The sequence below is a fragment of the Arvicanthis niloticus genome, chromosome 3 (assembly GCF_011762505.2).
Source record: "Arvicanthis niloticus isolate mArvNil1 chromosome 3, mArvNil1.pat.X, whole genome shotgun sequence".
In the NCBI taxonomy this organism is placed as follows: domain Eukaryota; kingdom Metazoa; phylum Chordata; class Mammalia; order Rodentia; family Muridae; genus Arvicanthis; species Arvicanthis niloticus.
This window is the reverse complement of record NC_047660.1, coordinates 69,111,088-69,255,266: the sequence shown is the minus strand read 5'-3', so window position 1 is coordinate 69,255,266 and position 144,179 is coordinate 69,111,088. Positions and strand designations below refer to the sequence as shown.

At 42.6% G+C, this 144,179-nt stretch overlaps 1 protein-coding gene and 1 pseudogene across 3 annotated transcripts; one reads left to right on the top strand and one right to left on the bottom strand.

Moving 5' to 3' along the window:
* Window positions 1-48,018: 48,018 nt before the first annotated feature.
* On the top strand, window positions 48,019-109,515 carry Tmem260 (transmembrane protein 260). Of its 3 annotated transcripts, none has more exons than XM_034497611.2 (16): window positions 48,019-48,259; window positions 52,818-52,849; window positions 53,557-53,708; window positions 71,839-72,016; window positions 73,526-73,639; window positions 76,625-76,804; window positions 79,207-79,247; window positions 82,309-82,392; window positions 83,695-83,809; window positions 85,200-85,369; window positions 91,396-91,567; window positions 93,365-93,513; window positions 98,960-99,136; window positions 100,960-101,013; window positions 103,313-103,403; window positions 106,261-109,515. In XM_034497611.2, the coding sequence occupies exons 1-16, from the start codon at window positions 48,112-48,114 to the stop codon at window positions 106,513-106,515; spliced, it is 2,112 nt and encodes a 703-aa protein (XP_034353502.1). In that variant the 5' UTR covers window positions 48,019-48,111; the 3' UTR covers window positions 106,516-109,515. The 3 variants fall into 3 exon arrangements, with proteins under 3 accessions (XP_034353502.1, XP_076787258.1, XP_076787259.1); XM_076931143.1 differs by lacking the exon at window positions 48,019-48,259 and adding an exon at window positions 48,267-48,391; XM_076931144.1 differs by lacking the exon at window positions 48,019-48,259 and adding an exon at window positions 51,275-51,536.
* Window positions 109,516-116,913: 7,398 nt separating this feature from the next.
* Window positions 116,914-117,345, bottom strand: LOC117705228 (proteasome maturation protein pseudogene; annotated as a pseudogene).
* Between the last annotated feature and the right edge of the window lie 26,834 nt (window positions 117,346-144,179).

Sequence of the window (144,179 nt, the reverse complement as noted above, 5' to 3'; positions counted from 1 at the left end):
TTCCCAGATCCTTCCCACCTTCCTATCCACCAAACTTTATGCCCCACTCTGTGTGTGTGTGTGTCTGTTTCTTGCCCTCCCTTCCTCCTTCTTTCATACTCTCTACCTCTTTCTTTAAAAAAGACAAAAACAAGACAACAAACAAAACTCAAAGAAACACCCACACACATGCTCCACAAAAATGAAAATCAAAATAAACAAGCAAAAGACCAAGAACAGACAAAAAAAAAGACAAAAAAAAAAAAAAAAAAAAAAAAAAAAAAAAAAAAAAAAAAAAAAAACCAAACCTCAAAGTGAAATGAGACAGTGTCTGCAGACACCAGCGAGTTCATTTATATTAGTCAGCTACAGATGGAGGTGGGACCTGCCCTGAAATGGGCTTGATATACCCAGTGAGATTCTACTAGAAAACAAAACAAAAACAAACGGATTTTTCTTTTTCCAGCAGCAATTGGTTGGAATAGCTTCTTGGTTAGATGGGAGCCAATGTTTGCTCTCCTCCTCAGTGATGATGCCTAGTCTGACTTAAACCTACGTGAGCCATGTGTGTGCTGCCGTGGTCTCTGTGAGTTCACATGTGCATCAGTGCTGTTCTATCTGGGAGACTCTTTCTTGTAGTCATCCGTCACCTCTGGCTCGCACAGTCTTTCTTCTTCTTCTGTAAAGGTCCCTGAGCCTTGAGAAGAGGGCTTTGAGGAAGACATCAGATGTAAGCTCTCAGCTACGGCTCCAGCAGTACGTCTGCCTGCCTGCTGCAAGGCAACAGGCATCCTTCTATGATGGTAATCAACTTCACTACCTTCTGGAACTGTGAGCCCTAAATTAAATGCTTTCTTTAATAAGTTGTCTTGGCCATGGTGTCTCTTCACATTAACAGAAAAGTAACTAAGATAAGAACTGACTATTCCAAGGTTTCTCACTCTCTGCACACTGCTCAGCTGAGGGTCTCTGTGTGAGTTCCCATCCACTGGACAATGAAACTTCTCTGGCGAATGCTGAGTGGAGCACTGATCTATGTGTATAGCAAGATAGCATTAAGACGTATTTTACTGCTGTGTCCCTTTAGCAGAATAATAGTATTAAGTTATCTTCTTGGGCCCATGACCTACCTAGTCTTAAGTTCTTGGCCACTTTAGCTGTGTTAAGTATGAGTTCCATCTCATGGACTGGGTCTTAAATCAATTCAGAAAGTCGTTGGTTACCCCCCCCCCCCGACATTTGTGCCAGTAATACAACCATATATCTTTCAGGCCGATTACTATTGTAGGTCTCAGGGTTTATAGCTGGGAGATACCAGTGATTATCTTTCTCCCCCAGTAATGTGTAGATTATCTTTCAGCACTTTGAACACAGGAGTCAGTAGGGGTGAAGCTTTTAGATAGGCACCAGTTTTACTTCTCCATGTTTGATGAGATATGTGAGTATCATCTTCAGTAGTAGGGTTTTACCATCAGATTGTGGAGAGCAACCAACAGCCCCAGAAATAGCCTGTGAAGTTTCTAAATTCAAGCCATCATGTCCTGTTTCAGAAACACAGTGGAAGGAAATAAATGACCCCTGAAAACTTGTCCTCTAACCTTCTTATGGATGCAAGTAATATGCACGCAAGTAAATAAATAATAAATTCAAGTCTTCTTTGAAAAGAAAAAAGAAACATCTATCAACACTGGTGGCCATTATGTTCAGTGAAATGAGTCAAGCACAGAGCAACAAATACTATATGTCCTACTTATGAGAAATAGAGACCAAGTGAACATTGAGTTATAGAAAACTGTAGCTACCCCTGCCTGGGAAGCGCAGAGGGAGAGCAGGGGCGGAATCCATCTACTGCTCTGTACTTTACCAGGACAATGAAGGTTGGCAAATAATGCACAGCATGTTTCAAAAGAGCTAGTAAGAGGGATCATGAACTCTCCTAGCCCCAGATACGTGAAAAATTTCTGGAAAAATATGGACACATTAGTTCTTTGATGTGACCATAATGCAGCATATGTGTGCTAAAATATTAATTGTGCCTCATAAACACGAACAATTATTGTGTGTGTGCATGCATGTGTATACGTGTAAAGTATGTTCATGTAAATAAATAAGGAAACGTGACATAGTATTGCCCATAGTGTGAATGCCCTTTAGCTGAAAATGACCTGAGTCTAGTCCATACCCTATTCGATCTGTAGAACCTTTTGCCTGAGAGTCTAGGGCTGAGGGCTGATAAGGGTTCAGCACCAGGACCTGTACTCTGCACCCACTTCCACTGCCTCTTGAGTGAGTTTGTTAAGAATGCACCCAGGCTTCTTTATGCCATGCTATTTTAATTAAGTATCATATAAACTATGAAGTGTTGTTGGGAGCCAACTTTAGCAGAAAGCGGCTAGATCAACTTTGCAGCCATCTGGAACCATATACCCTGACAAAAGATTTGGTTTTCAATAGCCTACAACAGCTGAAGCACACTCTGATATCCCATATATTTTGTGTTGCTGTTTACTGCCCCCAGCTGCAAGGTGCACTTGGTGGCCACGCCTGCAAGGCATTGCAGTTCACGTGCTGTCCACGTGCTATCTACGCCATACATGCCTGTAAGGCGCACGTGCTATCCACGCCTGCAAGGCATTGCAGTACACGTGCTGTCCACGCTATAGACGCCTGTAAGGCTTACGTCATATCAACACCTGCAAGGTACGTGGTATCCACGCGCCTACAAGGCACATGGCAAAAGCCTATAAATAGCTCAAAATTCCCTTCAATAAACAAGACTTGATCAGAATCTCTGTCTTGTCTCCATTCTTCGCGTCTCTTGCCCCAAGAGCCCCATTCTCTCTCTTGACCAGAGCACTTAGCCCCAAAAGTGTTGAGGCAAAGTGTTGAGGCAAAATGTGGGCCTCAACAAAGTGTGAGCTCATAAATACAGTAGTTGTTCCTAGAAAATTTTAGTCAAATACTTTAATTGGGTTTGATAAACATGATTGTTAAAGAAACAGTATAGAGGTACCAGGTACAAGACAGTTAGAGCCGGGTTAGGGGAGAGCAAGAGCTTGGGGATCAGGAAAACAAAACAAGGATTCTGAGCTTAGAGCACTTTATAGGCATGTTTAATTTTTACTCCACCCCAAAGAAACTGAACTAGAAATCAGGGTACGACTTTTGGTTGTGGTGACTAGAAGCTTCTGGAATGTCATAATCAGCTGTAAGGCCCTGGCTCACTGCCCAGTTGCACTGGGTATAATAATCTTTATCAAGCTTTCAAGCATCCAAGAGGAATAACTGCTCATAATCTGATGGAGCTGGCCTATCAGAGACTACTCAGATGCCATATTGAGAAGTATCCAAGGTCACATCTGCTCTGGGTGAACTGAAGTCCAGAATAAGTTCCATATATCCACCATGACTGAGCCAAGAAAATGGTCACACACATTATAAAGCAAACATTTCAACCCTGCCTAATCTAAGCCCATGTCTTTTACTCTCGCAGTGTCCCCCATAGTCTGGTCCTAAGCTGCCCTTTGCCTTGTGGAGGTGTGGGCCAACTTCATGGGTCCTGCCAACTTAGTGTAGGACTCTCCACTGAATAATATTCCCAAGCTATGAATTGTCTTTCTGAAAATATACCAGCCACTGACAGCTTTGTTGGGTTTCTTTTAAGGAGCCCATGCTTGGAGGCTGGCCAGTTTCCATTATCCCCTGCCTGAAGACCAAATGTTTTCAAACAATGATCACTGGATGGTACTTTGTCACTGATGATGATGATAGTGTTGGGATACTTAGTACTGAGCCAGCACATCATCCTGACCGCCTAATGTGCACACTGCATTATGTTCCAGGCCCAGGAGAGAAAGAGGTGGGTATGTTTGTTCTAAGTGTAAGTCTTTCACATGTACACAGCAGCTGGGGGCTGCGAGCCACTCACTACAGGAAACCGTGCCAACTGGAGTGTAGAAGAAAGAAGGGGAGGAGGAAGAGAAGAAGGTGGAGGAGAAGGTAGAGGAGTGTCTTAGTAGAGGTTTGTAATCCTGCACAAAACATCATGACCAAGAAGCAAGTTGGGGAGGAAAGGGTTTATTCAGCTTATACTTCCACACTGCTGTTCATCACCAAAGGAACTCCCACAGGGCAGGAACCTGGAGGTAGGAGCTGATGCAGAAGCCATGGAGGGATGCTGTTTACTAGATTGCTTCTCCTGGCTTGCTCAGCTTACTTTCTTATAAAGCCCAGGACTACCAGCCCAGGGATGGCACCACCCACAATGAGCTGGGCCCTCCCCCCTTGATCACTAATTGAGAAAACGCCTTACAGCTGGATTTCATGGAGGCATTTCCTCAAGGAAGGCTCCTTTCTCTGTGATAACTCCAGCTTATGTCAAGTTGACACATAAAACCAGCCAGCACAAGGAGGAAAGAAAAAGAGAGAGGGGGTGAAACAAAGGAAAGAGAGGAGAGGAGAAAGAAGGAAAAGAAACAAAGAGGAAGAAGAAAGAAGAGTAGGAAGAGAAGGAGGAAGAGAGGAGGAGGAGGAAGAGCAAAAGAAAGAGGAAATAATGAAGTAATAGGATTAATACCAACACTACACTTTGAAAACCAGAAGGAGCTGGGCAGTGGTGGCACATGCCTTTAATCCCAGCACTTGGGAGGCAGAGGCAGGCGGATTTCTGAGTTCAAGGCCAGCCTGGTCTACCGAGTGAGTTCCAGGACAGCCAGGGCTACACAGAGAAACCCTGTCTTGAAAAACAAAACAAAACAAAACCAGAAGATCAGATCAGCACTTGCCATGTTTTTCTACCAAGTTGCTAGATAAGGAACAGATGGTCTCCCATTCACCAATACCAAGAAAGAAAATAATATAAATCATTCTTTATTTAGAAACTTTGGAAATCATTATAAATAAAATGTAGACTATAAAAGAATTGCCATTTCTTTCCCAGTTCTTGATTTTTTTATAAGCTGATTCTTTCCTTTCTCTATTTCTTTCTACCTCTATCCCTTCTTTATCTTTCCATCCTTTCATCTCTAAACCATCCTAAACCATCAAAATATGAATGTATCAGAGTTAAATGCATGACTCCTGACAGAGGCAAACCTCCAGGTCCTGGTCCTTGGGTTGCTGGCAGAGCAGATGTGCTCTGGGTTGCAGGAAGCCACTATCTGCTGAGGTCTCTGACACTACACCTCACATCCCACCATCGGCCCTGGCCTCTGTCCCTGCCATACTCTCAGCCGAGGAGACTACTTTGAGTTTTTGCTGTGCGCACCTGCCAACCTCCCCTAAGCAACTCTGCACTGATTCCTGAAGAAACCATCAATATCTAAGTCTTGTTCATCATTATTCTATTGCTTAAAAATGCTCAGCATAGGATGACGTTGCTGAAAAGGTAAATGGAAAAGGTGAGTTAACAGGCTTTTGGCTGTATAATGGCTTTACTCCTGCCTGAGGGAAAGAGCATTCTAAGCAATAATTTTAAATCCTTTTCTCTGAGTACCTCAGAGCAATGAAAGAAGTAGGCAAAAACTGAGCTCCGTGGAGAGCACTGAGCAATCAACATTGAAAATTATTTCAGCTTAAGTAGGAAGAATAATTTATTTTATAAAATCATATGACGAAGATTCTGCATGGTCAGTTTGTTTTCCTGTGGCACAGTTGAAGAGGTAAGCAAAATGATGAATTCCACACATTTCTACTCACCGAATAGAGTTGACTGACCTGTGGACTCTTCTGGGGTTGGGGATGAGCCATGGGTCCGTATAGCCTGGCAAATGGGCTTAAATTATTTTTAATGATCCTGAAACCTAATGAAATGAAGGCATCCTATATTACAGGAACAATGGGCATCAACCCCCCACCCCCCGCCATTGCCATACAAGGAGCATTTTCCAATATTTGTAGAGGTCATCTAGAGCATGGTGGTTAAGAACATGAATCCTGGAGTCCGACCTCACCAGGGGGAATTACTGCTCCGCTCTTTTCAGGTGCAGGCCCTTGATTGAGTCAACAAGGTTGTTTTCTCATCTGCAAGCTAGCACAGTATGTGGATTGCCGTTGTGAGTGCTCCAATGGGCCCTTGCACTTGGGAGCAGGGATTAAGGCTGTTTGTTTGCTTCCGCTCCCCTCATTCATTGATGCTTGGCTGTAGTTTTGAAACTGTGAGATCTGGAGGAACTACATTCATCTGTTCTCGAGATGCAGATGCCCTGCAGTGGGATGTTTCTTGCAGGGAAATTATACACATTTCTGCTGGGGGAGGTTGTACTGTTGGCTCATTTCATCTACCTTGCTTGTGATGTCCCTGCCTGTTAGTGGACAGAAACTCTGCCTGCCTTAAGAACCCCATCCTAGACCAACCCTTGGCAAGGTACTTCTAATCTTAAGATGTCAGACTTGCCTGCTCCAGGGACCATGAAGATACATGGATAGCCATGAACCATGAAGAGACACTTTGGTTAGGGATAGCCATGGATGACAGCAAGCTCAAGGAATGCACTATCTGGGTTTTGGGAAAAGGGGTCAGGAGGCTTTATGCAGAAGGTGACATTATTCTCATTGGATGATAAAGGGATGGTGTAGTACACTACAGAGACCAAAAAAGGACAGAGAAGTGACAAGGATAGTGTACAGCATGCCACTAGTTTGGGAAGAGCAGGTCATGGTCTGTGGCCTTCATTTAGGTTTTTAAGTAGCCCTCTGTCAAAGGCTATGGCTATTCCTTACAATTCCTCTGTGCTTAAGAAGACAGAGTGTGAGCCTGAGGAGCGGTGCCCAGGCTGAGCCAGTTCTGCTGACAACCAGTGTGGCACCATGTGACTCAGCTCTGCACTCTGGCTCTGCAGCGCCTTCTTACATATGCTGTCAAGGCATGGGTAAGGACTTTGTGTGACTCTTCCTTCTTTCTCTTCTCTGGACAGCATTGTAAGTTAAGATTCCCAGGCCACATGTATCAGAATTGTGTGTGTGTGTGTGTGTCTGTGTGTGTGTGTGTGTGTGTAAGAGAGAGAAAGAGAGAGAGAGAGAGAGAGAGAGAGAGAGAGAGAGAGAGAGAGAGAGAGAGACTGACTCATTCCCATACAGATCCACTAACTCCAGTGTACTGGAATGGATGTGAGAAATGTTTGTTTTAAATTAGAAATACACATAATTGAAATAATATTCCCCTGGCAGTTGTGATGTATATACCAATAGAAGACTTACTGGCACATTATAAATACTTGATAAAAATCTAATGAATGGAAGATTGTATGCATGCTGTCTTAGTTAGGGTTTCCATTGCTATGAAGAGGAACCAAGACTAAGGCAACTTTTATAAAGGCAAATATTTTATTGGAGGCTGTCTTACAGTTTCAGAGGTTTAGTCCATCATCACCATAGCAGGAAGCATGGCATCATGCAGGCAGACATGGTGGTGGAGAGGGAACTGAGAGTTCTACATTTTGATCCAAAGGCAACCAGGAGAGACTCACATCCTCAGGCAGCTAGGGGGAAGCTCTCTTCTGCAATGGGTGGAGTCTGAGCATAAGAGGAGACCTACAAAGCCCACCCCCACAGTGACAAACTTCCTTCAACAAGTCCACACCTCCTAACAGTACCACTCCCTATGGCCCAAACATATTCAAGCCATCATACACCTTTGGGAGGAATGTGACACAGACAGGATAGAAAGGGGAGGTCCTGAAGCAGAACACACAGCAGTTATGACCTTGGAAGAAGAGCAAATGTCCTGAGGCAGGAAGGAGACTGGTGGGGTAATGGGACTGTTCTGAGTCACCTGTTTTCTACAACAGGCTCCAAATGGGATCCACGGCTCAGGCCTCTTCTCCCTGTGTGATCCAATTTCCTTTCTCTGTCTTTACCCATTACCAGGCAGCTTTTCTCAGATTGTTTCCATAGGGCAAAGCCAGACACACATTTATCTTTGTCATCCAAGTGAGCACCTTATCATCTGAGCTCCGATGTAGTTAGCTACATCCTAGTTTCTATAGACTCTAAAAGTCATCTTAGAGCCAAGCGAACCCTTTCAAAGCCATGGATCTCCACCTTAGCTATGTGCTGTAACCACAAGAGACAGGGAAGAGGGTTCAGGATTGGCCCAGCTTTGCTCTCCTTCCCACAGCTCTGACATACTGGTTTGGGACACAGTTTGGGCTTGGAGCATCTTGAAAAGCCCAAGTGGTTCTGATATGCCATCGAGCTTGAGAAGACTGTTCTAGAGAGACCAGCATCTGAGAACCCTGATGATGATCATCCCCTAGCCTGACAAATGAGTTCATGGGAACTCAGACCTGAGTAGAATTAAAACGTGACTCAACAAAATAACTGTGAAGTCCCTGTCAAATCACCTCCAGATATGTCAGGAGACCATGAAAGCTACTATCATTTGACCCTTTACGTCATTTCCAGGAATGTGAGGAAACAGAAAACTATTCTCATTCACATTCATTTTGGTAACCAAAGACCATCTACATATCAGATATTTACATTGCAATTCATAACAGTAGCAAAATTACAGCTGTGAAGTAGCAACAAAAATAATTTTATGGCTGGGGGTCACCACTACATGAGGAACTGTATTAAAGGGTCCAAGCACTGGAACGGCTGAGAACCACTGCTTTAGAACAGTTTTTAGAATAAAAACACAATGAGTTAAGTCCCTATATAGTTGAGGGTGACCTTGATGACTGTCACCACCTATATGAGGGATGAAAGTCAGAGGCCATCTCAGTAATTTATGCTCCTTAGCTGACTTGGGTTCTGGGACACACACATTTTTTACAAAAAGAAATCACCTTGCCTAATTATTTTGCTCTGTTTGTGTTTTCCTTTATGGGACAATGACATTCTTTCTTTCCAACATCCCAAAAAGTCCATCTCTGGTTACTGACCTCTATCAACAAAATCCCATGGCTTCCCTTACAGTCCCACCTACTGGGGGACAGTAATTCAAATGCATTAGTATTGGGAGAGTGCATTTATATTCATAACATTCATTTAAGATTTTACAATCTAAGGGAAAGGAAAAGTACATTTTCCTATATGAAACAATTATATGACAGATTTTAGCCCAGCATAGCCTACATACATAGCATAAAACATGCATCCATATTTTAAAGTAGCCCTCTTGTAAAACATGCTGATACCCACAAGGCTGTAGTGTTAAACCTGAAAATTGTGAGGAGAGAGAGCGACAGAGAGAAAAGGAGAGAGAAAGAGAGAGAGAGAGAGAGAGAGAGAGAGAGAGAGACCAAATCCATGATTGTCCAATTAAAGTAAGCTTTATTTAATACTGGCCAGGAAGATAAACACAAACCAGGTTCATACTCAGAATTCCCAGAGAATGCTGCTGAATTAAGTCAGCCAGATGCCTACAAAGGTCCCACCCACAGGGCTACCTACTGTCTGCCTTTGTCCAGTGGGGAGAGACAAATATCCTGATGTACTTCCTACTATATATCTCCCACCTATGTGTGATCAGGCACATCCTGTGGAGTTGTGGCAACCAACCTTGTTTACTGAAGTGAAAACACATGACTTTTTATCTTATAAGAACAATAACCTCCAGCATCCCAGGAAATTATCTGTCTTTGGGCAAGTGCAGCTTACAGGTTAACTTTAGCCCTTACTGTTCCTTGGTTAAAAAAAAAAAAAAAAAGTATATATTGTTGAAATGTACCGGAGTATATAGTAACAGTTAAAGAAATGTTCTTCTTTTTCTCCTATTGATCTAAGAAATTAAAGATCTTCTATAATTGCTTACTCTCTCTTTCTGACCCTCCAACCACCCAATAATGACCCAAAGAGATTATTTATTAAAGCTCAGGCCTAAGCTTAGGCTATTTCCCAACTATCTCCTATAACTTAATTAGTTATAAGATTAATTAACCTAATTAATTTACTCTAATCTAAGTTCAGCCACGTGGTCTCAGCACCTGTTTCTTCTGTGTCTGGCTAGAAGTCTCTTAATGCCTGACTCTTTCCCAGAGTTCCTATCTGGGAAAAAAGTCTCACCTTTCCTCTCCTGCTTTGCTATAGTCTGGACAGCTCTTCATTAATTCAGTCAGAAGGTGATGGAGAAGATGTTTACAAAACACTGAGACAGGTGATACTTCATAAAAATACCCAAGTCCAGCCTTACTCAAATCTCTGCCAGGACAGAAATACACAGTGCACAAGAGATTATCCCAACAACCTATTACAGGAACTTTTAATGTTTTAGTTTTGTTTTATGTATGTGTATGTGTGCATTTGTATGGATGTTGGGTACCTGAGCAAATGTGCCTGTGAAGGTCAAGGGACAGCCTCATTGTGAGTCCTCAGACACTTTGTACCTTTTGTTTGAGACAGGGTCTCCCACTGGCCTGGAATGTCACCATGTAGCTGGCCTACAAGCTTACAAGCATCTGCCTGTCTCACCTCCCATCTCACCATTGCTGGGATGACAGGTACACCCCACCATGCCTATCTTTTTATGTGAGTTCTGGGGAATCCAAACTGAGGTATTCATGCTTGAAAGACAAGCATTTTATTAACCCAGTCATCTCCTGGGCGTGTATTTTTATTTGTTGAGACAGGGTTTCACTATATAGCCCAGGCTAGCCTCCAACTCAGACTTCTTCCTCTGTCTCTACAAACAAGTACCACCTAGACTTGCTACAGCTTCATTATAGAGTTAAAACTGAGACTCAGAGGGGCAAATGATTTGCCCAGTGTCACACAGCTAGTAAAGGACAGAGCGAATCCCAAGAATGAACTGTATTTCTCTTCAGACTTCTCAGAAAGCAATCAGTGAGACCCTTCAGTCTTCCACATGGCTCTCTAAAATGAGTGCCCCAGAGCAGAGGCTTGAGGTCATTTGAATGACAAACACAGCAAGCATCTCACCCTACACCACCACGTACACAAACCTAGGTTTAAAGCCCCATTCATTTGTTTCTAGTGGTGGGAGCTTCTAATGGCTCTGCCTTTCCCAGTTGAAGCAGAGAAGGAAAACATTTGCAGTCTGAGGAGTCCCTCCCACTGTTTGTAGATCAAACACAAACAGAAACTGTGGGAGCCTGGGCCATCTCTCACTGAGAGAATCAATATCGATGAAACAGACAAAATCCCAAAATCTCAAAATAACAAAAACAAAGATATCCAAGTCATAAAATCTGCTAGAGTCACAAAGACAGCACAACTCCAATCTCAGCTGGCTCAAAGAAAGTGTCCATTAACAAGGGATTAACACAAGGGAAATACACAACCAGTCAATGGGCAATGAAAACATTTCACACAGCCTGGTCCATTTGAGCCCGCACTAGGAGTGAGGATGGGATTCTGACTACAGAAAGGGGTCTCAGAAACCACCAGCCATGTTTCAACTTAAAGGGACACACCATGGGACTGAAACTTTGGAAACTTCAGCCGAGCAGATGAGAGAAAGTATTGACTAAAGGCCTCTTTTAATCCAGTCCTTGTGTTTTTCCAGAAGGTCCTTCCAGGAAAAGCCACACAGGCTCACCACAGTAGCTTTTTAAATGTGGGGTTTAGTCCAAGTCCTTGCATGCCAGAGCTTTGGGGGTTGATGGAACGGCAACAAATCCCGTGAGAATAAATTAAAAATAGTTAGAATGCAGTTATCCTAGGTTATCACAAAATATGTAAAATAGCATTTTTCATGCCCCATAAAACGACAGTGTAGGGGGCTGGAGAAAGAGCTGAGCAGGTAAAAAGAGTGTATTCTCCTTTTCCAGGGTACCCTAATTTGGTTCCTAGCACCCACAGTGGGCAGCTTTCAACAGTCCAGAATTCCAGCTCCAGGGATCCCAACACACTATATATACATGTACATACTTACACACAGATACACACATACATATAATTAAAAATAATTTTTAAAAGTCATGATGATGTAATGATCAAATGATGCAATGATTTAAATATTGCATCTCTCAAATTCATGTTGAAGTGTATCTGTCAGTGCAGCAACGTTAAGAGGTAGAGCCTTTGGGAAGGCAGTGAATCATGAGGGCTTTGCTCTGGAAAGTTAGGTTCATTCTCCTATAAAGACACTTGAGGACTAGTGAGATGGCTCAGCAAGGAAATGCACTTGGTGCCAATCCTGTCAACCTGAGCTTGATCCTGGGTCCCATGTGACAGAAGCAGAGAACCAGATTCTATAAAGTTGGCATCTGACCTCTACACATGTGCCATGGCATGTACAGATCCCTCTCCCAATAATTAAATAGATAGATAGATAGATAGATAGATAGACAGACAGACAGATGGTAGAGAGACAGACAGATAGGTAGATGATAGACAGATGGTAGGTAGATGATAGATAATAGAAAGATAGATAATGCATAGATAGATGATAGATAATAGACAGACATCTGGTAGACAAATAGACAGATAGGTAAATGATAGGTATACAGATTGTAGATAGAAAGATATAGATGATAGATAGATAGATGATAGATATAGCTATATAGACAGATAATAGACATATAGATAGACATAGGTATATGATAGATGGTAGATAGATCGATGATAGATATAGATAGGCAGGTGATAGATGATAGATAGATAGATGTTAAAAAGTACTTAAATAAACAAACCACTCCGGAAAGCTGCGTCCACTTCCCATGCTTCTGCAATGTGTGGACAGAGGAATAGTTACCATCTTAGACATGGAGAATGAGCCCTTACCATTCCCCAAATCCCAGCCTCTAGAACAGTGAGAAATACATTTATTTTTTTCTTTTCTTTTCTTTTCTTTTCTTTTCTTTCTTTCTTTCTTTCTTTCTTTCTTTCTTTCTTTCTGTTCTTTTTTTTTCCTCTGAGAAATGGTTTCTCTGTGTAGTTACGGTGTCGTGGAACTCACTCTGTAGACCAGGCTGACCTCGAACTCAGAGATCTGCCTGCCTCTGCCTCCCGAGTGCTGGGATTAAAGATGCACACGACCACTGTCAGGTGAGAAATACATTTCTATAATTTGTATGTTATCTGGCCTAAGAAGCCTCAGGAACAGATGGAGGAGGTGGGCATTTTTCATCTTAAAAATATCTGTTTAGATAAGATCATAAGCAAATATCAAAATAGAGCAGCCCTGTGAGCAGAAAGTACTATAGTAATTATATATATGTTCTATAATGCCTGTGCTTTTCTTAGTAGCCAAGTAAGCTCTAGAGTTCAATTACATATACACTTTATCTATGGTAAAATTCAAATGTGCCTGTAAAGGGTTAACGTTTATAAAAAGTGAAGATTGTGTTTTTCCAGATTTGTCCTGCATGAAGTTGTAGCGCTATGCATTTGATGAGTATATATGTAATCAGACACCAGGGGCTCAAAGAAACAGTGTGCTTGCTATCACTGTGCTTCTGGATCTTAAAACCGGCCCCATGAGCATGGCAACCTGGGGACCTGGACTGTGCCTGGGACCTGGAGTCTCTCTCCCAAATGCCCGTTCCAAAGAACAGAAAAGAACAGAATTAATTCCTCACTTGTGTTGTATCCAAAAAACCATTTCGATCCTTGGAAGAGAAACAACGGCAACGGCTCACAGCTTTAGGACCATGCTTTGTACATGGAGATATCATCAAATATCTCACATGCTTTGGGGAAGAACAATGAAAACTGACACTATCCTCAAAAGTATGATTGTCTGCAAGTTTCCCACAACGTGGGTTCTGTCACCATCATGGGAGGAAATCATGTTCTGATGGCTTCCCTGGCCATGGAGGGTGTACTCCATCAGCTCTTGGCTTCAGAACTGCTTGTCTCCACAGCCTCCATGATGGCACAGGTACATATCCAGACTTGCATACTTGCAGAGTCTACCTACTTTCTGACTACCATAATCTTCCCGAGTTCAGAAACTGCGAGCATCTCACATTTCCTAAGGAAAGCACATGGTTTTAGCACAGATGCAAAGCTCCTAGGTTGGCACTACAGGCAAAGAATTTGGCACAGATGGGGTGGGTGGGGTAGGTGACTGCCAAAGCTCATGTAGAGAAAGAGGCAAGGATAATCTGGAGATCATTTCCTATATCTAGTTTGGAAAAAGTCTTTTCTTGCAAGGTCTTCAAGCCTTTTATGATCATCACTTAGTCATGGATTTAGACATCTGCCCAAAGAATACTGTGTGTGGTTCAAGCTCAGGTATGTAGACAGAGAACACCATGTATTCTCCAAGTTCAGGTATGTGGACAGAGATGCAGACACATGTAGGTGCTTCTATTATGAATGCTAATGATAGTCCCCCCAAAACTGTTGCTATTAGAGTGTCTGTATGGAGATTCTGGGAACCTGCTCCCAGTTGGTTCTGATTGGTAAATAAAGATGCCAACAACCAATAGCTGGGCAGGGCAGACAGAGGCAGGGACTAGATTTCCCAGGCTTGAGACTGGGAAGGGGAAGAAGGCGATCCACCATGCCAGGAGAGTGTGGAAGAGAGGAGAGGCGCCATGCCTGAGAACAGTACAGGACAGAGAATCATAGCTATCATGTGAAGGAGCCAGGAGAGCGCAGCCCAGAGTGGCTCAGTTGGGCAGCCCTCCGATAGAGTATACTTGGAATTATTGGTGGGAGGTGGGTCAACTTGTGGAGATTAGGCAGTGGCCCAGCTATTGTGCTGATTAAGGCATATCAAAATATTAGAAGGAGGAGGAGGAGGGAGAGGAGGAGGAAGAGGAGGAGGAAGAAGAGGAAGAGGAGGAGGAAGAGGAGGAGGAAGAAGAGGAAGAGGAGGAGGAAGAAGAGGAGGAGGAGGAAGAAGAGGAGGAGGAAGAGGAGGAAGAGGAGGAGGAGGAAGAGAAGGAGAAGGAAGAAGGAAGAAGGAAGAAGGAAGAAGAGAAAAAGATCATCACTTAGCAAGTGGTCATAAGGACGGTTCCTGTAGTGAGTGTCCCAAAGTCATTTGTCTGCTGAGGGTTCTAAGGTATTTGCTTTAACAAGAGGCTTCCTGAGCTTCTCCATTGGGTGGGATTTCAACACAGTGCCTAGAGTCAACAAATGTACCATGTAACCACATGACAGTCATGGGACATGTGTATGTTGTTAGCATTCTGTTTAAACTCCACCCCACTGTTACCTGGCAACAGTCAGGTATGCTCCTCCCCACAGGTACCTGGCAATAGCCAGGTAGGCCTGGCCCACTATAAAAGGGGCTGCTTGTCCCCTCCTCTCTCTCTTGCTCTCTTGCCTTCTTGCTCCCCCTCTGGCCCCTTGCCCCTCCCCCCTTCCCTTCCCCCTCTCTCCACCTGCACATGGATGGCCTCTACTCCTCAACTGCTCTACTCGCTCTGCCTTTCTCTGCCTCTACTACCCTCTTAACTCCCCTCTCCATGACCTGAATAAACTCTATTTTATACTACTCCGTCTGTGGCTGGTCCCTCAGGGGTAAGGGATGCCTCAGCATGGGCCCACTGAGACATCCCCTTCCCCCATACCTCACCACACACACCCACAGAACATATTCTATATCTCTTTATCTTTTTTATAAACACATCATATGTAAGGTCCTCAGGAGTTACTGAGTACTTACAGCCTGAGCAAGGTTTTGGGAAACTCTACAATCCAGTCCCATGGTGGGGAGCCTGCTCCACATGCTGTGCTCAGAAAAGACTGATTCGTGCCTTTTTCTGCAAACAGGAAGTCACAAGACACAACCCAGCCAATGAGATGCTGAGTTGGATTCTGGGAAATTTTGGGTTAAGGCTGGCAATTTGAGCTGGAAGGCTCCTATGGCCCACTGTCCTTCTCTTCTTCTCTTGAGCTGTGGCAGCCTACAGAAAGGATGAATCCAAAGACAAAAGCCACATCACAAAAGTAGAATAGGAGTTTGGGTTCCTGAGGTCCCAGTTTTCTAGGGGAAGGCCTGTCAGAACAGACACATAAGGTGCACCACAAGTGTGAATCTTACACATTACTTTAAGCTTTGTCTCAGAGTATCCCTCTGAGTCCGCTGCCAGTCTCTTTCGTGCAATGCCCTTCGTGTCATGTATCTTCTGCCTTCCCCAGATGCTTAGGATGGGACCCCCTCCCTCCCCACTCCCTCAAGGTTAAAAGATAATCAAGGCTTCAGGGTGGCCTGTGCTTAATCAAAATTTCCAAAATATCTGAAAGAATTTGGACTCATCTCCGTCTGTTCCTACGTGTGCACTGAGATCTCCGTCTGTTCCTGCGTGTGCACTGAGATCTCCGTCTGTTCCTGCGTGTGCACTGAGATCTCCGTCTGTTCCTGCGTGTGCACTGAGACCTCCGTCTGTTCCTGCGTGTGCACTGAGATCTCCGTCTGTTCCTGCGTGTGCACTGAGATCTCCGTCTGTTCCTACGTGTGCACTGAGATGAGTTCAGCAGTAGCTCTGTCAGGAACGCATTTTCTTCTTTTGCTGGTATTTTTAGTCTTTTGTGTTTAGTTTTTCAGCTCAGCTTTGCAGCTGATCTTCCATTCACTTTGTGTTCTTGTTCATTTTTGGATAGTTTTGAAGTTGGTGATCCCTGAAAGGGCTGGAGATCCCTTTGCCAAGTCTCTGCAAAGCACCCCAAAGACTGTTGGAGAACTGTGCCTGTCTCAGGAGAGGTGTCCAGCCACAGTCCCTTGAGATACGAGCAACTCGGACAAGACAGAGATGTGTTTTCAATCATCCAAAATGCATCCTCACAAATCCAGTTACAGGATTAAAGAGGAACGGCCCTGAGAAAACATGTCACATGGTTCTTTACATTGCTCTGAGAAGTTAGGTTCTTAACTAGTTAAGTACTTAATTCAAAACTTTAATGAAAAATTCTGCTTCCAGGGTACCACTCTGTGCATGTGCTAAGACATGAGGCCCTCCTTATGGGGAGCTCTTAGGCAAGGCAAACAGTAGAGCACGTGAAGGGGTTCCCACCTCCACCAAGTCCATCCACTAGCCATTTAGTCACCCCCCTAAGTCATCTACACTAGCAGCCAGAAGTCTGTACGAGCCAGAGACAGCTGCAACTCAACAGCTGTCTCCAGAAGATGGGTTAGTGCCGCCTGCTTAATGATGTAAGACACTACAAGGAAACGTTTACAAAACCACAGTGAAATACACATGGTACTTAATTGTACATAGTTCTGAGGCTCAGCTGTGCGGGAAGGTAGGGGACAATCCCATTGTTGGCTAATAACCTGCTTCAAGAGTGACACCTACAGTAAATAACTTCATTTGTTCGCACAGAATGCACAAGCGCTGGCTATAGTTTAGGATGAGACATTCACTTTGCCAGATGGGTTGGTGTACACTTTTAATCCCAGGACTCCAGAGGCAGACAGAGTCTCTGCAAGTTAGAAGCCAGCCTTGTCTACACAGTGAGCTCCAGACCAGCCAAGGCTACATAATGAGACCTTGTCTCAAAAACAACAAAATGTATCTTTACAGTTCATATGAAATAACTTTAGCCATTAGCCATTAAATACTAACCACTGAACAGGCATTTTGCTAGTTGTTAGGTGTGTGTATTTTGTTCATGTTTTTCTCAAGATAAGGTTATAAGCATGTCATCTCCATGTCACAGAGAAGAAAGCAGCGGGTCAATGAGGCTAAGATAATTAGGCCAAGATCACCTTGTTACTTGCTCTTCTCTCTGGAGAGCGACACAGAAGGTTCATGGCTCTATGCCGGCTGTATGTTGATTGTCTCACGTCATGGTACCTCACAGGATGAAAAAAAAAAAATCTACATGTGAGACATCGCTGGTTTCTGTTAACCTTCCTATGCCCAGCTCTAGTTGAGCCTAGCACTCACAGTAAGTGCTCAGTAAATGTTTATAATGCCTAACAGTGAAGAAAGGCCAGAGGAAGTAGGGATAGAGTGTTAATGTATTGCAAACTGAGCAGAAAAGAGAACGTGGATAGTGTTCTGAATTCACATAGGCGCCACGTGCCACTCTGCACCGTTCTCAGTGACTACATTTAATGATACCTGTGTGTGATTTACGTGGTCAGGAATAAAGTCAGCAGCAGCAACCGTCATTTTGTGAGCCTGCCTGGCCTCTTCATACCTGCTGATTTCCATTAAATGCTGCTTAGAAAAATAATTGTATGACGGGACCCTGTTGGCATTAAACATCAATCATTGGTCTGGCTGATAAAATACATCGTTCAAGGTGTGCAGAGAGACAAGCAGCCATTCCTTTCTTCTTCATCTTTTTTTTTTCCTTTCCTTCCAAGATATTTTAACTGAAGACAGGAGAAGCTGATGGACTCCACCAAAATTGGCCACCCGTGTGCAACTGCCCTGCAGGTGGTGCCTAGCCATCCATGTCACGGAGACATCAGTCACGGATTCTGGCTGCAAGGGGTGCCCCAGTTTAATCTCATTTTTGAATGAATTAATATTATTAGTTTTGACGAATTAATGGTATTAAACGTTTGAGGTTAGTATGAATTATGCCCACATCCAACTATTACTAAGCGTGACTCGTTTGTGGGCAAGAAAGCCTGCTGAACCCATCCTGGGAAAGCCACTGGGCCTAGAAAGCCTGCTGATCCCATCCTGGGAAAGCCACTGGGCCTAGAAAGCCTGCTGAACCCATCCTGGGAAAGCCACTGGGCCTAGAAAGCCTGCTGAATCCATCCTGGGAAAGCCACTGGGCCTAGAAAGCCTGCTGAACCCATCCTGGGAAAGCCACTGGGCCTAGAAAGCCTGCTGAACCCATCCTGGGAAAGCCACTGGGCCTAGAAAGCCTGCTGAACCCATCCTGGGAAAGCCACTGGGCCTAGAAAGCCTGCTGAACCCATCCTGGGAAAGCCACTGGGCCTAGAAAGCCTGCTGAACCCATCCTGGGAAAGCCACTGGGCCTAGAAAGCCTGCTGAATCCATCCTGGGAAAGCCACTGGGCCTAGAAAGCCTGCTGAATCCATCCTGGGAAAGCCACTGGGCCTAGAAAGCCTGCTGAATCCATCCTGGGAAAGCCACTGGGCCTAGAAAGCCTGCTGAATCCATCCTGGGAAAGCCACTGGGCCTAGAAAGCCTGCTGAATCCATCCTGGGAAAGCCACTGGGCCTAGAAAGCCTGCTGAATCCATCCTGGGAAAGCCACTGGGCCTAGAAAGCCTGCTGAATCCATCCTGGGAAAGCCACTGGGCCTTTGGCTTTCTAAAGTGCATTACATGACTTATAAAAGTTGGGCTGAGGTACTTGTAGACCAGTAATTCTTTACATATAAATTTGGACTAAGGTCCACACTGAAAGTGACTATAATTCAGTGGTTAGACAGAAGAAACCCTAACTTTGTGCTGATTTTAAGCAGGGATCACATTATAATCCTTTCAAGAATAGCTTTTTGGAAAGCCTGGAGTGTCTCCACTCTTTTTTTTCTCCTTCCCAATACCTGAGGGAGGGGAGAAAGAGAGACAGAGACAGAGACAGAGAGAGAGAGAGAGAGAGAGAGAGAGAGAGAGAGAGAGAGAGAGAATCCTATACTTACATGTACTTTTTTCAATAGTAAGACCTCTTTGTCTAACTTAAGTCTAAATAAAGTGTCAATTATTCAAATTCCATGACAAAATTTATGTCTGCAGTTCAAGTTTTTGAGGACACGGTTATCAAATGTGAGCTGGTACAAGGATTTTTTTTTCTGAATGACACTTTAATTGTTTATTTAAGGCTGCAAGCATATATAACAAATATGTCTCATTTATACAGTTAGTAGCTTTGTGCTTAATACTGGGGTAAGGGGTCAAAACTTCAGCCTTCTCCTTGTATTTAATTGACCAAAATTTGGTCGTTAATCATAGCAATGGCTAATTAAATTATTTCACAAACCTGAGAGTAAGAATCTAAAGACCTTTCTTAACACTAGGGCATCTTAGACTTACTTGTAAGCAGGTAATAAAGGTGCAGCAATCATTGTGTGTGACAGTGTCTAAGCTCAAAGTCCATTTCCATTGCTACAACAAAGTACCTGAGGCTGGGTACTTTATAAAGCCAAGGGGTCCATTTAGCTCACAGGTTTAGAAGTTGATTATCTAAATGGCATATACTGTCCCTGGTGAAGACCTCATGGAGGATGGCTTCACAGAGGGAACAGAGAAGGGAAAATCATGATGAGATGGGAAGTCAGACTAGCTGAGGAAAGACCAGGCTTTCTTCTTGGAGGGTTCCACAGGAGCTCATGAGAATGTCTTCCAGGGCCTTAATAATCTAATTACTTCTAAGCAGGCCCTGCTTCTTAAAGGATCTACCTTCTTACATCTTTGTACTGGGGACCAAAATTCCACAAGACACACTCTAGGCAGACACACTCCAACTACAAACTAGAGCCATGTCCAGGATAATTTCATTTCAGCACATAATCAGTCTTTAGAAAGTGCTGTGGTATTCGACCTTATCATTATTAATATGTGTTTTGTGCTTACACAATATCTCAATCTGAATGGCCATTACTAACCAGCTCACCAGCTTCTTCTCACTGTCACGTCTCAACCTAGATGATTCATCTCATATCACACTTATTTCAAGATGTTTTCCTCCTGCTTACAAAATTCCTTCTCAGTATATCTTTCTATTGGACAATGAGTCATTATTTGGTGTCTATTGAGAAAGGAAGGAAGTATTTTTTACCTTTGAGCCACCTGGGAAGGGCAGAGGTCAGAACTACCATGGGCCTTTTCTGTTGCATTGCGTCGTCCTTCCACATACCACTTTTATGGCTGTTGTGAGCTCCCTGCATGCAGGGAATGGCTAAGGAGACAGCCCAGCTTTCACTTACAGGGGGATTTCTACTGTGTACTCATGGTAACTAGGGTTTTTATATCACAGAGATTCGGATTGGAAGAGACTTCAGGAGGTGTGATGCTTGATTGTATGTATCAACTTCTCTGGGTCACAGATCCCTAGATACTTGGTCAAACATTATTCTGAGTGTTTCTGTGAGGGAGGTTTTAGATAGGATTACCATTTAAATAAGTAGACTGAGCAAAAAGCAGATTCCCCTCCAGAATACAGCCAGCACTCATCTAAAAGCCTGAATAGAACAAAAGGGCTTACTGTCCTGCAAGAGAGAGAATCCTTCCTTCCTAGGATGGTTAAGACTGTCAACCTGGCACAATATAAAATTATCTGGGAAGTCATCTTGAAGAGGGACTGTGTAGATAAAATTGTTCTACAGGTATATCTGGGAGGGATTCTCTTGGCTAACTGATGTGAGAAAACCTGACCACTATAGGAGGCATCATGCTCTAGGCTTGTGGATCCCAAGTAAGTGTTTGCTACTGAGGTGAGCACTAGTAAGCATGCATCCATTCATTTGGTTGCCACTTTTGACTGTGGATGTGACCAGCTGCTTCAAGTTCCTGTCACCTCAACTTCCCAGCTGTGATAGGTGATAATCTGGAGTTATGAACTAAAATTAATTCTTTTCCCCCTTAAGTTGTTTTTGTCAAAGTATTTTCTAACAGCAACAGATTGCAGTGAGAATAATAAACCCATACCCTGCCTAAATGCCTTTGAATTGATACATGGGTTTTCCTGCCTTCAGATTTGAGCAGAAACATCAGCTCTTCCTGAACTTTGGAGTCTACTGGCCTTCAGCTGCAGCTGCAGCTGCAGCATCAGATTTTTGGGTATCAATCTTGCCAGTGTACATTTAGACATAGGCCTTGCCAGGCCCAGTAGTTGCATAACCTAATCCCAATCTATATACACATTATACACATGACAGGTAGATGTTGTGTTTGTGTGTGTGTGTGAGAGAGAGAGTGTGTGTGTGTGTGTATGTGTGTGTGTGTGGTGTGTAATAGATAGTTGAATAGATAGGTGATAGATTGGTAGATGATGGTAGATGAGTAGATGATAGATAGATAGATAGATAGATAGATAGATAGATAGATAATAGATAGGAGATAGATAGATAGATAGATAGATAGATAGATAGATAGATAGATGACTGATAGTGTCTTAGTTCGGTTTTTATTGCTATGAAGAGACATCATGACCATGGTAACTTTTACCAAAGACAACGTTTAATTGGGGCTGGCTTACAGTTTCGGAGGCTCAGGCCATCATCATCACTTCAGGAAGCATGGCAGCCTCCATACAGACATGGTGCTGGAGAAACAGCTGGGAGTTCTACATCTTGATCTGCAGGCAGCAGAAGGGGACTCTTCTGAACTAGGCAAAGGTTGAGCAACAAGAGCCTTCAAAGCCCACCTACATAATAACACACTTCCTCCAACAAGGCCACATCTATTCCAACAAGGTTATACCTCCTAATACATGGCTATACCTAATACAACAAGGCTATACCTCCTTCACATGGGCCAAGCACATTTGAGCCATCACAGATAGGTAGATGATACATAGATAGATGATAGATAATAGATAGATGTTAGATAGAATATATATATATACATATATGTATATATATATACATGGAGAGAGAGCGAGAGAGAGAGAGAGAGAGAGAGAGAGAGAGAGAGAGAGAGAGTAGCTAAACAGACATCCAGATAGGCAGCTGAAGCAGGGCCGCAGGGCCAAAGATAGTTATGAATGTAGCTGTGGTTTTGACTCAATAGCAAACTCTTACAAATACCGTATCAGTTACTTTTCCCATCACAAAGACCAAATACCTGGCAAGAAGCAACTTGAGGCAGAAGAAGCTATTTCCAATTACATTTTAAGCAGATTCGGTGTGCTCGTGGTAGGGAAGTCTGGGGCAGGAGCTTGAGGCAGTGATACTGTGTCTGCCATCCTGGAGGAGAGAAGGATGGATGCTCAGTTCTTTCTCTCTTTCATGCAGCCTAGAACCACAGCCCACAGAATGGTACCACACACATTAAGGTGTGGCTTACCACCTCAATTAACCTAATTGACTTTAAATACCATCAAGGGGACAAGATGAACCAGCACAGAGACCTTTCATCCAAATGTCATAGTGTCTCTAGAATGAGCAGGACACTAGTTATAGGAAAGTCCACCCTCCTATTCCCATGGATAACTAACCCTTAGAAAGCTCAAGTCCCTTCCATATGATGGTACAGAATTTATATATAACCTATGTAATCATTCCATACATTTTAATACTCAATAGAATGTAAATGTTATGTAAATGATCTTTATGCTATATAGTTTAATAACAGTGAAAAAGACTGTGTATGCTTCAGTAAAGATACAGTTTGTTTTTTTTTTTTAAAAAAAATATGTTTTATCTCTTTTTTTGAATCTATGGAACCCTTGAATATGGAAAGTCATCTATATCCCTGGAAGTGACGTGAATATGAAAGATATAGTGATTTGATTGGAGAGCTGCTAATGTCATAGTTTGCTTTAGCAACTGTCCAGCAAAAACTGTCTGTCACAACAGATCTGAGACAGTAATTTCAGACTCAGCTCCAGCACCAGTGAGATCTGTGATCTGAGCTGCCTATTCTCAGAAGGCACTTGATGCTGTTTAGACACTTCAGCTTTCTTACCGCTAAACTGTGGGCAGGGCTGCACTCCCAGCAATAGTCCTAGTGTGCACTGCTCAAACCAACTGCAGCAGAAGGGCAGCCTCACCCTCTGCACCTTCCACATTTCCATGGACAGATACTTCAGGGTTAGGGATGCAGCTCAGGGGCAGAGCGTTTGCTTATCATGTGCTTTGCTTCCTGCCTATAACACAACAACAACAGCAACCAAGAAAGTTGCATCTGAATAATATTCAGAAAAGGCAAAGGATCTGATTCCTCTTGCACGGGACCCGGGAATAATGCTGGACACGGAGGGCAGTGGAAGGCTCTGCCTGTGTGAATGGTTCTCTCCATGTGGGACACTCACACATGTTCAGTTGTTCCTGAACCTTAGGAGAGCTGCCAGTCCTCTGTATTTTGTTTCATTTAGCCCACTAATATGGAGGTCCTTTGAGCTTTATGCAGACCTATCCCTGGGTTCCATCTAACTCAGCCTGCCCCTCATAGTATAATTCACCTCTGAATGTACCTTGTGAAACCGCTGGGCTCCAGCCTGGCTTTTCACACCCTTGACCTGAGCCTGAGATATGAAAGAGCTTAGCCATCCCTGGGATTGAGCATTTCTCATTTCTCCATAATGCTGTCACAATTCCAGAAGCCCTAAAGTGCTTGTCCACCTTGTTCTGCTTGGGGGGGGGGAGACCTTTTCAGGTAGCTACTCAAAAAAAAAAACAAAGCAAATCCCACAGTGAACACAGGCAGCTCATCTCTTCTCCTCCCTCCCTCCCTCTCTCTTTCACTCTTTCTCTTGTGAGTGTGTGTGTGTGTATATACATGTGGTGTGTGTTCCAAAGCTTCTTTTTCAACACTGTGATACTTGTTAAAAACATTGTTTTTGATTTTGTTTATGGGGATGTCTGTGAGTCTGTGCATGAGTGCTTGCAGAGGCTGGAAGAGGGCGTCGGGTTGTGAGCCACCTGATGTGGGTGATAGGAACTGAACTCTCGTCTTCTGGAAAAAACAGCAAACACTCTTAACTGCTGAGCCATCTCTCCAGCCCTGCAGTGATGGAACCCTTAGGCATCTTTTTCTGTCCTTTCCCAAAGATCCTGAGTGTTTTTTTTTTTTTTTGTACCAGTGTTTTTTGTACCACTCCTACCAACTGCCAAGTAGACTCTAATCTCCCACAGTAATTAGCCCTAACCAATATTTAAGTGCTTAAATTTTTTCAAGTTCTGTTTGTTTTGCCCATGACACTAATTTATGGTTAGGTTATAGTGACGGCAACCACCATCATTTATATTTCTAAGAAGTGCGAAAGCTTCTAGGGACCTTATTTTGGGGAGGGGGGAAGCCTTAAGGTGTTGTTTATTTTATTATTATTATTATTATTATTATTATTATTATTATTATTATTATTATTATTGCTTTAAAACGATCCCAGGATTCTTCTTCCCGTGCTTAACTTCATTCTAGGGTCTTTAGGAATAATCAGCAGTGAGCCTGTGTGCGTAAAACGGCCCTGAGCTATTCTTTAAGTTAATTATCACTTCTTTTGGTGCTGTGAATGGCTGTTCAGTGACACTGTCAGCAAGTGGAAGGAACCAAATTACTTTAATTATGGAGTAATTGCACAGAGTGATGGTAATTAAATCTTGATCAGTTTAAGTGAGTGAATTAATTGCTCTAGCTTGGAATGCACACCACCACAAGAGGAGTTGTTTTGTTGTTTAATTAACACCATCCACTGAAGTCTTATCATATCGGAAATGTAGACAATTAATGAGCTCGATATTACTCTCATCTTCACAGGAACTAGAGCCGAACACCCTGGCAGCAGCGGTGTGTTCGGTACGCCTGTCACTTGTGTAGACAAACTGGTCATGATCTCTACTTCACATTCTGGATGTTCAGATAGAATTATTTCCATATATTAGCTTCTGGCCCCATTTCATTTCAATATTCTCTGACCTATGTGACATATGCATTTCCACATTGTTTAATGTTTTAAAATCTACAGCCTCAATTTCACTGTGACTCTGAGCATCATTCACTCCCTTTGCACTTGGGAAGGCTTGGTGCTTACACAGCATCCTTAGGGGCTTTATAAAACTCGTTCACTTCTCAGTCATCATGTACTGAAGTAGCTTTTCTGTCTTTTTCTTTTGCCCATATTTAGTATTGGAAAATATTGTGTGTTTTTAAGGCACATAGAATCCTTCCTGGACCTAGATCACCAATGCTTGTCCTTTACTAAGAAAATTTTTGAAAATTGCCAGTGCCTAAGCCCTGTGCAGAATTTAGGGGGTGGGGTTGAGAAACAAGCACAGACATGTTTTTAAATTCCTTAGATGATTCTAGTGTACACCACAGGTTGAGAACAACTTTTCTAGGAAGGTCCAATTTTTTAAAAAGGTAAGGTAGAACCACTCCTAGTCTTCTAAGAAAACACCAAAATGATTTCCAGAGTAGCTGTACAACCAGCAACGAAGGAGTGTTTCCCTTGCTCCACATCCTCTCCAGCATGTGCTATCTCTTGAGTCTTTGGTCTGAGCCATTCTGATGGGTATAAGGTGGTAATCTCAGGGTCGTTTTGATTTCTAGTTCCCTGATGACTAAGGACCTTAAACATTTCTTTAAGTGCTTCTCAGCCATTTGAGACTCCTCTGCTGAGAATTCTCTGGTTCTGTAGCCTGTTTTTTAATTGGGTTGTTTGGTTTGGGAGATGTTCTACTAGCTGGGCTGCCTTATCTGGCCTCAGTGGGAGAGGAAGTTCCTAGCCTTGCAGAGCCTTTAAGTGCTAGGGTAGAGGAGATACCCAGGAAGCCCCCATCTACACAGAGTAGGAGGGGAGGGGGATGGTGGAAGGATTGTGGGAGGGGGTGACTGGGAGGGAGCAGTGAGCAGGATGTAAAGTGAATAAATAAAAAATAATTATTATTTTTTTTGTAAAAAGTTGAAGTCTTCTGAGCTGAGCCCAGGAATAATGTGTGTGCAGTAGGGTCCACGAGTATCCCTTTAAGCACCAGTGGGAAGTAATGAGGGGCATAGTTTTTGGAGGAAATGGCATTTGCGGTTTTAGCCTGTTATAAGCAATGAGCAAGTTTCCTGAGGGTAGGCATTGCTGAAACCAGAACTGGAACCTAATCTCTGATTTCCACCCACAGATGCTGAGTCTCGGCGTAGGCTCCAGCTGGAGCTAATACTAGGCACAGGAGACTGAGCTAGACATGGAAAGTCTCCGAAGTTTTTACAGATGACTTGACATGAGATTTGGGGTTGGAATAATATTGGAGACGGGGGCAGGACAGTTTGCGAAAGCTTACATGCTAAAGGGTATGTTTGGGATAGTGCACATAGTCTTACAGTGTATGACCAGAGCACGCATTGTGGAAGATAGAACTACATTGAGGAGAATGGGCCAATACCATTGATAACCACTCCTAAGCTGGGTAGATAAATGTATTCAGTTTATTGCTGAACAAGCCAGTAACGAGCAGGTGTACAGAGCAGTTCAGTGGCAGGGAGCTGGGGGGCAGGACCAGGGCTGTTGTTGGGTGGTCCTGAGGAGGTTTAAAGGAGCACTAGTCCCTTCTGGACACAGAGAATAAGAACAGGGATGATTTTATAAGTGGATATTCAGTAATTATAATCGAGAAGCTGAGGGGATGAAGGCCAGGCTAGCTAGGCTAACAGTACAGCTTCAGGTTTTGCTGTTTTGGTTTTTTGTTGTTTTTTGTTTTCTTGGAGAAGGGGGCTAGCCTAGTCACTTCTGTCTGCAGAGCCTCTTTGACTTTGCTCTTTTCTAATCTGATTGAGGAGGGACGTTACCTGGTCCTATTCTGTATGCATGGTTCATGTTCAGGAAGGAATAACACAAGCTAGATGCCCAACACAGTCTTTGCTTTCTCAGCAGACAAGGCTCTTGATCCCTTAAGTCCCATTAGGATTTAAATATTGAAGACTCTTAGGGAGTGAAATAACATAGTAACACTTTTATTGAAAGAGTCCTTTGGAGCCTACGTGGAGGATGGTCTTGATTATGGCAAAGGATGAGTACAGATGATTCAACAGAGACAGAGGAATGCTCCCAGGGATGAGAATAGAGGGCAAGGAATTAAAAAATGGGAAGAGTCTGAGAGAGGACAGGAGCACAGAACGGACAATGGAGAAGAAGGGATAGAGGGAAAAGGGTGAAGAGGGAGGTGGGAAGGACAGTGGGGGGGAGGGGGGAGGGAGAGCATGAGGGGGAGAGTAGGAGGAACAGGGTGGGAGGGAGAGGAAGCAATAAAATGACAGAGCACATAGTCAATCTCCATGTCTAACTGCTAGAAACAATTTGCCATTGCAGACTTTTTTTTTTCCCTCCACAAAAGGAAAGCTCTAATGTTTAAAGTTCCTGCCTGGACAAACATAACTGACTTGGGGCCTCTGACATGCAAAGCCCTCTTGTCCCAGCTCTGTGAACACCCTACAGCAGCCTTTCTCACTTCAGATGGGAAGAGCTCGCAGTGTTCAGGAGGCGATGATGAGAGTGGTTACACTAGAACAGACACCGATGGCTTTTGACTTCCTTGTGGGAAGGACTGTCTGTTGTCCCAGGGCAGTGAGTCACAGATAGCAAGGACAGATGATCGAAGTGACAGGTAACCCTCCTTGAGCTCAGTTCTCTGAGGTTAACACATCCCCGTCAGTCTCTAAGGAAGTGTAAGTGGGTGATTGTGCAGAAATGTGAAACTACCTGAGAGCAACAAAACCCTGAAGATGAGGAGGGAGGTGAGAAACTTCCTTTGGTGTCAGGAGGCCACAGTGACTGAACAGAAAAGATGGCTGATCGTAGTAATTTTTAAAAACTAAAGTGATAATTATATTTCTCTCTGGACTGTAGTGTGGTGTGCGTGTGTGTCTGTGTGTCTGTGTGTCTGTGTGTCTGTGTCTGTGTGTGTCTGTGAGTGCTGACACCACAGGAGGACATCAGGGGTCCTCCATCACTTGGATAGGATCTCTCACCCCATCTGGAGACCTTGAGTTTTTCAGTGAAGCTGAAAGTGGCCAGCAAGCTTCAGCGATTCTTCTGGCCTCTCCCACTTGGCTTCCCAGCGGACGGGGGTTACAGGCACTTTGCCACAATGCGTGGCTTTTTATATGGATGCTGGATCTGAACTCAGTAAGGCTTAACCAGGGCTTTTACCCTCTAAGCATCTCTCTAGACTCCTAAACTTTTTTTTTTTTTGACTTTTAATCCATGCAATGGTGATTCAGTGGTATGAAAAACAGATGCATAACAAAAACTCGTGTGGTCGAGGGAAGGGTGAATAGACTTAACAGTGAAACCGGAGCAGAAGATCACGAAGGATTGCAGCTACTAATGATTATAAGGTTGACACCGTAATCCTCTGGGGTGGGGAGGAGGCATGAAAAGACCTAAGTCTCTTTCCTTTTAGTCTCTTTTGGGGCTTGGGATTGCCTCGAATAGCTTAATTTTAATCTGTGGCAGTGCGGTTACATAAGTGGCTTGGACCAGAGTGCTTCTTAAGGTTTGCTTCTGTTCCACTTCCCGCAGATGCTCCGAGGAGCACACTCACTAGTCTGATGCATTTCATAAGAACTTAGGCGACTTGTTTACCTAGTAAGTCTATAGGGCTCCTCTGCAGATTACCGAAACACTCGGAAAATGAGGATACTATTAGTTCGTGACCTTGTGTTTTAGTGAGGCTGGAGGAGTGGCTTTGAAACCCATAAAATGTGTTAATGTAGGGATAGAAATCTTTATCCCCCCATGTATACAGAGTCCAATCAACAGAAAGGATTAGGGTCTAAATAATCTGACATTAGTATTAAAACAAACATTTACAAACATGTGTGCCCATTACTGGCTATTACGTATGGGGCTTTAGTTCTTTATCCCCCAACCTTTTACTAGAAGGCGTCACTAGATGTGACACTAGGTAGGGAATGCTAATTAAGACTTAGGTCACCTTTTCATTTAGTAGCAGAGGAAAAGCCATGATAACCATTTGAGAAAGGATAAGTGAACGGTGTGTCACACAAGAGGGAGCCGGAGGCTAGCCCTGCTTCACACACTTTTCTTGTGACGTGCTGAGGTACTGAAGGACATTTGTAGCGAGCATGCCAGGTATCTTCGTACTGAGTTCACAACTGAACGCTGTAGTTCAGTTCCCAGCCAGTTGACAGTGGCCTTCAAGCAGCCGAGACTGTCCTTGTATACCAGTTGCTTCTCTTGCTACTGTGGTCAGATGCTGACAGAAGCAACTTTAAGGGTTTGTGCTATGTGCTGTTTGAAAGGCGCAGTGCATCAAGGTGGGGAAGTTACAGTGGCTTGAGAATGAGGCAGCCGTCATACTACAAATCTGCCGTCAGGAGGCAGAGAGCTATGAGTGCAGGTAGATGTATCTGTTTTAGTCAGTTGATGGCTCCAGCCGGTGACATAGTACCCCTCACTTCTGAGTAGGTCTCCCAGCTCCGTTAAACCTTTGTAGAAATAACTTCATTAACACACCCAAAGGTGTGTTTCCATCATGACTCAAGACTACAAATTGAATTGAATTGATCTATATTACCAATCACACCTTGCTATGCCCTGAGAAATTGTTCCAGGACCTGCCCCCTCACCTGAGCATCTCATCCCACAGACACACACACACACACACACACACACACACACACACACACACACACACAGAGCAAAATACTTGGAGGCTCAAAATTTCTTCTATAAAATGGCAAACTATGTGTATACAGCAGATGTGCACCACCCATATAACTTAAATAAACCACACCTAGCTGACTTACACATCATGCATTGTAGATGCAATGGAAATGGTTATTTTGTGTCACTAGAGAATAAAGACAAGAAGAAATTCTGCCTGAGTAATACAGATGGAGGGTTTTGTTACACACACACACACACACACACACACACACATATTCATAGTTGATTGGCTCTAACGATGAGGGATTTGTGAATGCAGAGGGCAGACTGTAGATGATGTGTTTCATTTTAATTATTTTTGACAACAAACTTTTACTTATTAAAAATGCATCTCTCTCACTTTTTTATTCAATCGAATACAGCTTTTATGCTAAGTCTCTATGATTGTATCATATCTTGAGCCTTGACTTCAGCATCTCCAGTGGTTTTCATTCTGACAAAGACTCTAGCTACACAGAAGTATAGTTCCTGCACTTGCTTTCACGAAGCTTGCGATCTGCGAGGCTCCTTCCTCACAGGTTAAATGGTGGTAGGTTAGGAACATGACACTAACTTGACATTTTAACCACCGTCTGTTGCCCTGGTGCCAAATGAATGAGATCAGTTGCATGAGTGCTTCTGGCAGGCAGGGACTCATCCCTAGATGGATGTAGTCTGTCGACTTTTAAAAGAGTGCAGGCATTATGTTGGGCCTATGGTGATGGTGGTGGGGCATTTTCAAACCACCACAGCCTATTAACCCTGCCTTCCCAATTCCTAACTCAAGTATGGGTCCAATTATAAATTGAATACCTTTGAACACTGAGAGCTTTTCCTGCCTGTAGTGACAGTGCTGACCTGATACCAGCAATGCTTTGAGATGCTGTTCCCAGGGCCTTAGAGGTTGGGGGAGGAATGGTCTTAGCCCAGCTTATTTCCCCCTTGTTTCTCAGCATCTCTTGTGAGCACATGTTTCCAGGGGGCGGATGTGGTTTGCAGGTATACAGGCTGCATCCTCAGCACAGATTGAAGGTCATACAGGGAGAGTTGGACTCAGTAGAATTTGTCTGCTTTGCTTTCTTGACTGTTTCTTGTGTTTCAAAGTGCACCAGGTCCGAATTCCGTTGCTAAAAAAAATGTTAAAATGCCTCTGGTGAGTCTGACTTTAATTCCATGATTGCCAAAATAGTGGCTCTGAAATCAAAGCAGAAGCGAATCTCAGTCTTTGACACTATGATCCAAAAGTGAGTCCTTTCTCTCTTGTTTGTATAGTTTGTCACATTGATTCTATCTATCTATCTATCTATCTATCTATCTATCTATCTATCTATCTATCTAATAAACTAACACTTAGCCATGGTCTAAGGTGGACAGCAACAGCCACACTTCTTACTTTTCTTGTCAGGAGCAATGGGAGTTTAAACACTGAAGACAAAAAGGATGCCTAACTTCCCAGTGCGGCTGAATGAGCACCTAGCTCTCACACAGTTTGCTGGCGGTTTCTAAAGCAACAATAGACCACAGTGATAACAGGCGAGTTTTGTAAGTTCTAGAGCTGTGTGTGGTGAGAACAAAGGGGGCGCTGCCTTTTACCTGATTCCTCGATTTTCAATACAGCTCTGCATCCGTGTGCCAATGTGCTCCTTAGCATATTTCTCTAGGTGCCCCACTATTTATTGTGTTTTTCTCATTTAGGACATTAGTGCCATTCTTGCAGAGATTTTCTAAGATCGATGTCACATGTAATGTCTTTGACTTTTTGTTCATTTGTTTGTTTGTTTGTTTGTTTGTTTCCAAGACAAGGTTTCTCTGTGTAGCCCTGGCTGTTCTGGAACTCACACTGTAGAACAGACTAGCCTCAAACTCAGAGATCCTCCTTCTTCTGCCTCCCAGATGGTGGAATTAAAGGCATGTACCACTATGCCTGGCTTTAACTTATTTCTTATATGGCCTTTTATTGTCATTATACTCTGTGGTTCTGAATTAGACCTTCTTTAAATGCCAAGGTAAATATATTTATTGGTTACCTACCAAATGACAGTGATCATTTATCATTGGTAGTGAAAGATGATACCTGTAGAAACAGACCATTATCCCTTAAAGGCCTCAGCCCCTTATTGACAAGGACCTCAATGTCCTATCTAGGGCCCAGACTTTATTCCTTGAAGATCCATCTGTTTCTAACAATGTCTGATGATACTGTGCAGCTGGCCCCTCTGAGTTCTCCTGGGAAGGAAATGGATAGTGAACCAGGAAGCATAGTCTGAGAAAAGTATGTCAGGGATAAGGTGCAGAAGGGTTTTAGGATAAGGTGAGGACTTATTCCTGGGTCAGTGGAAGAAAAGGAAAAGAGGGGAAGCTAAGTGAGATGCTCTAACTCTCCAAAATACTGTCTGGGATCTCCTGGGATCTCCGTGCCTTTAAAGTACAGACCTCTTTGCAGTTCCTACCAGGGAATCTGCAGCTGATGACATGAACAGCAAAACAGGCAGTCTGACTGGAAGCCCAACCTGTAGCCAGAGAGCCTAGTAAATGTAGCACCTGGCCAGGGTGACCACATACTGTAGAGGCCAACTACTGATCAGAAAGCCTGGACATCCAGCAGACCTGATGAGGTACACTAAGCTCACGTACCTCACATGCCCTGTTTCATCTACTAGTCACTGGTCCATGGTAGACTGATGTCATAGATGCAATGTGATAGAGGAGGGAGAGCTGCTAACTAGATTCTCTCAAGAGTGCACAAGAAAGCCAGCCGAGCCGGCTGGGGAGTAAATAGGGAGGTGAGCCCAAGCCTGGACATCCAGCATTCGTGTGCCTTAGATGAGAGGAGCATGAGCTGTAGACCAGCCTAGGTTACAGTGCATGGTGCTATGCACCCTAAAAAAAACCAGAAAATATAAAACCCATATGAGATACATATCAATAATACCAAACAGACTTGCAGTGAGTTCTTTGGAACTTAACATCTGTAAGGTTTTTCATAGTTGTTTATTATTATTATTGTTGTTGTTATTATTGTTATTGTTTTATTTATGAAAGTCCATTTAATTTCACACATTGGTAAATCCCTTAAAAATGTGGATAAGAAAAAAAATGTGGATAAGAATAGTAAAATAACCATACCAAATTACAGAGAATGTGAATAAACACGAGTTCCACTCAAATACCAGGAAGTATGTATAAACTGTGCTCTGAAGAGAAAGGCTGGCCAGTACCAGCTGCTACAGATCGCTGTCCTCTGCTGGGTGAAGAGAGAAGACAAGCCTTGGGGACACTAAAGGCATGCTTCTTTCCATCCTCCAGTATCCAAACTGCCCCTTTCTAATTACCCGCCAACATAGATGCCTACTGATGGAATGAAATGACTGTTATGGCCCTTTTTTAGTTACAGTTAGACTCATCCTTCTCAATCTGAACTGCAGGCACGGGGCTTTATACACCATGCTCTTCACTCACCTTGCTCAGCCATCACCAGTTGGGCAAGGGTGTGACTTGAAGAATACAGGGCTTTTTGAAAGTGTTCCAGGTCGTTCTAATGTACAACTAACTCCTAAGGTGAAAACTCCAGGCTTAAAGCGACCGTAGCTGGAGAGTTACCTATATCCCACTGAGCAGCTACCATACTTTACATGGGTGCTTCCTTCCTTTTGTAGTACTGAGTGGGGCTTGAACACGGGGACTTGTGCATGCTAGACAAGTGCTCTGCCACTGGACCAGATGCAGCCTTTTTATTTCAGAGCAGTCTGGCTAATTTGCCCAGCCTGCCTGGAACTCATCCCATAGCCCAGGCAGCATAGAACCTTGAGATACTCTTGCCTCAGCTCCTGATTGGCTATAATTACAAGCTTATATCACCAGGCTGATTCTTTCTCATCCTTCTAGGTAAGAATACTCATTGCAAAGGTTGAATTAAGATCAGAGAGTCCTCTCACTGAAAATCCAGTCCTTTCTTTGTCAGACTTGCTGTGTTTCCTGGGGTATGGCAGGGACAGCACAGAGGGACACAGAGACGATGGGAGGAGACTGAGGGTTGTATTCTCAAAATGAAACTGACTGTACAGATATGAGCAGGGTTCTAGTTCACATTTTCTGCTCAAACTGAATTGCTACCCTGGAGCCTAAGTGTCCTTCCTGGCATTTACGCCAGCAATACCTCTGCAAAGTTTACTGTTAATATGCTTGTCTTTCCCCTTGCTGACTCTGTGCTGTGCCAGGAGTTAAGGCAAGCACCAAGGGAACAGACAGTACAATGACTGTCTCCAAGAAAATCTCTTACTGAGCTGAGTAGCAGGTGTAACGGTGACAATGGCATATTGATGGGAAAGGCAGTGAATTGCTCCAGCCCCTGTTTAAGCCACACTCACACCACATGGGAGCTTGTTAGAAATGCAGAAGCCCAGGCCCCACCTACAGGACTGGAATATGCATCTTAAATGAACCCCCTTGGGATGAATTTGTACACTCGGTTAAGAAGCCATAGCCATGAGCAGTTGCAGAAAGACTCAAGTCTCCTTTTGTAGTATTAGGAAGATCTGTTTTACCTTGTCGTTTGCATGAGAATTCCTGCCCTGCCCACCCTTTTTGCTTTGCACAGAGCATGGTTGCAATCTTCCCTCCACATCTTAAAGCACAAGAAACCAAGAGAAGCAGAGAGCTGGGCTCCTGTTCATCACTGACTCTTTTGTAAGGCTCTTTCCATGGCCCCAGGTGACCTGGCACAGCTGCTGGTATTTAGTTACGTTCTGCACCAGCAGCTCTAGCATTTGGGAAGCGAAATTCATTTTTCCCCCTCTCTCTCTGGATTATGAAAGCCCGGGGCAAGAGAGGTGAAGAAAGCAGGAGTCAGAGGGAATCACTATTGGAAGCATCAGGTGCAGCAAGGAGGTCAGAACTGCCTTTGTTTTCCATTAAGGCCTTTTATTGCAGCCTTGGCAATCTTTCCGTTGAATGGAAATGGCAGAATTGCTCTCCTAAAGACAGGAACAAAGGTTTATAGTTCTAGAGAGCTCAACGTTTGACTCCTAAGTCCTTATATTGAGTTACACTCTGAACAGAGGTTCTCTCTCTATTCAGAATAATTGCTTTCCGAAACAGTCAATGAAGTCTTCCTGCCCGTGGTCTTCAAACTTGTGTCATATGAATTTAATTGTACCATTTAATAAGGGAATCGTGGCCCCCTTTGACTTTACACCAGTGTGTGCTTTTTGTTTTATTAATAAAGCCAACTGCTTTCTCAGAGTTTTGATTTTCTATGTAACAAACCTGTTTGGTTCCTTGTTTTAGCATTAATTATAAAGACCCACCTTAGCCACTGAACATAGTACAAAAGAAAAACTAGTCCAAAAAGAGAAAGAAATTGCACATAGTGGGGAACTCTTCAGAGTTTAAAGGATGTGGGTGACTTGGAAGCAAATCATGCTTATTTTTGCGAAGTTGCAAAATTATGCTATATAATATTTGTATTTGGAGAAATTAATTATGATCCCAAGTCATAGGTTAGAAATATAATTAAATTGAATAGTCATAAGACAAAAAAAATTGCCTGTGACAGCTTCCCAAGTCTCCTACCCTGAGAAAGTCTCTTAAAAGAACATTTAAAACATGAGCTTTTGTTGCTTCAAGCTATGGAGCTTGGGTCAGATGGACCCTGCAGTGTGGCTGAAAGATCTCAAAGTCACTCACAAACGTGATTTGACCTGCTGTTCTTCCAAAGAGGTATGAAAAATGTGTTTCTTGCTGAGATAACTTGAAGTCACATAAACATAATCTCTTTAATTCGTTCTAAACAGTTCTATATTTTAAGTCTAAACACAATAGTACACAAAGCATCTGGCTTAAGAGTTTATTTTCTTTTCTTAGGTGGTTAGTGGAGGTGGTGAATTTTCTTCTTTTTCTAGTTTATGGGAGTTTGATTTTTGAGAGTAGAATTTACATTTAAAACTAAAGTAACATATCTCTTCGATTTGGAGATACACACACACAAACACACACACACACAGGTGTGCGTGCACGAGAGAGAGAGAGAGAGAGAGAGAGAGAGAGAGAGAGAGAGAGAGAGAGAGAGAGAGAGAGAGTTGTTACCTGGTTGAATGTCTGCAATGTGATTTCCTAACGGTGCTATCACTAAGCAAAAGCAAACATTCTTATTTCTAATTAACTATCACTCCACAGACCAGAGGAGACTTCAGCAAAGCTAGCAACAAATTGAACAATATCTCCTTATGTAAAATCGGTTCTGGTCCATTGTTTTTATTTACCTAAAATAACAGTACTCACTCAAGTCTGTAATAACAGTCACGGCTGGAGGGAGTTTGCTTTCCGTATTACATCTCCTATCTGCTCCTTCTCCCTTCTTTAAAGAATTTTCAAGGAGAAAATCTGAATGTGGCTTGGATTTAAGAAGAAAAACAAAAGCGAAGACTTTCTGGAGCTTCACTACGTAGGATGCCATTTTAGATTTTTGAATGGTTTTTAATAATTCTTGTTTGTTTGCTCTTGGTATTGAGCAAAGGGTAAGGGGGGAATTTGCCTTATTTTTGAGGACTGTGAGGCTTAGGGATTTCTTATTCTAAGACAGGGAGTTGTCTTGAAACAGTCTATTAGTTTCCTCTGCTCTTTTTTGAAACAAGCCCACTAGACTTGGACTTAGGACTCCCCAGCGGTGGAGAAGCTGTGCAGTTTGGGGGATACTGCTCTTCCTGGCCACCACTAGAGTCTGCTCTAGTGCCGCAAGATCACAGGGTCTGTCACAGTGGGCAAGGAGAGTGGGTGAAACATCTCAAGAAGAGTCTCTCCCTATGGTTACAGACATGTCTTTTAATGGTCTTGGGTAGACTGGGTTATACATACTAGTTGATTACAGCAAAATTGAAAAGTTTTTAGCCTCAGCAGTCATACATGACAGTATTATCAGCAAATTCATTCCTTTGTTCATTGAATTAGCTTCACTTAGCTCTAGTAGTGTGGAAAGAGGTACTTCCCTTCATCTACAAACTATATTTTCAGGCACCAAGTCTTTTACTTTATAATGTTCTTAAACTCACAATCGTCCCAGTGTGTGGATGTAGAGTTGCTTGGACAGAATTAACTGCTTTGGAGATAGTGAAGACTATGCAAGCAAGACTGCAGCTACTTGGTTTTTTTGTTTGTTTGTTTGTTTGTTTTGGGTTTTTTTTTTTTTTTTTTTTTTTTTTTTTTTTTTGGAAGGGATGTGGTTTTTCAAGACAGGGTTTCTCTGACTGTCCTCTGTCCTGGATCTAGCTCTGTAGGACCAGGTTGGCCTTGAATTCATAGAGATCTGTCTCTCAAGTGCTGGGATTAAGAGTGTGCACAACCACCTGACACAGACACCATTTTTATCAACATCTCCCTTTCTTCTTTTTAAATGACAACCATACATTTCTACCCAGCCTTTTGGTTCAGCTCAACCTCCATCTGAGGAGCTTAGGTTTCCCAGTGATAATACATTGCTGAGAAGGAAAAGATTTGTCTTGAGTGTCTGCTGTCTTTGTCCCCAGTCCCTGGGAGAAGACCTTCACTCTATCTCCAGCGATCTGGGTGTGGTAACAGTATGGTCCCAGTACGCTCTGTGCAAGTGTTGTGGCAGCACTATACTCATTTCCGTGAATCCAGCAACATCTTCCCCTGCACCCTTCTTTGAGAACACAGTGTGGGTGTTGTTCTTCTTCTTTTCAGGAACAAACAGGTCAAGAAGTCTTCCCAAGCCCTACAGCCTTTCCTTTCCCCTGATATATCCAGGGATGCTTTCAAGCCAGACCTTTAAATAGCTTCACACTTCCCAAACAACTTTCTCCTCCAGAGTGCCAGTCATACTGGCTGCTACAGTGGATTCTAGAATGTGGTTCTTGCTTCTGAGAACACTAGTCTCTATAGATGTTCAAGTCTTTCCACTGGGGGTTGAGTGATGACCTCCTCTGAGGCTCACATTCTCCATCTCACCAGAAGGCTACCTGAGTCCACTTTCACAAAAGTGTGTCACTGGTTCTGCCTGGACAGTGGCTAGGCAGTTCAGAAGCCAGCTTCATGAGTCATTCAGAAACAGATTGGCTCTGAAAATCTTATTGCAGACACTCAGCAGAGGCGGCCAAGTGTGGTGTGCTTCCTTTAACATTGATGGGGCTGGATTCCCAAAGGTGCTCTACCACATTTGTTATACTTGAAATGCTACTATTCCCACAACTTTGAGTGGGTTTAGAAGATGGGGAGGCAGTTATGCGGCACTCGACTGGGATCCCAGCAACTGGGAGGCAGAGGCAGAAGAATTCTGACTTTGAGGCCAGTCTGGGTGACACAGTGATCACCCTGTTCAGCTGTGGTTCATACTGGCCAATGCCTTTCTATTGAAGATTTCTCTTCTGTAATAAAGACATAGAGAGCTAGCCCGGGAAATCTGAAGTCCCTCAAATAAATACTAGCCCTTTAAAAGGAACACCCAAGTAAAAACAACATGTAAATAAAATAGGTACATTTGTTAAGTAGGTAGAGCTTTAAACCAAATCCTGAAATGAGTCCAGAGACACATGGGTAGTTCAACATATGCTAATCACTGAATACAGAGTGATATGTAAAAAGACTTAAGGCCAGAGGTCACACGACCACTTCGATGTAGGAAGTGCCTTCAACAGAGTTCAATATCTTTTCATAGTAGAAGCTCTGAAAAAAAAGACTAGAAAGACCATTCCTCAGCATAATACATCGGAACAGGCCGGGCCCAGAGTCAACAGCCCACAATATAATAAAGCTACACACGAGATGAGCCTGAAGTCAACATTACACTAATCAGAAAAAAAAAAAAAAAAAAAAAAAAAAAAAAAGAGTATTTCCCCTCAAATCTGGAAGGAGAGGAAGGCCTTGCCCTTACCAGTGTTGTTTAGTATAGTGCTTGAAGTCTTTGCTAGAGCAATAAAACAAGAGAAAGATTTCAAATATATTAATAGGAAGAAGCCACATTATCCCTGTCTGCAGACAACACAATCCTAAGGTCTCTACCAGAAGAAACTCGTATCAAAATGTTTTCAGCAATGTTGGAAGATGCAAAACCAATCCACAAAACCAATAGCTTCCCTATGTACCCATGATTACCTCACTTTGAGAGGATCCAAGGAAGGGAGATCCTGTTCACAGTAGCTTCTCTCAAAAGAATACAAGGAGGTAAAAGCCCCATAAGATGAAAAGTTTGAATACTGAAGAAAGGAAACTCCAGAAGACACCAGAAGATGGAAAGATGCCATTAATTCATGGGCAGAATTAATATTGCAAAAACGGCAGAATTACAGAAAATTATCTAGAAATTCAATGCTGTGACATTCTCCATAGAACTAGAAAGATGCCATAAAATTCACATAGAAGCAAAGAAGACCCTGAAAAACAAAAGCAGCTTTGGCAGAGAGAACAAAGCTGGAGCTGGCATGATCCCTGATCTCAAATTATATTCCTGAGCCATGATGACAGAACATCATGGCAATGCATAAAATTGACATGTGGACTAACCGAGTAGAAGAGAGGACTGAGAAAGAAGCCCAGCAGGCTTAGCCACCCAATTTTTGACAAGGCAGTCCAAAACACTGGAGAAAGCATGGTCTATTTAACAATTGGTGCTGAGAAAACTAGATTTCCACATGCAGAAGAATAAAACAGACTTCATAGATCTCATTCTTCGCAAAAAACCCATTCAACGTAGATCAAAGACCCTGACATAGTGGGACCCTGAAAAGTGGGAGCTTCTAGAGGACAACACAAGTTAAAACACTTCTGCACATGGCATAAACAAAGTCTTTCTGAAAAGACCCCAAAAGCACAAGAAATAACTCCAAGGGTTGACTAATGAGATTGCAAGACATTAAGAAGCTTTCCTACATGGCAAAGGGAACAACCACCAGGATGAAGAGACAGCCAGCAGAACAGGAAAAAAAAAATATTTGCCAACTACACATCAAATAGGGACTCGTATATGAGGTATATAAACAACTGCAAAATGTAAACACCAAGAAATGCAATCACCGAGTCAATAAATGGGTGAGTGAACTGAATAGACAGTTCTCAGAAGAAGCTCAGGTAGCTGGGAGATAGAGGAGAGTTTAGCATTCATAGCCCACAAGGCAACGCAAATGAAAACTGCCGTGAGGTCTTGTCATGCTTCAGTCAGAATGGCCATCATCAAGAAATCAAAGGACAACAAATGTCGATGTGGAGAGAGGAGACTCTTACTCGCTGCTGGTGAGAAGATACAGTTGTGCAACCACTGTGGGAATCAGCATGGAGCTTCCTCAGAAACGACAAGAACCACCATGGATTCAGCCGTACCACTCCTGGGTATGCATACCGAAGACTAGAGTCAATATGACACAGAAATACAGATTAAAGATGTATGCGTGCCCACCTGTATGGGTGGGCACTAGGACATATTGGCACATCCGTGTTTATTGCTGCATCACACATGGGTTCATAGATTTACATTCTCTTTCCTCTCTCTCTCTCTTCTTCCCTCCCCCACCCCAACTCATGTGTGTGTGTGTGCGTGTGCGTGTGCGTGTGCGTGTGCGTGTGCGTGTGCGTGTGCGTGTGTGTGTGTGTGATAAATCTGGAAAGGAAGAAAATTTAAGGAAGGGCAGGAAAAGAGAATGGTAAGGTGATCCATGTGACAAGAAAACAGAAGGAAACTATATTGGAGGAGGGAAATAAAACTAGCCAGGGATGGCAGGGAGCATGAGGGAGGACAATGGGGAAGGGGTGTGTTAGGACAAAATACGATGACAAATATGTATCAAACCGTCATAGAGACCCATTAGTTTGGGTTGTGTGCAAATTGATACACACACAAAAAAAGTAACATGTGAAATAGGGTAAGTCTGAAAATAGTTGTGCCAGATGAAAGTCCTATGTGCAAACAGTAAATACAAGACAGTTTAGTAGCTGAAGGAGGGACAGCCTTATCTACCTGTAGTGTGATGCTCTTGTGCATTTGGAGACGGGAAGAAAGGAACTCTAAGGGACATAACCAAAACAAATAGTTAAGATGGTAAACTTTATATATGTATTTGATTGTGTTTAGAACTAAAAAAACAGAGGCTAGAGAGATGACTCTGCTGTTAAGAGCACTTGCTGCCCTTGCAGAGGACCCAGGTTAGGTTCCCAGAAGCACATGGTAGCTCACAACTGCCTGTAGCTCCGGTTCCAGGAGCCAACAAATAATCATTGAGAACTCACGTTCTGAATCCACTGTCCTGGGACTCAGCATTGCGTTTTCTGTATGATAGATCACTTTGTCGTCTTTTTTATAGACTTTTAAAATGTCTCTCAACATGACCTAGACTAAAAGATTCTTAAAACACCACATTTTGAAATTTTTTTAATTATTCAAGAATAAATGCACTGGTGTTTTGCAACAACTGGGCCCTACTACATATTGCAAGACTCTTCTGTTATGGCCAGATGAACATTCTGAACATCATGTAGGTGGTAGCATCCAATAAGCTGGGGACGTAGATGAGCAACAGGAGGAGGAAGCCATCTAGCATGCAAGGTTGATTCTTCCTAAGGGAGTGCAGCTACTGCCACTGGCATCACCTGTGGCATTAGCTATACAAGCCTGACTACTCAAGTTGGAATCCCCCTCCCTCCAGAAACCATGTAAAAAGCCAGATATAGTAGTATACCTGCAATCCCAGCATTCCTTTGACAAGACAGAGGAGAGACAGAAGAATTACCAAGAAGTTTTTGGGCCAGCTAGCTTGGAGTATGCAGCACAGCAACAGAAATAAGAGAGATGCTGTTTAGCTAGGGAGGAAGGTGAGAACGGAGTCTCAAAAGTTGTGTTTTGACCTCCACCGGGGCACACACACACAATTGTGTATACACACACACACACACACAAATGAGTTAATAACTTTAAAAGGCCTTATAATCCATTTTCTAATCCTCTTATGTAATTATGCATGCATGTATAAAAGTGTGTTCGCCCCCGTTTGTGTACCCACCGTGCACACCCCACATTGGTTCTGTTCTTAAAAAGAACCCTTGGCAGATGCAACAGGCAGGCATTCCTGAGCCTTTAGTCCTGTCTGCTTTTCTCAAAATGCATCCTAACAATAGATGGATATATAAGAGCACTTAAGTAATTTCAGGGCTGATGAGATAGCTCTGCAGGTTAAATTGCTTACTGCCTAGCCCGCTAATCAGAGGTTGACCCCTAGAATCTGAGGACCAACTCTGTCAGTTATCCTCTGACCTCCACACATGTGCTGTGTGGTACCTGCATTACCCACATAAACATAAATAGATATAAAAAAAAGTTAAAAGAATGGTTTCAAATAAACCCATATAGCTGGAGCCTAAGTCAAGAACACAAAAACGAGCTAGCTGATGCTACTGCGGTCCACATCTGCCTTCTTCATTCACTCTGTACTCACTGGAAGCAACAATGACTGCCTTATCATCTATGGTCAGTATTTTCCTGTGTCCTTTACAGTTTTAAACACCATGGATAGGGATGCAGAGATAGATGGCTCAGCAGTGATGAGCCCTTACTGTTTTCCCAGAAGATGTGAGTTTGGTTCCCAGCACTCATGTTGGGTGGCTCACAACTCCCTATAACACTAACTCTGGGGGATCCACACCTCTAGCCTCTGTGTGCAACCTGCACAGACACAACACACACGATTAAAAACAATAAAAATGCTCTCTTCGAACACTACAAATACATTTCTAAATAATTATCTTCTAGTGTTTTAAATATTAGAGTCATTCTATGTTTTTTATACCTTTTTTCCTTTGTTCAATGGCTTGCTTGTGATAGTTATCTATAATACTATATATAAAATAGTTTTAGTTTGCTGGTTCCTTTTGTTGTACACCACTGCGTTGTGTATTCCATATAAAAAGTGCATCTATTCTATGTCCATAGTGGATTGGGGTTGTTCCTGTTTGGTATCTATGAGCAATGATGCTATAAATATTTGGATCTGTCTCCTGTCTTCTCTAGGTAGGAGCTTCACATGTCATGTCTAGATTTTAGGGTCTGCATCTTCATCTCTGTCAAAAAAAATGTCTGTTTTCTAAAGTGCCTGCACCAGTCCACACCTCTAACATCTATTGTTCCTTATATTACCAACATTATATATTTTCAGGCTTTGAGTTTTGCTAACCTAGCAGGCATACTGTATGGCACCACCATTTTTAATTTGTATTTCTCTGGTCACCACTTTTTGTGTGCTCATTGACAATTTTAGATAAAAATCACATTATCATCTTTTCAGATTTTTGATAAGCATAGCTAAGTTGATCTCTCAACTGGTATACCAATTTCTTTTATTACTTTACAAATATTAAATAACTGTGAAATGGAAAGGTGACAACTAGATGTTAATTTTCAAATTCTTTAAATGTCTGATTTTTTTCTTAAGGCAATTGAGAGGGATGTTTGTGTCTCTTGTGTTATTATATTGTAGAAGGTTTATGCAAGAATATTCCAGATATCTAACTTTCTGTCTAAAGTTTTTAATACAAAGTATCATTAGTGTTAGGGAGATAAAGACATTTTTGGTTTCCTATTAGTTGGGATTGAGAATGAGTAGACTTTTGGATTTTCATCATCCTTTGAAGTGATTTTTCCATGAACCTGATGCTGTTTCTAGTTTCTAATGTTGAATTTCAGTGCACTAATATCTATAAAGTTACTATTTTGCAGCCCGTGTCATACACATGTCTGTCAGAGGACAGCATTTGTAAGTCTGTTCTCTCTCTCTGTGTCTTTGTTGTTTCTTGCTGTGTTTTCCTGCCTGTCTCCATCTCGATGCAGAAGTGCTGTGATTACAGTTCACCTCACCACCCCACTGCATCCCACTTTTGCAGTGGGTTTGGGGTTTTGAACTCATGTTGTCAGGCTTGTGTGACAAACATCTTTACCTGCTGAGCCATTTCTCTAGCCCCTGAAAAGCCACCCTTAATCCTTGGAGAGAAAGAAACAAAGGAAAGTGTTTCTCCTTACAGAAAGGAGACATGCACACATTTTTCTCTTGCAGAGTAAAAAAAAAAAAAAAAAAAAATGCCAGAGTGGATGCCTTTCTCTTGGAAGAATGGCACAGTAGTGAGATCCTAGGGAGGTGTTGTTGTTGATGCTGTTTTTGTTTGGTTTTGTTTTGGCCTTATTTTTCCCAGACTGATTGATAGAGGATCTAGCAACTCACAAATGCCAATGCAGATGGATAAAAGCAAGCAAACAAGAAGTATGAACCAACAAAAGGCTACTCTGTTTAACAAACATATCAAAAAAGTGAAGAAGAAGAAAAAAAGACACATGGTTTTACTATGATGTAAATCACAGCAAAAGCTGTGACAAGGACTGAGTAGGGTATCAGCTTACACCTTTGCCATCTCCAGTGGCTCCAATATAACCAAAGTAGGTAATGGTACCAAAGTAGATAAGTGACGCTCTTGGTTTCAATCATTGGAGATCACTTTCTGGACATCTGTCCCTACACAGCAGTAATGGAGTGCCCCTCCATCTACCTCATGAGGGAATCAGAGAGGCCTAGAGGGTCAGGATTTTTATTACCATCTCACAAACAAAAAAGAGCCCCCCTCCTCCCTTGCCTCACCCACAATGTGGTGCCAGTGGATACCACAGGAAAACAGAAGAGAGGCATTTCCACTCCTCTCAGCTAGACAGGGAGCAACAGAGGCCTAGTGGGAAGTGGGATGGTCAACAGGAATAAGCATGAAAAACTCCTGTGAGTTTTAATAGTTATGCAAGTGCCAGGAGTGAGGGCGTCCATGGAGGACAGTGAGTACACTCTCTGGAGCTGGACATACAGGCAGCAGTGAGCTGTCTGATGTGGGCACTGGGGATCCACCTCAGGTCCTCTACAGGAGTGGCGAGTGCTCATAACTGCCCAGTAACCTCTCCAGAATCTCTAGCCCCAAGCATTTTGAATACCGGATAGTTACTTTGAAGTGATTTTTCCATTAACCTGATGGATGCTGTTTCTAACTCCTGTTCCATGGTCTCTATGATGGCTATTGGATGTGACAACTTGGCTTTTGCAACATTCCCTAGCATTTCAGTTGAACAACAAGTTTTCACTTAAGCCTAAGTCTAGCCTGCATTTCCTGATGGTCTTTCCTATGGGTTCCAAACCTGCTTAGTCAGCTCCCAGAGTCTCATTGGATAATGATTTGGAAAAAAAAAAAAAGTCTCACAGTACATATGTCCTCTGATTTACACATTTCTCTATGTTGTACTTTTTATTGTAGTGGCCTCCAATGACACTGAGATGAAGTAGAGCATGAATAATAATGATCCTTCTGTGTCATATGGTCTACCCCAGAATCAAGCCCATCTGTTGTATGTAAGCCAACGTGTTCTCTTGTTCCTTCCTCTTCTCTTTCTAACTTCGACCCTCTTCTCTTCTCCTTGACTTCATCTCTAATATGCTTGCCTTTTCCCGGATACTCCTTTAAACTACAAGAGAAAACAAAATGAACTTTGCCTGGCCCTTCAAGGAATTTCCACACTTCTTTTTCTATAAACTTCTTACAAATACATTCTATTTTCAGTCATCTATTTCTTAACCCACTGGCACCTGGTTTCCATATCTACTCTACTGAAACTGAACTTTTGACCATCCAAGGTTCAAAACTACACAGGTCATCAAATCTAATTATGAAGGGTACCCAGTAGTTAGGTCCCAGCACATAATTCTTCACTTACTCATTGTAGGAAAACCTTGAGTGTGGTGGTTTGAATAAGAATGGCCTCTATAAGCTCAAATATTTGCATGCTTGGCCCCCAAATCGGTGAAATGCTTGAAGTATTAGGAGGCGTGTCCTTGCTGTAGGAGGTGTGTCCTTGCTGTAGGAGGTGTGTCCTTGCTGTAGGAGGTGTGTCCTTGCTGGAGGGGTTGTGTCCTTGCTGGAGGAGGTGTGTCCTTGCTGGAGGAGGTGTGTCCTTGCTGTAGGAGGTGTGTCCTTGCTGTAGGAGGTGTGTCCTTGCTGGAGAAGGGGTTTCAAAACCCTTTATCAGGTCCAGTGTCTCACTCTCTCTGCCTGCCTGTGGATAAGACTGCACAGCTATCAGCCACTTCTTCATGCCTGCATGCGTGCAACCATGCTCCCCACCACGATAATAAAAGACAAACCCTTTGCAACTGCTAGCAAGCTCCTAATTAAATGCCTTCTTTTGTAGGAGTTGCCTTGGTCACAGTGTGTCCTCCCACCAGTGGAACAGTGACCTAGGCGCTGGGGCTGGGAAGCTGAGTCAGTGGGGAAGCTGCCTGCTATGAAGAAGTGAGGTACTGTGCTTGGGTTTCCAGCACCCATATAAAATCAAGTCACGGTGTTGGCACCTATAACTCTAGAACTGGCTGGGGTTGGCAGACAGTTGGTTTCTGTGAGCTCACTGGAAAATCCAGCTAATCAATTTATTTTAAAAAGGTAAAATAAAATAAAAAATAAAACAAAACCAAGCCTAACACCAAAACCTAAACTAAAAACAAAACAAACACCACCACTAACAACAACAACAATAACAACAAAAATAACAACAAAAACTAACGTGGGCAGCCATAGTAGAAGACATTCAAAACTAACCTCTGGTCTCTATATGTACAGACATAGACACCCCCTCCCACCACACACACATTGTCACACATTGTCACCCATACATACAAGATAAGTATCTATCTTATCAAGCTGTCTAGTTGAAAGGTATATTTCTCAGCATCTTTTGCTTCAAGGAAAGGTATGTTACTCAATGGAGGTAAATGGAGAACTTGCTACCATGTCTCCTGGTCATCACAATCTCTCATCCTTTCTAGAATCATAATTCCAAATAAACTGTTTCTTTGATGAGTTTTTTTGGTCATGGTGTTTTCTCATGCAATAAGGAAAGTATACTGCACAACCTCTGTGTCCCAGGAGTGCAGACAATAAAGCATTTTATAATCATCAGGAAAAGTTTAAGATAAGTGGGCACGCTTACTGCTAATCAACTTCACCATGAAGTTCTTTTCAGATTGCAGATAGCACATTTGTGAATGTTGCTCATTTCCTGTGTATTCTGACATAGATTCTATGGAGGTTGCCCCTCCTTCCCAGTCTGAATTATTACTATAATAATGCAAACTTTAAGCTTAAAGTGTTTACTAAGGGCTGGGAAGATAGTTCAGTGAAGATAGTGGAGTGCCTGCCCAGCCTGTGTAAGGCTCTAGATTCAATTCTCAGCAGTGTGCTGTGTAGTTGTCTAGGAGCTCCCATTTCTTTATACACTTCATTTGCGTTATTTATGTGGTGTCTCCATTTCATTTCCCACTTTTAGAGCAAGTCTCTTCCTCTTTAAGTAGGAGACATTCTTATCACGAAGAGTTAATTTTAACTCAAGTATTTCAACTCACCTACTGAGTTTTCGTGCTATTTTTTAAAAGACTAGCATATTTTAATATCTTAATATTAGTGAATTAATAATTAGCACATTAATTTTAATGAGGTAAGGCATTATAAATACGTAGCGGCGATCAATGTGTCCACTGAAAAACAATAGCAATTACTTGAATTTGCATGGTTAGAACCCTTGTAGAGTTCCTAAGGGGCTCTTTTGTGCAGTTCCACCCCAGGCCACAGGGGGCGGAGCAGCGCTTTCTGGCTCGCCATTATCGACGCCGTTTCTGTCTCTGTCGGAACCGACCAAGTCAGTGCGGAAAAGGGGAGAGAGATTTTGCAGAGCGTGAGTAGGCCTGGCCCATGATTGATGTCGTCGGGAATTATGCTCCCTTGTAATTCTTTATTTTAAAACACACTGAGGCAGACACATTACTCTGCGCGGTGACCCCCAGAAGACTCCTAGGCCGTGCCGGGGTGCGCCCATCATCCCCCCCGTTCCCCACCCGGCGGGCGAAGGTATAGTCCGCTCCGCCCCGCTAGACCGGAAGCCGGAGCCTCTCGGCTGGGGAAAGTCGGTGCCGCGGCAAGGGGTCACGGTCCGCGAGCTGTTCGCGTCCGGGCCCATGGGTCTCCATGGCGACAGCGGGGGCCCGGCAGCCCGAGCGGGGCTGTGGCGCTCCGGGGGCCTCCGCGGCAGCGTGGCCGTGTTCGCCGCCGTGGCTGCCATGTTCACCCTCACGCTGCCCCGCTCGCTGCCGGGGGGAGACTCGGGTAAAGTACTCGCAGGCCGCCCTCTCCCCGCCCCCTGTCTCCGGGTTCCGCCCGCCACTTCGGCGTCTGGCCCCGCGACCATCGCCGGAGCTCCGCGCACGGTTCTGAGTTCCAGAACCAGTTCTCTTTCCGGTCTGGATCTCTGATCTCTGTGTTCTCGAACTTCTGATGTTTCAGCTGATAAAATTTAACCACTGTCCACTTTCCCTGGATCATTTTTGCCTGTATCACCTATCGTGCCCTTACTGTGTCACCAACGAAAAGATTGACAGTAGTTAACAAGTAGCATGGAGCGTTCTACTATGTTTAGAGACGGGTTATTAAATAAACCGCATTTTAAGTGGTGGTGAGTTAGGGAGGCACTAAGGATATAATGTGGTTGACAGTGGTTAGGTCCTTCAGAAGGTCAGGAAAGAGGTATATTCCTTAGAGGTATATTAGCACGCAGAAAAGTTAGAAAGGAACTCATAAAAGGGAATTCCAGGTGCAACTTAAAGCACCCCTCTTCCTGTGAAAACGAAAAGTAGATTTCACACCAGATTAAGCCAGGGCATAATTATCCTATATTTGAGACTAGAAACAAGTTTCTGTGTGTGTGTGTGTGTTTGTGTGTGTTTGTGTGTGTTTGTTTGTGTTTTGTTTTTACAGCCAGATCAAGTGGTCAATAATTCTTCATAATAATCAGCAATGTTTTCAGAATGGTGGTGTAACAGAACATAGCCAAACGATTTCCTGAAGAACCCATGAGCTGTTTGTAATTTCACTACCAGAGATGTTCACCCAGATTTGGTGGCTGATTCGGGGAGCATTTATCATCTCCCAGTCTGTGGATCAGTAGCGCTGGGTTCAGTTTAGCTGGGTTCACTAACACAGGACAAGGTGGGGGCCAGGGTTGCAACCTCTCGGGGCCCTGTTTAGGGAGCATCTACTTCCAAACTTAAGTCTAGCCCTTTCCTGTGTGGCTCTCTCCAGAAGAGCGCTGATTCCTGTCAAAAGAAAGAGATAGAGCATTCTGTCACCTCTGTCATTTTTGAGACCTAATCCTGGAAGTGATATGCCACTGCCCTGTTTTATTGGAGGGAGTCAGTAAATCTAGACCAGTTCAAAGGGGAGAGGATTACACGGCAAGAAAGCCGGGAGATGGGGATTACCAGGGCTGTCTTCAAGATTGCCTGCCACGGGAAGAATCCTTGATGCTCCATTTTCAGGTCATCTCTTTCCAGTTCCACTGAGCACTTAGTGGGGGTGGTGTTTCATTAGCATAGCTGGGAATGGAGTTACCAATTTTCAAAGATTAATATTAAACAATGAAGTAGTTTTAGGGTAGCAAGAGATTTGATTTTAGAGAGTTTAGAGTTTACATAGCTCTGTACCCATTAAAAAGTATCTACAACAACTTATTTGAGCCACAAATACGGGATGAGAATAATAATAACATTGCATTTACTATAGACCACTCATTGTTCTAAGTGCCTTTTATGGAGTTTTGCCCTCCCAACTGCCCTAGAAGGTAGGTCCTGTAACTTTGTAGATAAGAAAAGCAAGGGTAACCTACATCCAAAGTCACAGTGAAAAGAACCTAATCAGGTTTATGTTGGAACATTCTTCTTAATTCGCACTCAAACGAGTTTTGTGACATTGTTAAATTATATATCACACATAGTGATAATAAGTTTGAAGTTATTGCCTTCTTTTTAAATTCTGTATTTCATGTGTTACCAAAAGAATAAAGTTGTGTATTCATCTGAATTACCAGACTTCTTATATGTTCTGATTTGTTTACTTCTATGCTAAATAGTCATTGCTTCTGATATTTTATGGTCATTTTCAGGAATCATCAGTGAGCTATTTTTCATCTTTGTGCCAGTGTGGAAACTCTGTTTAAGCTTACTTTTGATCATATTGTTTCTGTGATGTACTTGAATGCTTATGAATATATATTCTGTCAATAAACAGAATACATCTGAAAACCAAATAAAGCATGCATTTTTTCCTGATAAGTGTTAAGTTTTCCTCTATAGATATATCAGAGTGTGTGTCATTGCCAAAATTATTTTTTGCACTAATAGACACTCATATTAATTGACAGTTCTCATGATCATTAAAAGAACTAACTTACAGATAGATTGATATATGTTAAATATGGTTTTTCTACTAGATGATATGTGGCCATATTAAACATATGTACCCTGGAAGCATCTACAGACAGCTCTGGGCTTGCTTCTAGTTTACATTTGGGACAACAAAGTTGTGTGTTTCAAACCTGAATATACTTCAGAATTGTCCAGCAGGTTCAAGTGGTAATGATGGAAGACCTTTAGGAAGCTTTGTTCTGTTACTCGCTTCTCTTTAACTGAGGAAAGCCCCAGGACAAAGCAAGAACTCAAGAGGTGCTGAGTTTATGTCAGTATTTACTTTGCCTTCCTCTTTTTCATATTCACTTTAAGAACATTCCCTTTGCTCTTGATCAGGAAGGCATTATAGATTCAGAACAGTGACATGTTTTGTTTAGATTGAAATTGCCAAAAATTGATGGACTTCGCAAAAAAAATACAAGTTGTGTGTGTGTGTGTGTGTGTGTATGTGTGTAAGCAGTTAGAGGAAAGGATGTCAGTGTTAGTTTGAATACATTCTGAATGGAAGAGAATGGAGACCTTGAAGCTGGCACTTCTGCTATGCTTCGTCTCACAGATAAGAGCACAAATTGAGCAAAGTCATAGAGTACAATTGTAGGATCACTGTCAGTAGTTACACAGGGAACAGTTTGAAGCATTTTTAGACTATAAACAATTTCTCTGAAAGATGTTGGGGACACAAAAAGTTTTTCAGTTTCTGAGACACCAACATCAGTAATTGGTCACGTAAGCAGCATGGTTGCCCGTAGGGGGCTTCTGTGAGGCTGTCATTTACTGAAGAACTCGAGGTTTGTGAGTGGTAAGGATGACAGTGTGGTGTGCTGTCTCCACCCTCCAATCACAAAGCATTTGTTTGATTCTTTGTAGGAGGTCAGAGAAGAGACTGGTGGTGTTTTCTTGGCGGGATCCTGAAATGGATATGATGATGTCTTTAAACTTGGAGAGAAATGAAAACAACGAGCTGGAATATAATCCCATATAGGAAATTGCTAAATAGTCCAGCATGTTCTGTGGAGGAGAAGGAATAATAATGGATAGAGGATGCTGGGGCTGGAGCTGTGTAAGGAAAGGTGATATTCAGAAATGGAAGATGATTTGGGCCTTGACACATTAAGGGAAGAAAAGTTGAGAAATAGTTGAGGGTGAGTAGTTGAGAGATGGTGGGGTGTGTGTGTGTGTGTGTGTGTGTGTGTGTGTGTGTGTGTGTGTGAATCAAGGACCAACCTACTGGAACACCGGCATTCAGGGACAATAGGTTGTATGGGGAAAAGGCTGGCAAAGAGACCTCGAAGCCATTAGGCCTGACCTGAGAGGCCCTTATTCTTGTTAAGATATTTGAACTTCATTACTAGCAGCCATTGAAAGCATAGACTGGGGCTAGGATTCGGCTTCTTGGTTTTGTATATCTTGGAGGAAGGGTGCTGTAGTCAAGAATAGTTTGGGAACAAAAGATACATTAAAGTAGATAAGCCCAGGCCAGGTAAGGTGGAGGTCTACTTTTGTAACTAGGGCAGTAGAAATTAAAGGCAGAGTATTGATATCTGCCAAGAAATAGAAAATGAACACAAGTGCTTTTCCTAATAAGCAGTAGTAACCACAACTCACTATTATGACTAATGTCTCACTGTGCTGCTGTGCAGAGCAGAGGCGTGAGTCAAAAGTAGTGTTTTAGGTGCTTTCAGTAGCAGACACTGGATTGCTTACTGTGCTGTGAGCTTAGAAAGGACCGCTAGCACAGAGGAGCCCCATGCAAAGGGTGGAATGACTTACTGGTTTAAAGCAATATATTCTGGGAGAGCTTACCAAAACAATACAAATTGTTTAAAGATACCTAACTTAATGTAAACAATTATCCAAGTGCCAGCATTGTCGGGTAACAGGACACATTTGACAGTGTCCAAAGCTCAAACATGTTTTATGTCAGACAACTGCATCTTTGTTGTGGTTGTTGTTGTAAGACGGGCAGTCTCACCAGGTTGCCCAGGCTGGCCTTGGACTTATGGTAATCCTCCTGCCTCTGCCTCCAAAGTACTAAGATAACAGACCACACAGCTTTACGACTGCATCTTTATAAGCTGTGCTAAGTTCTTGAGAGAATGCAGAGTGTCATATGCATGCTCTGTAAATGTGTTTGTATATTTGTAAGTAAGTACAACATTCAGGAAGGAAAATGATTTTTTTTTTAATGTGAGAATTCACCTGTATTTCTACTGACCAGTTATTTAAAACTTTGGAAGATAGTTAATAAAGACCTATGGGGGAAAGTCTTGTTAGACCGTTTCATGCTGTTAAATCTCTCCAGATTTACAGTTTTATCCAGTCAAATTAATGCAAAACCCCAATGCAAGCATCCGGATTTTGAAAACTTTGGAGGAGTGTCATTCTGTAATAGTAATTATTGGTTTTACATTATTTTTTCACAGGGGAACTGATCACAGCTGCACATGAGCTTGGAGTAAGTATTAGTTTTATTGTTTAATCAATGCTCTCATTAACAGTTTTAGGAATTAAGAAAGTTTAATTAAGCGTGGAATAAAGTAGATTAATTTATTTTCAAGCCCTAGTTTTTAGTAACTTATAAGTACAGTACGTGACAATTTACTTTAAGTTTTAAATCCAATTAGCTGAAATTATAAAGCAAAGCCTTTACTATATATACAGTAGCTGGCTTATTATCACCCCAAATTTTGTATAAGCTGTGGAGAATAAATCGGGTTAACCATTTTAATAAGTTTATTATTTAATAAACTTTATTATAGTGTGTGATCCCTTTAGTCAAGACCTTATGACTGTCAGCGTGGTGGTAATCCAGGAGCAGTGTGGTCTTTCAACTCTAACCAAGATGGTATTTCAGGACCAGCCTGTTTCAGTAACCTTTTAAATGACCCGAATGTACTGTGAACCTAGAGCACAAACTGCTTAAGGACTGACATGGAATATGTCATCCTTTATTTAGGTGACGTACCATAGGATAGACAGGCCAGGTCCATTAAAGAAAATAACCATATTGACAGAGATTTCAGTAGGGAGCCTCTGTTAAGACATTTAGTCATCAACACGTCGTCCTCTTGCTTGCCCGAGAAAAGGGCTGCTTTTCAGTTAAAGCCAGTGTGACACATCTTTGTAGATGAAAACTTCTAACTGTTGTTTATTTTTCCATAGGTCGCCCATCCCCCGGGCTATCCGTTGTTCACACTGGTATCTAGCCTGGTAATCACCCTCTTTCCATTTGGCTCCGTCGCCTACCGCGTCAATCTCCTCTGTGGCTTATTCGGGGCGGTAGCGGCTTCGCTCCTTTTCTTCACCGTTTTCAGGTAAAGTGGTTGATTAGTTAACTTTGAGGAATTAGTGTTACGGGCTCCTTGCTGCCAGCTTCAGACAGTAGTAAAATCTTTGCTTTAGGTGGCTTCCCTCGGTCACGTGATTTCACTTTCTTTCCCCTCAGATGTACAGGGTTGGCTCCACTTTGTACAGTGGGGTGAGCATGTCACCTGTTCATTGTCACACTTCTCTGGTTAGGCAGAACTAACGAGGTTTGTCATTTTACACAGATGAGGGTGGCCTGACTGAACTCAGCAACACCAAGCTTGTCTTAGAAGTGGTCAGTTCACCTAATTACTCAGCGTGCTGCTGACGGCAGCTGTCTCTCAGGCTGGGCCCGATACCCAATTACATTATAAATATGAACGTAACTGCATGCGTTGGAAATGAGGCTGTTAACCAAGGAAATCACGTTTGGGGTATGGTTTTAGTGAGGTTTCACATTGTCCCACTGTAGCCCTCAGGGAGGGAGGCAGAAGTCTTGCTGACTTCTTTGATGGAGACGTTCATAGTTGGAAGCTACTATGCTTTTAACAGACTGGTTGCTGGTCTGGAAATAATTGGTGAACTCATTTGCCTTCGATGTTTCTGCCTCCAGTCTTAACTTAGCCTAGACTTGTTCCCTAAGAGGATGATACCAAAACATACAAATCGTGTTTTGTGGAACATGGAGGGGAAAATCCTGCTTCCAAAAGCTTTTGTAAGCTTTCTTAAATACATAAATCATCATCATCGTCATCATTGTCATCATCATCATCATCATCATCGTCATCATGTAGTATAGTCTCAGTAGATTCCATTTTCACTGATAATTTTAGCAGTTAGGATTTTTAAATTTTCTAAATTTCTTTTGAATTATTTATAGAAGTGGTAAAGCGAACATAATAACTCAAAAAGTTACTTTAAATCTATTGAAAGGGTTCAGATAAACTATTACAGTTTTGATGGTTGACTACACGTTATCCATATCACTCTGTCTGTCTCCATTGAATCTTACACTTCAATAGTCTTTTAGAAAGCAATGTGCGAAGTAAAGCTCTGCCTGGGTTGTTTAGTGCTATGAATATTTTTTCTAAAAAGTTGGAATAATTTTGATTAAAACTATTTCTTCTGAATCTTCTATGACTAAGTACCTACCAGAGTTTTTATTGAGAGAAAAACTGATCTTTTTTTCTTTTAAATATTTGAGTTGAAATTTGAAATTTAACCTGTTCAGTATTGAAGACATTAAGTTACTAATTTTCACAAGGAACTTTTAAGAGAGACACTTCAGCTGTATGAATTTGTGTGTGTGTGTACATGTGTGCATGTGTGTATGTTTGTGTGTGTGTGTGCATGCTTTGAGGAACATGAGACAGTTGGTGCTGTAAAACTTTTCATATTTTCTCACATATTATTGATGCCGTTCCATAGGAAGCTGCTATTTTTAAAAAATTATATATAAAAACCTCTTAATCCAAATAGCTTTGGACAATAATTTCCCTTTAGTTGCCTAGTTTAAAAATAGCTTTTCTCACTTTTGCTTGAGCATCTGAGTTGTAGATGAGTACCTTGCCATGTGACTCTTTGATTTAATACACAGCATTGTTGATAAATCATTATACTGCTGACATTTTACATCAGAATCTAATACTACTCAGCTGGTTCTCTAAGTCGTTTCACAAATATAGTACTTCGGAAAAGTTGTTTTCTCCCTGAAAAAGAATCTAACAGCATCATTGCTCACATACACTTTAGTATGAAAATGCTTCATTATTTTGAATACAAATAACTGACAAGGTACACGTCCTTTGGGAACAACCCAGTTCAAGTGGCAAATCTGTTTTGTCAAACAATAGACACCCTTCAGAAAGGAGAAGCCATCTCTATGGTAATAGGACTAACAGGAGCTATTGATTGAAGGGAAGAAGACATTAGACAACGTCAGCTGGCTTGTTACAATTTCATTTGTTGTATGACCTGAACTTAACCTCTGAAACCTTTCTTCTGTGACTATAAACCCAACAGCAGGAGAGGTTTTGTGCAACCATTATACTGGTGGCTTTCCCCCAGGCCTGGCATACAGTAAATATATCCCATTATAGATTCCCTCCTCCCTCAAAATCTGTTTAGGAGACGTTTCACTACTTTATTCATTTACAGACAGAGTCTTCTTTCCATTTCATTGTTGAATATTGAAGGGCTTTGATCCAGGAAGCTGTTGGCTTCTTTCTTCTCCCCAATACTTAGGAGAGAATTTCTGTACATGTGGGTTCATGCTGACTGGTGTGCAGTAAATTAATTCTTTTAACAGGTTTAGGATTTTTTTTTCAGGTAATTGTTCATGTAGCATTCACTATATTTAGCTCTTGGGGTGGACATAAAGACCTTCTGTACCTTTTAAACAAAGAGTGTGTTTCAGAAGCAAATTTCTGTTTAAATGTGTTGATGTAAAAGGCTCCATTTTTTTTCAGTAAACATGGCTTAGATTGAAAGAACTATTTATTCGTTGTTTCCAATTACTATGTAATCTTTGCTTTTTTTTGTATCCTTCTCTTGCCTTTAAAAGCCCTAAGATATCATTAACACTTCACTTTTTGTCAGTCTTCCTAACGGTTGGCAGGACCTCATTTGTATTGATTTGCTCTAATGCAGAAGTGCATGAGTAAAACAGCACACAGAAAGCAGTGTGTGGCGTTGCAGTTTATCGAATTAGAAATAGTAGCAGTGTGGCAGTGCTGGGAGTCTGTTCCCTCTGGGACATGTTAAAGCATGCGTTTCCTTAGAGGAACTCAGTCTTTCACCTTCACTCAATTCATCCTTATATCTTTATATTAAGACTATGTAACTAAGTTAGTGTTTTAAAAGAACAGAGATTTTTCTTTTAAGGCCACTGAGGTAAATAATTTTTAAATGTGGTAGAATGTAATTTAAAGTATCCTATTTGTAATTCATAGATGCTATATATAATTTTTTAAAGTTATAGGTAATTTAATCACAAATATGAATGCTATCTAACTTTACTTACTATTTGAATTTCCAAGTTACTTGCCAGGAAACATCTAACTAATGCTCAGGAGGAGAGCTAACGGCATCCTCAAACATCTACACCAAATACATCCTGTGTGCTATCATTTAAAGAGAAGAAAACACACAGACAGTGCTGTACAAACACACTGTACTTCAGGAAGCTTTGACTGTTTATAGTCTCTGGTCAGGGAACATCTTATATCATTTGTTTGGGGAGGTATAAGGTAAGAAAAACATTCTCAGTAGCCTTGAAAGTCAGCCATTGAGGATGATGGTGATGGTGATGGTGGTGGTGATGATGATGATGATGATGATGATGATGACTTCCAACTGTTAGTGTCCAGATGGAACTGCAAACAAATCCCTCCCACAGTAGCTGGTGGCTATTGACTACCCAATGAGAAATGAAAGTAAAGCACTTCTAGTTTTTATAACAAAATTCACTTTTAAAGAATCTAAGATAAACCATCCATTAAATCAGCATACTTTCAGACATTCTAAAAGTCCCTGTTCTGGAAATTTATTAAAAAAAAAAAAAAAAAAAAAAAAAAAGACCATTAGCACTGTATGATATGAAATCAGACTCTTAGTGTAGAATATGTCATGTAGACTATATGTGTATTAATAATCAGTGGTATATTAGAACTACAGTGACATTATCATCAATTATAGCAATAATAGTTGAGTATCTTCTGACAGGTTATTTTATGTCCATATTTTATACATAGAATTTCGCCATTTTTTATATTGTATATTTTTAAGCATTAATTCACTGCTAAAATTAATTTGATTATAGTTTTGGAAAGTGCTTTGATTCTAAGCAGTGTATCTGCTATTCTTACAGCTTCTATTAAGATGCCATTCAATAAAGAATAGAAAATGAAGATGCCGTACCTTGGAGAATGCAGAATCTCCTGCTTAAGGGACATTTGGATTTTCCAACTCAAAGAGTGTCTTAGATTATTGCCATAGAGAAGAATGTGCCGCGCTTCCTAATTTCAGAAGTAACTATGCATAAGTAACAAGTCATCACCCAGCTTTCGTGCTTGGAAGTACCAGAGCATTCATTTCCTTTCAGGGGAATATCTGTGTTGATCCCTGGTTAATTGATCATATATTTTTCTCATACTTGTATTAAAATTGCATTGACTTTGGCTGGTTAAGCATATTAAGAGCCCAGTTCATTTGCATTTTCTTATAAGTTGAGGGACATATTAGGCTCAAATAGCAAGGCTTCATTTTGAAGGGAGAAAAGCAGGCCAAAACTCTTTTAAGACTGTAGAGTCTTCTCTGACAGCTAGTCAGAGTTAGAATTAGTTCAAGGAGATGTTAATAATGCACTGCCTGGCCTAATCCCTTTGATATCACCAGGTATCCTCCTGTTCATGGGTTAATTGCTTTAAAAGCGAAGGCAATATTCTGAGCGGTGGGCCGCTTCACCTTTTCACAGCTGTTACCATTGAGTGACAACTAAATCCCATGTGTAAGATGAGGAAGAGCTCAATCTCCAATTGGGAGAAAATTTATGTAAACCGCAATCCCTTCAGAATGTGCGGAAGTCATAGACTTTCTTGATTTACTCTGCTTTTCCCAGAAAGCGCTATTGTTCACTTTCCTAAGTCCCATCAACCCTTTGTAGCAGAATATCACAGCGGCAGCAGATAGCTTGAAATATATAAATGCTATCATAGCTCTGATTAATAGCAGTGCTTATGAGTCAAGTCTGATAACAGTGCGGCTCTCCACTCAATTTCAGATACTGCTAATGGAATCTGTCTTCTCCAATTGTAATATGAGAAGGCCTAATTTGCCATGGAGCTTGGAGCTGTCACCAGTAGGGGATTGTGGGGTCAGATGGGAGCTGCCAGGTTTTTGCCCTGCAGCTTGTATCTCTCACTTTGAATAGAGCAGCCCCCTGCCTGCCAGTTAGCTGATAGGCCGCCGTGGGGCTTATGCCACTATGTACAATAGGAAAGGGCTGCATAGGCTGACTTTATAATTGTGAAGCCAGCTCATATTTCCACAGCTACTGTGCTGCATAATTTCTAATAAGTGGTTTTAACAAATGTCAGATTATGAAAAGTTTCCTCAATTACAAAAACTTATAAAACATTTAAATTGCTAAATCTGTTTCCTGCCGAGATCCTTGCTACTGGAACTAGTCCTCAGTTACTACTGGCCGGCTAATAAATGCACATATTTCTTAAAATTACAAATAAAACGATAACTTGTAACTCACCCAGACTTGCAGCTTTTCAGTCTCACAGAGATAGGTGATAGCCTTAACGAGTTGACTATTAAAATGCATTTCATAACTTCGGCTGATTCAGGTACTTCACGGCAGTTTCTTGTTTTCCATGTTTCTTAGTGTTGGTGATGAAAGTAGCTTAATACCCCCAATATGTTGGTTTTAATTAGTTGGATGTTTGGTGTTTACTTCCTGCACTTGTGTGCACACGCATTAGTGTGGCAATGGGGCCACATCTTCCAAGTGTTCGGTTAAAAGGACCTCTGGTGTTGAGCTAGATGCCCTGGTCTGTGCCTTTGACAGTAATGTGCTGGAATATACTTGGAGGCAGTGTCAGTTCAACCGCTGGACACCAAGCACTCCGTCAAGCCTGAGTAGCAAGCTCATTTCCAGGTGCTCCGTGTTTGAACACGGGTGGTCTATAAGCGGGCCACTTTTTGAAGTAGGCAGCACCTCAGCAGGGATTGCTCTCATTGTGCCAGTTCCTGGCATACGAGAGACAGTGGGGCGCTAAAGACTTACACAGTGCTTCTTTCTAGATTGTTTAGGTACAAGGTAGTGAGGGACAATGCAATGAATTGTTTTAGACTTTATAGCTTTATTATATGGCTATATTTAGGTTAATCTTTTTTGACTAAACATTTTATGGGGCTTGAGGAGGCATGCACACACCGCAGTGCACCTCTGGAGGTCAGAGAACAGCTTGAGGGAGTTGGTTCTTTCCCTTTACCATGTAGGTCCTGGAACTCACGCTCAGCTCTTCAGGCTTGGCTTCGAGCTGCTTTACCTGCTGAGCCATGGTGCCAGCCTCTAGACCTCAATTCTCACGGAAATGGATTGATTACATTTATTCATGGAAACTGTTCATGATCTGATTCCTTCCATTTTAGTTGTGCTATGTAGTTTTTTTTTTTTTTCTTTTTGAAGGCTTTAAAATTTTTCTCCACCTTTGTATGGTTTTAAATCATGGATAACACGTGGCAGTTTTCCTTTCAGAGCTCAGTAGTTATTACAGGCAAAAACAGTAGACTTGGCTGGCTCAGAGGGTGAAAGTAACCTTGGTAGGATTTTCTCAGAGGTGGCAACACATTTTTTATAAAATGTTGGATAAGGACTTACTTTCAAAGTTATTAAAGGTGGGAAGAATGTCATTTTTGAGGCCTAGTGGTGGTGGCTGATAAAGAGACAAAACTAGAATGTACTGTGTTCTCAGTTGTTTTGTTCATCAGGTCTGAACCTGGAAGTGAAAAGGTTTGGATCCCCCTGCTCTCTGCTGCCTAGACCTTGGCACATTTGATGCTCAGAGAACATTTGCTACGAGGATGCTGACTGACAGCAAAAGAAAGGAGTGTAACAGTGCTTGGTTTTTTGTTCCCTAAGATGCTAGTTTGACCATTCTCCACATAGCCTGGAGAGATGAAAAATTATGGTGTTGATTATGTGAATGAGCCAGAAGGAAACCTTCACATCATTTTCATGACTAAAACTCAGGAATATAAGAATATGGAAGGATAAGAATGATGCATGTGGTGGGCAGTGGTGGCGCATACCTTTAATCCCAGCACTCAGGAGGCAGAGGCAGGCCCATCTCTGAGTTCAAAGCCAGCCTGGTCTACAGAGTGAATTTCAGGACAGTCAGAGAAACCTCATCTCAGAAAACCAAAACCAAAGACAGACAGGCAGGCAGGCAGGCACGCACGCACGCACACACGCATGCACGAGCACACAAACACACACACACACACACACACACACAGAGAAAGAGAGAGAGAGAGAGAGAGAGAGAGAGAGAGAGAGAGAGAGAGAGATGCAGTTGATCTCACCTGCTTTAGCATACTTCCTTCCTCTAATCCATTGTGCCTTCTCATTAGGAAGTGACACTCTAGTAATTTAGTAACCAGTGATGTGCGTAGGCTGCTGCTCCAACTGCCTGCTTCCGCTTCCACTTCCACTTCCACTTGAAGTAGGAGTGCTCAGTCTCAATGAAAGCTACTGCACCCCTGGTGGGATTTTTTGTATGCAGGTATCATTGAAGTTAAACAGATTCATGAATTTTATGAGGCACATCAAATGTGTGTTTGGAACGAGTTTCAGGGTCTGTTATTTGCCTTCTGATTGAGGGTTAGACAAGTATGTGACTATACATGAAAATCAAATACCATGTAGTGGAAAGAAAAATGCACAGTATCATCTATAGCAAATCTGTGTCGGTCCTATAAATTGTAACCTCCTGATTTATCCATTGAGTCAACAGATGGATACTGTTGTCAGTGAGAAAAATACTGCACAATCAGTAGCTTTCTTAGGCGCCCTCTCTGGCTCTCAGGGATGTTATGCACCAAAAAGAAGTTGGCTCTGTTCTAACTAGAGAATAATGGTGTTCACACCTGTTAGGATGGACTTTCTTAAAGCCATCACAGCCGCTCTCCTTCTGTGGAGCAAGTCTGCCATTTGCATTGCTCAGTGAAACTGAAGAGACTTGACATCCTTCCCATACTGTCTTCATATGTCTGTCTGCGTTGTACAGGAGCACTGCATTCTACTGAACTGTGAACCACATGATTTTGTTGTTGTTTTCAGTACATCCTAACCACAGTTTTCCCTCCCTGCACTCCTCCCATGCACCCCCCAAGATTCACTCCTCCTTTGTTTCCCCTCAGAAAAGAGCAGGCCTCCCAGGGATATCACCTGAACACTGTATAACAAGATGCAATAAAACTAGGCACAAAGCCTCATATCAAGGCTGGGAGACGTAACTCAGTAGGAGGAGTAGGGTCCCAAGAGGAGGCAAAAGAGTTAGAGACCCCTTGACTCCCACTGTCGAGTCCCACAAGAACAACAAGCTAACAACCATAACACATATGCAGAGGCCCTAGCTCAGAGCCATGCAGGCTCTGTGATTGCCACTTCAGTCTCTGTGAGCCTCTATGAGCCCTGCTTAGTTGATTCTGTGGACCCTGTTCTTCTGGTCTCCTTGACCCTTCTGGCTCCAAAAACTCTTCCTCCCCCTCTTCCACAGTGTTCTCTGAGATCCAAGGGGAGGGACCTGATAAAGACATCCAATTTGGGATCTGTCTCTGCCTAATATTTGGCTGTGAGTCAAATGATTTTAGTGATTAAAAAAGAAACCAAGAAGATTTATTTATTACAAGTATATCACATAATGTATTTATACATAGAATATGTTTATGAAAAATAAAACAAACTTGGCCTGACAGCACAGACCTATAATCTGAGCTACTGAGAATAGGGTAGAAATATAGGAAATTCAAGGCCTGTCTGGAAACTTAAAGAGACCTCATCCCAAAAATAAAGTTACAGAGGCCTGGGATATAGCTCAGTATGGGTTCAATCATCAGTAAAACACACACACACACACACACACACAGAGTCTTTTCTCTGTCTCTGTTTCTCTGTTTCTCTCTGTGTTTCTCTCTCTCTCTCTCTCTCTCTCTCTCTCTTTCTCTCTCTCTGAAAAATAAAATTCAGAGAGGGTTGGACATGCAGCTCAGTGGCGGCTCCATTGACTGCTGTGTCTGTAACCCTGTGTTCAAACCCAGTACAATAAAAATAAAACAAAATACACTTCAGTGACTTAAACCTGATTATGTTAAATCGTCAGTATTTTTGTTTCTCTCTACTGGTGTGGCACCTTAGAATTAACTATACCTCTTCAGCAGTATAAAAACTTTGTTTTGGCTACTGACACTGATATGTGGCTACCCTTTACAACACAGTGGTTGTTTCATTTAAATTATCACAGCAGTAGTATTCAAAGTAAATGATTTCTATATGGCTCATCAGGCTATACCTTTTTATAAGTCACAGTAAATTCTAAAAATGTGTTGTTTATTTGAACCAATATTTTCTTTGACTTCACATAAAAAACATCTGGATTAATAAATACTATAGTTACCTCATCACAAAGTGTTAAACTGGAAAACACTGTCTTTAGACTGTCTTCAATGTCTTAATGAGTCTGTGATCTCCCTTGAACCCCCTTCCTTCCTGTTTATTATTGTTGTGACCAAGTATTATGAATTAGTCAGGCATTTTTGTATGTCTTTTAGTTTTTACTAAATTTTAGTTTCAAGATTCTTACTTAGCACATTATTAACTCTATTTGCTTTTTGGAAAGATTACTTACTTATTCAGGTTTGTTCAAGAAAATGAAAGAAAAATTGAGATAGGGCTCGTGGATTGCCAAGTAAAATCACAATGGAACCGTGTGTGGGTGTGTGAGTGAGTGTGGGGGGGGTGTCTGTGTGTGCATGTGTGCAAATGTGACTGTGTGAGTATGTGTGTGTTTGCGTGTATATGTGTGAGGGTGTGTGTGTTTGGATGGTCTGTGCACCCCATGCACACAGTGCCTGTGGAGGCTTGAGGAGTGTGTTGGGTGCCCTGGAACTGAGGTTAAAAGTTGTTAGCTGCCATGTCGGTGCTGAGAATCAAACCCATGTCCTTTGAACAAACAGCCAGTTCTCTTAACCCTTGAGCCATCTCTCTAGCCCAACAATGGGGCTTTTGGTTAAGTCATTTTTATTATTATTTTTTTAATCATCAGACTTAGTCTTTGGATTGATGGCAATTGTTTTGTCTTATTTAAGGAAATATTCCTAGTTAATGTGCCAGGTAGACTTTATGGGTAGTACATGACAGCTTGTTTTATGGGCTTAAATCAGTAGTTTCATTTAAAAGTCATAGTCTAATATTAATGCCAGACTTGACATCCTCCATCTTTTGTTTTTATTTTGAAAACCAGGTCTTACTGCACAGCCCAGACTGGCCTTGAGCTCCTGCTTCCGACTCCTGAGTGCTGGGATTCACAATATGCACTATCACGCCCATTTCCCTTCCATTTATTTTTGAAAGACTCCTTAGAAAGAAATCAGGGCTGTTCAGTCATATCTGCAGGAACATTTATTAATGACTTCTTATTCTACTTACATAATTTAGCCCAACTGAAAAAAATTACATGTTACAGCTTTGTGGGGCAGAGGGGATCCAGAGTGTGTTCTTACTCAAGGTTTTTCCTAAGGGGTTTCAACTAACTCATCTAATCACTCGAAAGCCATTCCCTTGTTGTTAGGAAGGGTGATTCCAGGGCTTAGTAATCAAACAGGGCACCTTGGAGGTTGGAGGACTTCAGGGAGGACTTTCATAGAGTCCTAGGAAAGGCATTTCCTTGGAGCAGAGTCTTGTCACCTCTCTTCTTAACACACTTAAGAGCACACCCACTCTGGGACAGTTTTACCATTAAGAGCCTTGTGGTATCATCTAGGAAAACCTGCCGCACGTTCAATGTTTTTCTGCCTCCAATGTGCTGTGCCTTATTGATATCGAGTGCTTAGTGACGCTTGGGGCAGTAAAACAGACGATGGCAGTGTTGTTGAACTTTGTCAAAACATTGGGAGATGGTAGGAACTTTTTTACACATCCATATGTGGAAGGCGGCGTAACTGCGAACCCTCTGTATTTATCATCCCCTTGGAAATATTTATTTTGTAAGTAAAGAGTAAGTCGAGTAATATGAAAGACAAAGGTGCTCTTTACATAAATTATTTCCATAGTCCTCCCAAAAGAATATTTGAAGATTAAAGTACAGAGTAATGAGAGGAGCGAGCATGCCTTAGTGTCTAGAAGTTGTATCCACACGGAGATTATATTAATTTAAAAAAAATAATGTAACAAAGAAGGAACCCTTTAATTTTCTACCTTACTTGTTGCCAGGATACCACCTTTTATAGTTTTAGAGAGCAAGCCCGTAGGGGTATGGTTCTTTTTATGTCTTTAGAATTATTTATTTTATTTTACATGTATGACTGTTTTGTCTGAATGTATGTATGTGTGCCATATACATGCCTGGTTCACACAAAGTTCAGAAAAGGGCATTGGATCCCCTGGAACTGAATTTACAATGGTTGTGAGCCTCCCTGTGGCTTCTGGGATCTGAATCCAGGTCCCCTGCAAGAGCAACAAATGCTCTTAAATACTGAACCATCTCTCCAGCCCCCGAGAGCATGATTCCTAAAGGAAACAAAATTTACCCCAAACATAAAATACATTTTGTTTTTGCAGTTTAAAGAGTCTCTTTGCCCTATGTGGGTTTCAGGGATCAAACTTGGGTCCTCAGTCTTGGCAACAGGCTTAACTAACCACTGAGCAATCTTGCCACACTAAGATTTCTCTCTAAATAATGGAATAGTTACAAGCTTGATTTGAAAGTTGTATTGTTGGGGTATTGCTCAGTGGTAGAGAACTTGCCTAGCATGTGCAAGGTTGTGGGTTCAATTCCCAATACTTCAAAGGGGGAAACAAAAAAGAAGAAAGAAAATGTTCTAGGCTGAGGTTGAGTGACTTAGAGCCATTGCTCTTTGAAGCCCATTCAAAGCTGTAGATTGTGTCTTAAATATAAAATACACAGTATGAAAAGCATTTCGATATACACACCATAAATGTATGTGTGTATTTACATGGCTATCCTGTGGTATCAGTAGTCCAGATTTTTTTTCCTTTGTAATATATTTTATAGAGAGAATTTTAAGTTACCTAAAGGTTTTCTTATCTTTTGATTGTTTACAATAAAAAGTTTATATTCTTAAGAATCAATTATTTTTAGAAATATAAAAAAAAATCACTTAATACATTTAAATTATTGACCACCTTGAGGACGGGCAAGTACCCTAATCTTAGTGAAAGTATTTTAGGGAAAACTTAGAAAACCTGGTGCCTTTATTGAGTTATGAATAAAATTTACAGTGAGTTATCTAAGTTAATGCAAGCTATGCTGTAGAGAAAGAGGCACGGAAGAAACCCGGAGTTGGGGAAACATCCTGTCTTACAATTTGACTTTAATATGCCCCCAAAACATCTGTGTGGTGAAGGCCAGCTGATGGGCATTAAATACTTTTATTTAATTTACTTTTGATGTTTTCATCCATGTATATAATGTTTTGATCATACCCATGCTCCTGCATCCTCTCCTCTTACCCTCCCACCTCCCGCCTCTGAATCCTTCTTTCCCGCTGATGGACCACTCTGGCATCATCTGTGGCTTACCCCAGTGATGGGCTCACAGTGTGATGACACTATTTGTAGGTGAGGCGAGCTAGGCAGTGGGACCTGGTAGGAGGAAGTGGGTCGCTAGAGACAACTTTGGAAGGTCTGTCTCACCCCTGGCCTCTCTTGTCTTGCTGCTGCTGACTGCCAGGAGGTGAGCAGCTTTCTACTACCATGTCCTTTTGCTGTGATGTTCTGCTTCAGCTTAGCCCAGAAACAGTGGAAAGAGGAGAGGGGAGGGAACAGGAGGGCTACGGAGGGAGAGGACAAGGAGAAGGAAGGGGAAAAGGAGGAAGCAGGTGCATACAGGTTGACAGAATCATTATAGAGCTTGCCCATGGCCATGACCTTCTATTAGGGTTGTGATGGAAGAAGAACCATTAAAGGGTTAGGTGCCAACAGATCTAAGACTGAGTTTGTTTGGACTCCTTCACTGTGGTGGTGATGGTGGACATCACCTTAGAGTTTATCATGCTTCAGGATTGGCTTAAGCTCGGGGTGATTACTAATAGCCAGAACAGGGCAGTTAATGGTACAGACGGAGGGAGCTGTAGTTTTAACAGCGCTGCCTGCGGCTAGAGAAATGGCCCGGCAGTTAAGAGTGCTGGCTGCTCTTGCAGATGGCCCAGGTTTGATTCTCAGCATCTACATAGTAGCTCACAGATGTCTGTAACTCTAGTTCTAGGTCTCTGACAACCCCTTTGACCTCCATGGGCACTGTATATACTTGGTACACACATGCGTATTACCCCTTTGACCTCCATGGGCACTGTATGTACTTGGTACACATGTGTGTGGCAAACACTCATACACTTAAACCAAAAATAAATATTTTTAAAAAGTAGTTAGGAAGTCTGCAACTTGTAAAAAGGTTCAGCAGGGAGACAGGAAGAGGAAATGTGGACCTTTATTTCTCTCAGAAAAACAAAGTAAATAATGAAAATCATGAAATAGACGATAAAATAGCAAGAGCTGTGGCTGGTAGAGAGGATGACTGACTTGTGACATCAGGTTTGGGGTAACACGGTAGTCAGTTGGACATACATAAATTTGAAACTCAGGGATGACGCATGCTAGGCTATTTTTTTCAGTATGTAGTTGTTAGCTAAAAGCAAGCCAGTAGATAAACCAGTTTGTGTGGCATGAGGGGAATAATGCCCTCTACACGAAAGACTAAAATGATAAAAAATATCAGTGTTAGGAGTTCATGGGAAAAATGGAAACACTGAGAGAAAACATAAAATATCTCAAACTATGTAAGGAGGAGCAGGGGTGTGTGGGGTCCCACATATCAGTCTTACAGAATGGGCCTGGAAGAGTTACCATAGCAATGGACAACACAGTAGAGGACCAGAATGCCCACTGTCACTGGGGGTGGGTGGGAGCTGGGAGTGGTCTGCAATAGCGAAACACACACACACCGCGGTGTGCACCGGTGAGATGAAGCACAAAAGGCCAGGGAGGAAGGATTTGAGCAATGTAAGCCGGCTGTTGCCGGGCAGAGGCAGTGAAGGACTCCATCTCCAAAGCTGTAGACAGCCCTCGTCCTTAACCTGATTGGCTGGTCAGCAACAGCTCTGGCTCCACTTGCCATGACTGGAGTCGAGAGCCCATCGCTTCACAGCCACATGAACCTTGGCTTTCAGGACAAAGTTTAACTTTAATAAAAACCTTAGAAATTTGAGAATTGATTTTATTAGCCTCTTTTCTATCATGAGATGCCTTCAGCAAGAGTCCAGTTAGAGGCCTACTCCAGCCTCTAACAGTTGTATACTCTGTTTTCCAACACGATCTCTAGCACACTTTAGATTTCAGTTGGCCGTTTCTCTCATGACCCACAGTGACCTCAGCCTTCGGCTCTTCAGTTTCCAGCCTTTCGTGACTGCCTTTGCATCCTCTAGCCAGTCCAGTCTTCACCTCATCCCCATCCTACTTGAACTCTGGCCTTGTCCTCCTGCTCGTCCTCTTCAGGCTTGGTCCACTGCTGCTCCTCCATAGCTGTAGGCCCTGCAGTCTCCAGCCTCAGCTGCTGCACTTATGCCTTCCTCACTGTCATCTACAAAGCCTTGTACTCAGCGGGGGATGAAGCTTTATCCTAGCAAGCAGGAGGCCCTTGGACCAAGCGCTAGCACTGCTTGTGTATGAGTGTGTGTATGCATGGTTTTGCGTGTGTGTGTGTGTGTGTGTGTGTGTGTGTTTGGGGGGGCAGTCTTGTATGTATCACTCCTGAGTACTGGCCTTTCTCACAGGACGTATGTCAAATTACCCCCTTTTCTTAATCTACCATTTCATGCATGTTGTAAAATTATGCAGTCAGTAATACTGATTTTGAATCTTAGCATAAAATCAATGTTAAAATATGTGCATAAGAGCCTCACATTGTTGGTGCACATCTTTATATAGAGGCAGAAGCAGAGGCAGGCAGATCTCTGAGTTCAAGGCCATCAAAAAAAAAATGGGCATTTTAGGGGAATTTCAGAGTTTGATTCATAAAATGTTGTTGAAATCAAAGAAATGCATATAAGTTCAGCATATATAAATTATTTTATGAAAAATAAAATTAATAGTCCTCCAAAATGTTCAATATTCTACCATTTTATCCTTTGGGTTTTTTAAGACATGGTCTTGCTGTGCAGCTCCTGCTGCCTGGAACTAACTATGGAGGCCATCTGACTTCTTCAGTCATGACTCTCCTGCCTCCACTTCCTCAGTATTGGGATCGTAGGTCTGTGCCATCATGCCTGGCAAATTCTATGTTGGAATATATACAGAGATAATTAAAGAGACCTTAAAAGCCAGGTGTGGTTACCCACATAATCCCAGAGTTTGGGAATCTGAGGCAGATCACAGATTTAAAGGCCAGCCTGAGCTACATGAAAACCTGTCTCAAAAAAAAAAAGAACCTGATAATTCTATAGCTATATGCACAGCTTCCTGCACATACATATGTACTTCCTCTTCTCTGCTTTCTAGACAGTTCCCTCACACTTGGACTGGGAAAAATGGCAATTGTAACAAAGGGGAATGGTGTCTTGTGGGCATTCTTGATTGCAACCATTTGACTGGCTGTGTTTAGTAGAAAAGAAATACATTTTTTAAAGAGTCAAGGTTAGGTAAGATGATATGCCTTTAATTTCAGTACTTGGAAGGCAGAGGCAAGTATATCTCTGTGAGTTCAAGGCCAACCTGGTCTACACAGATCATTTCAGGCAAGCCAGGGCTACATAATAAGACCATGTCTAAAACAACAAAAGACACTGAGAAGAACTCTATAGTTTGGTTTAAAGGGGCAAGCGGCCCAATTTTAAGAATTGTGATAGGGCCAATGACATGGCATAGAGGGCAGAAGTATGCAAATGGCAGGCAGACAGAAGAAAGCTGCATGGCATCTTTAGGATACCAACTACTCCACACCTACTCGACTGGCTTGAATTACAAATTTAGATGAGAATGCTGGGCAGAATGGTGCACACCTTTAATCCCAGCTCTGAGGAGTCAGATGTAGGCAGATATATGAGTTCAAGACTGGCCTGACAGAGTGAGTCCAGGACAGCCAGGACTACACAAAGAAACCCTGTCTGGGAAACAACAGAATTGGACTATAGGTGCTCATTGGAATGGAAAAAGCCAGCCTCTCATACTCTGCTGATGAGAAACAGAAAACTAAAAGGACCATTGCCTTCTGTCTTCAGCTTGCTTTAGAACTACAACCTCAGATCTATTAGTTTAAACTCTGAGCAAGCTCCTTAGATGCTAGTCTTGAACTCAGAGATCTGCCTACCTCTTCCTCCTGAGTGCTGCCATTAAAGCCATGTATCATCATGCCTGGCTGCCTTTTTTATTTTTTTTTTTAAGTCTAAAATTCTACAAAAAAGATAATATGGAATATTTCTGGGCTTAACTTGTTTTGTTTAACACAATTGCCCCAGTCCCAACATTTTCTGCAAGAAGATGATATCATTCTCCTGCAGTTGGTTACTGCTCTGTTGGGTACATGAACCATCTTCTTGTGTCATTCATGTAGTGGCAAGTGTGTAGGCTCAGTCCTCTGCTTAGGCGTTGTGCTGGTGTTGCAGACTTTGGCCTCTACGTCAGTTCTAGGCTCCTGTTTCTGAGGAACGTCTGACTGTGCTAACTGACATCCCTACCTAATGTAGAAGGGACCCCTCCTTCCTTCATCCTTCCCAGTGTTCCTCATTGTTTTGTTTTGTTTTGTTTTGTTTAACATTATAATCATGATGTCGAGGTGAGAGGAAATCTCAATATAATCTTGATTTGTATTCTGCTAACAGCAAAGAGTAGTGAGCTCTTTTTCATAGTTTATTGGCATTTGTACTTCTTCACGTAAGGATCCTTCGACTCATTTGCCCACTTATTGATCAGTATCTAGACTATACAAAAAACTTTTTAAGAATTTGTTTCAGACTCACTGAACCTTACCCCAGAGTCTGTCATTTCCCCCAAGATGCTAATTTATGTGTTAACTGGAGGGAGAATGCTTATGTCTTATGACAACTTTCCAAAATTGAATTTGATAGATGAAATTTAGTTCTATTAAAATGTTATAGGTAAAGCCAGCTGTGGTGACACACATCTATGATCCCAGAAGTTAAGAAATGGGGACAGGAGGATGATAGTGAGTTTGAGGGTATCCTGGGCTACATAATGAGACCCTGTTTCAGAAAACTAAACTCAGAAATGTTTTTAAGGCTAATCCTCTTTCCTTGTTTCCTTTGTATGTTTGGAACAAGGTGCTTCTATATAAACCAAGATGGAAGACAGAGGTTCTCGGAGACAGACCAGAACCCTGAGAACTGGAGAGAAGTTAGTAAGAGTAAGAGACAAATGTAGAGGAAGGAGAAGGGAGGACATTGTACTGAGGTACAGCATGAGCCCTGCTGTGTGCTGGGGATGGCATGCCACATTATCGAGTTTTGAGGCACACAGCTAGTCACCAGAGATCATACTGCCGGTGTTAGCCAAAGGATGGGGCCCAGTATATTGGAAGATTAGATTCCAGGCCAGCTCATTTATGACAGCATTCAGACAACGAACTGAACCCAGTAAGCATGCCTTTCCCCACCTCACCCCCAGTCCCCAGACAGGGTTTTGTTTGTTTGTTTGTTTGTTTGTTTGTTTGTTTTTCTGTAGCCCTGACTGTCCTGGAACTCATTCTGTAGGCCAGGCTGACCCTGAATTCAGAGGCTCACCTGCCTCTGCCTGGGGTTGCTTTAGACAAAGTAAAGATAAATTGTATTTTTTGAAAAAAAGCAGATGGGAATGTAAATTTCAACAAATGTAAAGCATCAAAGGCTACATCTGGAAACAAAGTGTTCACTTCATAAATGTCAACAAGAACCATACTCTCAGATACTTGGAGGCCTCCGTGGTCACACCAGGAGATAAAGGTAGATGGTCCTAGGCTCTGCTTTCCATGAGAAGCGATAACTGAATGCTCCCGAGTAGTGTTTTACCTTTTGTTAAGCTTTACATTTTCAGCTAGTCCATTTGTGACTGTTCAGGAGTGACCCATGTTTATCTGTAGCCATCTCTTCAGGTTGTCTGACCTGGCTCAAGTCCTAGCGTGCGATTTGAAAAGTAAACCTCCTTCTGTCCACAGCTCGTTGATTTGTTGACATGTGGGTTTCCTAACTAAACTCTGTTGGAATTATTATATGAAGAATGTGCTGGTTATAGTGTGTTGGAAGAGGGCTGGGCAATTGTCATAATTTCTGCTGGTAGAGTTTCTGAAAGAAAAGTCAGCTCCTTTTGTTCAGAGAGAGATTTCATGTTATCTGTGTTTGCAGGCTTTCTGGCTCACATGCTGGAGGAATCCTTGCTGCGGGGGTGTTTTCATTTTCTCGCCTAACATGGCAGTGGTCCATTGCAGCCGAGGTTTTTAGCTTAAACAATCTGTTTGTGGGGCTGCTCATGGCGCTTACTGTGCGTTTTGAGGAGGCAACAGCCGCAAAGGAGAGATCAAAGGTAAGCTATTTTGATCAAAGTGAAATCGGTTTTTGTTTCAGTTTTCAGGCGGAAATGTATTTCTTTTTAACTTTGGTTTAGACCACACTCATCTATTCTGATTCCTGTTAGGGGTAATCTGGGCAGGTGGAGAGACTGTCACACTCAGACCCTTGGCTAGGAATGAAACCATGGTGGCTCTCAAGCATGGTACTTTCCCCTGCTCAAGAGTTTAGAAGGTTTAGGAGAATGAGAATTATGGAACTGTCTAGTGAGTCCTGAGGGGAAAATGTGTTTGGTTCATACACCACCGTGTGTGTGTGTGTGTGTGTGTGTGTGTGTGTGTGTGTGTGTGTGTGTGTGTCTGTGTGTCTGTGTGTCTGTGTGTGTGTGTGTGTGTGTGTGTGTGTGTTGTGAGGCCAGGCTGTGGATGGACCACCTTAAGGTAAATTCAATGGTAACACATTGATTCTTCAATAGTTACAGGAAAGATCACAGTTATAAATTATCTTTAGCCAGAAGAAGAGCATCAAATGTAAAAATCCAAGTAGTTCAGAGATTGCCACCACAGTCATCTGCAACGTGAAGGAGCCTTGTCTTCTAAGCGTTTATTAGCCTCTGTACCTTAGAAAGGCTATGTTGTCTTAGTTCAGGGCAGCTTGCCGTTAACTATGAAACAAAGGAAACCATGGATTATTTGTGGTTCCCATAAATCTCCATGCTATTAGAGGGTTTTGTTTAAGACAGCCTTCTTTTATGATTGTGTTAAAGAAAAACACATGATACATACATATATACCATGTACTCATTTAGGGACATAAGCAGGCTTTCTTACGTTCAGCCATAGGGACCATGGTAGCAGGGTTAACTCCAAATGCAAAGAAAAGTAGAAATTTATAGCCAAGGAGCTGGCAGGGAGGCAAGGAAAGAATCCTGACAGGAAACATAAAGATAAAGGGAGATTTGGGTCAAACCAAATTCTTGTGAGGGAGCAGGCCCCTGATGAGCTGTGGAGCTGTGGGAGTGGGGGTGGGGACACTCAGGATCTGCCCTGCGATTGGACATTGGAGAATGGTTCAAAGGGGCCTAATTGCTGTGGTTAAGGAGAGACTATCGCTTATGAAACAATTGCATGTTGAGTAACAACTAAAAGCCTCCTATGAGATAACCAAAGTTCTAAATAACATTTTATGTATTTAGTAGGGTAAAGCAGAATTGTTGAATTTTAATGACAGATTTCAGTTAAGAATGATACAGTGCCCTGGTAATGGTAGTCATTGTAAGGGGCTTCCCAGGAGTCACTTTGAAGGTAGTCTTAAGGCCAAACTGGAAGGTTTTATGAGAATGGGGAAAAATTACCCAAAACTACTGCTGATAAATAAATATTAGTGCCTTAACATGGTTGTTGTCATCTCAGGGCTTGGCTCTAAGTTGGCACACAGAAGCTGTGCGTGTGCATTAAGCACTTTTTACTGTTATGTTTAGTGTTTTGGGTGAAGATTTAACTTAGTGTTTCTTTTTCTTTCCCAGATAGCAGCCATTGGTGCTTTCTCTTGTGGCCTCGGCTTGTGTAATCAGCACACAATAGTTCTCTATGTCCTGTGCATTATACCCTGGATTCTTTTTCGACTTCTGAAAGAGAAGGTAGGTTTGTTTTTTTAATTATAAAAATTAGAATTCATACTATTTCACGTAGGTTCAGTTCAACATTTGTGTTATTTAAAAATTTAGGGCTTCAGTGTTCTTGAGTTTTATGTAAAACATAAGTAACCCGAGGCTTTAACAATATTGACTTTAAAAAGAGGATTTACAGAATTATGCAGTATTGATTATGGTGGTATCTGGCTGACTCCATAATCTTTCTCATGATTGTTGAGAGCGCCTCAGCACACAGGGGCAGAAGGGACTGGGAACAGAAACATCATATTTTCTAACTGTTTTTCTTGCACATCCTAAGATTCAAACAGTCAAGTAGCAATGCGTCATGCCTTCAAGTGCTGAGTCCTGTCTGTGTGGCCAGGTGCTAGAGCCTAACACATACATCTGCTAATGTGAGCTCAGTGAACTCAGAGATGATAGTCCTGTGCCCTCAGAATCCGGAGAATTCCTCCTCATAACTGAAAACTGTTCATTTGCTTTTTATCTTTATTCGTGAAAAAAAAAAAAAGAATGTTACTAAAAATGACAGAAAGCAATTCAGGAGACTTTTCTTTGCTAGACACTGGAAGATCCAAGTAGGAAAAGGCAGGTAGTTAGACTCGGACTCTGAGAAGAAAAATGTCCTTAATTCCATCAGAGTTCTTCTAGAAGGTAGACTATACAAGGCCGAGCTGGGCCTCTGTTTATTGTTTCTTTGTTAAGAACCCCAGTGATATTTATTTCTAATTTTATTATTTGTTAATTTTACCCAGCTAAAATCAGAATTGCAATAGAAAACACATAAAGCATATAATAAAATTATTATGTGGAAATAAGGAAATAATTATACTAAAGCTTTAAATAATTGTATTTACTTCAGCACATCTTGGTAACAAGGCAAAAGGGGGTGATGTGGAGATTATACAATTCTTATTATGTGATTAAATAAAAAGGAGACAATAGTTGACAAAGAACAACTTTTTCCTAGAATTTACTTCTGTGACGTCAATCGAATCCTTACGTGAGGGATATTAAACAGCTTAACCAGCAGAATATTTTTAGATAGTTGTTTATTGGTGTTTGGTTCTTTGACACAGAGTCTCAAGGAGGTTAACAGTAGTTTTATAGAGTATACAGAAAGTTCTTTAAATAATGCTTTGTGATATAAACCCTTGATAATAGATGAAGACATAACTAGGTGCATGCCTATAATCCCAGCATTCAGGAGTGTGAAGCAGGTTTGAGAGTATAAGGCCAGTGTAGGCTACACAGACAGTTTGAAGCCAGCCTGAACTACAGGGAGTTTGAGGCCAGCTTTACATTCCGGCATATACGAATGTAAGGCAAAGAGATAGCATTTAAAAACATAATTCAGCAAAGGCTTCACTATGGACTATAAAACTGAGCGGCACACACTCCTCTTCCAGCATCAGTGGGCACCTGGATGGGGGAGGGCAGCAGGTACCTGGATGAGGGAGGGGAGCAGCCCTGCCATCTCTAGCTTCGACTTCTGACCTGAGCAGAAGCAACAGGTTTATTCTCTGGAAAACACCTGTCAGTTGACTGGAAGAGGAGCCATGTAATTTGTGTAGTGTTCAGGACTCAGAGTTAACAATTAGCCGGTGCTAAGGACCTATTATGTTGTCCTTGGGTAGGCTACTGATGACAACTGTGACTCTTCAATACCTCTCTTCCATTTCTGTTAAATAGCAGAAGGGAAGTCAAAAGAACCTCTATAGTAAGTAGGTGTGTGTGAGTGCATGTGCGTGTGCGTGCTTCTGTATGCTTACATAGGTATGTATGTGCATTTACATTGAGACTTGATCTCTGTCAGGAGATCACAGTGTACCTGAGGACAAGGAAGCACGCCCAGTCTGTCTGGAACAGCCTTCATGTAACTGCCCCTGTTTACTTCTCATACAAAAGGAAAACAGTATAACAACTGCTTTTTTCCCTTCTAAATTCAACTTTATAGCATGCTGTACCTCCAGAAATGTAAACATTCCCTTCCCTTGACCAGCGTTTAAGAACAGCCGAGCTTGTCATCAGATGAGATATTTCTGCTTTCCTGCCTTTGCTTTTGTGTATCTTGTTTCTGCTGTAGAAATCACTAGTGAGATCAGTGCTATAACAAACACTTCATTTTCAATTAAGGATGTTTGTTTGAAAATGCAGAGAACTCCGCTGCTTGTTCTTCTTCTGGTCCTGAGTCCTGGCCCTTATATTCATTCTCTCAGATGAATTTCATATTTTTGTAAGGGAAAGAGTTGGTAGTTTCCAGTTAAAATGTTTGTAAGAGATCTCCTTTCCCACTTAGTAAGGCAAACAAGGCTTGAATGTCTCTAGACCTCCAGAGTTCACATAGTTAGGATTTAATCTTTGTAATCATGTTCGAAATGTACAGGTGAAGGATTCCTCCAGGTAGAGCATATCAGACAACATGGTTACATGTAATAGCAAATTCCACTAAACAGATAGAGAGAAATTGTGGATGCCCCTGGCAGTCTATAAAAGCTAGCTTTGTTTACACCAAACACTTGCATGAAATATCCAGAGCTCTTGGGAAGAAGCTGTTTACTTGTGATGAAGTATACATTAAAGCCCCTTCTAATGACAGTGGTGAAGTGAATTAGCCTTAAAATAGTATTAGGAGGCAAATAACAAGCAGTCGCCATCGAGTGGGTTGTCTCAGCTGTGTGACACTGCATGTCGTGACGTGGTTTAAATGTAAAACATGCACTACGCTTGATACCCATACATCTTTGCTAATATTTGCTTCACCTAGGTTTTGCCATGAAAAGGATTCCAGGCTGGTGAAATTGCCTAGTAATCTGCAGCCATCAGAAGGTTTAACATAGTATTCTGCGGTGACTTAACATAAATTGAGAGATCAGCCTTAAGCAAACACATTTGATGTTTCCCTTGATGTGTTTTTGAAGTTGCAGGATGAATGGGCCAAAGTAAACATGTCTCTCGCTGTCTCCTGTGCAGGAACTCACCCTCAGCTTGCTGCTAAGGCTGACTCTGGCCTTCTCTGCCGGCCTGCTGCCCTATGTCTACCTGCCTGTCTCATCCTACCTCAGTCATGCACGCTGGACCTGGGGAGACCAGACGACACTGCGCGGGTTTCTGACACATTTCCTCAGGGAAGAATATGGAACGTTCAGCCTGGTAAACTTATATTTAAAGTCCTGCCAGGGAAGGAAACAAGTGTTGACGCTTGAGTGCCCAGTCTGGGCCATGACTGACAGAGCCGCAGATACACTGTCATTCTAGGTACTACATTAGTACCTAGAATGTGTGGCTTTTCACCTGTACAGTATACTGTGACAAGAACATACCCCTACAACCACACACACACACACACACACACACACACACACACTTTTTTAAGATGAGCCAACGTCTTATTACATAGCATAGGGCTTGCTTGCACCTTCTATCCTTGTGCCTCCATTTCCTGGGTGCCAGGACTGTAAATGTGAACCCACATTCAGCTCAACATTTCTTTTTTCATTTAGTTTTCAATTTTTAAAGATTTGATTATTCTTTCTATGTGCATGGCTGTTTTGCCTGCATGTATATTTGTGCACTGTGTGTGTGCACTGCTTATGGAGACCAGAAGAGGATGCTGAATCTCCTGGGACCAGAGTTGCAGACAGTTGTGAACCACCATGTAGGTGCTGGAAATCAAACCTGGGTCCTCTCTTAAGCACTGAGCCGTTTTCTCCAGCCCCATGATTTCCTTCTTTAAAAACATACTTGATGACTAGTATCTGTGTTACTGTTTAGTTTTAAATGCAAAATCTGTCAGTGCTCAGAAAATGTGAGCTCGGTAAATTAGAGATGCTGTGCTTTAGAAACTCATCAGGACTTGCTTCCCAGAGACATGGTGGGGGGAAGGTAAATATACCCACAGCAAAAGAGAAAAGAAAGGGAGAGTGGATGATAGGTCATTGTAATATGGGCACTGTCATTGGGGTTTCTAATAGGGCTTGTTCTCTGTATTGTTTAAGAAAATAAATGGCCCAGAGGTTAAGAGCACACTGGCTGCTCTTCCAGAGGTCCTGAGTTCAATTCCTAGCAACCACATGGTAGCTCACAACAGTCTGTAATGGGATCCGGTGCCCTCTTCTGGCACACAGGCATGCATGCAGGGAGAACATTATATACATAGTAAATAAATAAATAAATAAATAAATAAATAAATAAATAAATAAATTTTTTAAAAAGAAAGAATAAATTTCAGAAGCAATACCACTGGCAGAATTCCAAACCTCAAAAACTGACATTATTGTTCAAGGCTATGTGCAAGAATAGTGAAGCCTTCTGAAAAGTGAAGGAGAGGCCAGGTAAGAGGACACACAGGCTGAGGCAGGAGGGTCACAAGTTCTAGGCCAGCGGGAGATAATGAGGCTGTCTGAATGAATAAGTAAATATGTAATGAAGTAGGAATAATTAGGAAAGGTGGGGCCTGCAGGTCTGTGGGATTTCTCATGGTTCTGATGAGGATTCCTTCCTTTATCTCCTTTTTCGTTTGTTTGCTTTTAAAGACAGGGTCTCCCATGGAGCCCAGGCTGGCCTAGAACTCTCTGTCATCCTGCCCCAACCTTCCGGTGCTGGGTTCAAAGCCTGTGCTACAGTGCGTATGTGTGTGTGTCTATGTGTGTATGCATATATATCATATCTAGGACAATTTTCATTATAAAAGACATTAATAAAGTAATAATTGTTAATTACTGTTTGATATAGGGAGTTTATTTCTTTAGATTTATACTCTTGTTTACTTACTGTTGGTTTAGTCTATAAAAATGTAGATTGAAGCCAGCAAGACGGCCCAGTTGAGGGTGCTTGCTTCCTGTCCTGTTGATCTGAGTTCAATCCCTAGAACCTTCATGGTGGAAAAAGACAATTGACTTGTGCAGATGTAGGCCACGGTGTCATGCCTGTGCACACATGCATGATAAATGTATGCAAGACAGGGTCCATCAGTGTGGCCCTGGACGTCTGGAACTCAATCTGTAGATCAAGCTGGCCTCGAACTCACAGAGATTCACCTGCCTCTGCCTCCCAAGTGCTGGGATTAAAGGTGTGCACCATCACCCCGCCAAAGATTTTTTTTTTTTTTTTTTTTAATGGCAGATGCTTCATGTGAATTCAGGTCTTTTGGTTGCTCCGAGTTGGTTTTCAGAAAGTATAGGTGGAGGGTACTTCCAGATTTAAGATTATATCATCCATGCGTCACTGAGAAATGTGAACTATCAGATTATAGTGAACTCTCATTAAAACCCTAAGAACAGAGAGAGGCTGCAGCAGACCTGTAAGAGGGTGAGTTCTCGGGGCCAGCTCATTCCTTCTGGAATGGTAGAACTGATTTTTTAACCAGTTATCCTAAAAGCTTCCTAGTGGGTGCCCGAGTTTAGTTTCACAGGTTCTGAAAGCTTCAAAGACTAAGGGAAAATGTTGGGTTGTGTATTTAAAATTTGGAGCTCTTAGGTCAAATTCATTAACAATGTAGTCATTTCACAGAGGTTTGGTTTAATGCTTGTACAAATGAACTCTCCTGTGTTTAGGCCAAATCTGAAGTAGGATCGAGTGTGTCTACAATACTGCTGTGAGTATGATTTCAAAACTATCGTAAATGAATTTTCTATTAGCTATTTCAAATGATTTGGGAAGATTTTTTATTAGTTCCTTTCTTAAGAAGTATGTCTGAGAAGTCGTTTTCACCGCCACAATTAATAGCTGCTTATGCGCACTGTATGGCCAAGTGCTTTAGCTTTCCACTCAGAGAAGGCTTGAGGCAAGCGGCATCACAGCAGTGAGGCTAGTGGGAGCCTGGCCAGTGCCTGAAGCTGCACATTCCACCTGCATGTAAAATTGCCTGTACGGTGGTGTCTGAAAATGACTTGCTCTTCCCTATGGTTTCCTATTATCTTCCTCTTAGGGACGTTGTTGGAGCGTTGCATTCATCACGATTTGAACAATTTCTTGTTATTTTGGTTTGAATTCTGCTCATTTAATCCTTAAGAGCTGAGTGTATGTTACTATCTCCTGTGACTCCCTTTTGGCTGTCGTAAGCTTTATTTTTGACTTTCATATTTTTAACATCCAACCTTATTAGAGCCAGCTTAAGCAAATATATGTCATATGTATTAACCAATGGTTTTCTTTGAAGAATGGATTAATGTTTGCTTTAAAACCTACAGAGATTAAGGCACTTGAAAACTATCCATGTCAACTTTAAAAATTATCAATACCAATTATAATTCTTCAAATATAAATTATAGAATAAAAATAAGTTTTTATGACACTAGAGTGGTATCTTAATTTTTGGTTTGGAACTCTCTGGACCATGTAAAAGAAAGAACTGCCTACCTACCCACCCACCCACCTACTTACCTACACCTGTCTGTCTGTCTGTCTGTCTGTCTATCCATCTATGTATCTATTTTTCTATTGCCAATCTCTCTCTCTCTTTTTTTTTTTTTTTTTTTTCTGAGACAGGGTTTCTCTGTATAGCCCTGGCTGTCCTGGAACTCACTCTGTAGACCAGGCTGGCCTCAAACTCAGAAATCCACCTGCCTCTGCCTCCCAAGTGCTGGGATTAAAGGCGTGCGCCACCACTGCCCGGCTATTGCCAATCTCTTATTTGTCTGTGTATCTATCTTATTTGTCTGTATTTCTGTCTTGTCAAAGGCCTAGCTTTGTAACCCAAACCAGACTGTAATAAGCAATCTTCCTGCCTTAGTTAGAATCGTACTCCTGTGCTCCCATGCTCAATGGTTCTCAACAGATGCCTCACTCCACTTATTTTTTGGAGTTAGAGTTTTAGTATATAGCCCAGGCTACCTTTGAACTAACAATCCTTCTGTCTCAGTCTCCAGAGTGTTGGTGTACCTCTATCTTTGATATTCTCTGTTTTTAAACATTTTTTTCCTATTCCAAAATACAATATATAATCATAGATATTTTTGAAATACAAGTAAGAAAAAATAAGAAAATGACCAATAATTTCAACATGCAGAGCTATGGGCTGTCACTAATTTGTTAACATTTTGTGTGTATTTTGCATTCTTTTGCAATTTTTACAAATTGATTCATAAGATACATACAATTTTGTTGTTCTGTTTTCACTTTACAGCAGATTTTGGAAATATTTCTCTGCTGTCCTTACTTTTCCCACAACTAGTTTACAATGTTTCCTTTGATGTTTGACTCAGACTTTTACAGCACTTCTTTCTCTTCTCCTGTGGAGAAGTGGAGAAGGTGGAGAGAGCCGTCTCCTCTGTAGACAGCCCTGGTCATTGGCTCTGCGCTTTCCTTGCCTTCTGCTTCTCCCCATGTAGACTCAATGCTCACCGTTTCTGCCTTCCCGGGATCACTGCTCTATTTTCCCTCCAAAGAATTTTCAAGAGTAACCTAGACCACACCCAGCTTGTTTAAGTTGTGCATAAAACTCATCTGTTGGGGAACTTCTATTAAATATGAGCTGCTAGGTGTTATATGTGGAAAAAAGGCATCCCAGGAGACAAGCATTCACACCCACACATGAACTGTGGGTCATGCAGGTTGGAGACAGACCCCTCACACTCTGAGATCATTTCTGGACTTAGCTTGTTTCAGGTTGGTGGGTTGTTATAAAGGAGATGGGTAATTAACTAACAAGAAAGGCCTCCGAAATGATGAAACATAATCATCTGCCCTTTTCCAGTCAAGCAAAATAGGTCCTTTCCCCACGCATATCTGTAAAGTGCAATTCTGTATCAGGAAATTACTGAATCTAACCTTAGGCAGTGGACATCTTTTAGAGTTTACATTTAAACTGCAGATCTCTAAGAATTGATTCTGAGACTGACTTCATTTCTTTGGAAGAAACAGACCTCACACCAGAATCAAATTTTCATGTGTTTTTGTAAATGAGGGAGGGCAGCTTCTCATGGTGGCTGTGTCTCCATTAGTCAAATCTCATTGCGTGGCTTCGGTAATTACGGCAGCGCATTTTCTCCAGAAAAAACTGCCAGTAGGGAGAATGAATTTTCCATAGTATGTAGACCTATTTCTTTTTATAGAAATTAGTATGCCGATTTTAGGACTCAGCACTTGACACTGCTTGCTAGCTAACAGAAGAATTTAGCTCAGTTATACAAAATAAGATGAACACATTTCTTAAACATTTTCCAAAATAAATAATATAAAAAAAGAAAGAGGCTGCTTAAGGAAGAAGAAAACCTAGAAAGAATGACAGAATCCTTCTCTCAGTCCTTTGTCTTTTCATAACTGAGTCTTCAGAAAAGAACTTAGATTAATTTTTATTCCTGTTGCTAAATTGCCAGTGACAATAGAAACCGGCTAAAGTTCAAAGTCACTTCTCACCTGAGCCATTAGGAAGCTCTTATACTCTACACTGTGTCAGTCCTAAATCACGTGCTGAGAGCCAAGTGCGACGGTCAGAGAGCATCTTAGAACTGTTGGGCTTTTTCAGTAATATTTCTCACCCCCTTTCAAAATTTGAAGAAGAAAAAAATTTTTTAAATATGACCATAGTCCTTAGAGCATCTCAGTGTATAATTGAATATATTATTGGTAAAATAATTTGTTTGAAATTTACTGAACTTCTCTCATGCCAACAATAAAATAAAAACAATAAAATAAAACTTTGTTTTGTTTTTCAGTTCACAGATAATAAATATGAAGACCGAACTTTCATTCAATATCCAAGCTCTTGCTGTTTGGGCAAATATATGTCTAGTTAGAAAGTGAGTGATGCCCCTCTGCTGCTGCATTTCCCATGTCCTTTTGTCGAATCTGTTTTATATATCACTGTAGAGTGCTGCCAGCATTTCCTTATATTTACAGTAAATGACTTCCGATCTTTTCTATTAAGACTATAGATATAGACACTGTTTCTTGATGTCTTATTTTGTCTTATAATTGCATGTAAGAGACCTAAAATATTTGAGCATCTCAGACCCTGGATTTGATACATTCCTCTGCCCATAGCTGATACTATTGTTGACTTGCAAAAGAAGCCTTAACTGTATAATCCCTCCAATGATTTTTTTTTTTTTTTAAAGAAAAAGCCTCTTCTCAGGCATGGTGGCATATGCCTGTAAGTTCAGTATGGAGGCTGAGGCAGAACCACCATGAGTTTGAGGCCAGCTTACATAATAAAACCCTGTTTACTTTTTACTCATTTACTTTCTGTTCGGTTGAATGCATTTGTTCATAAATTCACCTATATCTATAGTTTGATGTGCTTAATAGTTAACATTATAAAACAATGTTAACATTTTCCCATACTAAATAAAAAACAAAAAAACAAAAGCCCTTAGGTTGTTTAAATGTCTATATAATATATTCCATTTTGTAATCATGGGGAAAATTAATTTATGTATCATTTGTGGTGCTGAGGAATGGACCCAGGGCCCTGTACATGCATACCAAGTATCCACTGCTGGGCTGAGCGGCATCTGCGGATGTACTGGGAAATTGAGTGTTCTCCTGTTTGAGACTCATTAAGTTGCTCCCCGTCTTCCACTATTATAAGTGGTACTAAAGCACTCACAGATTGGTGTTTGTTTGCATTTCTGGTTATTACTTGAAGATGGGTATCGGAGGCCAGATCACTGAGCCGGTGCTGTATATTAAGGATATCGATAGAGATTTCCAAGTTACCTTTTCTCAGGAATTGTAGTGTACTTTGTCACGTCACTGCTGAATTCTTACTTTGAAATTTGCCATTTTAAACCTTTATTTTTTTAGCAGAAAATGTGTTTGTATTTACCTGTGCTCAATGACCACTTATATTTGACAGGACTGCTAGTGTGTGTGCTTTCTGTGAGTTCCCATCTGCTTCTGCACCATTGCAAGCTAACTTGGCTGTAGTATGTAACCGTGCTTGCTACTCTTCTGCCTTCACCTGCTCCACAGAGATTTTGCTCTTTCTTCTTAAAAATAGAAAGTTTTAAAGCTACATATATATCCCTGTGCCTTAAAGCTATGTGTCTTTCTGATATTCATACATGTAGGTAATTTTGGATGCATTTTGGTTTTTGTAGGGACAGGCGAAAGTCATCAGTAGTATGGCTTTTCACTGGAATGCTTTGCGTGTATTCATTATTCTTCGCTTGGAGAGCAAACTTAGATATTTCAAAACCACTTTTCATGGGTGTGGTAAGTTTTAATTCAGTATATCTTTTAAACAGTAACTTTGTACAGATTATACAAATTTTCTCTTCATGAGCCTTGTTAAAGGACAAACTAATTCAGAACTAGTAAATATATAATATATACACACATAATCCAGCACTAGGGAGGCTGCAGTGGGAGAATCAGGAGATCAAGGCCAGTCTTTGTTACATAGTGAGTTCGAGAACATCCTGAGAGTTACGAGATCCTGTCTCAAAACAAGCAAGCAAGCAAATGTACTGTTTAGTCAGCAGAGTACTTAAATTAAAAAGTAACCCATGATAGACTTAATAATTTTGTGTGTGCATTCTTGCAAATACAGGGAACAGCTGCATTTTGCCTGGAATTTTAGAATAGCAAAAGAGCTGTGGGTGGGACTCCTGTCATGTCTTCTTATATCTCTCAAGCCCATGCAGGGTGCAAACATGCATGATGCAAGCCATCTCTGAGATGGAGATAAGGATTTTTGTTTGTGTTTTCTTTTATTTGAGATCAGGTTTCGCTGTAGCCCAGTCTTTCTAGAGTGAACTCCCTGTCTCCCCGCTTCAGGTTCCTGAGTGCTAGGACCACGGCCACGGACCGTCCATCCTGAATCTATTAGTTCTCACACTAGAAACCATAGATGTAAAGTAGCTGTTTTGAGAGCTGATCCCGCCTGGTCTTCTGCGTGTATGTTCTCGAAACCTAATAACTGGCGCTCTACTTGACCCTCTAAGCCTTGAACCAAACGAGAAAGAAGAGAAGCTCCTCTGAGCTGGCGGGTGATCACCTTAAGTACTGGCGATGCTGAGACTGGAAAATGTAACTTCTTATGTGAGCGAGCGGTTTGTTGCGCTGTCTTCCAAGACTGGCAGTCCTAGCCATCACTTAAAAGCAGTGCTGCACGCCAGTCAGTGCTCCCCCCGCCCCCCCCCCCCATTTGGAGCCTCCAGGAGAGTCCATTGTGGACCAGTACTTCTTGTGAGTGGCTCACTTTCAAGAGACAAAGAAAGAGAAGGCTGTGTTGGCCCAGTGGAAGCTGCCAGTTCTCTAGGGACTAGTCTCCTTCATCCCACAAAAAGACATCCAGTAGTACATAAGGAAAGGAGGAAGTGTTTATCTCCAGAGGAAAGCCAAGGTTTCTGTATCTCCTCCACCTATATTGCTGGAGTGCAGATGAAGCCTGTGGTTCTGAGGAGACTGTGTGAGCACACGCCCAGTTAGGAAGGAGGGACATTGGAAAACTGGGAAAGGAAATGACCCAGGCCTGGGCTGGGAATGGGAGTGACCAAAGCCTAGTTGATACGAGGTGTGAGCAGCTGAGCATCAGTACTAACCGTTGCAATTGATATGTGACCCTGTCAGCTGGATGTACTGTCTGCATGTCTCCGTTCAGGTGGAACGATTCTGGATGCAGAGCAATGCAGTGGTGGCCGTTCTTGCTGGCCTCGGTTTGGCCACGCTTGTGTCTGAGACTAACCGAGTGCTCGGCTGTGATGGGATTCGGAACCTGGAGTGGCTGTCAGCAGCCCTTTTCGTTGCTTATCAAGTGTACTCGAATTACAGGTAACAGCACACGGTCCCCTTCCTGAAAAGTGGTAACACCTGAGACATTGGGCCCTGCAGATCTTAGGACCGTTCTTTTTCCTCTGATTTCTAAGACCACAGTGAAAACAACTGGGCATGATGCCTGAGCTGGGAAACGAGTGGAAGCCATGTACTTGCCTTTAAAGAACTCGGGTGCACACTGAAGAATCTGGGTATGTGTTAACTTTCATAATTAAAGTACCCAGAGATGGAGAATGGAAAGATTTGAGGTTCTTGTATATTCTAAAATAATTCCCTTTATTTTTCCTATTTTTCATCTTTTGAGTAATACTTGGCCCTTTTCCATTTTACCTTGTAGTAGAGTACTTGGTATTTTAAAGTAAGTTCTAAAAGTTATCTATCACTGACGGTAAGTATTACAGTTTTTTTTTCAAAAGTCTTAAATAACCTTGCAGTGCAAACTTCAGAGAAACAGACAAGTTGTTCAAGTATTAAATGACAGCTCATGTATTTCTGTCAGTATTAAGTTACAAAAGCAGAAGACAGTACTTTAACTAATACTGTGTAACAATTTTGACTAGTATACTTTTAAAAGACTGAATTTTCTCTTGCAACTTAACATTTTAAAATTGCCGGGCGGTGGTGGCGCACGCCTTTAATCCCAGCACTTGGGAGGCAGAGGCAGGCGGATTTCTGAGTTCGAGGCCAGCCTGGTCTACAGAGTGAGTTCCAGGACAGCCAGGACTACACAGAGAAACCCTGTCTCGAAAAAGCCAAAAAAAAAAAAAAAAAAAAAAAATTTTAAAATTAATTTCTGTAGGGCATGTTGTCGCATGCCTTTAATCCCAGCACTTGGGAGGCAGAAGCAGGCAGATTTGTGAGTTTGAGGCCAGCCTGGTCTATGTAGAGAGTTCCAGGACAACCAGGGCTACACAGAGAAACCCTGTCTGAAAATAGAGTAATAAATGAATTAGGTGAGTAAGTAAACTCTTTAGGTTAGCATGTGAGCAGCAGGCTTTTTTTAGCATCTTCATGCCATATACCATGGCCCTCTGTTCTCAGTCCCCTCCTTCCCTGAGCTTCTTTTTTCCATTACCTCCCTATTGCTGTCTTCCATAAGAACTCCTCCTAGAGAGATGGTTAAGAGCACTGGTTGCTCTTCCAGAGGTCCTGAGTTTAATTCCCAGCAACCACACGGTGGCTCACAACCATGCGTGTTGGAATGGAATCCAATGTGTTCTTCTAGTGTGTCTAAAGAGAGTGACAGCGTACTTGCTTATACATATATGTATACTTGCATATACATACATAAACACATACACATTTTCATAATGTACATATGTGTACATTCACACATATATGGCATATACATATGCATACATATATACGTATGTACATACACACATAATTCTAGGTCTACAATCCACTTGTCTTTCTGAGTGTGGCAGTTTGGTTTATCATAGTGGTTTACAGCTGCATTCATTCTCTTGCAGATGTCATGATTTGATTTGTATCACTGTATAAAATCCCAGTGTGTATGTGTTCTGCACCTACCTGTTGATGGACTATGCTGGTTTCATTGCTTGACTAATGTGTGTAGTGCAGCTACACGCAGGGATGTGTACACATATCTGTTTTGCTCATATACGGTCCTTTCCTTCCATGTTCAGGAGCAGTGGGCGGAGTTTTAGGAAATGCCATATTTACTTCCTCTGTGGCTGCACAAGCTTACTTTGCAAACGTAAATAAAGACTCCTGTTTCCTTACATCCCTTATACTTGTTCTCTTAGGGCTAGCAATTCTGGCTAGAGTGAGCCAGGACTGCCTAAGCCATTGGTTCTCAACCTGTAGGTCACAACCCCTTTGGGGACTCAAATGATCCTTTCACAGGGGTCATCTAAGAGTATCAGAAAACATAAATGTTTACATTACTATTCATGATAGTAGCAAAAGTTACAGTTAAAAAAGTAGCAACAAAAATAATTTTATGACAAGGGGTCACCACAACATAAGGAACTGTGCTAGAGGGTCACTGCATTGGGAAGCTTGGGGACTGCTGCTCTGAGCTGTTTTAATCTGCATTTCCCTTATGGATAAGGATGTTAGACACTTTTCAAGTATTTATTTTCCATTTTTATTTCTTCTTTTGAAAACTGTATTCAATTTATTAGCCCATTTATTGATTGCAGTTCTTTGTATATCTTGTATATTGATCCCCAGTAAATGTGTGGTTTGGTCAACATTGTTTTCAGTTCTCTGCCCTGGTGGCTGTTTCCTTTGCTCTGCAGGAGCTTCTTAATTTCATGTTTTCCCACTCATCACCTCCTGGGACTATTTCCTGTGCTAATGGAGCTTGTTCAGAAACCCCTTGCCTATGCCTGCATTGTGAAATGTATTTGCGTATTCCTCTAGCAGTTTCAAAGTCTCAAGTCCTACATAACGGGCTTTGATACACTTTGAATTGTTTGGTGAGTGTGTGTGTGTGTGTGTGTGTGTGTGTGTGTGTGTGTGTGTGTGTAAAAATACAGATCTAGTTTCATTCTTTTAATACAAAAATCTAGTTTTCCCAGCATCATTTATTAAACAAACTACCTTTTTTTTTTCATTTGTTTTTGATAGTTTTTTAAACACTTGGTGTCTCTAGCCGTATGGATTTACTTCTGGATCTTCTTCCTATCCTACTGGTTTACCTGGCTTGTTTGTAATGCCGTGTTTCGTTTTGTTTTGACTGTGGTTCAGTAGCACAAGACCAGTCTTGTGTTAGCTCCAGCATCATTCTTTTCTTTCAGGATGGCTTTAGCCATTCAGGGTCCTTCGTGCCTCCATGTGGATTTTAGGACTTTTTTTTTGATTTTTTGAGGACAGTCACTGGGGTTTTGATAGGCGTTATACAGAATCAGTTGGTTGTTTTAGATACTATAGCCATTTTCATTACATGATTCTGTCCAGCCACAAGCACGGGAAGTCAGTGTTTTTGCTTGTTATCCCCTTTAGATGTGTTGACATGTTTTTCCTCGGGCAGCAACACATTTTCTGAGTTTGGTTTTTTTTTGTTTTGTTTTGTTTTGGTTTTTTGTTTGTTTTTTTGTTTTGTTTTGTTTTGTTTTTTTAAATCTCTGCTCTCTTTCTGTTGACATCACGAGCTTTTAAAGCACTCTCTTACGTTTCTGTTTTATCTCTTCTCACAGTTGCCTAGTTTCTTTCCTGAGCCTCTTCACTACCCAGGAGCCTTTGCTGCCGCGTGCTCCCCACTCCCTTCCTTCTTCCTCCTCTATCTTTCTGATCTGGCACTCACCCCACCATTTCCACGCTCATTCTAAATAACTGCTCACTTTATTACCCATTGATTTTTAACCCATTCTTTAAAAAGGTTTTAGATGTACTGAATCTTCTTTCTCTTTGGGAGGGGGTACGAGCATGCTACAGCATGGTCAGAGGACAACTTGAAGGAGTTGGTTCTCTCCCTCCATCATTCCTTAGGGTGCCAGTGGTCAGACTCAGGTCATCAGGCTCGGCAGCAAGCCCTTTACCCTCTGTGCCATCTCACCAGCCCACTAAAAATATTTAAAACTTCTTAAAATACAGTAAAAATCCTGTTAAATATATAGGAGAAAGAAGCACACATGGGGTGGGGGATGAGGAGTTACATCAGTCTTCTGGGGGTCCTTGAGAATTGGAGACTCCTACTTACGCATAGGAGCAGGGTCGTTTGAACTTGCAGACCCCTGTGTTTCCTTATCCATGCTGTTGAGGAGTCTGTATTGAACAAGGTCCAGTGTCCACCAGAGCTGTCTTCACAATGGCCACCTTCCTTCTTTATGTGTCAGGGCCCTCTGCTGGTCACACTTGGCTTTGCAGCCCGTGTGCTGGGAAGAGCCTCTCACCCTGAGACTCCCCAGATCCAGCTCCAGGAGGCAGGAGTGTCTCCCATGTGTGTCTTGGCAATGTGGGAAGCAGCCATGGCACTGACAGGAACATGGACAGAGGGCCTGCCTTCATACTGTAACAGTCTTCTCAGTGTGTCTCCCTGTTGGAGGGGTACAGCTGTATCATGTACATCCCTGGAACCTCAGAGTTCCCAGACTCTACAGCAATGGACAGAGACAGGTAGCTACCCTGACAGCCTCAGACTTAGAGTTATCCAACTCCAGGGTAATTCTGTTGGGGGGTTGTATCTCTGACACAAGAACACTCCCTTCCTCCCTCCCTTCCTCCCTCTTTTCTTCCCACACTCTCCCTTGTCATTTCCCAGCCTGAGCCTCCTGTCCCTTACCCCATTGTCAGTGTCTGTCTGTCCTTCCACCTCTCCACAACTGCCTTTCTCAGCCTCCTCTCACCCACAGGCTGTGGCGGGGAAATTAAGCCTCCTGGCCTATGATGTTCTGTGATCTCTGGTTCACAGGGTAGCTCAGAGTTTAAAAAAAAAAAAAAAAAAAAAATGGATTCTCTGTCAAGATATACCCAGCCATGCCCTTTGAGTCATACAATATGACTTCTCAGCTGACCTGTTTGCTGGAACAATACTGTCTCACAAAACCCAGCACCTAGATTTGAGGCTCATGAGGGCTGTGGGCTTTCTAGAGGGTAGGCTGCCCAGGTTGTGTCTGCCATAGCCATGGAAGCGCCTTCTGAGCCAGTCCCACATCAGGCATGGAGCCCTTTTCCAGTACTTTTTTACTTTCTATGTTTTTCTCTTTGGGATAAGATCTTTTGAGACAAGCTGTACATCCATCCTACCGTGGTCCCAGGGAGAAGTCTCTAAACTGTATGTGTTCCCACCTTAGCCAACCCAGTCTCAGTCTTTCATGTCCATCTTCTGGCTCAGGTCTTTGAGGGATGTTCAGTCTCAGCACTGGTGACAATGCTGGCACTGGCTGTGTGGTTTGTCCATTTTGTTTGGTTGGTCTTTGTCTTTTCTTTTATTTGCCCCCAGAGAATAAAAGGAATTGCAACTTTCCTGGTGACAAGATGTTAGTTATCATGAGCAAAGCAGGGAACCATCATTGCTGTGTGGAATGCAAGGACAAGGGTGGTGCTTCGTTCTCAAAGAGCCCCTCAGTTTGTGATATCAACCTATTGGTTGAACTCGGTCCCTCCTTGACCTGGCAGATGGATGGAAAGACAGGAATTACAGGGAATGCCATCAAGTGGTTTTGTTTTGTTATGTTCTGGTGCTTTTCCCTCTCCTGGTCTCTTCTTTCTTCATATATTATTCTGCAAGCCCATCCCCCTTTTCTTTGACATCAGAAAGCTCACTTCATTCTTGACCTCTGCTGTGGTAGTTAGCATTGGCATCAGCGGACAGCTGCCAGGCAGCAGACAACTCAGCAAATGAACTTCCACTTTCTTCTCAGTGGTCTCACCCCCAGTGACATCCTGACCCCTGGGGACTGGCAAATCAGGAAGCCTTGAGGTGGGGAGAGGTGGTGGGAAGGCTCCACCCTGCACATGCCCTAGTCACACAAATGCTATATAAATTCTTGTCAGAAGTCAACGGAATTCCTCTTGTGTTTCTGACTAAGTCGCTGGAAAAAAATGGAATTAAGATGAAATTGCCTTAATTCTATGTAGTCAGAAACTACTCTTGTTAACTGAAATTGGATTACTTGGGGTGGAGAATTACACATGAAAACAGACTTTGCTCTTCATGGACATGAATATAAATTGATGGAAGTCATACAGTGGGCTTTTCTTTCTCTAGTTTCAGTTAGCACCTTCTAAAGAAGCTGAGAGGATGCTGGGCCAGCACGGTGGTGCACACCTTTACCCAGGAAGCAGAAACAGGCAGATCTCTGCCTTCACGCAGCCTGGTCCACAGAGTGAGTTCCAGGACAATCAGAGCTATACAGAGAAACCCTGTCTCAGACAGACAGACAGATAGACAGACAGACAGACCACTGAGTCCATAATCTGTTCTGCTTAAGTGTATCTTAAGCCTCCTCAGAGCCACTAGTGGGAAACTCAGAAGCACTGAGTGTACATCCTTGGAGGGAGAGGAAAACATAGACTTCTGTTTTAATTAGCTGAAAAATCTTTTTATTTAGCATTTGTGACCAAAGAACCAATAACGTGATTGATCAGTTTGCACGAAATCTTCTGGACTCCATGCCTCAGGATGCTATCATCCTACTCAGAGGAGACCTTCCGGGGAATGCTCTCCGTTACTTACATTACTGCGAGGGACTGAGGCCAGATGTTTCACTGGTGGATCAAGAAGTAAGTGTATGAAAAATGTCCTTGGCACTCAGCAACTTTTAACCACATCACTCACGGCAGCATACAACTGTGGCTTGAGTCTGGGCAAACAGTATGATCCCTTGTAGATAAACAGACAAGCATTTTTTTTTATGTGGTTGGATATACTTTTCATAATCATTCTTTTTTGTGGGTTTCTATAGAGAAAGGATGTTGTCTTTCTTTCTTTTTTTTTTCTTTTTTCTCTTTTCTTGCTTTTAACAGGGTCTCACAGTGTAGACCAAGGTAGCCTGGAATCCACCACAGTCCCCTTGGCCTCACACGTGCTAGGATTTCCAGTGTGTACCACCAGCCATACATTCTTAGAATGGCTGTATCACAGTCCTGTTTATTTTGGGTTGACTTGTAACTTGTTTCTTCTTCATTTAAATGGTTTTATCAATGTTTCCTTCACCTTAGATCATAGTTGTTACAAGACCTACTGCATTTTTACATTTAGCCAGTCACCAAGCAAAAAACACTGCACCTGACCTAAGTATGAAAAATTATAGTAAGGTTATTAGGAGAATTAACTGCAGAATATTAAGTTCAAAACATGCTGCTCAACTGAGGTGAATAACCCCACGTACTGAAACCACTGGGTAATAAAATCTTTGAGTTGTACAATATATGCATTTAAAATTAACGTCACTTGTTAATTAAATGACTTATTCAGGGTAAGTAAAATATGAGCACAGTTGCTTAAATGATCATATTCAAAATCTAAGTAGGAGTCTTTTCTCTGAAATACAGAATTAAATATACAATTAACAAAAGTGATTTTTTTCTGATAACTTATTTTCATGAAAAGACATGTGAATCTAGGTGTGGTGGCATATACCTGTAACTACTCAGGGTCTAGAAGCAGGAGGCTCAAGAATTTGAAGCCATCTGGGCATGGTGGTACAGGCCATTGATCCCGGCATTCGGGAGGCAGAAGCGGGCAGATAGAGATCTGTGAATTCAAGACCAGCTTGTTTTACAAAGTGAGTTCTAGACCAGCCTGGGTGACATAGTGAGACCCTATCTCAAACAAAACAAAATGGCTAGCCTATGCTACATAGCAAGGCCCTATCTCAAAAATAAAAACAAAAGCTGTATAAGGATATGGTTATTTGGGGACTACTAATAAATTCAGATTATTTAGCCAAAAAGGTTTTTAGCTTTGAGACCTAGGTTTGGTTATATGATTGAGCTTCTCAAGGGCAGAGTTATATATCTTATCCATTATAAGACCAACGCTTAAAAAGACAAGAGTGTAGTAATGATACATTTGTGTGTTTTGTCTGGGTTATTTGGTCTGTCCATCAAAGACATTTCACTCACAACTAAAACAAGTGGAGCACTGTTGTGTGCTATGCAGTGTGTTAGGTGCACAGAGATGAAAAGATACAGTCCCTTACCCCTGGGAGCTCAGGCTAGGGACGGGTAGGCCTAGAACTAGACCAGAGGTAGGTACAGAGGTGGGGACATGGGAGGGCTTCCAGGCTGTGTCTGCACTGGTTCTGAAGACTGAGTTCAGTTCTCTAGTCTAAGATTGAGGATCACCATCTGGGAGTTGGCTAGGACATGAAGAAGTTCTGATGATGATGGTTGGGAGTGGTCATCTCCTAAGACATGAAACTGTCATGCTCCTCAGTTTGCCTGAGTGGGTATTTATTGCATCCCAATTTTTTAAATAAGTGTATCCACATTTTGGAACCTTCCCATGGCTGCTGGTGAACCTGAGTCTTTGCAGCATGTGCTGAGGTGTGGTTCCTTGTGTAATCTTTCCTACAGATGATGACCTATGAGTGGTACTTACCCAAGATGGCGAGGCATTTACCAGGAGTGCACTTTCCTGGGGACCGGTGGAACCCTGTGGAAGGAGTGTTACCCAGTGGGATGGTCACATTCAATCTCTATCACTTTCTTGAAATGAATAAACAGTAAGCATTCTGTTCATATAATAGCTTTTCTCAACTCTGAAGCTTTTCTAAAATTGTTTCTGAAGCAGCTGTGTGCCTCATCCACAAGACCAATTTTCTACCTATTTCCCTGTCACCAGTGAGATTATCTTTGTAATTAAATTGAATATCTGTGCATAAATGAGGCCAGGCAGAAATAAATGGTATTGTTCTGGGTAAAAGAAAAATAAAGACAGATTAGCCAGAACAGCAAATAAGATCCTAGCACAATTCTGAGAAATTGGAGATGTGCCTGCCTACTTGAAATCATTGCAGGTGAATTGCAAGCAATTACAGGTTCCTCCTGATCAGCACTGTGGCCCCTTTTAATCGTAAAGCATTTTTTTTCCAGGAATAATCACTATATAAAAATAGCTTAAACATTTTTATAAAGGATAAAACATTTTTATAAATAAGAAAAACACCTCCAGTTTATGCTAGCTGAGGATAAAATAAGAGAACTGTGAATTCTGTACTTGAGAACATAAAATGATTTGGAGGTAAGGTCAGGAATGTGCTGAGGTCTGAACATTGATTGCTTCTGTCTGAGATGCTTGGGACTGGCCAGGGCTTGAAAAAGAAGCATTTATTTCATGTTCAATTTTTTTTTCTGTTTGTTTGTTTGTTTTCTTGTGAAGAGGACTTGAGAACATTTTTATAAAGTCCATTGTCATGTTATCCCTTAGGAGAGACACAACATGCAGATTTCAGTATGCTGCTGAGCCAGTTTTCAGTGGCTCACAGAGTGCTAGAACGGGAGAGGGCTCAAATGTGCCATCACGATGGCACTGAATTATCACATCCAGAAGTAAGATGTAAGGAGCCATTAGCATTCCCAGACGGATGTTTCTGTGAATTTTATTTAATTCAGCTTTAAGACTTTTCAGATATCTGCTCCTGTTAGGCCTGGCAATGAAACAATGAGTGAGGCTCAGTTTCAAATCCAAGTGGACCATGTCTGCTAGTTGGCTGTATACAGTGATGTGGATGTAACCAGCCACTGGCCGGTGGGAGACATGCCATGTGTCCCTACATCATTTGACTACATAAGCTGGGCATTCTAGAAACACAGACAAGGAAGCCAGTAATTTTGCCTGTTCATTCAGCATTTGTTACAAAAATGAGTTGGGGCTGGAGAGATGGCTCGGTGGTTAAGGGTGCTTGCTGCCTTTCCAGAGGAAATGGATTTAGCTCCTTATTCCCAGTTTACAATGTCCTCTTCTGATTTTGGATCCAAGAGATCCAACACCCTCATCTGGCCCATGGGTACCCTTACACACACACACACACACACACACACACACACACACACACACACACACACACTGTATATGTAAAAAGAAAAAGAAATGGATGGGCTGGAGAGATGGCTCAATAGTTAAGAGCACTGGCTGCTCTTCCAGAGGTCCTAAGTTCAATTCCCAGCAACCACATGGTGGCTCACAGCCATCTACAATAGGATCTGATGCCCTCTTCTGGCATGCAGGTGTCCGTGCAGATAGAGCACTCATATGCAAAATAAATAAATAAATCTTTAAAAAGAAAAAAAAAGAAAAAAAGAAAAAGAAATGGGAATCTAAGATGTTCCAACAACAATATTATAGAAATATCTGAGCTCCCTGGGAAATGAGACAGTACAGTAAAGCTGTCAAAGACACCACTCTTGTCATTTGATCACCTGACTCTGAAGTCTAGTTGTCTTTAGCATAAGTCACTTATTTACGTCCACATGTCTAGGTCACCACACATCTGGTGTGGGGGGGGGTTGTTTGTTTGTTTGTGGAGAATATAATCCTGCTTCTTTTACCTCACACATCATAACCTATTGCCATCTTTTTGTAGTCTTAAGGTTTCTGTAAATTGGATATTTAACAATTTTTTCTTAATTTTTTTAAAGAAAGACTTATTTATTTATTTTATGTGTATACACTGTCACTGTCTTCAGACACACCAGAAGAGGGCATCAGATCCCATTACAGATGGTTGTGAGCCACCATGTGATTGCTGGGAATTGAACTCAGGACCTCTGGAAGAACAGACAGTGTTCTTAACTGCTGAGCCATCTCTCAGCCCATTTTTAAAATTCTTTATTTCTATATTTTTGCTGTTATGATAATAAGCATTCTGGCCCACAACATTTTGTTAATATTTTTTACTAACAATGGTCTCAGGAACAATATTGCCTATTGTTACCTGATTTTAATATTTTTAACATTTAAAAAGTAGTATGTGTTCATTGTAGAATAGGGTACCTTTTAAATACTGGGAAACTATGGCTCAAAGCATTAAACATTAAAAATGTTTCATAAAAGTAAAAGTATAGTATAAAGTCCTGTAATACTTGATATACCTTCTAATTTTTAACTATACTAAAATTATGAGCCTTTTGTACCCAACCTTTGAGGAGGAGACAGAATTTTAAATCATCAGGGTAAAGAGCACTGACATGTTAGAACACTGTTAATAAACTGTGCTCGGCTGAAGGGACAGCTCAGTGGTTAAGAGTACTATCTGTTCCTCCACAAGACCTGCTTCAATTTCCCACCACCCACATGGCAGCTCACAACTGTCTGTAGCTCCAATTCCAGGCGATCTGGCACCTTCAGCCATACATGCAAGCAAAACACCAATACACATAAAATAAATCTTTTTTTTAAACTATGTTAATAGTAATTAGAATACAAGGATCTCACTCAGGTGAAAAATGATGGATTCTGAAGACATGAGCAGCTATGGCACTTGCTAGGCCATCGAGAGACGTCCCCCTCGGTACATACTTCTAAGGAAGGAGGCTAATTTGTTGATCACTATTTTTTTTAAAAAAAAAACATTCATTAAAATAGACTTTTGGGGCACACATTTCTATGAGCCCTGAAGTGTACACTTGTGTGTGGCATCCCACAGTCAGGATACAGGATAGTCCAGTACCACAGATGCTCTTGTGCTGTGCTTGTATAGCCAAGCTGCGTTCACAGCCTCAACGTGGCTGCCAGTGCTCCGCCCCTCACTGCTGTGATGCCACTGTTTCCATATAACTGAAGTCAGGGCATAACTTAAAGACCTTTGCACTTTACTCAGCGTAATGGTAGCCTGAAAACCAGACTGTTGACTGATTGGGTCTGAGAGCCAGGAGGAAGCTGAGGAAGCAGGGAGTTCAGGGGTTCAGAACCAGTCTAGGCTACTGGAGAGTTTAAAGCCAGCATGAATAACTTTGACCTTGTCCCATAGTAAAAAAGAGGGCTGGAGGCAAGGCTGAGTATAAAATGCTCTTGGCGACTCAAAGTTGAGCCAACAAGTGTGCTGGGGTGGGGGTGGGGTAGGAGTCCTTGAGTGTCATGGAGGCTTTCTCACTTCAAGTGAGCAATGGCTTAAGCAATGGACAGTCCACAGCCATCACAGCTCCCCAGGCCAGTGACTTCAGGGTCCCTTGGAGAGGTTGAGTTTTGTTATAGGTAAGAGTTCAAGAGAGAGGAAGTAAGTGGAGGTCTGTGTAGCAAGAACAGTCCCTGGCAAGGGCTGCCCGAGTGTCCTGCTCTAGGGGTGATACATTTTCATTAGATGGAAGCACTGTGTGGGATGATCACATCAGTCCAGTTGTCCCACCCACAAGGTATTCGTGGGTGTACTTCTCCATCCTGGTGTCGGAGCTGGAGTTCAGGGCAAACCTAAGGAGTCTGACTTCTTGAAAGCTGTACTACTTATCAGATTGCAGTGCAAAAGGAGAAAGATGAAAACAAACCAGAACACACACCAGTACCCTTAAACATTTTTGGTCTTTTTTCCTTCAGCTAGTAAAACCAAGGACATTTTGACTTATTGTTGACCCCACATCCCTGCCTAACCAGGTTTTCATCATTTCTCAGAGTCTGTCCAATTCCTAGGGAGTATGGTTTGCCCTTTGGCCAATTGTGGAAACCCCACTTGGAGCCAGAACTCCATGGCGCAGTGGACTCATGGCTCAGTCACCCCAGTATTTTCCGGTTCCCTGGGGCCTACTTCCGTGGTACTTTGGGCTAGAAAGTGCTCATCTTCTGCTGTGCCTTTCCTTCCTTCCTCCCTCCCTTCCTTCCTCCCTTCCTTCCTCCCTTCCTTCCTTCCTTCCTTCCTTCCTTCCTTCCTTCCTTCCTTCCTCCTTCCCTTCCTCCTTCCCTTCCTCCCTCCCTCCCTCCCTTCCTTTCTTCCTTTCTTCCTTTCTTCCTTCCACACTGTCTTTATCAGGCATCAGACTGAGCTCATACTACTCCTAGAAGTCAGGGTTTGGAGAGCCTACCCAGCCACCACTACCATCACCCCACAGCTAACCCCACAACATGCACAGCATTGCTCCCATGCCTGATGACAGGGAACCTCTGCCCGTCTTGAAGCCTCGGGACCCCTTTCTAAACCCTTGGGCTTGAAAACTGGGAGCTGCCTTTGTCTATCCCTCTTGTTTCCGTGCTAGAGGAGAAAGAGGATGGAGCCCTGATGATTTGGATCTGGGTTCTTTCCTGGGTCTTCTCATCAGGGCCCTCTCAGATGACTGCTGCTGGCTTCCACCCAGAGCCTGGAGGAATGCGGCTGAGTGAAACTGTGACTTCCCCAGAGTGACCCGTTCCACTGGAGGTTGAGCTGCATACCAGATGCCACATGTAGCCTTCAACAGCCCTAGGACACCAGGCAGCTGAGAAGGCAGCAGTTAAATAACTTTCCCCCAAATCATCGAGGCAGAAAGGGGTGAGGGGAAAATGTAAGATCTCCTCTCCCATTGTCTTCTTTCAAAGTTACCCAAGCCTTTTGCCTTTTTCTTTCAAATTGTTCTCCCAATGTGGTGCTCCTTTTTTTTTTTCTTTCTACTTAACAACCACAAATTGGAAGAGAGCTATTGTTTAAGCAATTTCTGTTTCTAACTTTCGTAGGCTCTAAGGTTCCTAACAGTTATTCAAATCTGATTAATTTAATTCCAGCCAGTATTTATTATGTGTTAACCTCGTGCTGTGTGGCATTCAAAGTTAATGCAGGGAGCCTATCCTCAGGATGCTTCTAGGCTTCTCGGGGAGACTTACAAATGCAAACAATAAGCCCAGAAGTGAGAAGAGCGATGGAGTACAATAGCTGTGTGCCCCAGGACCTATAACTCTACCTGTGAAATAAGAAGGGGTAGCAAAGAAAGCATTTGTTTACATGAGATGCAGCCATAAGGTGATAAGGTGCTGTCTTGGGGTGAGGGGCAGGAAGACCTTTCTCATCTGTTCTGGTTTGCTCCTTCCTGTCGAGTTTTGTTTTGTTTTTACAGTAAATAAATTTCATGTACTATACTTAGGAGAGATTTAAATAAGCCAACATATTCACAAATGGTGTATAAATAACTAAGGCTTATAATCTCCAAAATGACTTTCGTGAACTAAAGGAATGTAACATTTAGAATTGTATGCTCTTCTGTTTTGGGTAGAAAAGAAACATTTGTTTGCATAGGAATTCATGAAGGTGACCCAACCTGGAAAAAGAACTATTCACTTTGGCCATGGGGATCTTGTGACAAATTGGTGTCTTCAAAGATTGTATTCAACCCAGAGGAGTGGATTGAACGCACAGGAGCCATCTATAACTGGACTGAGGCGTATGGGAGGTATGAGCACCTGCTGTGCCTTTACGTAGATGTCAGTTCTGTGTGTCTAAAAAGGAAAAGGGCTACATTCTGAGATGCCCTGTTTTGTTGTTTTGGGTTTTTGAGACAAATTCTTACCAAGCGGGCTGACCTCGAACTCAGGATCCTTCTGCATCAGCCTCCCAAGTGCTGGGATTAAAGGCCTGGCCCACCACACTTGACTCTTGAGATGCCTCTTAATTTTTTGGCTTTGTTTTTAAATCAATTATTTTCTGCTCATAACAGTTCACAGAGCATGAACAGAAGGAGATGGTCTCTCTCTTCCTCCTGTCTAGGGAATCCCAGGGAAGAAGAGTGGGCTCCCTGAGAATTAGGTGCATCGTGCCTTCTGTTTTCAGGCCATGATGCTGCATGGTCCAGCAGCCTGTACTTTATTACCCCACCCATGGAAGGGCCACACATGGAAGGGCCACACGTGGAAGGGGCTTGTGGGCTGGGGTTGAGCTTTACAGGCCACTCTTCTGTCCATGACAATTACCACACGTGTGAGCTTGCCATGTTCCTGCTTTAGGAACACAGAGTTTAGTATGTGGCTCCATGGTATAGTGCTTCCCTAGCATGTGGTTGGGGTGGGTTATTGTTCAGTCTCCAGCACAAGAGCAGAAAGACAGACGGACAGTTTCTGTAAAGAAGGCAGAATCTGAGAACCTTTTTCATGGCTGTCTGTCACCAACCTTGTTATATTGCTTAGGGCATATTGATTTCTTCTTAAACATTTCTACGTAAAGTTTGCCCTTACCTATGTGGAAAATAAGTCCATCAAAGCAAATCATCCCCATTATCTGATTTTTTAATCTATGTGTTACTGAGCCTGGTTAAGAGCCTGTTCTGCTCTTGCAGAGGACCCAGCTTCGGTTCCCAGCACCCACATGCGGTGGCTCCATAACGACCTGTAAATCTAGCTCCAGGGATCCAACGTCCTCTTCTGGCTTCTGCAGCCACCTGCACTCATATGTACATACACACACACTCAATTAAATAAAAATAGTTTACATTACTGCATTCTTTAGTATTAGATAACCTAGTGTATATAATTCAGGTACAAGAAGAACGATCATGTCAACAGGCGCTCTGAAAGGTTCTGAGACAATGAGAGACAACACCATGTTGCTGTATAACAGCAAGAGCTTGGTGACCCACTTTAATTTATAAGACAAATTGGGAAATTATAATCAGCTGGCTGTGCTGGCACATGCCTAAAGTCCCAGCACCAGGAGGCAGAGACAGAAGGATTGCAAGTTCAAGACCAATCTGATCTACATAGTGAGACCCTTTCTCAAAAAAAATTTTAATTATATTTTCTTCAGATAGCCATGGAGATTATACACACACACACACACACACACACACACACACACACACACACACACTCTTTCTTAGTACCATTCTCTCTAAATAGATACTTGATAAGAAATTTTAATTTTAAATTTCTTAATTTTTATTATACACTTCTAATTATAAAACTCTGGCTAGCAGTTGTTTGGCCAGAATTCTCCAAGCAGCCCATAGCCCAGCAGGGGTTTAGCGAAGCCTCTCTTCACACTGGCTCTTGGCTGTGTCCTAGTGTGCCCTGTGCCTCAGGAACAGCTGCCTAAAGCCTGCAGCCTCTTCCTCTTTGTCCTCTGCCCCCTTGAGGCACTTACTAAAATGCAAAGCTTTGGTGTGATTATTATCAGTGCACCCAGAGCCAGCCTGTTCTAGTGGTTATAAGATTATAAAGCAGGCATTATGTGTTCATACTGTAATGTAACCGACGAAGGATACTGTTTTTCTTGTAACTATAGATTTGATCCATCTTCTTGGGAATCTGTGGCTAACGAGGAAATGTGGCAAGCAAGGTGAGTGATCTACATTTTATTTGCAGCCTGTTTTTAATATGGCAAAGAAATAGCCCATGGTACTTTTCATTTGGGGACTGTGGATGAGTGGAGCTAAAAATAACTTCAGAGCAGCTATTTGGTTCAAGACATTGTATTATTATGCATGTGTAATACATAGTAATATTAATAATCTTCATAATAACCTGTGAAGCTCTGTTATCTCCATTTTATAAAAGAGCGAGGCAGACAGATTTCCAAGGGCACTTAATGACAATGATGGAGTCCAAAGCTCAGTGTAACCCTGAGGCACTCCTGACTCCTGTGCTTCTGTTCTGTAATTAGGCGTTACAACCATGTCTCCACTTGTGCTATGCCAGTTTGTCATTAAAGCACTCAGCTAATACTTACCAGAGGCCAGGCAGTGTGCCAGGCCAGAAGCTACACAGGAATGTGACACAGTCCCTGCCCTCATGGAGCACAGTTTGTCATAGTAGACTACATGAAAAGACATCACCCACTACTGTGACTGCTCACAGAGAGAGGAACGCTGTTCCAGATGGATCGCTTCTTGGTGGCACTGCTGCCTTTCTTGGTCCCTGTCATTATTTTTAAACAATCAACCAACAGGGGCCTGCAAGATGGCTTAGAGGGTAAAGGCACCTGCTACCAAGCCCAGTGACTTGAGTTGATCCTTGGAACCCAAAGGTTGGAATGAGAATCAACTTCTACAAATTGTCTTCTGGTTACCACATTTAAGACACAGCTTGCAGGCTCACACAGATGCAATATATATATATATATATATATATATATATATATATATATATATATAAAATTTATTTATTTATATTATTTATTTATTATATATTATTTATTATATATTATATTATATATATAATAAAATAAAATAAAATAAAACCTACAAAAGCAAACTTTAACCAAAACAATAATATAAAAGTCTAACGCGCCCCCCTTTGAGCTTTGCATCCGCGGAGAAATCACGAGACGCAGAGATCAGGTAGTTACTGCAAAACGAGGCTTTTTAATCTTTATCACCCACGTGGAGAGACGCGGAAGGGAAGGGCTGAGGAAGGGGTCCGGCTTAAGTACAGTCTAGAGTGACGTATTCACTTCTGGTTGGCTGTTCGCTCACCACATGCCTCGGGATTGGCAGTGACTAAGCACGCCTATCTGCCTAGCAACTGCGCAGATAAATGTTTACATCTGGAGAAAACACGCGGCCAGTGCCATCTTGGAAATGCAAATGTGTAGCCACTGAAACAGCGGCTCACTACATAAAAGTCCTAGGCAATATAGAACAGGGTCTCTCACGCATATGGAGTTCTTCCTTCTGCAAAATATGTTGATGCCCAACCTATGCCAGAGATTATGTTCTGAGAATACAGTTAGGGTATAAAGCATTTGTATATATATAAAGATTTATTAAGAATTACCAAGAAATACAGCTCCTTGGGCCAGCAAGATGGCTCAACTGATAAAGGCATACTTGCCTCCAAGTGTGCCAGCCTGAGTTCAGTCCTCACTACTCACCTGGTAGAAAGAGAAAACTGATTCCTGCAAGTTGTCCTTTGACTTCTACATTGTAGCATGTGTAGCCCCGTGCCCCACCCCCACATACACCCAAAATAAATAAATAAAATGAAATAAAAATTTTCTGTTTAAAGAAAGAAACATAACTCCAATATAAAGGTTACAAAATAGCTGTAGTGTAGTTTGTATCAGAGGACTTTTTGAAAAAGTTAGAAAATGGCATAAAGTTGCCAAGTCTAGTTTCTGAATGAAAGATCTGATCAAAGATTCTCTGCACAACTGTTCATTGTGATTGAATCTGAAAGATATAAAAAAAGAAAGCAGGTGATTATCTGGGCAGGTACTGATTTAATTGGTGTACAGAATACAATTTGGATGTTTGGCTCAGTGTCCAGCTACTGTTTTGAAGAACTGGTTGGCCATGACATGAGTGTGGTGACAAGCACCTTCAGGGATGTACTGGGAAGCCCAGCAATGCTCCCTATCTCTGACTGCTCTTCCATCTTCCTGATGGGCGTCAGCAGGGAACCACCTGGTGATGATACAAACCTTTGTCCCAAAAGCTTCACTGTTGAGCGTGAGTGCCCCTGCGCCCTTGAAGGTTTTGTTGGAGAGCGTGAGTGCTGCTGTGTCTTTGGGGGGCCTTTGGGTTGCTGTTGGTTCAGAGTAAATTTCCATGAACATGGGAGAGTGAAGAATGCACACAAAAAACATTGTCCATTCCCTGTCTTGATGATTCTAATGAGGGTTCTTTCCCCACTTGCAGGATGAAGACTCCATTCTTCATCTTCAGCCTGGCTGAGTCTGCCGCGGTCCCTGCAGACATGAGAGCGCAACTCTACACTCATGCGTATAAAGTACGTCTCAGCTCTGCTGCAGGGCATCACTGGGAGGTGGAGTGCCTGCGGTGGAGGCAGGGCACGCAACGGAATCTTTACCCTTTCATGTCCAGGTTATCATGAGCATTATAAGTCAGCACACATGGGGAAAATACTCATTTGTGTCATAAACAATGTTGAAGCTAAAGGCTCCCGATATGTAGAATGACACCCTCCCCCACAGTGCCTGAGCCACTGCCTTCTGAGGCAAAGGGCACAGTGTACATGTGGTTGAGTTAAGGGACCTGAGATCAAGCTTATCATGGATTAGCCCGTTTGGTTCGCTGTGATCACAGGGGCCTTCCAAAAGGGAACCCAAGAGAGATTTGGAAATGGTATCCACTAGCCATGGAGGTGGGGGAAAGACTGTGGGTTACAGGTGCAGAAGGTTCTAGAAACTGGGAATGGAAGGAATAGATTCTCCTGAGCTCCAGGAGTGAAGCCCTGCCAACACCTCAGCCTCTTATCTCAGGTGCAGGACAGTGAACCTTTGATTTTTAGCAGTGTCTGTCGCTCTTTGTTGTAGCATCAAGAGGAAACTTACGTAATGGCTTTACTAAAGCAAGCTCTGCCATGTCACCCTCATGCAAACCTGACATTGGTTACACATGAAATGATAGGAGCCCTCAGGACAGATAAGCTACAGAGAGAGTCTTGTCTTCTAACTGACCTTGGGGAGCCCATCATACCTTCAGAAGACATCACTACACTCTCTTCAGGAAAGGCACACAGAGGAGAGGCATGCGGTAGCACCATTTTGACAAAGCTCTGGTTTCCTATGGTTTTTAGCACTGGCCTGAGACAGTCTGGTAGTACTAGCACTGGCACTAAGAAGTCAGCCAGTTTGCCATGCAGAAGCATACATCCAGGTTAAAAGGGCCTGTGCACACTGAGCTCAGCCCTTCGTATATGAGCAGCTAAGTTCCCTCTTTCTGGGCTGCCAGTACTACTCAGCCAGTACATTTGCTTGCTGCTGAGTTAAAGCAGCATGGTGTCCAGTCAGCATAACTCATTTTGCACCTAGATTTTGAACATTAACTCACTTTTATTCATCCTTCACTCAGGACATTTGTTGAGCATCTACTGAACACTACACAGTACGTTAGACAGTCTTGTCCCTGCTGTCACAAAGGCAGCAGGCTCCAGAAGGGATGTTGATCATGATCCACTCCTCACTCACAGGGGATGCTTAGATGTGCTGACAGAGGTGCTATGAGACCTAGGGAGCTGAGCCCGAGTGCTGTGAAGAGATGTCATGAGGTGCCATGCTGGGCTATCAGGGTGAGCTGGCCAGATAGACCGTAGATCACGAAAGGGAAGGAGGGAGGGTGGCCCATAAGGAGGTAGCTGCAGGGGCAAAGGCAGAGTCCTCCAGGGCACCCCACTCAAGAACAATAAGGGATTCAGTTTCTAAAGGCAGCCTGTAGAGTTCTGTCTGGCAGCTAAGAGGGTCAACATCTAGGCCCACTCGAGCCTAACTGTCAACTGTGAGTCAGCAGTGTGCAGGAATAAAGCAAACTATTCTGAAAGGAGCTGGAGACTGATGGGGTCATTAAATCTCCAAAGGGCAGTCACAGGCTGTGGAGGTCTTGACAAGGGCACTGTCTTACAGTAGGCATTTATCTGGCTGCTCTGGAGGAGATGATGAAGAAGATGATCTAATTGGTCCATTTCAACTACATGATATTGTGAACACAGCCCTAATTAAAAGACCCCTGCTCTGGTCTATCCTGAGAGTCTACTGGAACACTCCTAGTTACCCAGTGCTAACTTGACAGTAAAATTCCTAAGGAAGCAAGTGTCTTGTTCTATTTTGCAAACTAGTCTCCAGTTAGCCCCTTGTTAAGTGTTTATGCATTCCTTCTGGAAAACTCAATATCAAAAATTCTAGACCACTGGTGGTATGGCTCAGCTGCCAAGCCTGATGACCAGAGTTTGATCCTCAAAACCTCCACAGTGGGAAGAGAACTTAATTCCCAAAAGTTGCCCTCTAAACTCCATGTGTGCACCGTAGGGCTCGTGCGCCTGCCCACATGGATGCTTGATGTGCACCCGTGGATGCTTGATGGGCCCACGTGGATGCTTGATGCGCACCTGTGGATGCTTGAGTACACACACATTTTTTTAATTTATTTATTATTTTATTTCTACTGTCTCTACAGTTGGGAAATCCACAATTCTGAGTTTCTACTGGCAAGGTTTTGGCTGTTAAGATGGTGACTTTGTAGGGTGCTGTGAAGATTTTTCAGTATTGCCCTTTTAGGGAAACTGTTGATTCTTTTGTGCCTAGCAGCACACTTGATAACAATGGAATTGTTTGGATTGTATTGTTGCTAATACAACAATTGTTTTCACGTAGAGAGAAATCCATGTAAATAATGCGAAACAAAAGTTTAATTCTGCCAAGTTCTTTTTACTATACTATCTACTAAAGAAAGCTGTGTTTCCCCACCCCCACCCCACCGCCACCCCCAGCAGCTAAATTTAGAGGTTTAGCCACTCGGCCTGTTGAGTAACTAGCTTTTCTCCAGTTAGAACTAAATCCTTTCCCAGAACATCTTTCTGGAGGAAGAGTACTTTGTCCTAACACAGTGTGTCTGGGGTCCTGCAGCCCTCGGAGCCCCAGAAGCAGCTTCAGACAGAGCACATCTGCCTCCTGCGACTGCAGTGATTACTAACATCCCTGCATTTTCTGCATGGCCTGGCAATGATTAGATTTTTACTGTAGGCTGCTTGGATTTTTTTCCTTGTTATTAATTCTTCTCTGTTTTCTGGTTTTGAAATGAGAAAAATTTACCAAGATAACAGTGGAATCCCAACATTTGCTGTCTTCTAGCTTTATAAGGAGATTGTGTACTTGCAAGAAGAACACCCAGTGAATTGGCACAAGAACTATGCCATTGCCTGTGAGCGGATGCTACGCCTTCCAGGGACCGGTGTAGACCCTGAAGTCCTGCTGTCTGAAACCATCAGACATTTTCATCTCTACACTCAGAAAGCACAAAGTGATCCACAACGAGCAGACATTATAGCTGCTCTCAAGCATCTAAGAAGAGAATTGCAAAGTCTAAGAAATACAAAAAAGGTCTGAGCCAGCAAAGTATGGTAGCTCTGTTACCTCTCTCCGCTTCCAAAGTTTTAAAAGTCCCAGAGATTTTCCTTCAAGTAAAGAAGCTGCATCAAGAGTGGAAATCTCAGTATCTCCCAGATACAAGTATCAAGTGCAGCAGAAATGTGTTAGTGACTGAAATGTAGGCCTTTTGCAAAATCGTGTTTATCTCATGTTCCAAATTAGCATTTCCATGAGAAGCATTCAAAAACATCAGCAGTCCTCACAGAGAGACTGACTGTATGTTCTAGATGAGAAGGAACTGTCTCCACAGACCTCAGACGTTGGCCAGGCTTATTGGGATCCAAAGGTCAATTCTTAAGAAATACTCATTGCAGACCAAAGTCATTTTCTAGTTCCTGCAAGTGAGACAGTTTCTAAAAAACCAGTTCTTGTTATATACCTCATTACAATTCCTTTTTCTTTGTTAACTATAATTATTTTAGTCTTAAACTTTATACTATATACCAAGTATCTGATTTTTTTTTTTAAACTTTGAGTTTTATCATCTTAGTTCTGCATCCCCTGAAAAGGAAAGCTAATTTCACGTTTGCTCATTTCTGCTGCAGAAATGGGCAAATTAAAAAGGCATTTTATATGTCCTTAATTAATTTCATATTTATGTTGTCCTTCTCTTTGGATTCACAGATCTAGACCCAGTAATTAGTAAGTAGCTGCTCAGATGAACAAAAGGGTGTGGGTGAGAGCAGGGGTGAGGACCTCGTTCAGTAAATTCACTTCTGTTTCAGGCATCTTTTATACATATTACTAAAGAGAACATAGCAAGAAATGCAAATAATAATAGTTCTTTATTTTATTATGACAGTTAATTAATAGCAACCTGTTTTAATGAATAAAGTCACTCAGAGTCCTTCAGCACTTCCTCAGTAGAGGCCAGAATCTGTAGGGATTCTTTCCCCCTGATTGGATAGCTCCTAGACTCCGCGCACTATATAGGCCCCTGTATAGAAATGCTCACTAATGAAGAGGGAGGGCTAGAAGCTTGTCTGCATTCAAAGATCACTGGTGAGTCATTCAGCAAGAAAAGGCCCCTTACCAGGAATAGTCACAGTTCCGTGGCATTGTACTAGCAAAAGGGTCTGATCAAAGGTCTCCCGTGGAGCTTGCATGGCTCCCTTTCATACTACGACCATAATTAAAACCACTAATTCTCTTTTAAAATGCTGCAGGATGCCATGTAGGCATCTGTCTGGAGTGTCCTTTGTGATGTCATAAGCTGTTAAGGACCAGTGCCGAGGGCTTTTGAGTGAAATGCCAGTCATGGAGGTGCTTCAAGACAAGGGTACCTCTAAAAGCCTGACAGGGCCTTGACTGCACAATTCGAGCTGAATTTGCCCCTTGTCAGCTGCCAGTAAATAAATCTCAAAGGGGGAAAAGCTGAAGTTTCATTACCTGATCCATGGGGCTTTGTTGGTTTTGGCATCACACAGGGGAAGCTCTTGCTCCTCCATTCTCTGGATTTGAAGATGTCCATTGGAGCCTGCAGTGCCTGGACAGGGTTCAGAGCGGAGCCTTTTGAAGAGTGTCAATAGTTGTAACAGTTCAGCTGTTAGGAAGACAAATACATGGAGGAGCTCATTAATCCGCTTTTGGCGCTCAGTGCCTTTTGCCCTTTTATCACAGCCTTATTAGGCTCCTGCTCATCTTGAACCAGAAAAAACTGAATTGAAGTTGTTGAGTACTAATTGGCAAAGACTTTTAATCATGGGCCAAGAACTTTCACTGACTTGAAAGTAACTTCTCCACAGGGAAGAGCCAGAAACCTGGTTCACCTTAAAACAAAACCCCGCTGGAGCTCAGTGCGGTGTGAGAATCGGAGGAAGCATCGGTAAATTGTCTAAGGCTATCCACTGGAAAGAAATGATGTAAGACTGTGACTTTCATGTCTCTAGGGGAGAAGGACAATGAAATCCAAGCATTTCTTCAGAAAGCCTTGATTGGCTCAAAAAAAATTGCTTGAGTATGTGTGGTGACCATGTTTGTTTCTGAACATCCTCCTGTACGTGTGACTATTTCTCTGAGAATCGACATGTACACATGGTATTTATTAAAAGGAACATTTTCTATCTAGCCTCAGGAGTGGCAACCAAGGCCTCTTTGAGAACACCTTTTAAATGTTTGTCAGCCTATAGGCATGTCTGCTTCTGAGTGTGCTTTGCACATGAGATTATTAGCACATGGCATATAGGTTATCTGATATTTGTATAGTGGCGACTTTAGATCTCTTTGGCATATATATATATATATATATATATATATAATCGTGAGACAGATTAAATCACCACAATTATTTAAATTCCTTAAAACCATCAGTAAATGAAAAAATTTCAAAGCATTTAAGCATGGTTAGCCTTGGCTAGCCTTCTTCCCCAGTCAGCTACTTGGAAGAATCTTTTTCCTTTCTCCTGTGTGAAGCTAAAATTGCTTTTCCTTGCTTGCTTTTCCTTGGCTGAAGCATAACAGCATAAAATCAGATAAAGAGCTCCCTTCAGTCCAGCCCCCAAGGCTGAGGAGGGCATGAGGAGAGGGCTTCTCATATAGGATTTGGCCAGCATCCTCCTCCGTGTCCCTGGTGTGTCATGGGTTGGCAGATCTACAGGAACCCCACAAAGCCAACTTCTGCCTGGAGGTTAGCCCGAGGAGCTAATAGGAGCCAGCAGACCTGTCTGTCTCTCCACACACTCCGGTGCCCTGCTGCCTGGACCCTGAGGCCAGCCCACACCAAAGGGCACAGGACAAGGGCATTGTGGCTGCCATATTCACTAGCAAGGCACCGAGCAAGTCCTACTTCCCACCCTTCTCTGCTTCCTGCCGTGGGAGCATGCACAGTTGAGAGCATGCGCAGTTCCCAGTGCTTATTCCCTCTTGTTTAATAAAGAACCTTTTAAGAAAATTCATGTTTTGTTCTGTTACTCAAATTGTAGCCAAAATAAAAGAAAATTAATTATAATGTATTCAAAACTGTGAAAGATTACTATAGAGTTTGTAAATGTTACTTTGCTCATGCTCTCATTGTTTTCTGATGATGAAACTATGATGTTTAGCCATTAAGAGATTTAATTAAAGCCAGGTTGGGGGGGTGGGTCAAGTTATTATACTTTGCTGATAACTCAGTGTCATCAGATTAGGATGTGAAGAGTAGATTTTTATATTTACATATTAAAAGTTAAACATTGTGACTCCTTAATCATACTTCCCATTAATATCCATCAGCAGTTAGAATGAGTGCTTTTAATATTCAGGGGGAAAAAACACTTCAATTTCAAAGGTTACAAAAGCGAATCCTATTACAGCAAGTCCTTTTGTTCTATTTCTGATATAATTTCACAAATGCACTATCATAGGGTAATAAGATTCTGAACTACTCAAGTGCTGTGGCTAGGTAAAGGAAATGATTCCGGACCCCTGAGAGACTCACACCGTTTCCACTTATCCCCAAGTTCTGTTGTGGATGCAGAACCATTCTTAAGCTTGCACGCCAAACAAGTGAGGTTTCCAAGGATGCTGGGAACATTAAAAGCCAAGCTCTTGGCACAGCCCTGCAGAGCAAACAAGGAGTGGAGGCTTAGCCGATCTCCCGTTCAATGAAGACGTCACTGGCAGGCCTCTCCGAAGGCCTGTTTGATTTGGATCAGCATGGGTGATATCTTTCAAAGCCCAGAGAGTAGTTTGGAGGGCTTACCTGGTTTAGGGAAGCACACCTCTAACCTGGATGTATCTTGAAAAGGCTGCTGCTTTGTTATTTGGCAAAAAAAAAAAAAAAAAAAAAAAAAAAATAAATTCACCAACACAGCATGTGTTAGAACGATTAGCTCATGCTGTTAAAAAATAAAGCTGGTTGGTGGAAAGGGCAGATAGAAGTCCCCACCCCGTGAACGGGAAGCCGGCAATTGTTGGCCTCTAAAGGGAAACTTCCTGGCAGAACCAATGTGTTATGGGTTGAAAACTAATTTTCAATCATGAAGATATTTTGAAGAGACTTAAAGTTTTCAGCTGCTGAGATTGCTTCATTTCAAGATAATGGTCAAAAGACCAGAATGTATAGATCAGGGTCTGTGCTGCTCCCGAGTGCTGAGCTTACAGCATCCAAACACTGGCTCTTTTGTCCATGTGTCCTTACACAAGGATATGGTAACTGGTAATTTCAGATGTAAAAAAACAGAGACCTAAGCCAAAGCTGAGAGTTACATGTCTGGTGTACATCTTGTTAGAGGAAGAAAAGTACAATGGACCAAATGAAATGCAGCAAGCCCCTCCATGCAGCCCCACCCCCAACCCTGGAATCAAGTCTTTATGTTGGTATATACTACATATTACAAGCTAAAAATAGACATGAATTTTGTCCTTTCTATCAATGCTGTCATCTATTTAGAAGTGGTGCCTTAAAGGGATCGTTTTGTGAGAAAATGTTTTAAAGTGGAAATGTTAAATTTACTTAAGGAATGAAATATTTATTCCCTTGCATGGCTGAACCACTGGAAGTCACTTTAATACTTGAAGTTGTGACTTATCTGTGAAAGTGCTAAGAACTAAAGAGATCCTGCCCTTTGGGAAATCAGACCAGAATTCTCTGTCCTGGTAAATCACCCACTACCCAGAACCTCAAGTATCCCAAAGGACAAGAAGGCCTCATGACACTGTTACACCATGTCTTAAACTCCAAATCTGCAAGAGTGAAAATATTGAAGATTTTGAGGTCCCAAATCATCTTACCATGTCATCCCTCAAGATCAGCTTTGAAAGTAAAAAGGAAGCATCACAAGATTGTTCTACTAATAATAGTGCTTTTAAAGATCAATACACAAAACCAGGCACCCTTTGCAGTTGCTCTAGCAACAAGTTCCTAAAGCCACCTCTTAAGGAATTGCTCATTAAGTGGAAGGTGATTCTTTCCCCCCAGAACTCAGGTTCTTTTGGTTGTAGAGTTAAATCAAGCAGGTAGAGGAAATTTTTAAAAAGGAAAAAAAAATGATTTGGGGTTAGAGAGATGGCTCTGAAATCAAGAGCACTTGCTGTTGCAAAGGGCCTGGGTTCAGTTCTCAGTACCCACACGGCAGCTTGCAACCATCCATAATTCTAGTCCCTAGGGTCATTCTAACCTCCCTCACCAGGCATGTACATGGTACACTTGCATATATGCAGACAAGCCACTCATTCACATAAAAACAAATATTTAGGAAATAATTAGAAGATAGAAAAACAAAAAGCCAGAGGCCAGCATAAGATCATGTGACTCGCCGGGGAAGAGGGCTTACTCTCAGTAGTTCTTACTTGCTGAGTTTTAAGTCAGAGCACATTCATCTTCTATGACTGGTCTTGACACCACCGCTTATCTTTCAGCAATCAGAACATGAACCACTAACCTGTGCACTTAGCTGCCTTGGTCAGGACAGCCTCTCGGTATGTAAGGTGGAGTGGCTGTCAACCTGTGCATCATAAAGTCAGCATAGGAAGAACTGACCAGCTTTTTCCTAATGGAATAGAGGGAAAGCATAAGAATGCACCTGAGCTAACGTGAGGTAGTATTATTTTATAAAACTCATTTCACTTTGCGTATATGCATATGGGTATGTATAACATCATACTAAATGTAGCTATTAATATCTACATCTAAGTGTATGGGCTGAATTGCAATATAGAATTTACCTCTTACAGAACATGGTAGTACACATCTGTAATCCCAGCACTCAGAAGCATAAGAATCATGAGCTTGAGGGTAGCCTTGGCTACATAGCAAAGACACTGCCTTAAAAATAAGACTAAGATCTATTTCTTATTAATGGTCATGGTAAAAATAAATGCTTCATAGATACTGGTTTTGGAAAACTTAATGCCAGTATGACTAGTAGGGGATCCCTGAGTACAGACTACCACATCTTATCTGTCCACAGAAGCCAGGAATGATGGTTCACACCTGTAATCCCAGCACTTGAGAGGAGACAGGAGGATTACCAAGAGTTGAAGAACAGCCTGGGCTAGGTAGTTCAGGCCAGTCTACACTAGAGTGAGACCCTGTCTCATAAAACAGAAAAAGGAGTAGGTAGGTGTGTTTGATCCTAGCACTAGAGAAGCAGAGCCAGGTGGGTGTCTGGGTCTGGTTGGGCCAGTCTAATCAAACTGGGGAGCTCCAGCTTCGATAAGAAGTCCTGTCTCAAAAAATAAGCTGAAAAGCAATTGAGAAACACACCTGTATCAACCTCTGGCCTACATACACACACACACACACACACACACACACACACACAGAGAGAGAGAGAGAGAGAGAGAGAGAGAGAGAGAGAGAGAGAGAGAGAGAGAGAATATGAAATCAAAGTCACCTTCTCACAGGAAATTTAGGCCCATATATAAACTTCTTTCTCTGGTCCAACCTCCCAGAATGTGATTTCTTTCCCTTTCTTCTTTTAGCAGGGCCAGATGTATTCCTGGCTCTTCACTGGAAATTTCCCTGCCCTTTCTGGATTCAGGAATCTATATCCAAATTAAAAGGGTTCTGTATGTTAAGAGACACTTTGAAATCCAAGAACCTACTAGCATGAATTACATTCCAGCTGACTCGGCAGCCGGGTGCTCCACCTGAAAACTGTTGGGCTACTTTTTCTATTTCTTTGCCCTGCCTACGCCAACTTCAACACACAGTGTACTTGAGGAAGTGCATGCCCCAGATCTATGGAGTGGTCATTCAGTTGGGAGTTTGGCTTTGCCCACAGTGGCAGAGAACAACCTGAGCTGGTATTTATGACTGTTCTGATTGGTCCAACCATTTTATTTAAAATGCTAAGGACACGCAGTTAGAAAATGGCTCAGTGGATGAAGTGCTTGCCATGCAAGCCTGGCCTGGGTTCGATTCCTAGAACCTAGGTAAATGTAGAAAGAAACAGACTCCACAAAGTTGTCCTTTGACCTCTCCACTCATATCATGTCATGTATGTGCTCTCTCTCTCTCTCTCTCTCTCTCTCTCACACACACACACACACACACACACACACACACACACACAGAGAAATACATAAACACATTGTATACATACCTAATAATAAAATATTAAAATAATACATATCCAGCTTCTTTTAAACATTTTTTAGACTTTAACATTTTATGAGTGTTTTGCCTGCCTGCATGTATGTATGTATGTATGTATGATTGTATGTATGTATCTATGTATGTATGTGCACCATGTGTATGTATGGTACCCAAGGAATTCAGAAGAATGTACCGGTGCTGGGAACCAAACCCAAGGTCCTCTGCTAGAGCATCAAGTGCTATTAACTAATGAGACATCTCTCCAGCCCCACGTGTCTAGCCTCTTAATTACAAGTCAGTTCCATGCTGGTGAGAATGTTACTTCCAAATCTGGCTGGGTTTTATGTATGATTTATAAAAATATAATAGTAAAGGCTATTATAGCAGTAGTCTTGGTGACATTAGCCATCGGTTGAATTGCTTCAGTGGCTACTTCAGTTATTTATTGACTCAGAATTGAAAGTAATTTGGCCTTTCACCTTTGAGAGGCAAGTAAATTTGGTGCCTCCCATGAAATTAAGACCCCCGTCTATAACCATGCAAACTGTACTGTGTGCTTCCTGTGTGTCTGATAAAGACACAGAGCTGGCTACTGCACAGGGCCAGCGCTTATGAGCACAGTATTTTTATTCTCGCTTGTTCTCTCATAAACAAACCAGTACTTGCTTTAAAAGGCCCAGTTCTGTTGAATATTGAAAGTTAATTGGTACCAAAAAAGGTATGAGCTTATACAAGAATAAATCCAACAGGAGTTTTATTTCAAGGCAGTCTCCTAACATCCCACAATAACAGTACTGAACGGCTCTATGAGTCCTGTGAGTTGCCTCCAATTTTGATGAAGGCTGTATTTTTTTTTAAGCAGAGCATTTGTTCTGAGAAAAAAACTTTCTGAAACACCTTCATCTCACCTACCTTGTCCACAGCCAGATGCTATTTCCTGCAGGCATTCACTGTGAGGACCTTGAGAGAGGTGAAGCTGCAAGCTCCTTCTGAATACTGCATGAAGAAGTACATGAAGTGGCATGTCCCTGATGTTCATGTTGCCTCCACTGGAGCCAAGAACAGGAATCTAATCCTTCCCAGCTCTCCTAGTCACAATCTCAGGGTGGGCAGACTGTTCTAGAAAGCACAAGCCTTTTCTAGATCTGCTGTAGAAGCAATGTATCTAGCAGCAGTTAGAGCTAGGCTCCCAGTGCTCCACTGAGCTGCAGGTTTTTTGAGCTCTGAATGTTTGGTTTGGTTTGATTTTTTGAGACCCAGTTTCTCTGTGTAGCCATGGCTATCTTGGAACTCACTCTGTAGACCAGGTTGGCCTTGAACTTAAGAGATCAACCTGTCTCTGCCTCCTGAGTGCTGGGATTCACCACCGCTGCCCTGCAAGCTCTGCATGTATTAATTTCCTTCTCTGTGGAATGCAGCTTGAGTAGACTCCATGGTGGGCCTGTGAGCATCCATGGGTTTTGCAATCTGTCCAACAGCTGCTCAAAATGTTGGCCATTTTGTTGGCTATCGGTAAAAATGGTTATTTGCTTTATGTCCCTTAGTAACACAAATCTTCAGAGCCTCCTTGTGGCCAGGCATGATGGTGAGTTGGGGGCCAACCTGGGCTATTGACTCATCTTAGGAAAAAAATAATAAAGGGGGGCAGGGCTTTTGGTACTTTACTTCTCATTTGCTTAAAATGTGCCCACTAAATACACACTTGGAAATGTGTGCGTGTTGGGGAGGGGTGCATGCTCAGTGCACCTTTATGTATGTGCACAGAAATCAGAGGTCAACCTCAAGTGTTGATCCTCAGGAGCTTTCCACCTTGGCTTTTTTGGTTTTTTGAATTTTTATTTATTTTATGTATGAGTACACTGTGGCTGTCTTCAGACACACCAGAAGAGGGCACCAGATCCCATTACAGATGGTTGTGAGCCACCATGTATTTGCTGGGAATTGAACTCAGGACCTCTGGAAGAAAAGTCAGTGTTCTTAACCTCTGAACCATCTCTCCAGTCCTAATCACCTTGGCTTTTTGAAACAAGTCCTCTCACTGGGACCTGTGTCTGTCAGTTAAATGAGACTGGCTAGGCTACTAGCCCCAGGGATCTGCCTGCTTCTATCTCTGCAGTGGCATGGATTACAAGGATGTAGCAACCCCAGCATTTTGCTGGGGATCAAATCAGATCTCTATGCTTGCATGGTAAGTCCTTTACCAACTGTGCCATCTCCCCAGCTCTATGTGGAAAAACTTAATAATTCAATTGAAATTGCCATGAAAATTATAAATAATGCTGTTGAAATTATATAGATAATTGGTAATCACAAAAGGGTAATCACTGAGCAAATAAAGAAATGAAACCAGTCCCATTAATTAGAGAGACATGTCTCAGCCTTGCATGTGTGTAAGAATAAACAGAGAGACAGACAGATAGGTGATAGATAAAAGATAGATGATAGATAGATAGGTAGATGAATACACGTATATGTAAAAACCACATGTTTATGATTTATTCCACATGACCCCATTCCAACTGCGATGACCAATCTTCTCCTTATAGTCGTTTTCCAGAAGGAAACCTAACCCTTCCTCAGCTTCTCAGTCTCAGAATTTGCCATCTATACATTTGATATTATTTAGCTTCTTACAAATGATAAAGATCTTAGAGCTTGGGGGCTTTGAAAAGAACAGTCTTCCTGTCAGCATCTCCACATACTTGCAGGGTTCCTAGGGCAGGAAGCTCAGGGTCCTGTGCACATGGATATTGCTGGCTTCTCGCATCCAGCCTGAGGTGAAGGTCATAGATTTCTCAGTAGGGAAGAGTGGCATGCCCACATATCTTTTTTTTTTTTTAAGTGAGTACCCTATTCATCCACTCATTAAAAAAAAAAAATCCTTAATCAGCATTTCCTGAGCTCTTAAAACGAATCAGGCCTAAGAAGCAGCCTTGAGACAGGTTGTAAGCAGACAGGGACACTAAACCCTAGGAAGTTGTCCCTTAAGGAGGGGGGAGAAGGCAAAATGCAAGTATAAAAGGTACCTAAGGATCCTATGACTACTAACAAATCTTACCCAAGCAAGGAAATCCAACACACTTTCTTTTTTCTTTTCTTTCCTTCTTTCTTTTTTTTTTTTGGGGGGGGGGCTCCTTGTAACTTTATTGCATTTGTAACATTTATAACAAAGACATTTTCAGAAGTTGGGCTTTGCTGTAACCTCAGCACTTAGAAATCACCTCTAGGCTTTCAACTGACTCACAACCCCAAACCAAGCTCCAAACACTTTCCCATGACCCAGTGATCCTCTCAGCAGTTCAATGCTGTGAGCATGCGACTGCAGCGGGGCCGCTCCTGCACAGCACCCTGTACTACAGCAAACCCAGCTTACGTTCCACCATCAAGTGTGGCTCGCCCATCGGTTCACTTTGTGATGGATCGTTAAGAATATCCTCAAAACCATCATCATTGCCCCTCAAAATATCCAGTGAGAGGTTTGAGCTTGGAACCTGCTGCAATGCCTTGAACTCCATCTGTAACTTCAGGGGAGCAAACAGACCCTTGGATGTTCCTCAGGGTGGAAAAGTTCATCTTGTCCTGGTTGAGCTGGAAATTTTTTTCTGATAATTCAAGGGAGTGACTGGGCAAAAGTTCATTTTTCACACAAGAAAACCCTTTCCGGAGAAGATCATGACTTTCGAAAGGCCCACTGGCTGAGAGCTCTGTAACTGGAATACTGCCCTTCAGCTGCGACCCAAGGCCTCTGGAGTTCATCTTGGAAACAGCTTTGTGAAACCCTCTGAACCTGCTGTTGTTGGCCAACCAAGCCGCTCACTTCTCCAACACACTTTCTAATTGCTGAGAAAACTGCTTAAGAAATGGTTCCACTTCTTCTCCATGCATAGTCACTAGTTTCCACCCACTTTGATGCCAGCATCTTGTTCTCAGGTTATCTGGAGCCCCGATGAATCCACAAAGGGCTACACTAGACCCAGAAGGGCCCTTTACCAGCACTTTTGTTACATTGCTGTGCACACCCACACCTCAGTGCCTTGCCTTCTTTGGCTGCTTCTTTTTCTTCTACTGGTCTTAATGGCATTGGATCTTCACAAAATCGATGCTGTCTCCCCACAGCAAAGAAGTGTTCCCAGTTCTCCATCTGCCATGATCATAACAGAGAAAATGATGAGAGGGTAGACAAGTGTGTCCCTGGCCCAGGCTCATACCTAGCTCACCTTACAACCACTACTTGGATTCCTCAAAGGCCCCCTGGTCTCAGGTAGCCTTGGCACATACCCCTGTTCAGCCATGCTGTAAAGCATGTAAATCATGTAAAGGCCCTGATTCCACGGTGAGCACCAGCACAGAACCCGTGCTTCTTTAATATTCTCACACTGGATGTCACTCATTAATTATGAGAAAACATCGCACAAACAAGAGACAGTCAACAGAACACTCGGTGAACACCGTCCAGATGCCCCAATGTCATGAAAGATGAGAAGAAACAGAGAAAGGTGTCACAGAGCTGAGAAGACTTAATATAGACATGGCAGAAAAATACACATTGGTGAGATTAAAGCCTTTGGAGAGGCCCACAGCCTTGCGCTGGTGTGCGTTTCTGTGAGCCGTGTGAGACATCCACAAGGTGAAGTTGGGTAGACAGGTGTTTCCCAAATAATCTTTGTGACATTGCTGTAATTCTCCGACCTTTCCAAAATAAAGGGATTTAAAAGAAGTTTCTACAGAAAGCAGCTATTGCCCCCTGACTCTTTGTCATCTTTTGTTGACTGCTTTCAGGCCTTGGGCAGAACAATAGAGAGAACAATGCTCTTTGCTGGTTGGGCACACCAATGATCAAAGAGATAAGATTTTTAATGACAAGGGCCACAGCCTGCTACCAAACAGGCCATTAGGGTAAGTGGCCTGCATTGGCCCTGGGCCCATGCTCCCTCTCTCCCTCCCAGTGGCCCTTCAGGTGACTTGGGTGAGGACAGAGCATCCTGAGGAAGCCTGAAGTTGTGTGTCCAGAGCTTGGGGAGGCTCTGAGGAAGCCTCTGTGCCTAAATGCCCCCCAAAAGCCAGCAGGCTCCTACCCAGCTCAAAGCCAGCCGGATCTGCTCTCAGATTAGTCCCTGGGTTCTGGATTCCTCTTCAGGGAGAAAAGGGAGTGGAGGCGAAGCCCCCTTAATACCCTAATTCTTTCAAAAGATGATTCAGACTTTTGTAGCTTCATTAGCATGTGCAGATAAAAATACATTTTAAGTGGCATTATGCTAAGTAATTATTCTTACAAGATGTGGAATTAAATACATTTCCCTCAGCATGAAATTATTCCCGCCACGTACCGAGTTGGGTGACAGCTTAAAAAAAATTTGGACAGGGGGTTGCCACGAAAGCAAGAAGCAATCTATATTCTTAAGGCGGCGGGAGGAACCAACCCAAAATATTCCACCAAAGGTAAAGTCCTTGTAGCAAAATCATTTTGGCTAGATGGAATATTAAACCTGCTACTATAAATTTCACGCCTTGCATTCCTAAAGCAGACTCAGAGAAATGATGCCAAAAATTAATCAGAAATAATGCCGGCCTTGACCGCTCTTTCCAGTAGGGGGCAGAACAGATAAGACTGTGTGCGCTGGAGACTTCCCTAGACTGATAATCAGGCTTGTTTGTAATTGCTCTGTAAAGATATGTAGCCGCATGCTTGAATGCTTATTTACATTTTGGGATGTGGTTGGGAATAGACGCTTTCGATTTAGAACTTTGTTTCTGTCTCTAAGTACATGGGAGACTTTCAGCTGTCGTGAACATTGTATTTACCAATGCGTGATGTTCAATTGCTGGATTTAATTGTTACAGTACAGTGAATTATTCTATTATTTCTAACTATTTTTTATCTGGAAAATTCAAACTTTCCAGGCTTTAGGGCAGGATAAAATGGCTCTGAGCGTGTCAGCGTCTCAAGAGCACATTATTTTCTTATTGGATTGCATTAACTTTACAGATGAAATTTTGAAGGAGAATTAGAAGGCTTAGAGATGGAAAATTTGGAGAAGAAAAGAATTATGTCTTCGGATTTCTGGAGGGGCTAGCTGGCAAGTCATTCTGAAGGCTGGTGAAGCTAATTCCTATAGCATAGCAGACCTGAAGACTATCACAAGCAGGCACTGGGTCGTTAAGTGGGGCGAGAATCTTGGAGAACAAGAAAATTGCCAACACACTGATTATCTGGGGTTTACCCTCCTCTTATGACCGGCACGGATTTTTCTCTTTTTAAAGATTTATTTCTGGCTTTAAATTTACTTATTTATTGTATGCATGAAGCATGTAGGCAGACAAGCCACAGCATGTGCGTGGAGGTCAAAGACAATTTGGTGGCCTCAGCTTTCTTCTTTCACATTTTTATGGGTTCCATTTCAGGCTGCAGTGCTTGCACCCTGGCAAGTGCCTTTCACCAGCAGAGCCACCCAACAAACAGGCCCTCTAAATGCACACCTTACTGGTAACTTTCCACAGCCTGGGAGGGGTTTTTGGCTCGTTCCACTTAGTTTAAAATACAAACATAGTCTCCTGCCTCAGATGCACAGAGCCACCCCTGAAGGGACAGCTACATGACATATATAAACAAACATTCACCCGTAAGTGCTCTAATTGACTGCAAGGCAAAGCTGAAGGAAAACAGAATGTAATAAAACCTAACAGGCAAAAACTAAAGACAAAAAAGAGTATGGGCCTCCTCCTGCCAAGAATTGACTATTTCCTGAGTATCCAGTGGCAGGGAACGGGCAGCCACAGGCTACCCCATCCATGCTGTCTGATCAAACCTTCTGCTGGCATTAATGTGATGGGCCTGGAATCCTGGTTGGCAAACACACACACACACACACACACACACACACACACACACACACACGGCCTCTTCTCACACCCTAGAGCTCTGCAGTAGCTTTAGATGTCACCTCAGGATCCTGGGACCTAAGAATCATAGGTGGGAGCTGCCACAGAGCTGGCTTCCAGGCAAGGCAGGAGCACCTAAATGTGACCAAGGTTCCACTTGCCCCACTATGCCAATGGTTTTTAATCTGTGGGTCCTGATGGCATGGGGGGGGGGGTCATACATCATATATTTATATTACGATTCATAACTGTAGGAAAATTACAGTTATGGAGTAGCAATGAAGTGCTCTTATGGTTGGAGGTCACAACAACATGAGGAGATGTGGTAAAGGCTGGCAGCATTAGGAAGGCTGAGAAGCAACGCTCTGCGCTCTTTAGGAGGGCTGAGAAAAAAAATAGCATAGGCTGTACTATGCTATTTGTAGTTTTACTTTTTATACCACGAACAGCTATTATGCAGTCTTCAAGGCAACAGAGGGTTGTCTTTTTGTTTGTTTGGGGGGGGGGTGGTTTTTTTTTTTTTTTTTTGCGAGAACAAAAGAAGAAAGGAAGTGGTCTCAGTCAAGGAAGTGCTTACCTTATGAGCATGAAAATCTGACTTAAATTCCCTAGAACTTGTAAAACAAATAAAATAAAATCTGAGCATGGTGGCACATGCTTGTAATCTGGAGCGGTAGAGACCAGTGGGTCCCTGTGATTCTCTCCAGCCAGCCTAGTCTACTAGGTAAATTCCAGGCCAGTCAGAAAACCTGTCTTAAGAGAAAAAGTAGCCAGAGAAGCGACAGCTGGACTAGTCCTCTGGCTTCTACAGGCACTCACAAGCACCCTTCCTCAGAGACACACACTGGGGGGCGGGGACAGACAGGCACATGGGCAGTTGGACTGACAGACAGACATGGCAGAGAACTGCAAGCTGGGCCAGCAGAGGAATGATTTGCCAGCACCCTCCTGTCTGTTAGGATTTCTTGTTTTTGCGCTTACTGAGTGAGTCTCCCTCCTAGGGTTGCACACTGCACATCTTGTTACCACGGTTTCTTCAAGATTTCACTTTGCTTCTATAGCGTTCCTTCACTAGCATGCTCCAGTGTGTGTGGTGGCAGAGAGAAGAGAAGCTGCCGGTCAGCGGGAAGGTGGGGTTAGAGGAACTCAGCCTGCGGGACTCATGGTTTAGGCTGAGCTCCATGAAATGAAAGCCACACACATATGGGTTTTCTTGTAAAGGACAGACCCGACCCCAGCTGGTTTGCTAAGAAAGAGGTATTAAGCAGCAAAGATGGCTGTCACAAACACACTGATACACCCTGGGGTGGGAGGTGAGGAGACAGACAGACAGACAGCAGAGAGATGGCTGTTGGAACTACAGAGGTCTCACTCAGCTCTACAGGACCAGACCATCTGTAACTGCAGTCTTCTTCAGCCCAGACGTTCCTTAACACACTGGGAGCTAGTGCTGGAGCCAACACCATGGCCACTCCCAGGAAGCCGCAACAGTTAGGAGTCACTGCAAATACTGCATGCAGAATCAGCTCAGTACCAGACAGAACCCACACCCACAACACCAGGACTGGCCTCACCCTTCACTACACAGGCAGTGACTCTTCACCATAGGTGGTATATGACAAAACTTTTTCTGAGGACACTCACCCCTGATAGAAACCCTACGATAAACCAGGAGGATTAAAGGGCACCTTTAATCCTAGCACTCAGGAGGCAGAAGTAGGCAGATCTCTGAGTATGAAGCCAGCCTGATCTACAGAGGGAGTTCTAGGACAGCCAGGACTGCACAGAGAAACCCCATCTCAGAAAGAAAGAAAGAAAAAGAAAGAAAGAGAGAAGGGGGAGGAAGAAAGAAAAGGGAAAAAGGAAGAAAGAAAAAAAGAAAAACAAAAGAAAAGAAAGAAAATACAGATGCCACCAAAATCAACAAACCTGAGTTTTTGTTTTGTTTTGTTTGGGGGAGGGGGTGGCGGAGTACTTAAAGGGATGTGGGTGAGGAGTTACTTACAGAAATAACCCAAAGGCCCAACCCACATAGGTAACAGCTCACAAAACCCAGGAACCCAGAGCACACTGCCCCACCTGCAGACAGCCCAACATGTTGGAGAGCATCTTTGCAAGTGACTCTCAAATAAACCTCTTTGCAGTTTGTCTTGTCTTGAGTCTTCTTTGCAGCTTAGCTCTCCTGAATGTAACTCTCATCAGATTTTGCTTACTCTGGGAGGAAGGAGCCTAGTGAATCTGGTCAATTTCAGGGACTTCCTGAGCTATTTTGAGCAGTTTACCTTCCTTCTTAAGTAGCTTCCCTGCAGGATGGAATGTTTCAATCTTAGAGGGAACTGTCACACAATAACGGAAAACTAATCTCTCTATCTGTGCTTGCCTCCAGGAAATACATGCAGGTGTGTGAATCTAACCTCAGAGCCACAGGGTGGATCCGAATGACTGAGTTCCACTCATGTCCAAAGCCTCACAGCAGAGATAGCAGGGAAGCACAGTTTTAATTTTTCACCCTCTACAGGCACAGGCAGCATCTGGAAGGCGGTTGGAATAAATGTTCTTTACACAATTGCAGAAGTGAAAATACAGTTTTTAAAAAGGAATATTTATAAGTGGTTTGCACAAGTGAACAATTCCTTTAGAAGTGAAAATAAATGTGCATTTAGACATAAGTTAGTGAATTTGAGCAAGGTGACACACACCTACACTCCCATCATATTCAAGAGGCTGAGGTTGTAGAATCAGCAGTTCAAGACCAGCCTGGGCCATGTGAAACAAGAAAGAAAGAAAGAAACAGAGAGAGAGAGAGAGAGAGAGAGAGAGAGAGAGAGAGAGAGAGAGAGAGAGAGAAAGAGAGAAAGAGAGAGAAAGAGGAGGGGATGAAGAGAAAGGAAAGCAAAGGGTGATGGGAACTCCTGTTTCCTTTATGTAGGTGACAGACAGCCAAGCAAAGGTCACTATAGGAGTCCAGATTACATTTACCAGGACATTGATTAGAAGAGAGAGAGGAGTTAAAGGTGGCCAACAGATTACCTTCTGGTTTTCCTCAGACCCCTGTGTGTGAGTGTGCAAACATCCTCCTCAGGATCCTGCAGGCCGGGAACAAAGTCATGATACAGGAAGAGAGCTGCTGAAAATAACTTCCAAGGTACCCAGTGACCCAAGAGAGACTGCCAGAGACACACTGCTCCAAGGCTTGCCGAAGCTGGAAGTCAGCAAGAAAAGTAGTAACTGTGACAGGACAAGAGGAACCACAAACTGCAAGGGGACAGGAAGTGCACAGAGGCAGAGAGCCACCTTGAGGCAATCCTGCAGGGCCACACACACCTGCAAGCCACTAACAGAGATTCTCACATCCATGGAGAGCCACTATGTGAGTCCTGCAGAGGAAGGGACTCTGATATCAGCTATGTTAGGTGCTATCTCAGTGTACCCAGGGCAAGCAGGCCAGATATCCCGAAGTTTTAAGATCCTTGTGACTTTCACTATTGACCATTTAATCTTATCACCTATCACTTATTTTTAACCACTTGCTACATGTCCGGTATTATGAAATACAAGCCAGGAGGAGTAGTGGTGCATGTGTGTAATTGCCAGCATTTGGAAGGCAGAGACAGGAGGATTGAAGGTAGGAGATACAGAGTGAGATCCAAAGAAGAAGGAAGAAGATATCCAGGAGAGGAGAGAGGAAGCCGCAGCTATTACAGGACAACCAGCCATAGTGACATGTCTGGAGGATGCAGCAAGGGATGTTTGAGGTCATCCTGAATGACATCATAAAAGCCATCAGAAAGCAAAAACAAGCCAAACGAATGATTGTTCCTGTGGAAGAAGTGTCAGGGGCAGACGGTCCACAGCATACAAACTTTACTTCTAGCTTGGACATCTGTAACTGAGTGAGGCTGATCCTGAGACCCAGCTGGGGCTTGGTCTGGCTTGCTCAGCATATAATTCTTCTGGGGTCAGCAGAGCGTGCCCTTTCCATCACAACAATAAGCTAGCAGGTAAAGACCAACTCTGCCAGCCTGTCTCTAGTCCCTGCCAACATTCCACTGGCAAAGGTATGCCCCCTGCCCCGCCCAGCTCAAAGTCAAGGGTAAAGTAGAAAAGTATCCCCGGAGACCATGCTACTCTGCTGTGAATGGGAAAGTCGAAGAACTAATTGTGACCTTGTCACCCAGTTTAGGACTATCTTATAGCCATTGGCAGGAATGAGGATATTCTAAAGAGACATTGTATCCCTCTCTGTGGCTATCAGAGTGTTAAAATGGTGGTCCCCAAGAATTTGGAACTTCCCAAGAAATCACACACAAAAAGGAAAAGGCTGGTGCCAGCCAGAGGGAGGACTTGTTTCTGGGAAGAGATTTCACACGGGTGACAGCTTACCAGTTCCATGCAAAAGAGACTGGAGATGAGACAGTGGGAAAATGAGCTTGGGTAGGCTCAGGTAGCATCACCCCTGCTCCGTGTGGCTCCAGGCAGCCCAGTTGGGAAACACTGAGTAAGAGCTAGTGGGTCGCATGTGATTGGGAGCATGAGCTCTGAGGCAGGAGAGTTGTGATCCTAACTCTCTTCTCATTTGTCTCTTCCATGACACCACATTTCTCTATGCCTCTGCCTATCTGTAAAATGTATGCATTTGGACAGGAGAGAAGTCAATGATGGCATGAATGCAAACCAGCCTGCACGAAGTGCTCCCTCGGAACCCACTGCTGCCCTTGCACTACTTCCTGGGACTACGCCTGAGCTCCTCTGACTCTATTTCTCTGGATAGTCCATTTGGACTCTAGAAACAGAAGACCCCAGACTGAGTGGCTTTATTAACAGCAGACACTTATTTCTCTGGGAGCTGAAAGTCCATGTTGAAAAGGAAGGCCTTCCTTGACAGAGAAAAACATTCCTTGATAGACTCTCCAAATAGTCTGTGTCATCTCCCTGCTTCTCTGCCCTGTTCCATCCCCGCCAACCCCCGCCACCCGAACACACACACTTTTACTTCTGTGGGAAAGCACCTTCCATCCAACAAAGGATTGCTAGATAAGTTCTTGGCATTTCTTTAGGAAAACTTGGGATGGAGTTAGACTCCTCAGTGATTAAAAGCACTTGCTGCTCTTGCAGAGAACCCGAGTTTGGTTTCCAGCACTCACATGGTGGTTTATTTATAACCAAGTCTAACTTCAGTTACAGGAGACCTGTTCCCCCTTCTTACTTCTCCAGGCACCATGCGCACATGTGATACACATACATACATCACATGCATGCATACATGTAGGCAAAACACTCACATAAAATAAGATAAAAACATCTAATAAAAAATTTAAAAATAAAGTAATTAATTTTTTTTTAAAAAAAAAAAAAGGAGAAAAAAAGAAAACTTGGGTCAAGATGTGCAGATGTGTTTTTCCATGGTGCACGTGGCAGTAGTCAAGAGCTTACCACAAAGACACTTGGGGACAACGATGAGCCGAGCTTAGGATGGTCATCTGTCAGTCCAGCCTTTCCCCCTGAGGGTTCACAGACTGGGCTCCGGGTCTTGTCTCTGTGTGCATCTTTGCTTTCTTATGCTTCAGCCACTGTTCTACGAAGATGACTGTGCAGGCTCTTCCCCAAATCACACAGTGTCTTCTTCTCAAGTTTGACACAGATGATTTCCTCATGAAATCGTTGGAGTTTCCAGTCTCAAGATTCTCATCCCTGTCTCTTTCTAGGGCCGTGATTTCAAAGATCATTGCTTCTCCTGAGAGAACTTCCAGAGAAGGGTCAAAGTCACGCGTGGATATACTTGAGAGGGGACAGAGGCAGCTGTGCTGTGAGTGAACACCTCTCTTTGCTGACATCACGTTATCAGGTGTCAACTCATCTGACACCCAGCCCCATTCAAAGCAGCAGATCACCTCATTCCTGTTGGTTTGTCCGTTGTTTATGGGAGGGTGGGGCTACATGCACACTCACAGCAGAACTTGTGGGAGCTGCTTCTCTCCTTCCACCCTGGATTCCAGGGATAGAACTCAGGTTCTCAGGCTTAGCAGCACGTGCCATTACTGGCTGGGCCACCCAATCAGCCCTTGTTCTTACTTAAATAACAAGAAACCCTCATTCCAAAAATTACAGACTTGTTCCATAAAATTCTTTCTAAGTTTTCTAACCCAGAAAACTGAGAGGTACCCTAGCATCATAGAACATTCAAGGACTTTCAGAGCCTGGTAAAGTTGGACCCAAGTCCAGGCTGCCCCATCTCTTAACTCAAAGCTAGTGACTACTTTGTTGAGCTTGTTCTCTGAAACGGAAGTATTGATTTCCGCTGAAGACTACCGTAACTATTAAATCGGATGACGATACAGTGGTAGGTGCTCAGGAGAAGTTTGTTCTAAGACAGAGAAGTGTGGGCACTTGGATACTAGTCCTGGCTCACGTTCTTCAAGTCAGCACCAGAACTCAGAATTCTGCCCTACATGTTCTTTCCAGCTAATGTGTACATCACAGAGAGCATGAGGATGAAACTCTAAAAACAGGGTACTTATCCAGGCCTGGTGGTACACATCTGTAATCCCAGCACTGAGACTGAAGAAGGAAGATCCTGAACTTGGGGCTAGCCTGGGCTACTGAACAAAAGTATCTTTAAAAAGGCTGCAAGTATAACTTTAATATAGAGACCTTGATTTTATTTTTTTACTTAGTGAATGTTCAATGTACATTTGCTGTGTATCAGGCAACCCCATCGACAGAAAGGATACAGGAAGAGGCCAGAACTAGAAACTCCATTTGTTCATGGGACTGGGGTCCTTTCAAAGCTTCTCTTTGTGGGTAAACCTGGGTCTATTTCAGTTTGGCTTTTCAGGCTGATAAGAGTCCAGTCTGGCATGCGCCCATGGCCATGGCCATTTCCTGGACTGTGTAGGAGGAAGCTACTCAGCATTCCTGCCAGCAATGATCTTTACCAGCACTTGGTGCTCTGTGCTTGGAGTTTCAGCCATTCTAACAGTTATGAAGTGCTACCTCCCTGTTACTTAAATGTGTGGCTTCTGGGGGACTCTGACATAGTGGACCACCATCTCATACGTTTATCTGCCATGGGTGTAGTCTTTGGTGAGAGGTCTATTCAGATGTCACCTCTCCTTTTGAATGGCACTGGTTGTCTTAATGCTGTTCAGAGCTGAGTGCTTTGTGTGCTTCTCATACAAGTTCTTTAACAGATTAAGTGGTTTACGAATATTTTCTCTAAATGTGTGCTTTGGGGCTGGAGAGATGGATCAGACGACTTGAGTTTGATTCTCCTCAGCACTGTCGCAGCAGCTCACGTCAATCTGTCATTCTAGTTCCAGAGGATTCGATGTCCTCTCCTACCCTCCAGGGCATTGCTCACATGAGGTGTACGAAGATGCCTGCAGTCAAAGCATCTGCATACATGTGATGGTTTGTATGTGCTTGGTCCAGGGAGTGGCACTATAAGAAGGTATGGCCCTGTTGGAGTAGGTGTGTCACTGTGGGTGTGGGCTTTAAGACCCTCATCCTAGCTGCCTGGAAGTCAGTATTCTGCTAGCAGCCTTCAGATGAAGATGTAGAACTCTCAGCTCCTCCTGTACCATGCCTGCCTGGATGCTGTCATGTTCCCACCTTGATGATAATAGACTGAATCTCTGGAACCCCAATTAAATGTTGTTCTTTATAAGACTTGCCTTAGTCATAGTGTCTGTTCACAGCAGTAAAACCCTAACTAAGGCAATACATAAAACTAAATGAAATCTCAAAAAAAAAAAATAAATAAAGTTTATCTTTTTATTATTTTTTCCTCAAAATTTTAGGCAATGTCAGTATACAACCTAGACTAGGCCTAAACTCAAAATCCTCCTCCCTGGGCCTCCCAATTGCTGAACTTACAGATAGCATCGCTGCACACAGCTGTCTTTTCATTCTTTAATAGTGTGGATGCAGAGCAGGGGTTTTCATTTTATTTTATTTATAGACATTTTTAATCTTAACAAAGTTGAATTCATCAATTTTTCTTCCACAGATTATGTTTTTGGTAACACATTGAAAACATTGTGGACGACAGCAGCGGTGGTGCAAGCCTTTAATCCTAGCACTCAGGCAGCAGAGGCAGTCTTGAGTTCAAGGCCAACCTGGTCTACAGAGTGAGTTCCAGGACAGCTAGGACTACACGGAGAAACCCTGTCTCAAATTGAGAGAGAGAGAAAGAGAGAGAGAGAGAGAGAGAGAGAGAGAGAGAGAGAGAGAGAGAGAGGAGGAGGAGGAGGAGGAGGAGGAGGAGGAGGAGGAGGAGGAGGAGGAGGAGGAGAAGGAGAAGGAGAAGGAGGAGAAGGAGAAGAAGAAGAAGGAAGAAGAAGAAGGAAGAAGAAGGAGGAGGAAGAAGAAGAAAAGGAGGAGGAGGAGGAGGAGGAAGAAGAAGAAGAAGAAGAAGAAGAAGAAGAAGAAGAAGAAGAAGAAGAAGAAGAAGAAGAAGAAGAAGAAGAAGAAGAAGAGAGAAAGAAAATTAAAAAAGAAAAGAAAAGAGAACACCATGACCCAGTTCAGATCACCAGGCTCTCTCTTATGTTATATAGTAGAAATATTAGGTAACTCTTTTGTCACTTTCTATGGGCCACTTTAACTTCTGTAAAGTAAGTAAAGGCTGTATTTAATGATGGTCATTGGCATGGGGATTTGTAGAGGGTTTGGATGTCACCATTTACTTGCCTTTGATTTCTCGTTAAAGATCAGCTGACTGCTAGCATTCGTCCGTTTCTGTGGCAGCATTCTGTCCTGTTGGCAGTGTGTATCTTTCTCCATGCTGCCTGCCTATTACAGAGTTCTATCTGATTCCTGACCCTCAGCACCATCAGCCTTCTCCTCTTGTGATGTGCGTGCATGCGTGCGTGCGTGCGTGCGTGCGTGTGTACATCTGAGGCATTGTATTCATGTGCCATGTACTGCATATGGAAGTCAGGGGACAACTTGTGGGAGTTGGTTCTTTCCTTTCACTGTGTGAATTCCAAGGATTGCTCTCTGTTGCTAATCTTAATAGCAAGTGCCTTGACCACTAAACCGTCTCACTGGCCCCCCATTAAAAAATTCTAGTCTATTTGTTGACAGTCACAAATAATTTGCTGTGATTTTATTTGGGGTTGCGTTACTTTGGATTTAGAAAGAACTATGAATGAGCCTGGCATCTTTCCTAACTGTGAGCACAGGATGCTCCTTACACATGTGTGTGAAATACCGCTCCATTCACTTAGTCGTCGATTGCTTCCTTCAGACTGTTTTGGTTTTGTGTGTGTGTGTGTGTGTGTGTGTGTGTGTGTGTGTGTGCATGTATATGTGTATGTATATGTATATATTTGTATGTAGATGAATATTTTGTTTTTTAAACTATTTATTTTATGTGTGTCCATCTTTGCCTGAGTGTTTGCCTGGTACCTGTGGAGACCAGAAGAGGCACAAGCTTCCCTGAAAATGGAGTTACAGATGGTTATGAGCCTCCATGTGGGTACTGGGAATTGGACCTGGGTCCTCGGGAAGAATAGCAAGTGCTCTTAACCTTTGAGCCATCTCTCTAGGCCCTAAGTATTTCATTTTTATGTGACTGAAAAGATGTTTACTTGGTAAGTGATAACTGTCAAATGAGTTGCTAAGTAAGAAAATAATGTTTATTTTTAAGTTATTACCCAATTTCATACGCATATACAGCTATATTATGTAGATGCACATTTTATAAAACCTGTTGACATACAGCAGTTAGTTTCAGAAATCCACTTGGCCTTCTCTCAACTTGGGAAAATGATGTTCTAGAGTTCAGTATGTTATCAGCAACCTCAGCACTTCTGCATGGTGGGCATCTTCTTTCCTTAGTCTTCTAGGTCTTTCACTATGTCCTAGGACATGAGGCGGATAATGCATGTCTTTGATGTCAATGAGACAATTTATGTTGTCAATTCTTCTAATGACCTTTCTTTACATGGTCTGAAATTTGTCTTGCATCTGGTGAAAGTGTGACTCCACCACTAATGTAATGTCTTATGAGGTCTTGATGTCTGTCTTGCCCATCTCCCTAGTACCCAGCTTGGAGGTGATGTCTCAGAGCTATCACCTACACTGTATGTATGTGTATATGTAATTTGCCTAATATAATTATTTAATTATATTATATAATATATTATACAATAATATATAGGTATTCTACAGTGTGGAAGATGAACTAAATGGATACAGTCTGAAATAGGATGATTTGTTGGCATAATTTTGTTTGTTTTTTTTTGGAAACAGACATAATATATGATATGATATTTATTTTATATCTATACTTATAAATATATTTATATTATATAAGATTTATATATAAAATTACATATTATATAATGTATTATGTATTATATAATATGTGTTATATGTTATATATTATATTTTTATTTAATGTATTATATATGTATTAAATATATGATTATATATATATGTTATATATAATATAATTATATTTTCTAATATTATAGATTATATATATTATATAATTCTTTAATCTTCTTTCCCAAACCACCAAATTCCTCTTTTTTTCCTCAAAAGTCCTACTCCTATTTAAAAAAAAAAGACTAATTTTTATCTTTACTTATGTGTTTGTGTGTGTCTATGCCCATATGTTCAATGTCCTTGGAGACCAGAAGAAGGGTCTGTGAGATGCCCCATGTAGGTTCTAGGAACCGAACTTTAGTTGCCTGGAATAGCAGTCAGTATACAGGCTTAATCAGAGATCCGTCCCTCTAGCCCCTCCTGCATGCGCTCTCTCTCTCTCTCTCTCTCTTTCTCTCTCTCTCTCTCTCTCTCTCTGTGTGTGTGTGTGTGTGTGTGTGTGTGTGTGTGTGTGTGTGCTCTCCCTCTCTCTCCTTGGCTGGTAGATTATTTACTTGAGCAAGGGCACCTTGTCAAAGACTGATAAACTACTGAGGATTCCCCGTCCCCAGCATAATATATTTACTTTCAAGAATATTATTCTAGTAACTGTGGAAGATGAACTAAATGTGGATACCATCCGATATAGGATGACTTGTTGGTGTAAGTTTTTGATAGACATAAGCAGAAATAAAAGAGTAAACTAAAAAAGCTGCTATGATGGTTAACCTTGACAGTCAACTTGACAGATAGAGCCAACACATGTCCCTCTGGGAGGGTCTCTGGGGGCATTTCTGGGAAAGAAAAACTGAGGGGAAAAGACTTTTTACCCACAGTGGGTAGCACCTTTGCATGGATGGCCCAAATTCAAAGAGCTTCAAGGAAAAGCAACAGCACTTGCCTGCCTGCCTTCACTATTTGCTGGTAGGTGTGCTATACCATTGCTGCTGCTGCTGCTGATGGTGGTGGTGGTGGTGGTGATGGTGGTGGTGGTGGTGGTGGTGGTGGTGGTGGTGGTGGTGGTGATGGTGATGGTGATGGTGATGGTGATGGTATCCTCCTCTGATGTCAGAATCCAGCTTCTTCTTGTCTTCCAACAAGGACTTCAGACAAGTCACTCTCCTATCTTCCAGGCTGTCAGCACTATATGGGTACCATAGGTGTCCATCTTCATAGACTGAGCAGCTACCTACCAATGTGCAGATAAATGCTCACCCCCCACGTTAGTTCTAAGTCATTCTAGGGAATCCCAGAATATATGATGTGTGTGTGTGTGTGCTACTGTCTGTTTCACTTTGTTAAAGAGCTTTGACTAATACAACGGCCAAAGGGAAAACACTGGTGACACACAGCCATAATTCCAGGACAGCAGTCTAAAATGGAAGGATTGCTGTGAGGTCAAGGTCAAAAGAAAAAAGAAAAATTAAAGAAAAAAGAAAAAGAATTAAATCTAACTGTAGAAATAAGGAAAATTATTAGAATTTTTTTTTTTCACTGAAGCCAAAACAGGCATATTCTAACAGCCTCCCCAAATACTCTTCAAGTCTTCAGCTACTCAAATCTCGGGGTCCCAGGGAATCTGGGTGGAAAGTCTCAGCAGCTATACTTCAGAGCGGGCAACCTTTCCCACTAGCCAATCACTGCAGGAAGCTAATGCCAGTGGTGAGTTGATTGGTATAAAAGTGGATTCATTTAGACCAGGAACAAACAATTCTGGATAATAATGCAGAAAAGAAGTCTGCCAGTTGGAGTAGAGACCAAGCCATGAGAATAGGCGAGGAGAAACCATCCCCCGCCTCATTCTGAACCTTGCCTTGTATCTTTACCACTCCTGGAATTACTGAGTCCGGCAGAGTGGAGCCAACAGAGAGGTTGGTAAAGCACAGGGTAGGCAGGTTACACTGCTCAGCCAGAGCCCAGCATATCATCAGCATTTATTGTAGTCTGGGAGGGATTTCTAAGACTTCAATCTGACAGGCCCCTGTCTGCTACACCTGTTCATGCGCCTCTCCGGAGACACAGAGGGTTTTAAAGCATTCGCTTAGACCACACCCCTCCCTACGGGAGGGCTTTTTCCAGTTCTTTGTTGATCTGTACACCTATCTAGAACCTGGCACATAGTAGGTATCTCACAAATAGCTAATGAAACACAAGAAGCCGGCATCACCTTGGCCAAGTTGTTTCCCAACTTTCTCTTTGCCCCTACTAAGTTACCATTTCTGAGCTGTGGCTGTTGTGTGTTCTTGACAAATGTCAAAAATTATAGCAAGAAATACGAACATCAAGGCCAGGCATCACAGAACACCTCTAGAATCCCAGGACTTGGGGTGCTGAGCCACAAGAACCAGGAGTCAAAGACCATTATATGTTACATGGTGAGATCCTGTCTCAAAACAAAATAAAACAAAAACAAATAAACAAAACCCCAAAAAACAAAAGACAAAACAAAACACACACAAGAAGGAAAGAAAGAAAGAGCCAAACAAACAAACAAACAGGTATACCAGAACCATTTCTGTATTTGCTGTATAAGAAAAGAACTCTACAGTAATAGTTTCATGAATTGATTGTTTTTATGTATGATGTTTTTAGAGTTCCCTATGTAAACTGTCCTAAAACAAAGCAGAAAGGAAGAACTCACCTCCTTCCGGGAACCATCCTCCTTCCTGTTAGTAGCCTGTATAAACTATTTAACAGGCTACCCTTTTTCGCACTGGCTGCCAGGAAGCTCCGAGTGTGATCTGATGCTAGCTCATAGGAACTCTATTACATTTTATAACCAATGCTTGTTCCTTTCTCCTTTTCAAGGCTTTGCTTTTTTAATTTTAGTTTGAATGACCTTATTGTTTTTGTCTTTATTCTAAGTTGCTTCAAATCCTTTTCAGAAAGAGTTGCATATTAAAAAAAAAAAAGAAAGAAAGAAAGAAAGAAAGAAAGAAAGAAAGAAAGAAAGAAAAAGTAACAGCTCAATTCTGAAACGCCACACAGAGCCCAAGCTGGCACCATTTGCCTTTTGTAATAGCCTGGGAGGGCCCCTAAAGTAGCCCAGTACTTTATCTTTACAAACACATGTCAGCCAGAACAGCGGTGCTCACCGGAGATCTCAGGAGACAAGGGCAAAAATCACCCGTCATTTTCTACTGAATGGGTGTCTGGAGGACCATTCAGGTTCCTAGGGACTGGATTTTGGGGAAGGATTAATGTGAAGAGCCCTTGGAAATCAGCATTGCCCCTGCCTGCACGGCTATTGTTCAGAGGTGAGCGCGCCGTCTAGGTTGGAAGATAGAATCTCTCCAGCCTGGCCTCCAGCCCCAGGCTTTGTACAGCTCTGCCCTTTCCCCTGTCTCTGGCCCACAGGCCTCCCCAGCCAGTCCTCTGAGCCAGCTGGCAGAGGGTGCTCTTGTACAACGGATCCGATGCCCTCCCCGCTCTCCAGCCTACTGCTTGGACCTGCTGGGGGCAATGGAACCTTCCAGACTTGGGAGGTGAGAGGAGGTAGATTATTCAGGTTTTCCCAAAGGCTGATCTAGGCCCTCCCCGAAACCACCACAGGGCTGGACTCGTTCACCTCCAAGCTTGTATAACCCTCAATTTACCCCAACTTCCCTGCAGGCCAAACACTGAGGATACACACACACACACACACACACACCATACCACACATGCACACATATACACTTACATATATAATGGTTTGGTTCATTATGTCATAGTACACATGTGTGTACATTTAGATAAGATAGGTAGAGTTAGAGAGAGAGAGAAACAGAGAGAGGTGATGTCGTTTTCTCAAAGCTCTGGAGTAAGATTTATGGTTTAATTGGAAATTGAGTAAATCTGCTAAAACATTTAGTGGTTTAATTTTTTTCCTGTTTGGTAAAGAAACAAAGGTTTCTGGTTTACCCCATGTCTTTCAACAACTTTAATTTCACTCATAGATTATGGATGGAGGTACTATCTCCACTCAATCGAGCACTGGGCATTAAGGAGACAAAACCCTTCCTTGTTCGCAGCCCTAGGAATTTTTTTTTTCTCAGACATTAAGCTGTAGGTGGCATTCTTTATACCTGACATCAGAGTACTTTTGTAAGGCATAGAGTTGACAGGATTTACTGCAAGCCCATCCTAGGTGTTCGAAGCCCGGAAAACAAGAAAATATTTCATTCAGGTAGGCAGAGTGAGGAACGCCACACGGGTGATCGCCCCGATCGGGTGACTGCTGCTTTTCAAACTGTGTAATTAAAGATCTTTAGAGTTCTTCGAAGGGAATTAATTAGCAGAGAAAGGCTGTTTTGTTCACGGCCTTTCCCATCAACAGCATCAAAAGCCAACCTTGATATGGATGGCAAATTGGACTGAATTCTCTGGAAACCAAAAACACTTCATGCCCAGCCATTTTTTGTTTGTTTGTTTCTGAGGTTTGTTGCAACTGAATGTTAATTTGCTGTTGGGTGTCCTCCGTTGTGGGGACAGAAAAGGAACAGTGCATTGTGGATGGGGTAAGGGAGCACAGTATTGTCAAAACACACCAGGCCAGGCGTGCATGTCCCGTTACTAATCCTGCACCTGTGTGTGGGGCACTGGCAGGTCATGATTGTGTTTAAGGTCACCTGTCTGCATGGTTTGTCCATGGGTGATTATGTTTTCTGGTCTGGACTCTGGCACCTGGAAAACCCTAAAGGATCACCTTTAATATTAATATTAATATTAATATTAATATGTCACAGGCAATATCACAGTAGCAGCCCGACGGCACCAGAAACAGCCAGAGTACTTCAGGATAAGTGCAGGTTTCTAGGTCCCATCCAAACCAGCAGCCCCTGGAATCTGGCTCAGGAATCTGTGGGAGTTCACTATGCCTGTGCTTGTGCTAGGATGCAGACATATGGGAGAACCAATAATCTGAACTTCCCCAGTTGCCTTGGGGTGGAAGGCTATGAGCATCAAGTGTCAAGTCTGGAGATACCCAAGGAAATTACCTTGAGACAGAAATGTCTAGTCATAGCCACATTAGGTCAGAGCTAGCCACTGATGGTACCCCTGCTCTGCCATGCCCAGCATAGTCTCGCTGGAAGGATGAGTCCACGAAATGTTTATGATGTAGGGAGCATCACTGAGGTGGCTCAGTGAGTAGAGGTGCCTCATGACATGCTTTCCATCCTGAAAACTCACAATGGTGGACGGAGGTAACTAACTACTTCAAACAGTTCTCTGACCCCCACATGTGTCATGATACACACCCCCTCGAAAGCATACAAACTCCACCACACACAATTAAGTGAACAGATGATAACATTTTAAAAGTTTATAGCATTAAAATAATATAAGTATTTATTTTAAAAAAAAGAAAGAAAGAAAGAAAGTAAAGCCATCTCAAGTGAAGAGTGAAAGCCTGTCCCTATAATCTCACCGTTTGGAGATAATCCCTGCTAATGGTGTCAGCCACCCTCATTTGAAGGATGTGGATGTGGTTGAGAGATCCAACAGTGCGTCTGACACAGCCAGGGCCAGGGGTTCTGACCCCTTGCCCAGGACTTTGTCAACCTCCTCTTTGAAGAGCCTCTCCCAGCCACCCAGACTCTTGAACTTTTTGTTGTAGTCTTCAAAGAGGTGACTTACCCCTTGCTGGGGATGTAGCTGAATTGGTAAAGTGCTTGCCTAGCCTGCAGGGGACTCTAGGTCTTGGAGGGGGGGTGGTAGTGAGAGGTGATTAACCCGTTTCTGGTGCATCAGTGAAGATGATCAAAAATAGGAAGTGATATTCCAAACCCGGGCACTGCCAGACTACAGACAACACACCCAGGGACGGATTCTCCCCACACCCTTTGACTTCTAGGTCCATCTGTTCCCAACACAGAGTCCCAGTTATCTGAATGAAGTTCCTAAAAGCGCTGGGATACTCAACCTGGAAGGCAACACTGAGCATGCTCTGTAACCGCTGGCTTCCTGGGAAGCACAGCCATCTTAGAGACTTGGGAAGAGGGAAGAACGTAATATAGCACAAGCTTTCCTACAGGCCTCTTCACTTGGCCCTCATTCACAGGGATTTACCCAGGCCTCTCTGTGCCTTATTTCTTTATGGTACACTATTTGATGATGATGTGGGGAGCAGGTAGAGATGTAGAATTAAATTCCCTTCATCCCCAAGTCCTGAGGAGAATCCAGAACAGTTCAGCCACAGTGGGGAGTTTCCTAACAGGATGATGGAAAGTGACCACGAAAACTTCTGCTGGCCCTTGCTACTTGCAGAATCAGAGTTCACAGTGATAAGTATCATGATGTTGATCTTCTGCATATTAACATCAAACGTGTGCTAGGAGCCAGAGCAGATGCTTCACAGACATGACCCAATCTACTCAAGAATAGGCTATTATCCTCTCCATGCTGGAAAGAAGAGACTGTGGCTCCAAACATCACCCAGCTCACAACACACAGGTTTCAGTCAACTCCAAACATCACCCGGCTCACGGCACACAGGTTTCAGTCATGTTGGCTTGACTGCAAGGCCTGAGAGTTTATAAATGTTATCACCAGCTTAGTGTCAGACCTTACAGTTTCCCCACACCTGAAGACAGCTCATGAGAAGAGGCCAGGCCAACTTGTGGGACATTGATGTCCTACTCTGTCCCCACCACCTGCCCCAGCAACTGGATGCTGAACTAGGTTGTCCTCCTGTTGTGTTGGATTGAACATCTGGGGTCATGGTATGAGCTGAAGCCCTGGCCACTGTAGATTCAACAGGGTTTGGGAATCTGTTATTCTGCCCTCCAGATTATTCTGTGTTTAATCCCCTTTTCCCCTAGAAACAATGATCTCCACCTCTGCGGAAATTCCTTGCCAATAATTCTGTTGACTGCAGTAACGTATACTGACCACAGTGATAAAACAGAAATAAAGGCTTCTCTCAGATCTCAGCGTGGAGGGAAGCTGAGTGTGTAACTCTCACCCAGAGAGACCCAGCCAGCTCGGAAGTCATTTTCAGGATGGCCAAAAGCCCAGAGTGGTTTCTTACTTTTCTTTAACCATTTCTAAGTTCATGTCAATAAAGCTTGGTTCGTCATGCACCTCTCTGAGAAACCTCACTCTGGAAGCTTAGCCTGAGTCTTCTCTGGATCTGCCCTGCTATTGTCGGAGGAGACATTCATTTTCTTTCTTTCTTTCTTTCTTTCTTTCTTTCTTTCTTTCTTTCTTTCTTTCTTTCTTTCTTTCTTTCTTTTTCTCCTCTGTGGGTCCCTTCCTCCTCCCCTAAATGTTTTAGTGTCTGTTAATCCTAGTTGGAAATCTTAGCAGATAAAGTCGTGTTCTCTGTAGATTGCTCCCAGAACAAATACAGGGTGGTAGATAATTTAGTGTTTGGTTTCAGGAGGGCTTAGGGTCTGGACTGCAGAGGACTGTACCTCTTCCTCATAAAACATCCAGTCAAAGCAAAAGCGAAGTAATTCCCAGGCTCAGATGGAACGCATGTAGATCAGGTTCATTCCCAGAGCTGCTGCCTGCGTTTAGGTGATATTAGAAGCTACCATGACAGCAAAGTAGTTTTATGCATAGCGGCTTAGCGAACACTTTGAGAACTAGTTTAGTGGAGCTATCAGGTTGAAAAATACCAACTCACAAAGTTTTAATGAGAGTGAGTGTGGATCAGCGTATGATAAGGACCATCCAGGGCGACTTAAAAGATCCGAGGGTGGAAATTAGAATGGATCTTCAGGATTTATTTGGCAAAGCCTGTCTAGTTTGACCTTTTTTCCCCGTCTTATATTAAGTGTTTTGTTTGGTGGGGGTTTGGGGAGGACGGTAGCTATTGGTGCCTTTGCAGCCAGACTGCCACTGCAGTTTAGCTTCCTTCAGTGACTGATAAGGTCCCCGCATCAAATAGCAGCTAGAAAGGCCATCAGAGATTTTCCTGCTTTGTTTCTCTCTGCACTTCATTTACATCTTAAGCTATAATGATGATTCGGATTTGAATTAAACACACACACACAGCTTAGGCAGCGATTAGATCTCAATACTTGGATTTGCTATGAAATTTGCTGCATTTTTACTAGATGCGTTTAGAAATACTGGTGAAAACTGACACCTTGAGTAACTTTGTCATTTAAAATAGAGCTTTGGAGCTGCGTGGGGGAAGCACGGATGAAATAGGGCGTTAGTTGCCCAGTCTTTGACTCAAGTGGTGTCAGGGGTTAGAATTAGACAAAAGCCAAGCTCAGAGTGACTTGGGCAAGAAAGGATGCAGATCCGCCAACCTACCTTCCTCTAAGCCTGCTCTCCCCCAAAATGTCAATCGAAGCAGTGATCCCATAACCTGGAGAAAAATAAAGAAGCCAAAGGGAACACACGATGCAATAAGGAGCTTTTTTTTATTCTGAGATTTTTTTTTTAATCATAAAGCAATATTTTTAACTCTAAGGTTAACCTGCTAATCCTTAAGCTGGTGACATGGTAGTGTCAAATGTGATGGGATTCTGTGATTCTCATTATTGTTATGTATTGTTCTTTCCATGCTATTCCATATTAATATTTATAAATGCCCTTTTTATAGAACCAAGAGGACCAAAACCCATTATTAAATTTTTAAAATGGACAACCTGCGCATCCAATATAGTTGATTACAATTGGGAACAAAAAGGATTTCTGTAGTAATCCACTTCTTGTTTCTCCTGGTTGTTGATTTGCGTAAACAGCAGAGTTCCTGATGTTATTTTCTTTCAAAACTGCTGTTTGCACAAGTAACACCTAAATGACAGAGAATAACAGAATATCGATTGTGCTCTGTGAGGGGAGGTGAAACCCACCACCTTCTGGGGGAGGGGTGTGTGACAGAGCCACAGAGCACAGCTACCACACTAACATTAAGAAGCCTACCAAGAGGAACACCAGGGTGAGCAAACTTGTAAATTTACAAGTGGAGGCTGTTCATTCGGTTGATTTCAAGTGCCTTGCTGGGCTTGAAAGATGACCTTGGAAGAGTTCAGCTGGCATCTGTGTGAAGCTCAGAGGCTCCATAAGGAAGGGGGCAGAATCATTGTGTCCATATCTAGTCAGAGAGGAGAGTCCAAGTCACAAGTTGTCTACCTAGAGCCATCCTCAGTATCACAGGATGCAATCAAATATCCTTCAAAGACAAAAAGGAAAAACTACTGTCCTCAGCTGAAGTCAGCCAACGACAGTCCTCAGTCCAAGAGAAGTCCAGGTCATGGAAGGAAGATATATTAGGATTGCCTAGCCCCACCATTTCTACAGTCTCCAAAAGAGTGGAACCAGAGGGCGATTGGGACTTTAGGGTGATGACAGTGGCAATGAAGGACAAAAGTAATGTCTCTGCTCACAAAACCAAAAGCTCACACAGATATACACCTTTAATCCCAGAACTCAAGAGGCAGAGGTAGACAGATCTCTGTGAGTTCAAGGACAGCCTGGTCTACCTAGTGACTTCTAAGTCAACCATAGGATACATAGAAAGACATCATCTCAAATGACCTAAGGAGCAAACAAACAAGAAACAAGATACAAGAAAAGAAAACAGACAAAAAAAAAAAAAAATCCAAAATCTAACACATTAGGACACATGATTAGAAACACCACAGCTCCGCCCTTTTGCCTTTTGGAGAGGGTGAGGGTATTGGTTCTTTGAGGCTGGGGGTTGAGGTGTTGAAAATGGCTTATGAATATCATCTTTCTCAATTCTGAATTCTGTTTGAGCTGTGTGATCTTGGGCAAATTTGCTTAATCAAATTTCCTTAGGTATAATATGAGGAGACTGGTCTGTTCCACTCTTTTGTAAGGATTAAATTAACTGTGTCTCATACAGGGCCTGGCACATAGAAAGTATGTAGGAAGTCGTGATCCTAACTAGTCAATCACCTACAACCTCGGAGACTTGGGGGACTCCTTTTCAGTCTATAAATCACTTTATACGTCTTTCCCCTTTTGGTTTAAGTTTTAAAACTTGTCTGTGCAGGTTTCAGCACACTGCCAGTGCTGGGAGTGTGAAGACCCAGCTTACTCGGAGAATTCCCAGCGAGTTTGGCCTTCTGGCACAGACACTTGGGCATTTAGCCTAAGGTATTTTCCAACACCAAGGACAGAGGAGTCGAATTGATGCCTAGTGGTTCTGACAGCTACCCTGTTAAAGTGCAGAGCTGTCGACCACAGAGGTGGCCCCTTGCCTCCCAGCCGAGGAGTATTGTGTGTTCAGAGCAGCACTGGTGTAACTCAATTCCAATGAAACCTAAGTTTGGTTGGGCAGGGAGAAGGCTATTCATTGTGACCAGTCTTTATAGGAACTGGCCTTGCCTTCTGAGGAAACATGGCTTATATTTCAGACATGTGTTATTGCTGAGTTTTGCAAGGCAGCGTTAGCTGAGAAACTGTGGTAAGCTACACTAAAGATGCAACCTTCTCCGACTGTCCACACACTTGTCAGACTGCGTTGTGTGGAGCTCCGGATGCCTTCCTGTCTTTATGCCGATTTGTTTGAGTGTCTCCTTGAGGGGGTCATCCCAAGTGGAAGTGGCAGTAGGGGTGCCATAGCACTTCCCTCCTCTCCACAGAAGACCTTAGGCCTCTTTCCAGAATCTTTCTAGGCAATTTGTGATCCATGCAGGCCTTCTGGGGCTCTCCCCACCCCTGTTCACTGCTCCCACACTGTTCCTCTCTTACTGACTGATCAAAACTTGCCTGTACCTGGATGGTTTCCGTGAAGAGCATTCCAAAAGCCACAGGACGCTCAGTCTAGTACAGAGTTTGGTCAAAATAGAATGTATATGGTTCTGTGGTAGAGCGTTTTCCTAACACGCTTGAGGCCCTGGGTTCAGTCGCTGTACCAAGAATGGTTGGGTTCAGGAGTCGCCCCACAAACCACAAGAACACGGATCTCAGTCAGACAGAGATGGTTTATTGAACATTTACCTAAAGACTGACTCATCAGGACAACAGCTTAGGGTAGAGAGCTAAAAGCTGCGTGTGCTGGACATTTCTCAGGGCCAGCGTATAAAGGCTAAAACTACAAAACCCACAATGAGCTCATGCACAGGTACTGACAGTGTTGCCCAGTGGTCGGCCCTGACTCAGGCCATTTTAGACATAACAGTTCATGTTGACCTTTAATTTGAAGTGTCCTAAGTGAGGCTTATGGTTGTGGAATTTCTTAAGATGAACAAACCTCATAACATACAGAACATAACAGGGTATGCGGTCAGCATGACCCTGCTCTAAGTCATTTTCCTGTGTCAGTGACTGGCAGGCATATTTCAGTTAACGATATGAAATAGCTGGCAGGCATGGAACAAAATGGCTACAGCTGTGCTGGGGGTGGGGGAGGCTCAACAAAACAAAACAAAAGAAAGAAAGAAAGAAAGAAAGAAAGAAAGAAAAGAAAGAAAGAGATGAGTGCCCATAAGTTTATGGTTGGCACTCGTCTGCTGTTACCATGATTTGTTGTTCCACAGATTAAATTTCCCTTTAATCTAGGCACCTTCAGTACCATTTCTTTTTTGTTTTGTTTTGAGATGGGTCTCACTATGTAGACCAGGCTAGCCTCCAACTGATAAAGATCAGCTTGCCTCTGCCTTCCCTGTGCTGGGACGAAAGGTGTGTGGCCCACTCGAGACTTTAATGCCATTTCTTGTATTGATTCAGGCTTACTGTGTAGTTCCAACTGTTACTGCACCCCATGATGCCCAGCTGCAGCCTGGCACCCCCTTTCCCCCTACTCTACTTTCTTTCTCTTGCACCCTACCCCGGAGCTTCTTCGGTTGCCAGTGTGAACCAGCACAGCCACCTGGCTCACATGCAAACCAGGCTGAGAAGTATGAGGGAATCCACACCCAACAGAGGGAGATGGGGGGGGCGGACAGAGGATCTTTTGGTATGTCTTTCTACCTGGAACTTCAGACAGCCACCCTGGGCAAAGAGAATAATGGGGGATGGTCTGTTACATATTCTTATACGGTTTTTTGTTCTGTCTCTTGTGTGTCTTCCTAGGTCCCTCTCTCAGTGGCTAGGGTCACTTCTCAAAGTAAACAACAGCCCATCCCTCCCTAGCTCAGGCTCTTCTTGGAAGATCTAAAGGTAGGAAATCCTTCTCAACTCCGGAATTCTTTTTGTCTGTGCTTTGATTTCATTTGGTTCTTAGACAGCTCAGCTATGTGGTCCAGGCTGGCCTTAAACTCAGAGTGCTGCCTCCAGCTTCTAAGTGCTGGGATGTCAGTACAGGGATTCTTAAGATGTCCCTTTGACTGAAGACTGTCTCCAGGGTAGAATGTACATGCATAGGACAATGCTAGGGCAGTAGACCACCTCCAGGTCCCTTGTTGACCAAGGCACAACTTCTGCAGCTTTTCTACTATTGGATTGCCATGGCTTGTTTTTGTGTCTCCTAGATTACATTGAATCTAGGGACAATATATTTACTCTTGTGTTCCTGTGCCTACTATAGTGTCTGGACTACAGTGGAAACATATCTGCACCGTGTTGAAGCTTCTGTAGTCTCACAAACGTAATCCTAGCACTTAGGGGACTGAGGTGCATGAGTCTGAGGCCAGCATGGACCATGAAGTAAGAGAGGTGCTCAAAACCAAAGACATAAATTCAGTAGATGAATGAATAAATAAACAGGGGGGACAGATATAAATGATTCACAGTCTTTGGGTATAATTTGGTTCTGCACAGGGTTTCTCCAGGATTCCTATGGTGAAAATGAAGAAAAGTCTATCTAGACCGCCAGGGCCTTTTTCCGAAGGTTTTAACAGAGCTCTGGGCTATGACAGCCAGGTGTAGAGTCCTTTTAACCTTGACGAAAGATGAAAGTCATCCTGTGGTGAGCCAGTAGCAAGAAAGAGATGGATCTTTAAACAGGTCCACAAGCTCTGCTCATGCCAGAAATGTGATACATAATAACTTTTTATGCAACTCAATGCAAGGAAAGCCTTGTTGGGGTGGGAGGGGATAGGCTCTCAGTGACAGAGTTGAGACACCATTCCACACTCTCACGGACATCATGCAATTGTTTGGTTCTTTGGTTGGTTTTGGAGACAGGATTTCAAGAAGCTAGGCTGGCCTTGAACTTGCAATACAGCTAAAGGTGACCCTAAACTCCTGGACCTCTTGTCTGTACCTCTGGAGTGCTAAGATGACTGGTGTGTTCCATGGTGTGTAGCAAATTCTCTTAAGAGTTAACTATAGTGAAAGACTTGGAAAAACTGGCCGGGCGGTGGTGGCACACGCCTTTAATCCCAGCACTTGGGAGGCAGAGGTGGATTTCTGAGTTCGAGGCCAGCCTGGTCTACAGAGTGAGTTCCAGGACAGCCAGGGCTATACAGAGAAACCCTGTCTCGAAAAACCAAAAAAA

What these genes read in the sequence shown, in the direction of transcription:
- Tmem260 (XM_034497611.2), top strand. Translation starts at nt 48,112, where the DNA reads ATGGGTCTCCATGGCGACAGCGGGGGCCCGGCAGCCCGAGCGGGGCTG. An exon ending in CTTTTCTTCACCGTTTTCAG is followed by an intron (nt 53,709 to 71,838) that starts GTAAAGTGGTTG and finishes CTGTGTTTGCAG; the next exon opens with GCTTTCTGGCTCACATGCTG. An exon ending in TGGACTGAGGCGTATGGGAG is followed by an intron (nt 99,137 to 100,959) that starts GTATGAGCACCT and finishes TTGTAACTATAG; the next exon opens with ATTTGATCCATCTTCTTGGG.